This window comes from Choristoneura fumiferana, chromosome Z (genome assembly GCF_025370935.1).
Source record: "Choristoneura fumiferana chromosome Z, NRCan_CFum_1, whole genome shotgun sequence".
Taxonomy (NCBI): Eukaryota; Metazoa; Arthropoda; class Insecta; order Lepidoptera; family Tortricidae; genus Choristoneura; species Choristoneura fumiferana.
The window spans coordinates 41,445,531-41,579,063 of record NC_133472.1 but is presented as its reverse complement, the minus strand read 5'-3'; the positions used below and the strand labels follow the sequence as shown (position 1 = coordinate 41,579,063).

Below are 133,533 nucleotides of genomic sequence, written 5' to 3'. Positions count from 1 at the left end.
CACTAGGCACACGGCTTCTATGGGTTGCGAGTATGTGTTTGTCATGAATCAATAGAATCGCTTCACTTTCAAACACAGCTCTATGTAGTGTGTGTAGTATCCACTCAACACAGCTCTATGTAGTGTGGTAGTATCCTCACTCAACACAGCTCTATGTAGTGTGTGTAGTATCCTCACTCAACACAGCTCTATGTAGTGTGTGTAGTATCCTCACTCAACACAGCTCTATGTAGTGGAAGCAGTTGAACGGCGCGAGTTCTAGAAAATTGGTAGGTGGAGCTTGAAGATAGGTACGCTTTTTCCTAGAAAACTCTAACGACAAATTTCTTAAAAAAACTCTTAGAAAAAATCTCATTGCAAAGTATCGTAAAATTTATATATTATCCTTTAACATCATAGAGTTCATCAAATTATCACCAATTTATTATTGGTTACTAAATTAAATGACCAACAAATCTCAGCCCAAAAATTACTGTGCGTTGCGTGCGTGAGGTAGGATCCTATTTTATTGGGTTAGGTTGGATAACAGAGCGTCATGGTTGAATATCCGCGATCCCATGGCGCTCCCATGACGGTAGGATGGCCTGCCGATCATTGTTTAGTATGCCACCTAAATTGAGAGAGCCCACATAATTTTCCACGGCAAGTATGCGTAAAACATAAAAAAACATTTTGATATAGTAGTAATTTGACCCATGGCCCCTAAGCATCGTGGATTCGAGTACGAGCTCCCTGAACTCGAATTTCGTATCGTAACGTCGCTCTCACTCTCGTATTAAATATATAAGCCTCAGCGGGATGGAAGATATGAAGTTCGAATTTTAAACTTCGTAGTATAGGGCTATAACTAAATGAGCCAATGAGGGCTATCGTTTTTTGTCTCACTAGATGGCGCACTGTTGCGTGAGGTTTTAAGTATGGCTTTTAAACAAGTTTAGATTAAAATCATATTTAATAAACCTTAAAAACGTACCATAAAAATATCGAGCATGCCACAGTGTTGCATAGTCCCCGTTTTGTTCGGAAAAAAGAGGACAAAGGTTCCGAAAGACATAACTGTCTCAAATCACAGACATTCATTGCCCCGAAACGCATATTTGCCATAATTAATTTCAGATATTGCAAATATTCACAAAATTATTTTAATTATAAATACCCGCGTAGCTCACCCAAAAACTATGAGATTTGACATTTCGGAGACCTCACGCTACACTAGCGCCTCTAGCGGCGAATCCATACGCGATAGCCCTCATTGCAAGCAAGACCGTAACGTCAAAAAACCTCACGATACTAACGCCATCTAGCGATATTTCGCCTGTCTTATAGCCCTCATTTATGCATAAAACCCACGAACTAACTCCCACATGAAACTTAATTAAAATGAAGAAATAAACATACAAAAATTGCTGGTTCAAAAGTATTAGATAAACGTATAATTAATCCTTTATGAAAGCATCTCCTGCTAATCGAACTTTGTTAAACCAATAGTAATTAAACAATCACCGTGTCACCGTTAAACTGACTCGTAAATCATTTGTTATTGTCTCACAATGCTTTAAAACTGGCCGTGTTACACACCGTAACGTAACACATGAGACAGACAGACAGACGGTTTGTATTCGAAGAATCATTATTATAAAATTAACCGAAGAAAAAAATTGTTAAAACTAGACTTTGTTCATTTCCATGGCACCAAAGTACCTATTTGTTTACAATGTTTTAAACTTTCGCGATACTCACTCATAACTAGTATATTCCGACATAATCATGAATCATCGAAAATTTCGATTTTCGATGTGGTTTCACGGGATACCCGTAAAAGTTACAATTTGGAGTTGAAATAAAAAATACAAAGGGACTCCAAAAAACCAATCATAATTTGATTGCTTAGTAGCGACATCTCTTGTCTGGGTGAGCGGTTGGTTCCGAAAGAGTGTGACGTCTCTCGATTAGAGCGGAACATAGATGTCGCTAGTGCTGCTGCATAAGTAGCGTAGTAGAAATAAGCAACCTGAAGATATGTATGCATAGGAAAATTAGTGTTTAGGTTCCTGTCCAGCGGTGGTAGGGGTTATAGCACGCAGCACGGATTGCTGAGGACCTGGGTTCGATTCCCAGCGCTGTTCTCTTTTTCAGGTTTTTTCTGTGCATCCATGTCTCAATTTGTATTTTCGATAATCATGAATACTCTTATTTTTAAATAGGTAGGTATAATAAACTTTAAACCAAAGCTTTTTTTACTACCTACTACATTTATTGAAATGAAATGAACTTTATCTCTTTGCTTTAAATGTAGTACGATTACATGATGTTCAATGATTTAATAGTCTCACGCATACATTAAAACGTTACTATACTAAAACAAAAATACTCTAATAAAAGTAAAGTAATAATTCATAAATTTATTGTAAAACACATGAAACAACAGTAAAATGACATAAATAAAGTACAATAGGACATTACATTAGGATTAAAATTAAATTATTACAAAAAGTAAAATAAAAGTAACTAATAATTAAACTATAATTAGAATTTTGTTAATGGATCCCCCGCGGCATGGACCCAAAGATACTGGCAGCATTTCCTTGCTGTATAACATAACAATGCTGATTGTTAAAATAATCTCGACATTTCGTCCACATAAGCAGCGGCCGTGGTCACGAGCGACTCCAATCACTCGCTGACGTGTTAACTTCGTTTGCAATCAATAGATGGCGAACGTTGTCCTTTCAAATTGTTACCGTAACCTTTTTCAGGCCAAACTCTAAGACCTTTATTTATTGAATCGTGTAAGTAAACTGTTGTTGTTATAAATATCAAAGATTGCACGGGCATGGTAATATACAACAGTTCAGTTAAGACGGCATTACGCTAAATGTAATGCGGGCGACGCCGCGGGTTAAGGCTATTTTGTTGTTTACAAAAGAAGAATAAATGTTTTTGATTTTTTTGGATCACTAGCCCGTTCCTTGTGTTTACACACGCGGTGCACCAAAACGGTGTGACAACGGGCGAGAATTTCTAATTTTCTGCCCTGGCAGTTAAAAATGTTATTGCTGCACAGATTTAACTGTTCCATACACCATCGAAAAACCTGTGTTTAAATCGGGATCTGTTTTGTTTGCAAATAAATTGGACGATTAGCTGCTTAAATTGCTTCATATCATCAAATCTGTAGCCTCGTTGATGTATAGCCCAGTATGTTTGTTGATGTGTTGTGTTTGTTTTTACTTTAAGGCGCTTACAGCCGCCAACGTCTTAATAGGATATTATTTGAAAGAGAAATCCTGTGATTATCCGTTCGCTAAGCAATATTCGAGGAATATTCTTCATTTTTTTTCTGTTTTCGTTAATATTTTGGATGTTTGAAATAAAGATAGGGGTCAACCAAGGTTGTTTTCATGTAAAAAAATGTCTTAGTACAGTCAAGGGCAAAGATATCGACACGGCCAAAGTTGCAAAAATATGTATACACGGGCTTAGTGTTAAGTGCATAAAGTCGCGTATACATATTTTTGCAACTTTGGCCGTGTCGATATCTTTGCCCTTGACGTACATCTACGTCGCAATGCTGAACACACGCTTCCTCTCAGAAAAGGATCGGCTTGAAATTATGCGGATCCCACATAGATACAATTAAATTACCACCAAGTTGTAAGTTGAAGCATGTAGCGGTAGCCTTTGAAAAACGTTTTGACAGCTCGTTTTCTTACCATAAGCCATACAACTCACGAGCGTATCGTGTTTGCATAGCATCAATGCAAACGCGTCGGGTGTTTATGTCGGCGGCCGATCGTAAAATCCGCCAGATCACGAAATTCTAGGCATATCGTGAAATGGCGTCATTTCATGATATGCCTAAAAGTTGGCCAGGTATATCACAATGTACCTCAGAAACAATACGACAGATTGATTAAGAGCAACGCATTCGTCGATTTTCCTTTAACAAGTCATTAACCTAGTCTAAATCAATGATATTCACAGCAGCAATAAAAACAAAATTTAAAAATAACGAGTAAGCGAGTAGTATAGTATGAATTGTTAAACCGATGAGCCGAATTTCATGATATGCCTAGGAAATTTCATGATCTGCCTAACTGCCAAATAATGAAATGACGCGTTTTCATAATGATATGCCTAGGAATTTCATGATCTGGCGGATTTTACGATCGGCCGCCTACATTTATTAAGCGCAGTGTGTAATAAAGGCCTGAGACTCATAAAGCCAAATGACAATCTTACTAATATTATGAATGCGAAAGTTTGTGAGTATGTGTGGGTGTAACGTTTGTAGCTCCTTCACGCTAAAACGGCTGGACAGATTTGGGGGTACTTTCGTATGTAGATAGCTGGATATCTGGAATAATAAAATACGCTACTTTTTGTCTCGATGATCCCACGGGATCGAAATAAAACCTCGAAATTTCATCCGCTGTGTTGTGTATAAAGTCACGAAATTTGGCACTGTTATATATATCCCACGGGAGTTTTGTAAAATCTTACAATTTAAATAAACACAATATCAAAGCATTTAAAAAAAGAACACCCTTTCACGAAGAAATAGGAAAGAGGGAAGTGTAAACGATCAAAACTTTCTTTGGCCATTTTACGTTCATTTGTTTATAATGTCACTGATCTCACCTATTATCCGAGTATTTCTGAAAAAGTCAAGACATTATTACTTAACACTAAGGACGCCATCACAAAGCATAAACTGCATAAAACACCCAAAACTTCTTGACGTCAGGAAAACGTCACGAAATTTTGTGAGGAACAAATCGCTGTTTCGTAACTACATCAAAACTTTCTATTGGATCCAACAACAAAGATTATCTGACTTATTATCACCTTTACCTCTATGCTTTCTATATGTTTAACATAATACCACAATATGTATTACTTTTTTGGAAAAACGGAACCCTTATAGTTTCGCCGATGCCTGTCTGTCTGTCCGTCCGCGGCTTTGCTCAGGGACTCTCAATGCTAGAGAGCTGTAATTTTGCACGAATATATTTATATGTAAACTATGCTGACAAAATGGTACAATAAAAAATTATATTTTTTTTTTTTAGTTTTACCTCCCCAATAGACGTAAACTGAGGGTGGTTTTTTTTGTCATCCTATCTTGTAGTGTGGGGTATCGTTGGATAGGTCTTTTAAAACCACTACGGGGTTGCTAAAAAGATTTTTCGATATAATGGTTCATTTGCAAAATATTCAACATTAAAGTGCAAATTTTCATTAAAATCGAGCGTCCCCCCCCCCTCTAAAATCTAAACTGATGGGTGGAAAAATTAAAAAAAAATCAGGATGGTAGTAAGTATATCAAAATTACAAGGAAAACTATAACGGATAAGTTTTCTTGAAAATTATTAGTAGTTTAAGAGTAAATAGCAGCCTAAGGTATAAAATAAACCTAAACTTTGAGTATTCTATACAAAATACGAAATCCTTAGAAAAATATTACTTATTTTTTTCATAATGGCTACGGAACCTTATTTCGGGCGTGTCCGACACGCTCTTGGCAGGTTTTTTTTAAGAATTCCCCATACCGAAGCAATTAAGCTGAACAATCTTTAACTGCTAACCAAATTCCATTGGGCCACTACCGCCTATAAAATACTGGGTGTATGGCTGTAATTGTATACCAATAAAGTTATCTAAAAAACCATAATGTAGGGTCAAGTCGTGAGGGTATGGGTTTCCGTATATTTCAGTACAAAGTGTTAATCTCAAAACCAACTAAGTAATAGAGATGACGACTGGGTTAAAAATATACCATTCTATTTAGTCCGACAGTTAGATTATGGTAAAATATGGGACACGTAATTTTAGGTTATCAAATTATTAAAAATCGGCAAAGATCACCATCAAACTTCCAGAGTGGGGCTTATTGCTTGGGCATTTTTTGTTTGTCAAACAAAAGAAAAAATACGTGTAAGTACAATATTTTTAAATTATCTAACTGACCGACTGAACTGTTTTTTTTAGTCGTAGAAATACAAACATCAGCCTAAGCTCGCAAAGTACCTATACTACCTACTTATTATTAAAATAGCAACCTCAGATTAATAGCTCATATTGATACACATTAACATTTGGAACATATTTTTTTTAATGTAAACAGAGCGTGGCGCACGCGCAGCAGCTAAGAGCGAAAGCGTAATGTACTTAATATCCTAAAAGAAAGACACTCAGTCTGCAATTAAGTCATCTAATATATATAAAAAGGTACCTACATCACCTGTTATTTAGTTAATGTGTTAACTGCGTTTTAAAACTACACGTGCCTTTAAAATTAACTGTCATTAACTTTAAATTACTACTCTACAACAAGGGATTATTTCTATACAACTACATAGCAGTAGCGAAGCGTATATAGAACCCTATTCCTACGGGCTTACCCAATATTTACTAAATACACAGCACATGATTTATGAAAGACTAGCGTTTACCCGCGACTTCGCACGCGTAAATCATGAGATACAGCGGTTGAATTGAAATTCCGGCATTTTATTAAATTCCCGTGGGAATTCCCTAAAATTACATCGTGGTTTTCATTGACGTTAAATTAAAACACCCATGTTATTAGTTCGAGATTTTATACCTATCCCGTGGGAACATCGGGATGAAATAGCCTATGTGTTATTCCAGACGTCCAGCTACCTACACACCAAATTTCATGACTCTAAGCCCAGCGGTTGTTATTTGGTGATTTTATCCCTATCCCGTGGGAATATCGGGATAAAAAGTATCCTATGTTTTAATCCAGGTTATAAACTACCTTTTTGCCAAATTTCATCTAAATCCGTCTAGCCGTTTCAGCGTGAAAAAGTAACAAACATACTCACTCACTCGCTCACCCACTCACTCACCCACAAACTTTCACATTTATAATATTAGTAGGATATGCGATCTATGCTTCAACCTTACCACGAGAATATCTTATTTTACGCCACTACATAGTCAAAAATTGCAATTGAATAGATACTGTACCCTTAGTGTAAGTTTTCGGTTACAAAATACGTCCCGATCGCGTTCGCGTTAATATCTCAATTTATATTGAAACACGAACAGCGCCTCTAGCGGAACGTTTGCGATGTTCGTGTTTCCATACAAATTGAGATTTTAACGCGAACGCGATCGAGACGTATTTTATAACCGAAAACTTACACTAAGGGCACTGAATGCTGAATAGTGTTCATTTTTGGGTTCCGTAGTTCTACAAGGGCGCATAAATTCGCCTTCAGCTATACTGTTATACTAGAAAGCTGTAATTTTGCATAAAAGTGTATACTTATTAGTCTTGAAGACCAAGTAAAAATAAAAAAGAATAAAAAATAAATAGAATATAGAAAATTCTAGTCAGGATCCAGTGTTGGATATATGTAGTTGAAAAAATCTCTCAAAGTCATTATTTAGGTTTTCAATAATTATGCGTTAAAATATTATTTTTTGTTAAAGTCACGTGTCATCCACAAGCTTAATCTTTAAAAAAACTAGGATAGTACGTCTTTTAGGTTTCTGATTTATTGTATTTCTAGTTATTTATCAAAACCAACGTCGTGGTTTCATCTGAATAGTTATTTTTATTGCCTACATCGATTTAGTGCTAGGTATTGCCATACAAAAGGTCTAGATTTTATTACCGTGGAGTGGAACGTCTACAGAAAAAACGATTACTGGATAAATTCACGCATACTTTAGACCTACAAGAAAATTGGGAATGTCTAAAATAAATATCAACGCTTTTTTATTATTTTTTTGTAAAGAAAAGTTTAGTGACTTATTTAAAACGGTTCTCTTTCTTTTTGGCAAAATGTGTCATTCGCCAAACTGTTTCATTTCCAAACCCATAATTTTCTATGAAACCTTATTTTTTTTAAACAATCATAAAACAATTCTAACCAAACCCACTGTGTTCTATAAAAGGACCAAAAATTTGTTCTATAAAACGAAAAAATTGTGAGTTGGGAAATAAAAATTATGGCAACAATAAAGGCAGGAGGATTTTCTTTTTAAATTAAATTGAAACTTTTGATTTATGACGACACAGTTTCATCTAGTTCTGCCACGCCGATTTTTTTTTCATGAATTTGATCTGTGTGCGTATGTCGTGCACCAGCACTATTTCATTTTAATTTGTAGTGAAGTGGCAAATTGTCACCTAGCTAGCTAGTGTCCATCGTTTCAAACAAGAATGGTACTCAAGAGTGGCACTAACTGCCACTGTCAAAGGGTATCATGTCAGGTTGCGGGTCCAAATCGAATTCCGTAAAATAATTCACGCGTAAGTTCTAATATTTACAGGATAAAGTATAATTTGGACCGTCAGGACCGAGCGTCATATAATTTTCAAAGTCAAATGAATTGCTTTTAATTTTTATCAATAAATTAATTATTAATAAATACAGGAAACGATTTACCGCATGATTTGTTAGGATTGGTTCGTTTTTTAGCAAGATTTGTTAGGATTTTAATAAAATTTAATTTTACAACTTAATGTTGGTGATATATACACCATTCAGGTGGCAGGTGGTAGGACCTTGTGCAAGGTCCGCCCGGATTGCTACCACCATCTTGCTCGTTAATCCTGCCGTGAAGCAGCAGTGCTTGCACTGTTGTGTTTCGGCGTGGAGAGTAAGACAGCCGGTGCAATTACTGGCACTTGAGGTATTCCATCTTAGGCCTCTAGGTTGGCAACGCATCTGCAATACTCCTGGTGTTACAGTTGTTTATGGGCGGTGGTAATCTCTTACCATCAGGAGACCCACCTGCTCGTTTTCCATCCAGTCGAATAAAAAAAAAATCTTTTATTCATCTTTGTTAGAAGAAAATTTGTGCTCCATACATAATATGTCCTATTAAACCAATTCCTTTAAGCTAACAAATATGTTCTGCCTACCATACAAATCTGACGTTTACGACCACCCTAAATAACTAGCCCTAGGTTTTAGATCAACGCTATCTTGAATTCAAACGACCAAGACTTAAATGCCATAATTTATGTAAGTAATTCAATTCGAACGACTGGAACTGGCCATTTATACGGCCAGCTATACAAACTACTATTAAAAACCATAAAAAACGACGCAGTTGACCCGTGAGGCACCCATGCCGGTGTTTGATAGAAATAATAATCGTATCTAAAACATAAGAGGCAATGGATGTTGAGTAATAGAAAACGGTCTTGATTATTGATTTTACTGATATAGAGGATAAAAGTTATATTGTTTTGCGGTCTATAGAAATATGGCTTACAATTAGATTCACTGGTGACAGTAATTGAAATGCGTTATATTAAACTAGAGTTTACCCGCGGCTTTGCACGCGTAAACTATTCTATTTGGCACAATTGTAATTCCGGTATTTTATAAAACTCTTCTGGGAATTCCCAAAATTTATATCATTGGTCTTCATTGAGGTTGTGTTAAGAACAACTGTCCAAAATTTAAACTCTAAACCCAGTGGTTGAAATTTCAAGATATTATCCCTATCCTGTGAAAATATCTGGATAAAAAGTAGCCTATGTGTTATTGCAGATGTCCAGCTATCTACGTACCAAATTTCATCCAAATCCGTTCAGCCGTTTTAGCCTGAAGGAGTAACAGGAAGTAGGATAACGTTACGGCCAAAAGTAGTCTAGTGAAGTGTTAGTGGACCAAATTGTCCTCCTATGGATAGAGACATATTAAAAAAAAACCTAAGCTAAAAACTCTTAAAGTGAAAGAAATTCTGTGAAATTAAATCACTTTTACTTATTTTTCAAAACCGGGGGAACCGGAATTATAGCGTTTGGAACCGGTTCTACGGATACGTTTAAGGAACCGGGTATTCCCTGGTGCTTCAGAACCGGGTAGAACCGGGTGCATGACCTACTACTGTGCCGCCATAGCAAAACCGAAGACGGAAGAGCGGGAACCGTTTGTCAGAAGTGACAGACGCGATTTGGAATCGTTCAGAAATGAGAGAGGTTTTAGAAATTATCTACAGGTTTTGGTAATACAACAAAGAAATTGGTTAATTAAACCAGCACTAACAATCTAGCACTTATTAAAGTATGAAAGCATTTTAACGCGTTTGCATGAACATTATCCAAAGTTCAAAACATTTAAATTCACCTCAAAGCTGAGGGGATTCAAAATATGGCATGAAGTTATAATTAACAGTAAATTTTCATACTCAAATGTTAACTGAACAGCTTGGAATAATTATGAACTACCGGCCTGTTGTTAAAGCAGTAGTTAACTAAACTTTACGTTGTTCAGCATACCGTTTTGTTGATCTGTTTGTTTGTTTATTTCAAAATATTGAAGTAATTTTTAGACCACTTCTATCTGTTGGATAAATTTGGACAATTTTATACATTTCAGGAAACTAAATCACGTACCATGGTAGAGCCTTTTAATAATAAATTTCGCTATGATTTCTTTGGCAGATGTATGGGGTTCGGAAAAAAAATGTATAAATAATTTTGTAAAAGTATTTTTTATGCGAAAACAATGTAATGAAGAATTTAAACATTATTTGCGTTTGTTAACGGAGCGTTTGTTCAAAGGAATCTACTTAAGTTTTTTGGCTTGATAAGCTTGGCATTATTAAGCGATTCATGTTTTCGAATGGGTTGATTTAGAGCGAATTGGCACAGTTTGTAGTTCACTCAAACTGCTTATGACGAAACCGTCAAGGGCCAGAACTCTGTAGTTTAGCGTCAATATTCATGGAAGCTGCGACTATCTTATCAGACAGTATAATAAATAAGCAATAGATTTTTCTAATGTCGACTTCAAAATTGAATTGCCACTATCGCCGCTCTCATACGTAGCTAAAATGTCATCTAAGTAATCCTGCAAAATATTATACATGTGAAAGTTTGTCAGTGAGTGAGTGAGTATGTTTGTTACTTCTTCACGCTAAAACGGCTGGACGGATTTGGATGAAATAACCTGGATTAAAACATAAAATACTTTTTATCCCGATATTCCCACGGGATAGGGATAAAATCTCTAAACAACAATCGCTGGGCTTAGAGTCATGAAATTTGGTATGTAGGTAGCTGCATGGACGTCTGGAATAACACAAAGGTACTTTTTATCTCAATGTTCCCACGGGATAGGGATAAAATCTTGAAACAGCAAGCCCTGGGCTTAGAGTTATGAAATTTGGGATGTAGATATCTGGACATCTGGTATAAAACATAGCCTACTTTTTAATCCGATATTCCCACGGGATAGGGATAAAATCTTGAAACAACAACCGCTGGGCTTAGAGTCATATTTACGGGAATTCCCACGGGAATTTTAAAAAATCTCGGAAATTCAATTCAGCTGCTGGATAAAGCGAAGCCGAGGGTAAAGACTAGTTACTAAATAATTGTAACGCCATTGACGTAATTATGTATATTTTAGGGTTCCATCAAAGGCTCAAAAAACCCTAATTTATCGTATCACTTCGTTCTCCGTGGGCCTGTTCGGTTGTCAAGATCCTTGTTCTGGAACGTGTGGATTAAGTTGAAATTAATAAAATACCTACTCACATTTGAAATTTGCAATCTCTTACAGCTTTGGGAAAATATGTTTATTTTCAAGTGATCAATAGACATATTTTTGAAAGTATTTACATAAAAAAACCTTTGGAGGATCATCCTTTATGTACATGTACACGCTACAAATAATTTCCCATTGTGTTTTTTAAATGTAAAAACAATTTATTTATACAAACTCATTATTCTGAAGGTACAATTGAAGTAAACTATCCTTAAAGTAACTTAACTATTATCCAAATCGCCCAAGTCTTCAATTTCACATTTTTTTTTCAATGTTCGTTTTCGAATCATAATTGTATAAATTGTTTGACTTTTATGCGGAACCCCCAGTACGTAAGTCCGACTCGATTTTGTTATTTTTTTTATTAAGTCAATGACAGTTTAATATATATTAAGTAATTGTAATAAATAAAAACAGGGATAATTATGTACTTTTCCTTGTTTTCCGCTGTTGCTAGTATCCTGTAGAACAAAATACAATAATATTACGTTCCGTTACGAAATGTACCGAGGGACTTCAACATGACTGTATTCTTCCTTATTTTGTTAAGCAATGACGATGTACATACATAGGCTACCCACACAATATGGTACAGTCAAGGGCAAAGATATCGACACGGCCAAAGTTACAAAAATATGTATACACGACTTTATGCACTTAACATTAAGGCCGTGTTTACATATTTTTGCAACTTTGCCCGTGTCGATATCTTTGCCCTTGACTGTACTGTAGAGTTCGTAAACTTCTGAGCAAAAGTCAAAATATCTGAACACGCTTCTACGCTTTTAGGCCGTTAGGTACCAATAGAGTCGTGTTCACATATTTTTAACCCCCGACGCAAAAAGAGGGGTGTTATAAGTTTGACCGCTGTGTGTGTTTGTCTGTCTGTCTATGGCATCGTAGCTTTTAAACGGGTGGGCCGATTTGAATGCGGTTTCATTAACATGAAAGCAAGTTGGAGAACACTCGACTTTGTCACTTCAAAGTTCAATATCTCAAAAACGGCTAAACCGATTTTGATGAAACATGTCTAATAACCATCGGTAGAAACCCTGATTTCAAATAAAAAGTATTCAAATCGGTCCACCCTTTTAAGAGCTACGGTGCCACAGGCAGACACACAGACAGACAGATAGACACACATAGCGGTCGAACTTATAACACCCCTCTTTTTGTGACGGGGGTTAATAAAATTCATTGTATTTCATATTCTTTAATAATGTAAGTTCTAATTTTCAAAACGTCATTCGTCATTCGTTCAGTTTTTCTTGTTGTTAAAATCGATCGAATCGAAACTCGTATCATGCTTTTCTCTCTTAATAAATGATATCAGCGTGAGCGAGATGGCACATATCGGATCCGATCCGACGTGATTGAATAAAAGTGAAGTGATTGCTGAATCGCCGATCGCGAGTCTCTCGATCAAATAGATTGGTTGGAGTTAGTAACTCCTCGGAGTCGATAACATTTGAAAGGAGTCGTTTTTTGATTGTTTAGATCCAGATTTACCCATCTCTAGTTATGGCCAACAACAATGGGCGCCCTACGATGATGATGACACTATTGCCATCGCTTTCACCATCTCTTTCTGTCACCATCTTACCGTTAGACAGAAAGAAATAATAAATGAGATAGCAAGCGTCCACACGTTCCACAATACGGCCTTAGTTATCCCAAACAAAAGTCTCATATATAAAATCATCAACATACATCAAATAACGTAAGAACCCAATTCATTAAAACAACCAGACATGAACAGCCCATGCATATTTTACGACACGCCGTCCTTTTTTTACAGCCGTAGAAGGCGTACCTGCAATTGATATTAATTTCGTGATATGGCATTTACAAGAAAAACGCACCATCGCCTTATACGCGCTTGACAAGATAGCTCGTTTTTGCGACAATCCTGTTTCATATAATATATTATTCAGTACACATATGGCTTACGTGGTTAGGATAAGATAGTACGCAGGCAGATATTTAGGCCCATTTAGTTTATAAAAACTGCGGCGCTATAAAGCTGTAAAACAGCGTGGCGGCTTACCGCAACAAGATACTCAGTTATACTATTATAGTGGGTAAAATTTATACTATATGAAAATGAAAATGTTTATTCGGGACACACAATTATAAATAATAGGTACAACAAAAAAAAATAGAATACAAAATTCAAAAAATAAATAAAAATAATTACGGATACTTACTTATTTGTTTGTGCCCGAAATTCGTGCCAGCGCTGGTCTACCGGCGAGACCATTGATTTGTATTTGTTCTTTTCTTCTAATGTAATTTTCTTTTTTATCGAATATCCTACTTAATATAATAATAATAATTATAAATGTGAAAGTTTCTGAAGATATTTGGATGTTTGTAGCTCAATCACGCAATAACGGCTGAACGGATTTACATGAAACTAAGCGTGCAGATACATAAAGATCTGCATTGAGACATAAGCTACTTGATATTTCGTAATGGCATACCCGTGGGATATTTTTTTAAGTTTAAACAAGAACAGAGGGCACTATCCGAGAACGGTGACGACTCAGCTCTCAAGATGACCTGTTAAATTCGTTTGCAATCAATAGATGGCGTTGTACGAGCGAACTTCGATTTTCGAATTTCGGAGGAGGCCCTCTGAAACGGATTGATTAATTTACGTGAGAGTGAGTATCCTAGCGGTGGTTAGCAGCTGTGTTTGTAAATCGGTTTAGCCGTTTTTGAGATATTGAACTTTGAATTGAAAATGTCAGGGTTATTTAATTTTTCTATGTTGGATATAATAATATCAAGTAAGTTAAGGTAAGTACGGTCAGCATCAAAAGTAGCTGCATACTTTTGTACTTTTTCGTTTTAAAGCAAAGAGCAAAAAATTGATTTTGATATCCGGATTCTTCCCAGCAGAGGTTTTTCCGAACCGGTGGTAGATTTTTTTTGACATTCATAAGTGCTTGTTATAGCCTAAATTGAATAAAGATATTTTGACTTTGACTTTGACTTTGATACTGGCTGTACTAGGTAGGTAGTCTTTTAATGTTCGATATCCTTACAACCTAGTTGTACCCAAAACCAAATCAAAATTGTTTAGTTTCAGTTGTTACTAAAGGTCATAAGTGTTTATTAATCTCAAAATTCTCATAGGATTGGCATAAAATCTTAGATTTTTTTTTTTAAATAAAATCCCAGAATTTCCATTCAACTGCTGAATGTAATTGGTAGTACGATAGTAATTTGTAAACCGCTCGGTTATTTAGCAAGTGCATTGGTTAGCGCCCCCTGGTCGGAGGTAAATGAATGCGGAAAATAAAAGGATAGTCCTGGACTGGCTAAGGGCCTCTAAGGGGGAATGGAAGGGGGAGGTCCTAGAATATCTAATAATGGATTTCCGTACCCACGTAACTTTTGTGTTTTATATATGTCAGCGGCCGATCGTAAAATCCGCCAGATCACGAAATTCCTAGGCATATCGTGAAATGGCGCCATTTCATGCATTGTCTGGGACAACCGCCATATCGTACAAAACTCACCGTTTAACGATTTGCCTAGTGACGTTTAGGCAGATCATGAAACGCCGCCATATCGGTTCTGGTACTTCGCCGGACGCGGACGGGCACGCTCGCTTCGCTCGCTCGGCTCGTGCGCTGTGGTCACAATTCATACTAAAGACTTCTCGCTTCGCTCGTCTTACCTAAATATTTATTTTTTTCGGCATATCACGATGTGCCCGGCATAGAGCTAGTATATTCTACGAATGAGTTGCTCTGATCGATCTGCCGTATCGTTTCTCAGGCACATCGTGATATGCCTGGCCAACTTTTAGTCATATCATGAAATGGCGCCATTTCACGATATGCCTAGAATTTCGTGATCTGGCTGATTTTACGATCGGCCGCCGACATAAACACCCGACGGGTTTGCATTGATACAAACACGATACGCTCGTGAGTTGTATGGCTTATGGTAAGAAAACGAGCTGTCAAAACGTTTTTCAAAGGCTACCGCTACATGCTTCAACTTACTAAACTACCCGCACTTGATCACAAATAGTACAGTAGAGTAGTAGGGTAGTTCGAAGGACTCGCGCTGCTAGGCAGACTTGACACCCCACACTTCAGTCTACTCGTGACCACGGCCATGTTGCCGAAACGTCGAGGTAAATATTACTCGTGTGTGTTAGCGTGATAAGTCCTGTACGTATTTTGACTATGAATGAAAATCACGAAAGTTTAAGACATTATCCCATCAAAGCATATTTTAATTAGTTACCCAGGAGACGTTACCATGGCAACGAGATACACTAAAAATGGCAATTTACTCGCTTTTGAGTCCGTTTAATTAAATGCAAACGAATTTTGCTAAATAAACCTATTTATTAATTTATAAATTACTATTTATTTTATTTTTACCGCGTAACTAAATCTTACTTTGATGTTTGTTTTTAGATCGTTACGGTAATCTGGACCTTACGGCGTGGTGTTAAAGGATATAAGTGACGCTGTCAATCAACCGGAGTATAATTGTGGCGCTATAACGAGATGAAAGCTATGGACTATTTTGGGTGGCGATACACACGGTCAGATACGATGAACAACATATAACCCGAAAAAATATTCTTATCATTATTAAATGATTATACTAGAATTTATAAGCGGCTTTACACGTGGAATCAATTAGATCTGCCAGTTGGGCCAAATTCCCATGGGAATTTCCAAAAAATGATATCGCGGATTTCGCTACAGTTTGCATAAAGACATTTCTGCCAAATTGCATGTTTTTAATCCCAACGGTTAATATTACGAGATTTTATTCCGATCTCATGAGGATATCGGAATAAAAAGTAGCCTATGTGTTATTACAGATGTCCAGCTATCTATTTACCTACTAAATTTCACCTAAACAAACACAGATATTCATAAACTTGCATATTTACGTGTAATATTACAGATAAATAATAATAATAATTTGTCATATCTATTTTTCCTCTGAACCCAATTTTTTTTAAATTGTTATTTATGTTTTATAAAACAAACCTAACCTAAAGGTTTCTATAGGATGACCATTTAACGATTTGAGAAAAAAATACGGTTTCTGTAGGAAAAAAGTATGCGAACTTTGGCGCGCCCTCTCTTCAAACATAGATCCCAAGTGGGAGCTGTATTAGAGCGAGCGAGCAGGCCCTACAAAGTGCAAAATTCGAACTTGGTATCTTGCCGTCCCGCTGTCGCTTATATTATTTCATACGAGAGTGAGAGCGACGGTACGATACGAACTTTGATTTTCGAATTTCGTAACCCCCAGCCTCGTTTTTCGTTTGCTGTGCAGCTTGTCCGTGCGTGTGTGTGTGTCTAATTATTATAAATCCGTCGGCGCCACAACGTTTATTTGTGTGTGTAAATCCACACGCAACAAGTGTGTAGTTTGTCAAACATGGTCTGAAATCATCTTTACGAAACCTAATGTGTACTAAAAAACTGGTGTTAGGTGTTTTACGCGACTGAATGAAGGAGGATTATGTTTTTTGAGCTGTATGTGGCAAAAACCGCCCAAGTGCATGTCAGACTAGAAACTACTGGGCGGACTTTTGTAAAACATACAGAAAATAATTCTGATATAAAGATACACTTAACAAAAGTTCCTAAGGATATTTTTTATCCCTAAACAGTTTTATCATTGATTACACGAAAGATAAAGGAAGTCTGCGATATTTATAGCAACATAGGACAATCAATATCATAATAAATAGCATATCATGGGACACTTGACACCAAATGACCTAGTCCCAAACTAAGCAAAGCTTGTACTATGAATACTAGGCAACGGATAAACATACTTATATAGATAAATACATACTTAAGTACAATTAACCATCCAAGACCCGAGAATAAACATTCGTATTATTCATACAAATATCTGTCCCGGCCGGTAATCGAACCCGGGACCTCAAGCTTCGTAGTCAGGTTCTCTAACCACTTGGCCATCCAGTCGTCTAAATAAATAAATAATTATATCATGAAACACTTGACACCAATTGACCTAGTCCCAAACTAAGCAAAGCTTAAAATGTTTTAGAAAGAACTCTTAAGGAATGGAATTAGCTCCCATCGTCTGTATTTCCGGCTAAATACAATCTAGGGTTCTTCAAGGATGGAGTTCAAGAAGCCGTGGTGGCCTAGTGGTTTGACCTATCGCCTCTCAAGCAGAGGGTCGTGGGTTCAAACCCCGGCTCGCACCTCTGAGTTTTTCGAAATTCATGTGCGAAAATTTACCACGAGCTTTGCGGTGAAGGAAAACATCGTGAGGAAACCTGCACAAACCTGCGAAGCAATTCAATGGTGCGTGTGAAGTTCCCAATTCGCACTGGGCCCGCGTGGGAACTACGGCCCAAGCCCTCTTGTTCTGAGAGGAGGCCTGTGCCCAGCAGTGGGACGTATATAGGCTGGGATGGGTCTGTATTTCCGGCTAAATACAATCTAGGGTTCTTCAAGGATGGAGTGAAAACTGTCACCGAACTAGTGAGATACACCTTTTGGCCTCATCTGCACTCAACATCAGGTAAAATAGGGGTCAAACACGGTTCTACATTATGTAAAAAAAGAAACTTCTTAACGCGAGTTTAACTAGAGCTTGTCATTATTAGAATAGAATAAGAATAGAATAAAAATCATTTATTCGTGACAAAGTAGCGTAGCAAAATCGTCCCCAATCAGCAATCTGCCGGTCTTGCGAACGGCACTGTTCTTCCTTTGGGACCATCTGTATCATACTTTAAAATAAAACCAATTATACTAAAGTGAAGACCGACACAATATTCCGTTTAAAAAGAGAAGAAAAAGTCAAAAAAAGAAAACACGAAACATTTATAACAAATGAAGTTACCATGCAGGCATAGGCTATACTCCTTTACCTTTTTGTCTATAACCAGAAAAAAAACGAAACAAGGAATAAACAACAAACACACGCTTTTATTTGACTTGCAATGTAATATCATGGGACACTTGACACCAATTTACCGAGTAGGTATGTAGTGATTAATCCGCTAAACGAATTTCTGGTAATAGTTGTTCGGCCTACTGACTCATAAGTCTACTAAAGGTTGAGTTACGAAACGTCAGTCTGCGAAACAATACATCTGCGTACAAATTCATCGGCGTACCGTTACTCGGCGAAACGTTCTGCCAATCAATAATCTGCGTAAAAAGTGTCGGCGAATCATTTATTAGGTAACCGGCCGTATTAGGTAACATACCTATGTGGGTCAAATCTTGCAGGTTGAACTTCCAGTGGTCGGATTGACTTGAAACTTGGCAAACTTTTTTAAATGTAGTACCTAATGACATTCTGGTAGTCCAGCCAGGATCGTCTCCTCTAAACTGTACTCCTCTACGGTTAATGGTATCGACTTGAAAGCTACGATTTACTTATTTTTAATTAATGACATGACTTCGGAGTCGACAACCCTGCCCGCCCTCCGTAACAAATCCACGGCCGCAGTCGAGTGCGTTGATATTTCTAACTATTAGTATATTGTCAGGGGTGTCACTGAGGGGCCCGTAGCCGGCCCTAATGACTGTTCTCAAGTGACTGCCCGTAGAATATGGAATTCCGTGCAGAAGCGACATATTTTTAACAACAAATGAAAAATTTTGAAGTTCGTTTTTACATGGATCTCTCCAAATCAACGCTTCAATCAATCAATTACTATAGAGTCTCGATGTTGCCCTCCTAAGACAAAAGGCAGTATAAAAAAAACTTGAGTTATTTATACCATTGTGTAGCTTGAGACATTCTATATCAGATGGTATATTATAAATAACCCAAGTGTTTTTTTTAAGATAGCGTTTATTATTTTATCAGGGCAGAAAGCTGGTCAAAGAACTTTTTCTTGGACTTCCCTGCCCAGTACTCATGTTACTTAGAAATATGAAATACTTTTCAAAGTCAAAGTCAAAATATTTTTATTCATTTTAGGCTATAACAAGCACTTATGAATATGCCGAAAACAAAATACTACCAGTTCAGAAAAACCTTGAGAAGAACTCGGTTAGAACATCAATGAGGGTATATTTTTCTTTTAAACATATTTACAATGTTATTACAGATACAATACAAGTACACTTACCTACATTAAAAGTATTTATTTATCACGCAATATTATTACTCGTACAGCTACATTTTAAACACAGATTTGCTGTTTGGAGTGAGGTATGGCTTCGGTTGCAAAAATATCCGTCAGTCCCTGCCCCAATCTGTGTAGGGTTTGTACGACATTAACATAAATTACCCGCATATATAGTTTCACAAATCACGGGATGACTACGTCAATTACAGTAAAATTATGTTTTAAGACATTTGAATGATATGCTTGACGCAACTTGACTTGTACTAAACATGGCCGCTAAATTGTACCCATCTCACAATCAGTTCGCGACTACAATAAGAATTGACGACCATAGCCAAGTGGTTTGGGACCCTAACTATGAAGTTTGAGGTCCCGGGTTCGATCCTCGGTCGGGGCAATAGGTATATGTGTGAATAATATGAATGTTTTCTCTCGAGCCTTTTTTTTTTTTTTCGGACGGACTGTCGCTGTTAGCCTCAGACGGCTTTTACAGCTTACCGGAGAGAGGGCGAGCAACCAGATGGGCTGCTCAGCATCTCGAGCCTCGTATGTTTAATATGTATTTAAGTATGTTTATCTGTTGCTCAGTACCCATAGTACAGTCACCAGCACCAATATCTGACACAACAAACTGATACGGCTCTATTTCTAGGGCCGGAAGGACGTGTCAGATATTTTTGCACGCTCCGCTGTGGCAGATATTAATGCTGGTGACTGTACAAGCTTTGCTTACTTTAGCCTCTTGAGCCCTGGCGTACTTTATAAAGGACCAATTAAGACTAAGAATAACGGCCGAATGTACTTTATAAAGTACAAATTGAAAAAGATTGTTGAAATAAAAACCAAAATTACGAAGCTGGTGAACCACGTCTAGGTCTTAACTACTGTCTGTTAAAAAAAGCTGGGACTCAGGAGGTTAGGACTGGGTGAATTGATGTCAATTGTTCGCAAGATGTTTATTTATTTATTTGATTTATGTAAGTAGTGACAAATATTATAGTTATTGTAGTTGTTGCCCATGTCAAGTCTATGTTATTAATCTATGGCATAAAGGCGGGTCTCCACGCTCCGACGCCGCGCCCTCGTGTGACGCGTCGGCATCCGTTGACGTCGCGTCGACACCGCACGCATGAACTACACTTTATGTCGGCGTGAGGATGGAAACTAGCGCTTTGAACAAATTAAAGATGGCGGAAGTGCTTAAAAAGCGCCAGTGCTGTAATATACGACCATGTAAGTATTTGTTGAAACGGAATACCGTCATCTTCGTCACCTGCATATCTGATACATCGGAGCGTGCAAAAATATCTGACACGTCCTATCAGCTCTAGAAGTAGAGTCAGATCAGATATTTGGTTCGATCAACTTTTCCCTGTACCGCGTTGCCATGGTTACGTCCCCTGGACAACTCTTCAAAACCATGAGTTTCTCCATGTTTTCTGTGGTTATCATTCAATAGTGCTCGTGATTCTGAGTACGGAGAAACAGGTTACCCAATTCTGAAAAAAAAAAAATTAGGTTACTTCATTGAAAGTAAAAATGCCCGCCAGCTTTGTCTTCTGGTTCGTGGTCGCCACTCGAGGACCTGTCTTCTCCAAAGGTTATCTAAGCTTGTGGGCCCAATACCCAGTGGCGTAGCTAGGTAACCTAGGGCCCTGGGGCAAATAAAAAAATGGAGCCCACTGCTATCAAAACTGGTAAGGTTTTTTGAAGTAAAATCATTATATATACAAATACTTTAAAAATGCTAAGCAACTTTATCATCAGCTATAAAGCAGAATTTCGAGGGCCCCCTGATCTTGAGGGCCCCGGGGCACTGCCCCGCTTAGCCCCTTGGTAGCTATGCCACTGCCAATACCTCTGGTATACTCTTCCAGCTATGTCGGTTACTAAAGTTCTTCGGCGAATTTGCGTATATCAGAGCCTATCACGCGAAGACTCTCCAATATCCATATCTCGAAACGCGACTGCGCCGTCTGATGATGTCAAGGATATATAATAACTAGCTTATGCCCGCGGCTTCGCCCGCGTGGTATTCGGTAATCGCGCGCTGTTCCCTCGGAAACTGTGCATTTTTCCGAGATAAAAAGTAGTCTATGTCACTCTCTGGCCCATAAACTATCTCTTTGCCAAAAATCACGTCGATCCGTCGCTCCGTTACGGCGTGAAAGACGGACAAACACACAAACACACTTTCGCATTTATAATATTAGTATGGATAAGTATAAGTAAGTATGGATAGGCTTAGGCCCGTGTAATATTTTACCTCCTTATCTAGGAGAGATAACAAAAAGTTAACACCAAAATAATAATAATAATAAATTTATTTGGTTCGTCAAATAGGATGCTTGACATACAAAGATTGAGAGTTGAGACTGCCTAGTAGGTACAAAATAACTGAGTCAGCCAATCCCGCTCCTCCAAAGTTAGAACATTATAAATTAAGTTCCTTTATTAGGGTAGGTTTTTTTTTATTCAACTGGATGGCAAACGAGCATGTGGGTCTCCTGATGATAAGAGATCACCACCGCCCATAGACACCTGCAACACCAGGGGGATTGCAGATGCGTTGCCAACCTAGAGGCCTAAGATGGGATACCTCAAGTGCCAGTAATTTCACCGGCTGTCTTACTCTCCACGCCGGAACACAACAGTGCAAGCACTGCTGTTTCACGGCAGGATTAGCGAGCAAAATGGTGGTAGCAATCCGGGCGGACCTTGCACAAGGTCCTACCACCTGCAAGGTATTTGTGAACTTGTATTATGTCTGCCAAATTTCAAGTTTCTAGCATTAGCGGAACGCTGTGCGTTGAATCTTATTAAGTTATTAAAGTGTAATCATGTCAGCCGAAAGACGTCCACTGCTGGACATAGGCCTCCCCCAAGGCTCTCCACTCAGGCCGGTCTTGTGCTTTCCGCAACCAACGCGATCCCGCGATCTTAACCAGGTCGTCGCGAAAAATCTGTTTCATGCATATTCCTATTGTATACCTACTGTCTGTATCACGGAACCCCGGAACAAAGCTCGGACTTGGCCCGTTTAGAAAAATTATCTAGAGATCTATAAAAACAACTATATTTAACAATGCTTATTCACTCCAAGCGGAAGCTGATAAGCTTATCTTACTGTAATAGTTTATTTTATTTTTCCTTTAGTTATCAGGTTAAGCAAAAAATAATCTTTAGCTTATGTTTAGTATTATTGTTATTTTTATCCGACTTCCCGAAGGATTCGGGCGTATGTTTATACCAATGTCTAATTATAAAGCAAAGTGCAAGTTTACACATAGTATAAATGGCGACTATGTGTAAACTTGCACGCAAGTTTCACTGCATTGCGGTATTAAATTTGTTTGATCAACTGAATTCATTGCCCTTCAGTAGTCTGCGATGTAATGCAACTTGCATACCTATAAGCAGGGATGTAACGGGTTTTATTTTAACGGGAAAGTGGAACCAGATGTTTTCAGTTTAGTTTATCGGAACCAGAACGGAATTGGGACTGAAAATGGAACCGGAACCAGAATCGGAGCCTGGGTGATAGGTGGACGAGATGTTAAGGGTAGGTCTACTAAACCTGAGGGTCTATTACGTAACGTTTCTGACACTCGCAATCACAATCAAAGGCACTTGTCTCACCGCCAGCGAGGAAACGATTGGCTATCGACTATTTTCTCGCTCAAGAAACGAACAAAAGATATAAGATCCTGTGTGAGTAAAAGAGACACATATATTAATAGTTGATCGCTGGCTGTTCACACTGCCGGCGAGAACTCGCTCTTACATCTTTTGTCGCAGCGACAAAGCTATAAAACTCGCTGAGCTATAGATACTCGTTCAGCGATGTCGGCTTGGCGGCCGCCCCGCACGAGCGAGTCGAGTGGAGCGAGTAATCGCCCGTCGCACGCGAACACTCGCTTACAGCCGAGCGACAAAACTACACTCGCTTCTCGCTGCTCGCCCACTCGTTTCTAGTTACTCGCTCTACTCGCTTCTCGCTCATCGTCGGCGGTGGGACAAGTGCCAAATGATGGTTTTCGCATACAAAAACTGCCATTAGATTGTGATCGCGAATGTCAGAAACGTTACATAATTAGCCTTATGTTTGTTTTTGATGTACGCCGCTCATGTTCAGTCGCCGCGGCAAGCATTTACATCCTCCGATATAATTTCACGAAACACAATTTAGCCACTGCGATATCTGTGGTCCATTTCACGAAGCTACAAGTTACAATTTACAAGCGGTAGTCTTTGCTTAACAGTATGCATTGAATCGTAAATGGACCACAGATAGCGCAGTGGCTAGAGAGCCTTATGAAGCTTGAGGTCTCGGGTTCGATCCCCCGTCGGGGCAGATATTTGTATGAACACCTCTAATGCGAGTGCTTGTTTTCGAGTATAGGGTCTACTCGTACAAATTTGCGTTTTTGGCGCTATATGCAGTTGCGTCGTTGCGCGCTCGCGGCGAAAGCGTTAGGCACTTGTCCCACCGCCGACGATGAGCGAGAAGCGAGTAGAGCGAGTAACTAGAAACGAGTGGGTGAGCAGCGATAAACGAGTGTAGTTTTGTCACTGGCTGTAAGCGAGTGTTCGAGTGCGGCGGGCGATTACTCGCTCCACTCGACTCGCTCGTGCGGGGCGGCCGCCAAGCTGACATCGCTGAGCGAGTATCTATAGCTCAGCGAGTTTTATAGCTCTTGTCGCTGCGACAAAAGATGTAAGAGCGAGTTCTCGCCGACAGTGTGAACAGCCAGCGATCAACTATTAATATATGTGTCTCTTTTACTCACACAGCATCTTATATCTTTTGTTCGTTTCTTGAGCGAGAACATAGTCGATAGCCAATCGTTTCCTCGCTGGCGGTGAGACAACTGCCTTACGAACTCGGAGCGAACTCGCTTCGCCTTCAGCTCGCCCGCAACCAATAAAATCGTGAGCACTCGCATCGAACGTGTCGCGCTCGCTTCGCTTTCAACACTCTCGCACATCGCCATGTATTGCCAGGCATTGCCAGGTGTTCTCGGCAACTTTGATTGCGCGTGTAGCCGCAACTTAACGAATTTAATGTCAATTAACCGTCTCTGAGTGTGGCGGTGTTAAATTCCTGACTCCAATACGATCTAATGGCAGTGAATGGTGAATGTGAGTGTCATTAAAAATATTTATGGTTCTGTAAGACCGATATCGCGCCTCTGGGAAGCGCTTAGATTTACTGAGAGCTGTTACAACCAACATTTATAATATGTTTATTTATATCAGAAAACCCCCGACTTCAAAGTTGAATATCTAAAAACGGCTGAACCGATCTTGATAAAACATATCTAAAAACCATCACTAGAAAACCTGCTTTCAAAGAAAAAACCGCATTCAAATCGGTTCACCCGTTTAAGAGCTACGGTGCCACAGACACACATATAGTGGTCAAACTTATAACACCCCTCTTTTTGCGTCGGGGGTTGAAAATGGCGTTTTACGAGGGCTTAACGTGGGTGGCAGAACCGACCAAGTGTAAGTCTACTCGTGCAGTGATGGTTCTGTATTTTGTTCGTATTTATAAATATCCAGTGTTATATAGAACCCATGCCATACCCCTGCACCACCACTAGACAGGAGTACAAACACGAATTTCTCCTATGCACCACATATCTCAGCTTGTTTGTTTCATATTTAGTCACTTAAGCAGCGACACTAGCGACATCTATGTTGTAGCCCTCATCGAGAAACTTTTAACACCCCATTGGAACTAACCGCTCATCCGGACACGAGATGTCGCTATTAAGCAATCAAATTAAGATTGGTTTTTGGGGTCTTAAAAAAATACGAAAAGACTACAAGAAGATTACAATGAAAATCTTAAAGAATTATTTCGCACTGAGAGACATCAATCAACTATAATATATATATATATACTGCACTTGCATAGCAACAAATGTAAAACCATCACAAAGTTTTGTTGTAATCCACAGTTTCTATGTTTATAGATTTCACATAAAACATTTTTTTCACGCAAAAAGTACCCCGCACTTGACTCCGCAATTCCGCAACGTGATCTATCTTCTTGCATAATTTCATCCATATTAATGCACCGTTTACGTGCGACGGAACAAAACTAGGCAACAAACTGTCAAATTTCACATTAATAATATTACCAGTATACTAAATTAAATTGAATTAAAGAAACATTTATAATTCACGCAGCGGGGGGTTGCATCTGCTCCATACAAATATCTACAAGCCGTTAATTTAGACTCAAACAAAATGTTGTTTTTATATCAACTATACTCTAATTAGGCTTATCTTTCGGCCATCGAGTAATAACAGAAACTTAAGAAAATACGTGGGGAAAAAAGACAACATATTATAATACGGTTATTTGTAACATTATAGGAAGCAATGGGTGACAAGTTCATACTACGAGTATAAGGGGCTGTTTCACCATCCACTGATTAGTGTTAAGTGACGGTTAAATGTGATGTGATGTGATCACTAAGTCAGGTAAAACGTGCGAGTGCACGTCACTGCAAGGCTACTACGAAACTCGAAACTCGTATCGTACCGACCCTCTCGCTCTCATATTAAATGGTATAAGTGTCAGAGGGACCGCACGACACGATCGTGTTTCGAGTTTCGTAGTAGCCCTGCTGTCCCAATAGTTGACAGCTTGAATCTTATGTCATTAGCAATAGAGATTACAGCAGGGTGTCGTCTATTGGGCATTAGCGTGTCGAGCACTGGGACGTTTATCTGGATATCGTCGATGATATTGCAATGCCTCGTAACCTACAAAAGTCCAGATAGATTTTATCGGAAAGTTCGTATTTATCGTGCTCTCTTAATGAGGGCTATCGTTTTTCGTCTCACTAGATGGCGCACTGTTGCGTGAGGTTTTTAAGTATGGCTTTCAAAGTCTGTTATTACGGGCGTGAAAACATAGTTTAGATTAAAATCATATTTAATACACCTTAAAACCGTACCATAAAAATATCGAGCATGCCACAGTGTTGCATAGTTCCCGTTTTGTTCGGAAAAAGGGAGGACAAAGGTTTCCGAAAGACAAAACTGTCTCAACACAGACATTCATTGGCCCGGAACGCATATTTGCCATAATTAATTTCAGATATTGCAAAATATTCACAAAATTATTTTAATTTTTAATAAACCCGCGTAGCTCACCCAAAAACTATGAGATTTGACATTTCGGAGACCTCACGCTACACTAGCGCTCTAGTGGCGAATTCATACGCGATAGCCCCATTCTGCCGTGTCATGACAAAACACTGTAACTCAACTGTTAAATTAGCTTTTTTAGACCCCAATCTATATATATACCTATATACTGAGAGTATACTGATTTACTAACGTTGAAGAACTTCATTGAAATTAGCACTGTAACTCTTCATTCGACAAAACAAAACTCACCTTTTCTTCAGCCAGTAGGTATCTAAAGTTAGTGTTTTGACGTAATCACACGATAAATTTGGAGTGAGTTTTTTCAATTTAGAGTTTTGTGTGTTATACGTATCTATAAACTATATATATATTTAGATAGTGGATTAAAAAACCATTGTTATTTGATTATTTTTCGAGTTATCATTGAGTAGAATGGCCAGTTTGCGCAATTTTAACGTAAAAGGCTAACGTACGTTTGATACTTTTACGCGGTAAATCCCGGCGGTTTTTTTTTAATCTGTTGCCATAACTGTTATTTAGGTACTTGTAGGTCAAGTGGACGCCGCTACCCCGATCATCCCAACCTATATACGTCGACTGCTGGGCACAGGCCTCCTCTCAGAACAAGAGGGCTTGGGCCATAGTTCCACGCGGGCCCAGTGCGGATTGGAACTTCGCACGCACCATTGAATTGCTTCGTAGGTTTGTGCAGGTTTCCTCACGATGTTTTCCTTCACCGCAAAGCTCGTGGTAAATTTCAAATGTCACTCCGCACATGAATTTCGAAAAACTCAGAGGTGCGAGCCGGGGTTTGAACCCACGACCGTCTGCTTGAGAGGCGATAGGTCAACCACTGGCCACCACGGCTTCCAAGGCCACCACGCTTCACCGTAATTCGTAATGTGATTGTATTACTTTTTTTTTATTCCTCCAGGTACCTACTATCTTGGGTAACGTATTTTTTACCAGAGATTTTAAAGTTGAACGCGTATATGAGCCAAAGTACCACATAGATCTTTTTACTGTCTTTCTGAACACAAGTTTATTTCCCGTAAATTCACGTATATGGGCGTATGTACAATAACTTTTAATGAAAAAAAAGAAAAAAACAATTATTAAAATTTATTCTTTGTGATTTAAGAACAGAGTACTATTAGCTAGTGTGCCAAATTTTAGAAGACTCGGATACACCATCTCTGAGTTACGACAGTTCTTGACTATGAAAGCCCGTCCTGTAAAGTAAGGATTCTACAGTTAAGCCCTTGTACGTAGGGCCCATCGATTTCTTAATTATTAACGTGTTTTTGTTTCAATTAAGTGCATTATCATTACAATTTTGAATATCTGTTTGTAATGTAAACTGTGTGAAAAAATGTCTCTAAAGAGACCAAAAAAAAGGAACACTTTTTTCTTTATAAAAAAAGCATTTGTGATGCTATGTCAAAAAATTAGAATTTATAGAGTTATCGCTTTTACTTTAGGTGTCCATCAACGGATAGAGATTAAACTTTTCATAATTTGCCTACGACGTGCACAAGGAATAAACCACGAACAAAACCACGGGGAAAGCTAGACAACAAAACAACAGAATCAAGAGTACTAACAAAATAAACAATACCTTAACTGAGAACGCTACCAATTTGTTCTGAGAGCATCGATTTGATCATCGAAATCGCAATGTATTCAGTAAACTTAACATCGAGCATCTCCACTTAAAACCAAAATAATAACAAATCAAAAGCAACCTTATTCCGAAACATTTTAGTTTCACGTTATACGGTCGTAACTGGCACTTACGCTGTTATTCGACGAGTTAATCCATTTGAATTTGGAGTAAAAGTTGTATTTGCACGCGGCCTCGTCTCACTCTGCGCGACCAGTTTTTTTAGAACCGAAAGAGACGCATAGATTCGCTCCGTTCGAATTTAAATCTGAGCTCGAAACCGCGGCTCCGGATTGGTAGTGAGACTGCGTAGGCGGGTGCAACGTCGCAGTCCGTTTTCGCCCCTTCGAGTTCCAAATTCGAACAGTACCGCGCGAACAGTTCCGACGGTATTGTAGCTTGTAGCGCCGCGCGACGTTGCCAGCCTTACGTTTAGGAGGTAATTTTGATTTTTTGAATCTGTGTTGTCTGTGGCTTGTTGACAAATATGTATGATAGATGCTTAGATAGGTAAGTGATGATCGGACTTTAGCAGTGTCATTATGAACAGTATGCAACTGACATTAATTAGTACACAAACATTATACTCTCATAATGTAAAATTTGTGTTGTGACTAAAAATAAAAAGCTGTTTACATGTAACGGGAAAGCTATGTGTAAATGCAATTGCCTACTGTGGAATGTTTTCTGCAGTCACATTCGAAAGTACCATTCTTACTTAAGTGGTAAAAATCTGTGTGTAGTTGGTAATTGCCAAGGGAGGACCTGTATTTTTCTATAACTCTCTCTATTTAGTAGCCGTGGTAGCGTACTGGTTCGATCTACGTTATAAGCAGAGGATCGTGGGTTCGAGCCCGGCCTTGCTCTGATATTTCGGAATTTGGTTGCGAAAATACATTTGATATTTAGCATCAGCTTTCATACGCCTAGGAAGAAATTCAATGATGCGTGGAGAGCTCGTATGGGAACTACGTCCCAAGCATTCTTATTTCGAGGGGAGGCCTGTACCTGGCAGTGGTACGTATACAGACCGAGATAAGTTTACCTGTTACGACTATTTTAAATTCAGCACAATTTCTAACACTTTCGAATGGTAGGATGTGGTGGTATTGTCGAGTGACATTATTTCCAGAATTGCACCCCTTGGTCTATTCGAAATTAGCATATGAGAGATAAGACCAAGCCTAAGCGATACGATTGGTTATTTGGAGTCTTTTTGTATTTTTTATTTCAAACTCCAAATTTGTTACTTTTACGGTCATCCCGTAAAACCATATCGAAAATACAAACTGAGGTATGGATGCAGAGAAAAAACAGAAAAAGAGCCAGTTCAGTCCAGTGGTAGTGTAGGGGTATGGCACGCAGTACGGAATGCTGAGGACCTGGGTTCGATTCCCAGCGCTGGTCTCTTTTTCTGGTTTTTCTGTGCATCCATGCCTCAGTTGGTATTTTCGATCCTATGCGAGACGTTAGCAATGAGTTGGTGTTTTGTCCCGTGTGCGTGCCGGTTGACACAGTAGTACCGTAAACTGCTTCAACTTTGCCCTCTGGCCCCAACATTGCCTGATTCGATTTAGAGTCGATAACTTAGCACCCTTTTGGTTTTAAAACTTATATCACCCCGTAATAATAATTCCCGTGTAGATAAAAGTTTAAAATCTATAAGAGTGCTAAGTTATCGACTCTAAATCAACTCAGGCAATGTTGGGGCCAGAGGGCAAAGTTGAAGCAGTTTACGGTACAATGTCTAGTGTGCCTCAGTGTTAGTTTAAACGTGTTTGAGGTAAGTGTCCCAGTGCTCGACATACTATTGCCCAATGGATGACACCTGCCACCTCTATGGCTAAAGATAAGATGACAACTGGGACAATGTCCAGCACTCGAACGTTTACCTTACTATGCGAGGTTTCAATACGAAAATAGAATGCACAACTAAGTAGGTACTGAGGTACTGGAACACTGGGATAGGTATTGTCAAAACAATAGTGTCAAAGATACCTATACCTACCGTAAACTGCTACAACTTTGCCCTCTGGCCCCAACATTGCCTGATTCGATTTAGTGTCGATAACTCAGCACCCTTTAGGTTTTTAAACTTTTATCACCCCGTAATAATAATTCCCGTGTAGATAATAGTTTAAAACTTATATGAGTGCTAAATTATCGACTCTAAATCAAATCAGGCAATGTTGGGGCCAGAGGGCAAAGTTGTAGTTGCAGTTTACGGTACTTGTTTAAAGTGCGTTGCTTTAGCTATCATAATTTTGATTGTTAAGTGACTGTTTTACCGGATAAACAAAATACTTAGGGAATACAATTTTCCTCCTAAATAAGGTGATACAAAACAAAACATTAGCAATATCTGTTGAAAAATAATTAAGACACGAGCAAATGAAGTTTCCATCTTTTTCTAGAAAAAAAAAACATTTAGCATGGACTTTCTAAGGTCGTTGGCATATGACGTCATAGTCCACGTCAGATCTCTGCCTATGGTGACGACACATTTTCAAAAGTCGCTCATGAATCATGATTGTTCATGGGCGAGTTCGTATTCCGACTCGCACTTGGCCGATTTTCGGGTAACTGCGACCACAACCTTTTTTCAGTACCACTACCATGAGTTTACAGTGACCGTACTCGATAGCGACGGCGTAAATTACTTTTCATCACACTTGCTCGTAAACAGTGTCGTAACATGCAGGCTACCTTGGTTGCAACCCCCCAAATAAAACCCTCGACCTTAATGTGCTTGTCATGAAACCCGTGGTCGGTAAATGAGTCATTGCCCGTACTAATTTTCATGTCATGAAGCCCAAGGTCGGTAAATGAGTTTGTTACTGCATGGCGTGCTGCTGCTCCGTGCGCGCGCTGCACACGCACGCCATGCACATGCTGCACATGGCGCTGCCAAGAGCGCAGTCAGCGGTATCGGCAATTTTTGAAAAAATATTAGTTTTTCTTTTACAAATATACAATTTTACTCGCAAATGTGATGAAAAACATTGTATGTCGCACGGGCGGTACTAGAATTACTAACATCGACTCATTAAAGCCCTCAGTCTTCGACTTCGGGCTTCTAATAGACTCTCGTTCGTAATTCCTTATTTACCGCCCTTAAGACACAATGTACTATGTTTGGAGAATTGTACAGCGCCTGTACAAATAATTTACGCCGTCGCTATCGAATACGATCACTGTAAACTCATGGTAGTGTTACAGGGCTGGATCCGCGCCTAACACAGCTCGGTTTGTCAAACGATAAAGGTTTGATTGAACCATTTGAATAAATTTGCTTGCATATTCCCTATTTAGGGTCATTCAAGGACAGTGTGCCTAGGCTGCTACTGATGTATCTCTTGCTTATCCTCAAGCCATTAATTAGTATAATTTAGATCAAATGCTCGGGACTATCAATGATAGAAAGCTTTAATTTTGCACGAATATACACGTAAACTATGCCGACAAAATGGTATAATAAAAAAATCAAAAAAAAAATTTTTTTTTTCGAGTACCTCCCATAGACGTAAAGTGGGGGTGATTTTTTCTTCTCATCCAACCTTGTAGTGTAGGGTATTGTTGGATAGGTCTTTTAAAACCATTAGGGGTTTGCTAAAACAATTCAGTGATTTGTTTGCAAAATATTCAACATTAAAGTGCAAATTTTCATTAAAAAATTCAGGATGGTAGTAAGTATATCAGACTTACAAGGAAAACTATAACGGTTAAGTGTTCTTGAGAATTATTAGTAGTTTAAGAGTAAATAGCAGCCTAAGGTATAAAATATACCTAAACTTGGAATATTCCGTACAAACTACGAAATCCTTAGAAAAATATTAGGTACTTAATTTTCTCGTAATGGCTACGGAACCCTATTTCGGGCGTGTCCGACACGCTTTTGGCCGGTTTTTAAATATTGGTATGGTCATTGAAAAACAGGTTCTCCGATACAAATGCTTTGAGTAGTGGTGAGGACACGCGTTAATAACCTATCCTAGCCAACAATAAGTTGGGAAACTCCCGACATTGTCACTTCCTATTTTGATGAGAACCATCGCTAGAAAACCTGCTTTCAAATAAATAAAGGCTGAAGACAGTGTTGTGGCGCGGCACGGAAGAGGCCATGTCCAGCAGTGGACTGCTGTAAGCTGATAATGATGATGATGAAATAAAAAAGCCGCATTCAAATCGGTCCGCCAGTTTAAGAGCTGCGGTGCCACAGACAGACACTCATAGCGGTCAAACTTATAACACCCCTCTTTTTGTGTCGGGGGTTAAAAACGTCATGTGTAGCGTAACACATGAAGGCATCCGTACCTACCACTACCATGAGTTTACAGTGACCGTACTCGATAGCGACGGCGTAAATTATTTGTAGAGGCGCTGTACAATTCTCCATACAAATAATTTACGACTATCGACTATAATACTACCTACTATAGACTATAATTTACTACTAGGTTTTTTTGTTTTTTTTTTATATAATTGTTTTTTTTAGTATTACTTATTTTGAACATGAATCTACCGTGAGACTCACTCATATATTGACCCGGATAACTCACGTCTTATATCGAATTTAGCTCGACATGTTTCGGGCTAATCCGTAGCCCTTCGTCTTCGGAGCAACGCGACTCAGCGGCTGCTGCAACACGCGCACTGCGCGCCGCCGCTCTGCTCGCGCGACTACCAGCTAAACTCGATTTAAGACGTGAGTTATCCGGGTCAATATATTTAATTATCATCATCATCATCATCCCAGCCCATATACGTCCCACTGCTGGGCACAGGCCTCCTCTCAGAACAAGAGGGCTTGGGCCATAGTTCCCACGCGGGCCCAGTGCGGATTGGGAACTTCACACACACCATTGAATTGCTTCGCAGGTTTGTGCAAGTTTCCTAATATAATATATTTATTCTAATATATTTAATAGTATTACTTATTATTATTTATTTTTGTACTTCGTACTTTTTCACCTTATTTACTAGCTACTATAGACTATCGACTATAGACTATAATTTACGACGCTATCGAGTACGGTCACTGTAAACTCATGGTAGTGGTACTGATCAGGCGCGTGCGCGTCCTTGCGTTTACCCGTCAGCCTATTTAGAGCACCGCCGTCCTGCTTACTCTTACCATCTTGTATCTCTTTTTAATCGGAAGTTACCATTTTATTACCCAACATCTCCAATACAATTCATGCCGTTGCAAATTACTGCGCACGCGTGTGTGTCCCATTAAGTCTGCTAATTAGGTACCTTAGCAGTTTACACTGTTAATTGACAATTAAACACTTGTGAACAGTATCGTTTGTCGTGAAATGCCTTTTTAATTAATTTTGCAAAGGCTTTATGACGAGTTGCAATCTTTATATATATTAGTTTGCTCTTGGGACATACTGGTATATTAAAAGCTCTGGTTTTTTTATTTTTTTTTTATTTAACTAAAAAACAATTAATTATTACATTTAGTGTTACTCGCCAAACTGTAACGTTTATTGGCGAGAAGCGCTCAATTTATTTTAACTTAAGTACATAACTGCCCAACCACCTCATTCTACATTGTACAAACTTGCAAACAGAAGTAGCAAAAGAGAAAAAAAATGTATATGCATATAAAAAAAACTTTACACACATATTTACATATAATTATTCTGGAGCCTCGTGGACAAGGTTACCGAGAAGAGAATCCCTCAATTTAGTTTTTAATCCTGTTTTACTTAGTTTAGGGGTCTTTCTTAGTAAACTAATTTTATTAAAAACTGTTGGCACTACAAATTTTGACATTCCTTTACCATAGTAATTTTTAGCCTCAGGTTGAACTAATCTTTCCTCTCTTACACACTTAGTATTATATTTATTTTTAACACGTACTTTTATATTCATTACTGTAGTAATGCTGTAAGCCTATCATATATTTAACCTTTTTATCTACTGGTAAAATTTTACATACGGGAAATAATGTATCGTAATCTCTGTTACGTTGATGTTGAGACTGTTATCCACTACTTAGAAGACAAAATATACCCTGAATCTTCAGCATGGCATGACACCCATCCCATCCCATTAACTTAAGTACTAATTAAGTTTTGCTCCATTTACTTCTGTGGATTGCGAACGGAGTTTTTTTCAGCTCATTAGTATATTTTGGATGTGAGAAGGAATAAAATTACCATGGAAAATTTTGAAAAAATGCTTTTTATTTATAGCCATAGGTCAATGAGGGCTATCGCGAATGAATTCGCCGCTAGAGGCGCTAGTGTAGCGTGAGGTCTCCGAAATGTCAAATCTCATATTTTGGGTGAGCTACGCGGGTTTATTTATAATTAGAATTATTTTGTGAATATTTTGCAATATCTGAAATTAATTATGGCAAATATGCGTTCCGGGGCAACGAATGTCTGTGTTTTTCGGAAACCTTTGTGCTCTCTTTTTTCCGAACAAAACGGGGACTTTGCAACACTGTGGCATGCTCGATATTTTTATGGTACGGTTTTAAGGTGTATTAAATATGATTTTAATCTAAACTTTGTTTTCACGCCCGTAATAACAGACTTTGAAAGCCATACTTAAAAACCTCACGCAACAGTGCGCCATCTAGTGAGACAAAAAACGATAGCCCTCATTGGTGTGAAGTGTCCCATGATATTTTTTATTTATTTTAATTTATTTAGTACAGATAAGAAATCAATTAATTAATCTTTGGAGTCATGTCCATATTATTGCGAGTGACTTCCTGTTGTCGGATTTTAGCCACTGCTTTTCCACACATTCGTCGCTAGGTCGCTACGTAGGTACAGTGGGCAACGCACGAACGAAGTCTATTAACGAGTTTGAGGGGTCACGTCGCCTACTGTTCTTAGCAACGGAAACCAGAGGGCCAAAGAGGGAGTGGCTGCGAGCCGCCCCTCAGAGTCTGTGGAACGGTGCATGTCGCAAATAACGAGTTTTTCGGCTGCTCGTTCTTGAAAAACTACGCTAAAAACATTTTCCGTGGAAGAAAGTCGTAAGTTGAAAAGTGTTCGATTTCCGTGGAATAACGTCGTAAGTGATCTAGGCGCTGGGGTTGATTTTTGTGTGTTTGGGAGTAACTGTTAAAAAATATAACTTCTTCTTCTTCTTCTCTTTTAAAATATGGCTTTTCTGTCCTAATTAATAGGACAATTTCGCCAGTGTCAAGGTAAACTCTCTTTGAGAGGGACGTTGTACGGTGATTGTAGTTTTTGCAACCTGATAGTAAAGTTCCAGAAACCACGTGGAGACCACTTGCGCATTAAAAAATGTTAGACACGAGAGCAATATAGAATTTTGGGATCACTGTTCACTGTTAAGGTTAATCGCCGCATAAAACACTATTAAAATTATACTTCAACTAGCCAAAGAAACAGAAATAGCAAAATTAGATATTGTCTACATCCGCCATCTTCGAATGCTACAAATCGAATCAAAAAAAAAATATAACTTCAAGTGACAGCTGTTATGTCCACAAAATTTCATGATTTTTGGTTTGAATTTTTATGGAGATGGCAAATCAGCTGTCACTGTCAAGAATATTTTCAATAATTATAACTACCTCGGGACTTTGTAGACTGGAACTTTTTAACCGACTTCGAAAAAAGGACGTTCTTGGTTTCTTCTATGTCTAACTCAAAATCAAGGTCATCATTTTTTAATTGTTAATTTGAACCCTACTGAAAGAAGATGCATGCCGTATTTATTAAAATCAGCGCAATCAACAAAATATAATACAACAACAAAAATATACGAGATTCACCACTAATTTTAAGGGTAGTAAAGGTCTATGAACATACATTCATAATCTTTTATTAAAACAATACGATTTATTTCCTTGTAAATTAAAGTAATCACGCACTTGTGGTGTCACTACAATTTTGTTTTTATTCTTTGTTTTTAAGTATGTATTTATCTATGTAAGTATGTTTGTCCGTTGCATAGTATCTATAGTACAAGCTTTGCTTAGTTTGGGACTAGGTCAATTGGTGTCAAGTGTCCCATGATATTTTTATTTATTTATAATTATTTTTTATTCATTCGCAACATCATACTTTCTGACGTGCCAGTTCTCGTGTCAAGTTATTATCCACCATACATTACTGCTAGAAAAAACTTCAAAAAATAATTAAGATCTGGTAGTTAAGCCGTGGTGGCCTAGTGGTTTGACCTATCGCCTCTCAAACAGAGGGTCGTGGGTTCAAACCCCGGCTCGCACCTCTGAGTTTTTCGAAATACATGTGCGGAATTACATTTGAAATTTACCACGAGCTTTGCGGTGAAGGAAAACATCGTGAGGAAACCTGCACAAACCTGCGAAGCAATTCAATGGTGCGTGTAAAGTTCCCAATCCGCACTGGGCCCGCGTGGGAACTAGGGCCCAAGCCCACTTGCTCTGAGAGGAGGCCTGTGCCCAGCAGTGGGACGTATATAGGCTGGGATGATGGTGATGATGAGTTACGCTAAACTAGACAATCTAGACATTTATTGCAATATCGCTTCGTAACGCTAAAACCAACGTCCGTTTACTGTTTGTATTTGTATAAAAACACTGAGTATAAGTGCTTATGTAAAATAAAATCAACTTTGTTTGTTTGTATCTTAATCCGTGTAAAGCGATCCGATAAAAAATCTTTTAGTCATTATCATTGTTCATCAACAAAGGCTATTTTTATCTCAGGAAAATATAAAATTTCCTCAAAGAATGAAGTGCTGGCAACAACTACTATTGATTATAAACAACTTGAACTCCATTTTTTATCTCCAATTAAATTTATTGCGTGGTTTAGTTAACTAAGTAAACAAACATAAAAAAAGATTTAACTTTTAAAAGCTTATTCCACGTACCCTTATCAGCAAGTTAACATAAAAACCTTATCAGTGTGAGCTTAATTTTAATCACACATATTTCCGAGCAAACCGTGTATTATCGCACTCATAAACACAGTTTGTAAATAGAGTTCAATTAGCTAAAATAAGTTATCGTAAAAGTTTAATTTCTTACCTCCGAGTAGGGCTATGCGGTATGGGCTTGATGGCAATACCGGTATTATTCCGGTATTCAAATTTTGAAAACCGGTATCCCGGTATTTCGGTAATTTTTCGGTATTTTCCAAATTTTCCCTTTATTTTTCTTTCTTTCTGTATAAGTCTGTTGTTTTGTTGAAATATAACCAATATACATGAAAAGCAATTAATAAACTTCCCTTTTAATGAGCAAGTATTAAAATAAAAAACTTAAGTTGTTAATTGTTAACTAATACTTATATAATATGGAATTGGATTCTCTAATTCTTCGGTGAAAATTGTTTCACCGATTATTAGTTCCCAACCAAATTTTCGCATAATTTCTTTCGCTTGTACGAGCTTGTAAGGTCTCTACTGATGAAATCTTCGCTCCGCCCGGAACCAGCTCAGCTCCAAAACCCCGAGAGCTTTCAGCTCAAACTTCAAAACCATTTCGAATGCCTAGGTAGCGACGTGGACGATTACAACGACGGGTTTGTGGAAGCTGTCCATACGATCGGATCTAACTTCTTCAAAACCCGCCGTACTAGAACCAATAAGCTCTCGCGCTCTGGCCTTAGGCTCATGGAGGTGAGGCGTGAGATGCTGCTACAGTCTTCTGGTGACGCTTAATTGTGTGTGTTAATGTACGCCGATTTAATACTAATAAATAGCATTGAAAAGGCTATTGAGCGTATCAGAGGCTCTAAGGTGTTTACCAGGGATCTGTCTGTAAGTCAAAGCCGGTTAATGAAGTTGAAGACCGACGACGGCAGAATCATTTCATCCAAACCTGAGCTGTTGGGGGAAAACGAGAGGTTTAATGGATAGCGACACGACAACCCGAACACCCGTCGAAAATCTAGCTAAAGACCCGAGGGCTAGATTAACCCGACACTATCACGAATACATCCCAGACGTCAGCCTGTACGAGATTAGTATGGCCCTCAAATAGCTTAAGAATGACAAAGCCCCGGGTGACGATGAAATTACAGCCGAACTCTTGAAGGCGGGTGGTAAACCAGTCCTTAAGGACCTCAAGACGCCGTTTAGTTCCGTCCTCCAGCAAGGGGGAACACCGAAAGCATGGAACAGAAGACAGTGGTGGTGCTCATCTTCAAAAAAGGTGATAACACCTTGCTGAAGAATTATAGATCCATCTCACTTCTGAGCCATGTTTACAAGCTGTTTTTCAGGGTCATCACAAATCGTCTCGCAAGCAGGTTTGACGATTTCCAGCCTCCCGAACAAGCCGGCTTCCGAAAACCTATAGTACCGTAGACCACATGTACGTTGCGGCAGGTTATACAGAAGACCGAAGGGTATAACTTCCCCCTTTGCCTTGCATTTGTGGACTACGAGAAAGCCTTCGATTCGATCGAGACTTGGGCTGTGATGCAGGTTCTCCAGCGGTGCAGTTGACTACCGGTATATCGGAGTGTTGAAGTGTCTAGTGTCTGTACAAAAACGCCACTATGTCCGTCCGATTACATGACCAGAGCACGAAGCCTATTCCTCTGCAGCGGGGAGTCAGACAAGGAGATGTGATCGCTCCGAAACTGTTCACCGTTGCATTGGAGGATGCTTTTAAGGTTCTGGACTGGAAAAGACGAGGCATCAACATTAATGGCGGGTACTTCACTCGCCTTCGATTCGCCAACGATATTGTAGTCATGGCTGAAGACCATGGAAGACTTCAGTGCTATGCTCGCCGACCTCAGCAGTTTCCGACCGAGTTGGCCTAAAAATGAACATGGGCAAGACGAAAGTCATGTCTAACTAATTTCCATGTAGTCCCAACTCCCGCAATAGTCGGGGGCTCTGCGCTCGAAGTTGTTGACGACTATGTATACCTGGGACAAACGGTCCAGTTAGGTAGGTCCAACTTCGAGAAAGCTTCACTACAAATAAACAAAGCAAACTTGTGCGCGGTAAATTTGAAATTTGAAAGTAGATTAAGAGGTAAGTAACTTGAAAAGCCATAAGTCTGAAGACAAGTTATTTAAAAGTGCTTTCCTGTTTGAAATTAAAGTCGACTATTACTATTTTAAGCACAAGTCAAAATACCGAAAACCGGTTTTGTAGATATTTAATACCGGTATTAAAAGAGGGGAAAAAATGTCCGGTATCCGGTTTTTCGGTAATACCGAAACCGGTATCCATGCCCTACCTCCGAGGCATAAAGATTGGTGTTATTTTGACGGCTATAGGTAATGTGTGTTATATAAGTCGCTTAACTTCAAACTCGGGTTAATCCAATTCTGATTTTTTTAAGCTTTTCACTTTAAATAAAAGGGTAAAAAACTAGCTTTGTTACAATTTTATCGGTTAAGTAAAATTCCATGTGATTTTTGAGAAAAATACCGTTAAAATCATCCTAAACATATTATGACTTGCTATAGCAATAAAAATGCTATAGCAAGTCATAATATGTTTAGGAACAAGAACGAGGTCGACATAGGTCCGATTCGCAGACCTCCCATTCTGCCTTACCTAACCTAATTTATGTTTAATAAAATTATGGAACTGAAATTATGGTTTCTGAAAAATATGACAAATAATTATTAGCCTAAATAATAATGTGTATAATGTACATTAGTCAAATATAATATTAGTCCAACTAAAATTATTCTAAAACCATAATATGCCAAACAAAGTAGTGGCCAAAGTATTACTATGCGACTGTACAATCATGCTAATACAAATTATGCGAAATAAATTATGCCAAATTAAAATAGGTCATAAAAAATATGCGAACGAAAGGAATCTCGACGGGAATCGAATCCGAAATCTTAAGCTTTGTAGTCAGGTTCTCTAACTACTAGGCTATCTGGCATCGATTTGTGTGTATGTTTGCTACTATTTCACATTAAAACAACGGGTATTTGGGTTAGATTTAATACGTAGCCTTGAACTTGGGGATAACAGATAGGTTATTTTTATCTTGATATTACAACGAAATCGGACTAAAATTATAAAATCTTCGTTGCTAAGCTTATAAACTTCAAATTTGTGAAGTACAGTCAAAGTTAAAATATTTTTATTCAAATTAGGCTATGACAAGCACTGAATGTGAAAAAAATCTACCGCCGTACGTAGTAAATTTGACCACGATGTAAGATTTTCGAAATCATCGAAGTTCAATTTAAATGCTAATGGTTGACGCGAGCAAAGGCTAGTTGAAACAGTTTATAGTCTCGCGTACTTTATAAAGGACCAATTAACACTGAAGAATAACGGCCGAATGTACTTTATAAAGTACAAATTGTTCACTCAATCACAGAATAAGTAATACATAATGAAGAATTCTAGAAATTTTGAAATAATATCCAAAATGACAAATCAGGTTAACCACGTCTAGGTCTTAAGCACTAAGTTTGTTAAAAAAAGTTTCTCAGGAGAATAGTGATCTTGACAATTTACGAGTACGCCAGTCTTTTATATTAGAACTGTTATAAGGACACCCTGTAACTTTAAATATACGGAGTCACTGAACACGGGTCTTTAAATCCAGGGTTCGATTCTAGTCGCTAGCTTGTTCTGCTACGTTATAAAAATATGACCACTGGTTTTTTTTGTTTTTATTTTATTATACAAATTAAATGTAATTTTCAATGTATGCGATACAACACTAAATTGACGGCACTTTGAAAAATGATTATCTTAAAAAAAAACTCGTAACCTCAAAATAGATAATTTTCTGAGTGAACTTTACGAACATTGTGTCAAGGTTCAATTTTGTTGACATATTGATTTTAGATACGAGATTTTTTCAAAGTAGTGACGAGATAACAAATAAATGTCAAAAAATATTTCAAGGCCCCCGTGCCAAGAGACAGCGATAACACCGCCATGTCCGATACACTGATTTAACAATTAAACATTGAGGATCTATAAATTGATCTAAATTTAAGTTTTTGGAAAATGTTACAAAACAAAAGTAGCTTAGTGTAGAATCGAACCTTGAATTTAAATGGTCAGAGGTACCCTGTATAATTAGAGGACTGCAGTTAAAGCTATGTTGATAAACTGTACTTTTATTTGGTTTTATTTCCGATTGTACAGTCAGCTCGTTAAAATTGATTGTGCTAAAGCGCCGTAAAAACCTTATCGATTATTATTATTCAATTAAAGTTTGATAGCGGCTTTGTTGCTTTGTCATGGGTTTCTGCTATTGTTAAAATTTTTGTGCCGAAAACGCTGTTTTAGACTCGGTTTTTTAATTTATATCATATGTGCAACTAACAAGGTAAGGTAATCTGGTAGATGAAGGTTGTAAATAATTATTATTAAGTCCGTTTTATTATTTGGATGCAAAAATATTCAAGACTAACATTGCTCCCTCGCAAAGGTATTAGAAAAAATTGCAAAAAAATGGAAGTGAAAGGTTTCTTGAGATTATGAAAGCATTACTTAAAACCTCCTGAGACATTTAAAAAAAAATAAACGGTTAACTTACGATTATAAGTGAGGACGATACAAATACTTTCAATCTTCGAAAATAATGATTTATGTTTCGATATATTTTGGGTCCATATCGGCTCGCATACTTATTGGAAGTCCGAATGTAATGTTTGTCAGAATGATCGTTTGCCATAACTCTTTTTTCTCCGAATCCAATAATTGTTCACAAACCCAACCTAACCTATAGTTTTCTATAGGATGACAATTTAAAAAATTCAGAAATTGTAAGGTTTCAGTGGGAAAAAAAATTAAAATTTATGACAAACAATAATTCGGACAAAAATTACGGTATGACTAGCGAAGAGTATGCGAACTTTGGCGCTCCCGTTGGACGTGTAAGGTCGCTTGTAGACGACCGTTATTTTCATCGGAGAACGGACCGTTTTTTTCGCCGTACTACGGTGTTGTATGACTTACAATGAATGTGTACATGTACCGGACACTTGTCCGGCGACAAAGCTATACAACACTGCAAGAAACGGTCCGTTGCCTGGTGAAAACAACGGACGTCTACAAGCAGCCTAAGTATTCGTAGCGTGTTCGAAACCGAAATAAGCAAGAAGGCTTTATCTCTGCTTATAAAGACTGTCCACGATAAAATCCGGGCATGCCTGATCAATCTTTGTAAGGAATGCTAATTTTCAATCAGCACTTTTTTGTAATAGTCAGTGGTTATGAAACAACATAATAAAAATACAATCACAATAAAATGTTAGAGCGTCTGTGAGTTTTAGCTTTATGTATTTCACTGTGCCTAAATCACTTTGTACAGCGTTTTTTGATAATCTTCACTCGTTACAACTTCAATGCCACAATTGTATTTATATTTTCACAAGCTGTTTTACGCTCATTAGGATATTATCTTCCAAATAAAAATCACGATGTAACTGTTTTCTACTTGGGGGAGTCGGGAAAACTTTCTAATCCAAGCACCAAAAGTAAAATTATGGGAGGCATTTTTCGGTCAAACACTTCCAAACTACCTCAATCTGAAGTCAATTCGAAAAATATTAGCTGTCGTGAAAAGACAATGTTATCTATGTCGGCGGCTGATCGTAAAATCCGCCAGATCATGAAATTCCTAGGCATATCGTGAAACGCCGCCATTTCATGATATGCCTAAACGTTGGCCAGGCATATCACGATGTGCCTGAGAAATAATACGGCAGATCGATTAGAGCAACGCATTCGTCGATATTCCTAGCTCTATACCGGGCACATCGTAAAATAGTTTCTTATTTGGCCACTGGTGGCGCTGCGTATGCAATGGCGGCCGTGACCAGCTGACCGCCCGTGTTTGTTTAGCGCGTGAAAAATGTCGGCGTCGCAACAAAAAAATCTTTAAACCGAAAATAGTGATTGAATTCAAAATAGAAGTGCAAAAGAAGCTTCGTTCTTTTTATGTGAATCAAACGGATTCTGTGCACAATGTGAAAAAGCCATGGACGTCTGCCCGTATTTTAGAGGTTATAATTTTGTTGGTAAGTAAAGTATTCACTAGTTGTTATTTATTTATATAGAAAAATTTAGGTACGACGAGCGAAGCGAGGAGTGGTTAGTATTAATTGTGATCACGACGCACGAGCCGAGCGAGCGAAGCGAGCGTGCCGCGGCAGCGGCCGGCGAAGTGCCAGAACCGATATGACGGCGTTTCATGATATGCCTAAGAATTTCATGATCCACCTAAACTGGCCAAATCATGAAATGGCGGCGCTTCATGATATGCCTAGGAATTTCATGATCTGCCTAAACGTCACTAGGCAAATCGCTAAACGGTGAGTTATGAACGATATGGCGGATGTCCCTTAGCCAATTCATGAATTGGCGGCATTTCACGATATGCCTAGGAATTTCGTGATCTGGCGGATTTTACGATCGGCCGCCGACATGTACATAGCATGTTGTAAACCCTTAAAGGCCCCATTTATTGGAGCATATACTACCACAGAATGAAAGCAGCTATCGAATACATACCTGACCAAGAATATTTTTAAAGCTAGTCGTATTTTGAACAATTACAATGGAAATTGTGACGTATTGTGAAGTTCATAAGGTTCAGTTTCCAACTCAATGCAAGTCGCTGAAATTAAAAGGTAGAGGTACCTTAAAGGGTAAGTAACCAACATTTCAAATAATTTTTAGAAGTCAAACTCTTTAACCGACTACACAGTCAGAGCCATCCACTAAAAGCCCCAGATGCAGTTGTCACTATTGTAATTTTTCATGTTGTCTACAGTAACGAAAATTTGTATCGTATTATCTATGGGAGCATTTTCTTAAGATGCGACCTTAGATAGTTTAAGACTCTAAGCATGCGACCAATGTTTGTCAAAAAAATACTTTTAAAGATATAATGATAAGATTAAGTTAAGTAAAAATCGACCACCAGGTCAGCCGGCGCATTAATTATGGCGTCGGCAACAATAGTAAATTATTACCTTCGCCGGCTACAATAGTAAATTAGATTCCGTGTTAGTTGTCCAATTATGGAGCGAGTTACGTCCGAAAAATTTCATTTTGTGTTGAATTTATTTGCCCGATTCAAGAACCGTGACAAACGTATGGAGTATCATATAATTAATTATTTTTCTATGAGCATTCGCTTGGGGTAGCCTTGCTGGATAAGTTAAATGATTATTTCTAATTAGGACCGGTCTCGGGAATTAGTTGTCAGAGGGAAAAAAGTCATAGTGTAGATACCGCCTTTTAGATAGTGCGATCGGTGTACATTTTGACTTTTGTTGGGGATCATTACGTAGGGAGCCTTTGATACGACGCTTGGGGAGTCATGGAAAAAAAAAGCAGTCTAAGCCGTGTACATAAATGCTTTTAATATTAGAGAATAATGGTGAATTCCATTACTCTATTTTTTAACCCTGTTCTGTGTTTCTCTCTACTACGGTGCCACGTAGCTCTTACGGGGGAACCGATCTGAATGCGGTTTTTTTATTTTAAATCAGGTTTTATAGCGATGGTGCTTTCTTAGACATGTTTTATCAAAATCGGCTCAGCCGTTTTTGAGATATTGAGCTTTTTTTTTTTTAATTTATTCTCAAAAAAAGGTACATAATTTTATTTACATAACTAATTTCGCCAAACTATGACGTTTATTGGCGAATATTGCGCTCACTTAGAACAATTGTACCCTACTTAATTAAAACTTATCTACTTAATGTTATGTTTGAAGTGGCAATGTCGAAACGTATACCAAATAAAATTGTAACACAAATTTTAACTCATGAAGTATAAAGTTGAAGTAACATAACATAACTAACAATTAAATGAAATATATAGCCTGGTCGTTCCACAGTTTTTTTTTGAAAATAATTCGATATAAGGCTAATTTTTTTATATACGGCTTTTACGTGTAATTTTAAGAACCTATATTTTGGAATCCACCAAAATTTGGTTCCGGAAGATGGTAAAAAAAAATGTACCCTAAAATATGTAGTTTTTTTTTTCATAAAAAATGCTAGGTAAATTTACTGTCAAAATATGTTTAAATAATTCAGTTTTTAGAGCCGCAAGCTGAATCCACCAATATATCTAACGGGAATATAAAAAAAACCCTAAAGTGATTATTTCGTAATACGTCTAATTTCTATTAGGAAAAAAATAAAATAAGATTTTTTAAGTCACATATTATAAAGAAGTTGGATTTTAAATAATTATCATTTAAAATCCAACAATAGACATGATTGGAAATAACGTATTTTGTTAAACCGATATAAGATGAGCAGCAAAAATAAGTACAAGAAGTCTCAAGACACGTTAAAAAGACATATCGAAACCTTAACTATACTTACCTTTTATGCCACTATCGTAATTAATTTTTAATTTTTACTTTAGAAATAATAGTGGATTTTACATGTGTTACAAAGAACATAAATACAACGAGTGAATTATGAAGTAAATAGGCTTATAGCAATTTCGCCTGATTTTTCCAGAATTATTAGTTTTTTTTTATAAAATTTTACTGTCGAGATGATAAATTTTGGTGGATTATTAAAGCATTCAGCGGTGGTGTAGGGGTTATAGCACGCAGCACGGAATGCTGAGGACCTGGGTTAGATTCCTAATGCTGGTCGCTTTTTCTGGTTTTTCTGTGCATCCGTGTCTCAGTTTGTAAGTATTTTCGATATGGTTTCACGGGATACCCTGTAAAAGTAACAAATTTGGAGTTGAAATAAAAAATACAAAAAGACTCCAAAAAACCAATCATGATTATTAAAGAATATATTTGCAAATTACCTGACCTAATTTTTAATGCAAAAAAATTGCTTATTTGAATTAATGTTGATTTTACTTACAGTGCTTTCATTCTAGCACGGTGCGGGTAACACTTAATGCACGTTTCGTTTTACTCAAAAAAAGTTGCTGCGGTCTAAATAAATGGAAGTATATTTCAGTTGCAGCCTGAATATGACTGACGTAAAATATTTGAACATAAAGAACAATGTTATACAAAATAAATTTAAGCTATCAGATTTTTATAATCAATTAATTAAATTCAAAGCGCAATTAAATGAAAAAACGTAATATGCAGTTAGTGATGGGACCTAATGGATCTTGAGTTATATCGGTACTTATTAATTGGTAAGTAACGAATATTCTTGCAAACTCCGTTTAGCCTTACTTAAGTGGCAAATAATATTCCAACCTAGAATTTCACTAATATTCTCATAAAAATTAGCGCAATAATCGGATTAATGATGACATTAATTATGATTAAGATTTTAAATTATTAGTTTTATCGACTCAAGTTTCGACACTTTGACTCTCTAGTCTTGTGATATTGACAGCTGTCACCCGCACCATGCTACAATGAAAGTACTGTAGAGCGAAGGTGTTAGGTGTCTGGGGTAATATGTCATCTTTTAAGTCAGTTGAGTGAAACCGCGGGCGTACCGATTGACGACCGACAATTAACGAACATCTAATTGCTGTCTCGGCTAGAAGTTCGAAAGATTCATGGCCGAAACCGAAAAAAATGCGAACCTGGTTTTTGTTTGTCAGAAAATGGCTGATATTCCGTTACTACTTGTATGTTATCATTCTCGCTCTCACTTTAAAAAAAAGACGGAAGTTCACTTACCTACTTAATATTATTGTTAAAATATTAGGTACTTATAATAAGAATAAAAAACCGGCCAAGAGCGTGTCGGACACGCCCAAGGGTTCCGTAGCCATTAAGAAAAAAATCAAGTCACATTATGTGCGTTATAACACAATTAAAACACTTACTACAGTTTTAAAATCTATTACCAGAAAAAAGAGCGCATCTTCACGGCCGGCACTTACGTCCTTTTGTTGAGAAGCGCAGTTTTTCGGCAATAACTCAAAAACGGTATATCCGATCATGTTGAAACCAATTTTCGTTGAAAGTATTTATTAAGCGTTACCTTCCCATATTTTTTGCATATCTTTTGGACAAACGGTTTAATAATAATAATAACAAAATCATTTATTGCCACAGAAAAAAACACGGGTTACACAATCAAATAAAAAAAAATAAGCAGGTGGCAATGGGCTCAGGCTCAGCATAAGCTGCGAGCAAACGAAACTTGCAGCTCTGATTTTCCTGCGTCCGTTTACAAGATAGAGGGGGAGGGGACACACAATTTTTTCTACTTTGAGAGCGATTATTTCCAGAAATCTTCACTTAATCAAAAAAGTTTTTAAGAAACCTTACTATCTTTTCAAAAGAGCTGTCGAACTATGTGCCACACGTTGATGAGAGTTAAAAAAATCTGTTACGTGTAGTGCCCCCATATCAATATTTATTTTTGTAATTTAACTACAAAACTAAATAGCGGCTTTGACATACGGACGGGCGGACAGACAGACAGACAGACTTGACGAAACTATAAGGGTTCCGTTTTTGCCATTTTGGCTCCGGAACCCTAAAAAATAGGATAAACTTTTTAAAATGGCCACGTCGTATAAGTACCTACATTTCCTATTATATCAGGGCATTTTAGCATATCATTTATTATTCAGCAGTTCTAACAATGGAAGAAATATATAACTGAGTACATTATACATGTATACGTAACCTCTTGGATCGGAGACAATGGACAGTTTTTTGTATTGCTTTCGTTTGAAAACCAGTCTTCGATGCCCATGCATTTTATATAAGTACAGATACTCCTTTTTATGTTTGCAGCTTCTCAATTATTAATTAAGTAAGTAGGTAAGTTGGGGGGTTTTTAAATGATCTTTACGTGGTCTCATTTCCGGGTGCGTGTATATTTTTTCACTGTTGTTATGTAAAACTTAAAACTAACAAAGGGTTCCGTACCTGAAAAAAAAACGGAACCCTTGTAGAATCACGGGCTTATAGACGTAAAGTGGAGGTGTTTTTTTTTCTCATCCAACCCTATAGTGTGGGATATATCGTTGTATCGTTGGATAGGTCTTTTAAAACCATTAGGGGTTTGCTTTGACGATTTTTCGATTCAGTGATTTTTTTTGCTAAATTCAACTTTAAAGTGCAAATTTTCATGAAAATCGAGCGTCCCCCCCCCTCTAAAATCTAAACCGGTGGGTGAAAAAATTTGAAAAAAATCATAATGGTAGTAAGTATATCAAACTTTCAAGGAAAACTATAACGGCTAATTTTGCTTGAGAATTATTAGTAGTTTAAGAGTAAATAGCAGCCTAATGTATAAAATATACCTAAACTTGGAAGATTCTGTATAAAGTACGAAATCCTCAGAAGAGTATTACTTATTTTTTTCGTAATGGCTACGGAACCCTATTTTGGGCGTGTCCGACACGCTCTTGGCCGGTTTTTTTTAATCCTCAGCTAGAGTAGACCCTTATTCTATTTCATTGATTCAGGACCAAGGAATCCAGTTCGACCAAGATGGCCGACTCCAGCGAGCCCTCTCAAGGCCTAAACCTTGTTATTTGAGACATAGAGTCTCAAGCTAAGGTGCTGGAGCAGCAGGAAGAGATGCTAAAGGAGCGGGAGAGCTCCGAGGGGTCACCCGGGGTGCCGGACGAATGCGCGGGGTGCGGGGGGCGGATACAGGACAGGTAAGCTGAGGTCTTAGGCCGTATTGCCTAACGTATCAAATGACAGATTTCCCGTACGAAAACTGGCATTTGATTGCGAACGCGAGCATCAGAAACGTTAGGCAATACTATTTTTTTTATATGAAATAGGACTGCGGCCCATGGACACCAACAGCATTATTAGGACTGCAGGTGCGTTGCCGGACTGAACGGGGGAGCGAGGGGGAAAGGGTTTAGGGGAGTTGGGCCTCCCGATCTCCCACTCACCGGACTACCAAAACTACCATTTCACGCCGGTGTATGGTAACTAACCCGGTCGAGCCGGCCCATTCGTACTGCAGCCAGCAAGTGGTTACAGTGAGGCTCTACCACATAAAAAAAACGACCTATTATTGTCAAAGACGCTTGGAATCACTATTGTTTTCACCACTGTTTATGTCACACAAGACGAGGGTAGAAAAAGACGACAAATGCGGTCACGAACGTCAGTCGAGCGCATTAGACAATACGCTGGTTGAGTTTGGCCAATGTCAGTCAACTTGAGTTACTCGATTATACGTCAAAAATAAAAAAGCCGTGGTGGCCTAGTGCTTTGACCTATCGCCTCTCAAACAGAGGGTCGTGGGTTCAAACCCCGGCTCGCACCTCTGAGTTTTTCGAAATTCATGTGCGGAATTACATTTTTAATTTACCACGAGCTATGCGGTGAAGGAAAATCGTGAGGAAACCTGCACAAACCTGCGAAGCAATTCAATGGTGCTTGTGTAGCTCTTGTTCTGAGAGGAGGCCTGTGCCCAGCAGTGGGACGTATATAGGCTGGAATGATGATGATGATGACGTCAAAAATAAGCATATTGTGGAGGATGACGGGTAAAATTGCTAGGCGGTCCGTCTGACTGTTAGTGAGAGATGCGTCAGTTAGACGTGATGATGCTGAAAATCCTTAGTTAGTTATACGTAAGCTTCACCATACTTGTCGTTAATGATTAATGTAAAAAATTAGGAAACTAATAATTTCACTGCAATACGTTTTTGACTATCATGTAGTCGTAGGTACTTGTACTTGTGCTGATTATTTTACTGTCTTTTTATATAACCTTGGAAGGAAAATAATTCACAATTTATAAAAGTATTTTTCATGTAAAAAGTCCGAGGGATTAGAAAATATTCCTTTAAATAACATCACAGACACCGTTGTCAATATGACTGGTAGGTATCGTAAATTACCTAGTAAATAATGTTGCAATATAAAACGTAGAAGTGCTGCCCTCGCCTCAGGTATTTTATATTCCTGGTCAGCCTGTACCATGGTGCAGGTACTTACTTAACGTGCCAGCTTCCTTGCGTCTGCTGAGCGTTCGACTTGTTTGTATCGATACAAACGAGCGTCAAAAAACGGCGTATGGCAGTGCTTAAACCTATATTACCATGGTGCAGGTACTACCTATTAGCCGTGGATCGGCAGTGGCACGGGGCTTGTCTGCGCTGCTGCGAGTGCCGGCTGCCGCTGGACTCCGAGCTGACCTGCTTCTCGAGAGACGGAAACATCTATTGCAAGGAGGATTACTACAGGTATTCACTATTTTCAATCGACTTCAGTATTATTATAACGTTTTAAACCATCCGTGATTCTCACTCGTAGTCTACTCGTGACCACGGCAACTGTAACGTTGCCGAAACGTCGAGGTAAATATAACTTGTGTAATAATAGCGTGATCAGTCTCGTTTATGGTATTTTGAATTTCAGTATTATTATTTGAACATTTCAACCGCTCATTTTCTCGTCACTTTTTTTACGGATTGGCTGTTGATTTTAATGTTATTTTCGATTATTCGTAAGAGTTCCTGTATTTCTGCTAGATAACTAAAAAAACTGATGTATAGTAGAAAAATGAGATGGTTGCGAGTTTCAAAATAAATTTCTGTTTGACCGTTCCTTTTATTTGATTTACGTGGACACATTTTTGTTGATATGGTAGAAGATTTTGTTGAAGTTTCCAGGTTATCTAGAGATCTAGAAGTACAGGACGTCTAAATAATAATCGAAAATGTCATCAAATTCTACAGCCCATTCGTAAAAAATGTGAATACGAAAATTGAAGCGATAAAAACGCTCGAATAATGTAATGAATTATCCTATAATGTTTTTGTAATGGAAGCATTTTTTAACTGAATGTAGCCATTATAATTTCAATTAGTTAGACTGAAAAGCGAGAAATGAAAATTAAATGAGTAAAATAAATTTAACTGGGTCCATAAAACCACGACAATAACCTTCTACTGATCAGTTCTCAACCGCAGGATGATTTAATTTGGCACGGTTGTTTTTAGTAACGTCAATGAAGAGATAATTTTTGGAAATTTCCACGGGGATTTAGTCTGTTTCTCAAGTCGGTTTCTCAGTACAAGCAAAAATTTAGTCGCGTTAAATCTAGTCATAAGTACCTATACTATAATATAACTTACATGAGTTCCTAGGGCTGAGCTGTGAGGTACTGACAGTGCTGAGGCACTCACTTCAAATATCAGTAGAAAGCTATTTGGAGTTGGTTATTTTTTTTTATACCTACACATGTTTAACCTATTGGTTTTTAAAAAGCGTGATTTTTAGATTTTTGTTACGTATAGTATGCAAAGCGATTTGTACTTATTAGCACTGCGAATTATGACATGAGCTGCGCTAGAAGGCTGTTAATGTATATTTTCAGCACACTTGCACGTAAACTGTGTCGTAACATTCAGGCGCGGTCGTAGCCTGAAATTTTGGAGGGGGGTCACTAATTATAATGGCTTTTTTATGTTGTAATTTTTAGACGATTTTTCAATTTGACGTGTACGGTTGGGGGGCCCCTCGGACGGCACCTGGTAGGTAACATTGTATTCTAACTGGGTCGCAACTCCCTACATACAACGCAAAAGGACCTTTTTCCTTATTACGTTACACCTAAAGACGTATTTTATTTTTTAAATTGTAGTTGGTTAGGTACTCGCGTATATACTAATTAGTTCCCTTATATTTATATTAATCAGATTTAATTTTAAACAATGACGTTATCATGCCTTATTTCGAAATAAAAAAATTCGTTTGTAATATATTTTTAAATGGAAATGATAAGTACCTACTTACCTATTGTAATTTAACTATACGGTATTTAAGTATACGGAAATATAATATTATTATTCATAGATTTTAATAGTGTTTACATAAAACGTATTGCATATTTTTTACAATTAATTTGGCTGTAGGTATGCACCTTTTGGATGCATTTTTTGGATGCAACATTATCAGATTTTTTAAATTCCATGGAAAAAGTCCGCTTTCCATTTAGAAAATCTGTATTGTCAATCTTTGAAAAAAATAATATTGCATATTAATTATTTACTCACAAATGTGATAAAAAACAATAACAAGGGGAGGCCTTTGCCTAGCACTGGGTCACTACGAGCTAAAAAATGTACCTAAAAGCTTTCGCTCTGTCAATGTAAAAATCAAAACTGCGCTGTCTAAAAAACCTGTTCACTTTACCGTGAAGTCTCTGAAATATAACTCAATTTCAACCCCAGTCTGTGGTTAGTTTGAAAAGTATCCAAATTGATGCTGTAAGTCGTTCAGTTAGGGTGGTAATTTCAATGCCGTTCCAGCAATTAAGGGCTGCCAAGTTGGTACACTTGAGCGTTCCCACACCGGCTGTTTAATTGTTTGCCTGGTGTCATCCTAATTGTTTTTATCTGTGGTCATATTTAAAAAAAAAAATTTGAATTAAAAAGAGAATCGAAATGGCCATCATCATAATAATAACAGTCATAGGATGTCCACTGTTCCGCGTGGATCAATATTATCCGCTCACATAATTTTTGTAAGTCTTATTGTAATGTTTTTCATAACTCTTTTTAGGGTTCCGTAGCCAAAACGGCAAAAACAGAACCCTTATAGGTTCGCCATGTCTGTCTGTCTGTCAAAATTTTTTAGAGTACCTCCCGTAGACGATTATTCTCATCCACCCAGTAGTGTGGGATATCGTTGGATAGGTCTTTTAAAATATCCGACACGTTCGATTAACGCCCACGTGATTGGGCCGCCGGTACCAGCGCGCTATGACCATCATTTTCTTTTTTGTCATTCCGTAATTAGAGCCCTGAAGAACCGCCATACTGGTACAAATCATCTAATATTTTGTGTCCCCATATCCCGGTCTATTAGTGCTTCGACCTCTCAGGCACAGCAGGGCTACAACGAAATTCGAAAATCGTAGTTCGTATCATACCATTCCGCACCCGCTTGTATTATTTAATACGAGAATGAGAGGGACGGTACGACACGAACTTCGATTTTCGAATTTCGTAGTAGCCCTGCGTCTGCAGGATCGTCAGTTCAAGCTTACGCTTACTCCTCTGAATTTTTCAGAATTTGAACTTGTCACGAGCTTTATTTAAGTACCTAATTCAATGGTAAGTGTGAAATTCCCAATCTGTGCTGGGCCCTTGTGGGAACTACGGCCTCATTTTGAGAGGAGCCAAGAATAAAGACCGAGATAATACGTTGTTTTTACAATGTATGTTAGTTTAGTTACAAGTAGTACAGTCGAGTTCGTAAACTTGTGAGCAAAAATTTGATCAAAAATATCTGAACACAACTCTATTGTTGTTGTTGTGTTATGACGGCGTAGAAGCGTGTTCAGATATTTTTGCTCACAACTTTATGAACTCAACTACCTCGTTGAGTTTCTTGTCGGATTCTAGTTACTCAACAGAGATTTGACCGAACCGGTGCTAGATTTTTTTGACATTCATATGTTATTCCTTATTATAGCCTAAATTGAAAAAAAGATATTTTGTCTTTGCCTTTGACAAGGAGATACCGTAAAACAAATATCTGGCTCAGAGAGTGATCGTATGCCTATCCAATTTATTAAAAGTGTAAATAAACCGATTACATCAAAATTCTTGTATAAACACCCACTGGATCGAATCAATAACACATTTATCTATAATTCGTGTCTATGTCTAACCACTTATGTCTAACCACTTTTTATCAATATTAATTTTTCATTTAAAAAATCTTCGTCAAAATCTGACGTTATTTCTTGATTGAAACATATGTTTAATCTGTGGTAGCATAGAATAGCGCAGAGATGGTGGAAAATTTGACATTTGAAAATCGATTAATGCGCGGATGAATAAACGTTTTTTATTTACTATCCTTAAAATAAAACAAATAGTTACTACTTTTATAATAGAATAAACCGTCTTTGGAATTAAATCAAGTATTATAAATAATAAAATAGACAAAAACACGTTGTTCTATTCAATTAATAAATAATCGATTTACTGAACAGATTAATTATTTTGCAATAGGTTCTAGGTTTTCTCATCACTAAATGTCTATGGTCGGGTTGATGGCGTCTATAGTAATGTCACCTGCATTAATATCGGCCACAGCGGAGTGTGCAAATATCTAAATAGAAATTTGGGGTATCTGATATTTATGCAAGTTTTGCTGTGTCAGGTGTTGGTGGTGGTGATTGTACAGTCATAAATGCTGCTAATCGAGTTACAAATACGAAGTAGCTGAATAAAGAAATATCATTTACAATGACATAAACTATTGTTATACGCATTTCTAAGTTCAACGAAACAGTTGCCACCATTCCGTGTGATACGACACCTGTAGTATGTTGTGCTTGTCAGTTGCCGGACATCTTGACGTTTGATAACGACGCCTCAATTATGCCATATGGCGGAGGGGCACCCCCTAGCGGATCGGAGCTACAAATTACGCTTTACTAGCTTTTACCCATGTCTTTGCACTTTCGTATGCTTTATCCCGAATCAGTTCCAAATTTAATTCTTTTTGTATTTTTATCTTAATCAGCGCTATGAATTTTATTTGAAACAACTACTAGAACACAGTTTTTTTTATACATTCAGCATACGAAAGGTTATTTATAACATAAGTGAGATTAATACTTTGAGTACCGTCGTATCCGACTTTTCTCGACGGAAATAAATAAAAAAAAGATACACTATACAGTACCCGGCCATGAATATTGCACATCGGTCTTTGGAAAGAGACTCGGCTAATTTCGGCTTCGTAGAGAGTTGTCACACACTACTTATGTGACGTTTGTCAGTCGTTGTACAGGTGCAATAGAGTACTGACGCATTTAGATGGAAATATATAATAAAGAGTTGTTGCAACCCCCCAAACCTTTAAATTGTACGATGGCAATTTTAGGAAAAAGAGGGAACTATCCTTTTTCTAGTACTTGCAACAGCTCCCTATAGATATCCGAAGTTTACATGGCATTATAATTTGACGTAAACTAATTAAGTCCATAAAGGTGCGGTATTTTTTTGATAAAAAACGTCACTTAATAAATCCGATGATTAATGAACAGTCGCCAGTGTTCGGAAATCGTCGTGAACAGCCAATTTTCTTTTCCAAAGACCGATGTGCAATCTTTATCGTCGGGTACTATACTTGTTCTAGACTGTTCTGCGTGAAGCGCTGCGCCCGATGCGGGAACGGGATCACCGCCAACGAGCTGGTGATGCGGGCTCGAGAGCTGGTCTACCATCTGAGCTGTTTCACCTGCGCCGCTTGCGGCAGCTTGCTATCCCGTGGGGATGTCTTCGGGATGCGGGATGGTCTTGTTTATTGCAGACCGCACTACGACAGCGCGTGTCTCGAAGACTATGCAGATGATGTCAGTGTCTACAGGTAAGGCTATGTCTGACATGGTGTTAAAAAAACCTATACTGTAATGAGGGTTTTCATGGAGGCAAAATGTCGCTAGATGGCGTTAGTACCTCACGATACTAACGCCATCTAGCGATATTTCGCCTATGTGAATACCTTCATTTAACGCACATTATGGCTAATGATAATACGATACAAGTGGAAAAACATTGAAATTCGAATGTTTTGTATGAATATAGTCTTCTTATGACTCAACTTCTATACAAAAGGCTTTTTTTCGAATTAAAATAATTTTTAATAATGTACCGTATAAGAAATCACGCTTATGATGGGTTAAATATTCTTACAGGATATCTAGTTGTATGTCAATTAAAACTAAATAAATATGTGATTTATTATCTTATCTAAATTGAATAAAGATATTTTAATAATTGTTGTCATTGTTGTGTGTAATTGTTGTGTTGTTTATGTCATTACCAATACAGGCAAAAGCAGGGTGTCATCTACTGGGTATTAGCATGTCGAACACTGGGACATTTACCTCACTTGTACCCCTACCTAGCTCTTGATGGAACTTTTTTTTATAAAGCTTCTATTGTTAAAGGTGCCAAGAAATGCATAGTGAAGGAGACTCCCCCCAGTACTATGGCGGGCCCAGCCACAAAGGGCGGCCTAGGAAGAGGAAAATGGTCCAATCTCCGGATGACATGCAAGTTCAGACCATGAGGATGGCCAGCACAGCCCTAGGTAAGTGTTACGAAAATTATAGTGAGTTAACGTTATAGGTAGAGTCATTCACGATGACGCGTGCGTGGTTCTTATTACAATGTCATTAATGTCTAATTTTGACAAAATCACGCGTCGTCGTGGATAGCACTAGGTGTATATATTACACTGCTGGCTTGCGCGGCGATGTATTTTTAAATGACCAGTCGTAGACAGCAATGCATCGAGACGCGGGATATTTTTCGCATCTAAATGAGGCGTTTCGATTTAATTTTTGGGAATTACGACGGAATTTTTGAACTTCGGAACTTCAAAGCTAAATACTTTGTAATATAAGTAGGATAACAAAGAGCAAAATTACAATTAAAATATAAAAAACAGGGTTGCATTATAAACACATAATGCTGGGGAATGATTTTATTTCCAACTCAAATGGAAAATATTTCACAAAACGATAATATTTCAGTTTACTCGTATTCTAGTGTATAGTTTAGAAAATCTATTTGTTACGTGAAATTAATTTCGGTCAAAACAATTATTATGCATTAGGGCAATGGATATGTCTAACATAGAATTATTAAATAGTGTTAATAGCGTAAAAAGCGATGCTTGGCGAATTTGAATTCATACTTCTTAATTTAAAAATTCGTAATTCTGAAAATGTAACTAAAAAGGTGGGTAAGAGGCTTATATCGCGCCCACGCCGTCTCGAAGGAACATGAGTAATTAAATGTTAAAAATATGAATTCAACTCAAACAAATAGGTAAGTTGCGTGGCGATTTCAGTAGCTGTTTAAGGTAAATGTCCTAGTGTTTGACATGCCATGCCCAATGGATGTCACCCAGCTGTGATATCTATAGCTGATAGGTAACAATTAGGTACATATGACAACTACTGGGGCAGTCACCAACACTGAGACATCTACGTTACAATTAGTTTTTTTATGCGACTTGAAATAAGGATGATAGCGACGTCGGGGACGGTGACTCAACGGGGTCACGCCGTTTTGTCACCAAATTAGTTTTAAATATTATTGATTATAAATATGTATGATAGTCTGTAAGGTATTTATTGGATGGGCCCAGTTGCCCGAAATAAATGAATTTATTATTAATTTAATATAAGCGCTTGGCTTTATTGCGTATGTATACTTGGAGAATATAAAAGAAGGCCCTGATGTCGAAGCAAAATACTCGCAGCAGGTATTGTATGGCTATTAACGACTCTCAGAGCTGACCTTTTGTATCCCGACTGTATATTCGTAAATACGAAATTGATGATGATGATATAGAACAGGGTTACTCAAAGTGGGGTACGCGAACCCCTAGGAGTTCGCTATTCGACGGTAGGGGGTTCGCGACAAGGTTTATTTGACTCCAAAAACCACCAGGCTGCAAGACATGCAAGATGATTAAGATTGGTTTTGAGTCTTTTTGTATTTTTTATTTTTAGTTTCTCCAACAGTCAATTTTATTACTTGGGGGGGGGGGGGTTCGCTATGGTCTAGAAACTTCAACAGGGGTACGTGGAGCCATAAGTTTGAGAAACCCTGATATAGAATGATGATATAGAGCAATAAACAAGAACAAGGCTGTAGAAAAAAAATACAAACTCAACTTCCTTAAAAAACAAAAAAAGCCTAATTATTGAAACCTCTGTTCAGTTATAAGTAGGTAATTAAGATTTTAACAATCGGGACTTATTGAAAAACGTGACCAGCTCAAAAATTCTCTATGATGGGCGCCGACTATTGAACTTTATGTTGCTTAAAACCTTTATTTGGCAATGTAGGGGAGACCGAGGAGAGTTGTGACATCGTCGATTTTTGGGACCTTATTCACTGCTAGTAAGCTCGCAACAGCGCGTTTTTAATAGCTCGAGACTTTAACTAAAACAAAAGCGCGCTATTGCTAGCAGTTAGTTCTAAAAAATCGACGTTGTCACTACTCTCTCTCTCTGTTATTGATAATTTATATTGCTATTTTATGTTAGTAGTTTATGTATTGTATAAGTATTGCATGTATGTATTTATACAGTTGTATCATTTGTATTTATTTTAATATTATTGATTTTTCGTTTGTTTTTATTTTCTGTTTCTGTTTCCGCCACCTATTTTTGTAACACATAATTTCTTGTACCCAAATGGTTGTCTGGAAGAGATCGCTTTTAAGCGATAAGACCGCCTATTGTCTACCCTGAATCTAAGTGTTTATATCATAAGTTTTTTGTACTGCTTTATGGTGTGCAATAAAGAATATTTGTTTTGTATTGTATTGTACTCTCCTCTGTCACAACTCTCCTCGATCTCCCCTATGAACATGATTTAAGACTATATTTTTGTATTTTTTTTTAAATGTAGAACTTTTTGGACTGCAAGCTAACGACGATGTTTGAATCATGAACTTTTTCCATTTTGCCAAATAAAGGTCCAGATTTATAGACTATTAAGTAGGCTAGTTTTTTTCTTTTAAAAGATTTTTAAGGTAGGTGGGTTTTTAGATCATCTATTTTTTTTGTTATTTTATTTATCTGTGGATGAGTAGTAGCATAAATGTGGTACTTATAGCGTAATATATATTTGCAAGGAGCTAAATTATTCTTTCGTTTGACACAGTTAAATTCTCTACGAGTATTGTTACTAATTTAAAATTAATATATTTTTTTAACGTGATTTGAAACCGCTTATCTATCTCACGCATATATCGTGTATCTGCGTTACGTGTAGCTTTACAGGGAAACAATAAAGTAGGTACCAATACTTTCTAACTGCATAGATCCGTGACATGCAATCGAGAACCTTAGGACCCCCTAGCCAAAACCTCCTAAGTTGCATGTTCGAGATTTATCAGTTACGCGGTGTTGGTTCTTCATGTTCGAGGGGTTTTAACTTCATTTTTGTTTTATTTCAAAGAATTTTGAGTGAACATAGGATAAAAGCTTACTTTGTCACATAGGTATGCGGAATTTATTACTACTTAGTTACATTGATTTATACTGTCCCGCCAATTTTTAGTTCAGTTAATGCTGGACAACCATGTATAATCAACTAACTGTATTTAACAAGAGTCTGTTCAAGATTTGTATTTAAATTACCTACCTCCAAAATAATTAAATGTTGCTAACTTAAATCTTTCTTTATTTCTCTCACAAAAAAAATAAAAACAAATATAACTTGACAATGTATACTTACGCTAGCTATTTAAAATTAGCCGTTATTGTGACTCTGTCTGCCAGAAAGAATTGGTTTCTCGCTTACCCACGGGAATGATAATTTTTTCCGGATTAAAAACTAGCTTTATTTCCAGTATCTCGAAATTCATACCAAGTTTCCTTGAAATCCGTTCAATACTTTAAGCCTGCAAGTAACACACACACACAAACATCACGCCTGTATTCCCAAATGGGGTAGGCAGAGCACACAAAACGTTACCGCTTCGGAGCCACTTTGAGCAAGTAACAGAATAATATTAATACATGGTCGTAACAAAGGTACACACGCATATAGGTATAGCATGCGCCTGGTGAGAACTATATGGTGCCTTACAAGAGTGCTCTATAATATTATAATCCTTATTAATGTAAGAATGGATTTGAACAAATCTTGTATTCGCTGAGAAATATTCCATATTTTATAATACAAGCGGTCACCGCTAAATACGTAGCCTTGTCGAAACATTTATATACCTACAGATACCATAGCAATTCAAAGCCATTTCTAGACGTCAGTTAAAATTTCGCCTGAAATCTCAAAAAGAAAAATCACGCTCCCTACGTCCCAGATGTCAATACATCCCATTCTATAATCTCTACTAATGAATAGGCTGCGGATTCCGAGAACTGTGCCCGTCTCGCTCCAGCCTTTTAAACGGTCGTTGGATGGAGGGAGAGGCTTGGGAGTTTGAATGTTGGGTCGGCCTGTAAGGTCGGTTTTCTGGATTATGCTTTATAGAGGTAGGGAACTCGATGAGGTAGCTATTCAGGTTGTAGGCTCTCGACCTGTATAATCACGAAGACACTTATATTTTTAACGTCTGCGTGACTCTTGTTTATAACACACTAGTTTATACCTGCAGCATTACTTGCGCAAACTATTAGGTAAGTCTACATAATAGTCGAATAGAAATACCAAAGTTTTACTAAATTCCCAGGATAAGGGAATAAATACGGGAATTCACAAGAATTAGGTACGTCGTGGTCTTCATTTACGTGGGACATTTTCATGAAGGTAGTTTACATTTCGTGATTTAACATTCGTATGTCGTAATGCCGTGGAGATATCTGGATAAAATTAGCCTATTTATTATTTGGGTGAAGACCAGAAAGTTGCACACTAACGAAGGTGATTAATTAAAATTGCTATTATTTTTTTTCCATTGTGCCACGAAAATTACCCATACAAATGTAAGATTAACCCTTAATTTGACAAAAATAAAAAAAGTTCGTGATTCAAGCCTACTCGTTATTTTGGAGTCCTAAAAATTCTATATATTATTATATACAAGTACACTTATTCTGTCATAAGTATCCCTTAGGTACTTAGAGATTTGTTCAAATCTCTGTTTTGTCCATTTCCCTGTAACGATAACGTTCAAGAGTGGAGAAAAAAAATGAAACGGTTGGAGCAACCTTCGGCAGAGGAGACGCTGCCTACTTCAGGAGCTACTACGAAATTCAAAAATGGAAGTTCGTATCGTACCGTCCCTCTCACTCTAGTATTAAATAATATAAGCCTCAGCGGGACGGCAAGACACGAAGTCCGAATTTCGCACTTTGTAGGGTCTGATATTAAGTGCTTCGTGCTGTCGTGTTATAATTAAAACAACTGCATTAGCTTTCATACAAAAGCATGCGCTAGCGTCGATAAGGCACGGACTGGAGAGCCCTTACTTCCCTTCGGCGTCGAGTACTGTTGCGCCAACAAATTGGGGTATCTGTCAACCCTTTGTTAGGGTTCCGTGGCCTACGAGTAGACTGGACCCTTTTCCTGAGACTGTCCGTCCGTCAGTCATAGAGCTGTACTTGTTTAAAAGGAAACACTTGGAAAAATATATCAGATGTAGGTATATATCGCGAGTGACAAGCAAAAGTCAGTAAGTATCAAATACCTACTTACAACAAATAGTATCTCAGTATGAAATTACTAACTAGATACGACTTTTGAAGAGCAGTGACAGAAATTGTTGTGAGTTTTGCATGTCAGCCGGCCATATTATTTAGTAAGGTTTCTTAGGTTAGTTCACTTTGTCTTCTTTTTAACTGTTAATGAATATTATTTATCAGATGTGGCAACTCTATTTTCCCGTAAGGATGTGGCATGTCAGTAAAGAAAACTATGATTTTTGGCTGAGGACGTGGACTTTCGACTTTTTTTTTAATTATTGCAATGTGGTATTAGATTTAGGACAATTTTGTATGAAAATACTTCCAGCTTGATCTCGTACAACGTGAATGAAGACCACTATGCTATACAATACAATACATTGACACTCCTTACTGAACACCAACACATGGTGAGTAAATAGTACAGAAAACACAGGTATATAGATAAGCAATAGGCGGCATTATCGCTTCAGATCGATCTCTTCCAGGCCTACAAGACTTCTACCTTTACAAGAGATGGAAGTAACGATGTAATTTTTGGGTATTCGCGAGAGAGCAAAGCCGGGGGTGAAGGCTAGTTTTTAAATAATTTAAGAGTATACTTTCTTAGTAATGACAATAAAATGCGAAGTAATGCAATGGTATGTCACGTTTCCAAACCGCACTAGGTCGCGTGGGAAATACGGCCCAAGCTCTCTCATGCTGAAAGGAGGCCTGTGCCCAGCAATGGGACGTTATATAGACTGAGATGGTGAATGACAATAAAATACGCTGCTACGGAACCCTTCGCTCTAGTACAACGCGCACTTAGCCAACGTTTCTTTTGTTTAGCGGTAAAAAAAGTGATTCGGCTATTTTCAAGTCTGCGAGGTTTTTGTATGGGAACTGCAGTAGTCCTTGCTAGGGTATGATGAGCAAGGTGTTGATGATCTAAGATTTAACACAACGGTAAAACTAGAGAACATGAGATTAGAAAGATTATACTACTACTCTAATTTTTGAAAATTCCCATCCTGACCTAATCAAATCTAACTGCTTTACTTACATACAAAATAGCTTTACAAACCAAACTGCAGGTGGCGACACTTACATGGCTGTCATAACAAATACCGCCATGATGTATAAGCTGATAATTGTACATACCAGATCCACAGATAATACAAGCGCGCACATTCTGTTGCTTTTTTAATTTATTAATTTCTCACTAGGCAACACTTGGGTGGGTTTTTTTTAATGGCCACCGATGTGAATCGACCTAAGTAATTATTAAATTTATAATTAAATATATTAGACAGCTAGAGTGATTTAGGTGTGGGGTGAGGTCAATTATTTTTTATTGTTTCTTTCGGACGTTGTGCTCGTTGTTCTGTTAAATAATTAGATCTGTTAGGCTAGTTTTTTTTCTATAAACTAGTGACACTATGTCTCAGCTGGACAAAGGTTTGACTTCCAACTGGCCCTGTCTGCACTTATGTCTGGCGTTTTAAAAAAATGAACCTTTTTTTAAAATTTCGGAAAAAATATGATTTTTCCTACTCAGAATCAAGAGCACAATCGATTCCGATAGTTTAAAAAATGTGTGTGTTTTAAACAACGTAAATTAAACCCCTTTTAGGTACCCTATAGGTTACTACTTCTGGTTGTGTTCATCATCATCATCATCCCAGCCTATATACGTCCCACTGCAGGGCACAGGCCTCCCCTCAGAATGAGAGGGCTTGGGCCATAGTTCCCACGCGGGCCCAGTGCGGATTGGGAACTGGTTGTGTTACACCTTGAAATTTGGCATGAAGGCACATTTATAGCACAACAAATAAGAAAAGCCTGAAAATCTTTATTTTTTGTCTAAATCGAATCTAAACTAAAAATAGCCGAAAGTTACAAATAAGTTTCTGTTTTACAACCCGATTTTAGTACAAACTTTTTTACTGACTATACTTTTTGCTGACTATAGGATAGACATCCAACTTGCATTATAACATTTATTACTATTTTTAGAAAGATTCAAGTCGATTCGGTCAGTGGAAGTGGGTCAAAATGAACTTGCAAGATTTGAGCCAATAAAAACAGTGCAAATTAAATGAAAGCTCGTAGAAAATAAAAAATTGCCACATATAACCATTTAACCGAGGATCCAGCAAAACCAATTCCTAGTACCATTATTTAAAATGTTTATAAACTACTGCGGCATAAAAATCGAATGGTTATCAGCACCAAAAATTGCTATAATTGAAAAACAAACTCTCCTAATCGAACTAAAAGCCGTTTGTTAAAAAAAAACTAAACAATCGTTTAACCCCTGGTTAAACACAAACATTAACTAAAACTTTAATAATCACTTAAATGACGATAGCATCGCGCTATTCACCTGTCTTTTTTTAAGCTAATTAGTGGACAAACGCCTCAGTTGAGAACTTGAATAATACGGAAATTGTATAGATTAATAGATATTTAATTGATTTCGATGTTTGAGGGTGGTTTAATTTACAGCGGGTGTCACTCCAACTGAATTATGGCATGCGGTTGGTAAAAAACATTGTTAATTTGGTTGCTTAACGAATGTCAAAACTTGCCGTGTTTGATAGTTTTAGAAACGAGTGGCGTTATGAAGCGGAATCAGAAAGCATTTTTAATATTCCGTATTCATAAATGAACCTTTAACGTCCGTCTATGTGTCTATCAAAACCAACTTTGACCAGATAGCACAGTAGTTGAAGAATTTAACTACCAAGTTAAGAAGTAAATTTTTAAGAAAGCTACGTAACGTAAATACGTACTATTGGGAGGGTGCGAAGTACTAGGAGGAGGTGATGAAATCTATCGCAGCGCTCATGGTGGCCAAAAGTAGAAATAGTTCTGGCTCTGTCATCTGTCATACTCATATGAATCTGTCATTAACAAAGCAATTTGTATAGATTTTAACTACCTAATTTTAGTAATAGATGTTTGTGCTATGATGCGAGCTTGAATTATTGAACACTGTCCCTGTTTTGTTCTTAATTCCTCTACATCTCGAACATGTCCAGCAACAATTTTCCTTATGAAACGGTTTGTGGTTGAAATTTTATATTGAGTGATACTCACAAAACCGGTCTTCAAAATGATACTCATTTTGATCTGAAAACGATATTTAATTTATTACTAGCGATATAAGAACAATGGAATAATTTTACTATTATTCAAAGAAACCAATAAGATAGCTTTATCTTTTCGTTTTACAGTAAAAGTAGGTACAACTAAACATGAAGTAAACAAACCCTGGCATAACGAAAATAAAACACACTTTTTGAATAAATTTTACTTACCTCATTTAATTTTAATGACCAAAAATAAATTCACAACCTTTTGTCCACCCAAATCACGATATCACAGTAATTTTGTATTATAAATTGTTTTTTTTTTAGAAAAATATGGCGCTGTCCATTGGAGGACAATTTTGCCAGTGTCTAGTAAGTTTTGCCGTTGTACGATAAAAAAAAAAAAACTAGAAAACGAAATATGAGACGTAATATTGGATGAACGATGACAGCGCGAAATCCGTATTATAAATTAATACGTTATAGGTTTGACTTTTGTCACAATGGTCGCGATGAAATTTCAAAACGTCAGAGCATCAGAGCCAAAAAAGGTTAGGTGGCGCTGATGTTGTGCACAGAGCCAATACTCACACAAGATATTTTTACACAGATGGTAAGCGAAGAGGACTGAGAGGGAGCACGCATTGCCTTATAAATATCCATTCACCCTAGATTTGAAGACGGCTAGATTGTAGCGATCAGGGAACACGGGACACGAAGACGGCGGAGCAATCCGTCCTTAGCTGTCCGGATAATAAAGGACAAGCAGAAATGCTTTAATATATAAATAACTAGTGTTTAACCGCGGCATCGCACACGTACATCATTAGGTTCAGCTGAATTGAAATTCCGGGATTTTTAAAAGTTCCCGAATTCCCGAAAATTAAATCGTTATTTTCATTGACGTAACATTAAAAACAATCATGGTCTCATGACTGCCCAGCCCAGCGGTTGTTGTTGTTGTTTCGAGATTTTATCCCTATCCCGTGGGAATATCGGAATAAAAAGTAGGCTATGTGTTATTCCAGACGTCCAGCTACCTACATACCAAATTCCATGACTCTAAGCCCAGCGGTTGTTATTTTTTGATTTTATCCCTATCCCGTGGGAATATCGGGATTAAAAGTATTCTATGTTTTAATCCAGGTCATAAACTAACTTTTTGCCAAATTTCAGCCAAATGGACGTATGGTATAGATAGATGTAGTGAAAAAAGTTTTACACATGCCAAGTCAAAATAAATCTTATGCCAATGTCATAAAGACTTTGACACGGAAAAGCTTCTCTCACTTAGACTATAGATTTTTTTTGACATTCATGAGTGCTTAATAGTCTAATAGAAGAAAGATTATTTGTACTTTGACACTTCCTGATTGTACTGCCTTAGACTTATGTACTTACTTCATAATTACAGGAACGTTTATCTTTTAAGATTGTTTTTTTGGAATCTTTCTGTATTTTTTATTTAAATTCCAAATTTTTCCATTTACGGTCATCCCGTAAAACCTAAATTGAAAATACAAACTGAATGCCGAAAGTTTCTCGATGAGGGCTACGGTATAGATGTCGCTAGCGTCACTGCTTAAGTGGCTAAATAAGAAACAAACAAGCTGAGATATGTGGTGCATAGGGAAAATTCGTGTCTGTACCGTTGTCCAGCAGTGGTGTAGCGGTATAGCACGCGGCACGGAATGGCGAGGACCTGGGTTCGATTCCCAGTGCTGGTCTTATTTTTCTAGTTTTTCTGTGCATCTATATTTCGGTTTGTATTTTCGTTTATTTATCTTGTCTATTCCGCTGCTGCTTTTTGTAGGACCCATCCAACTTTCTATACCAGTGGCTCCCACCGCTATATTTCCGCCGGAACTGAACCCATTACTCTGGCAAAAACAGTCGGGGACTGACCGCAGGCGTTTCGCGATCACTGTCTCCCGTGACGTATAAAAAGTAGGATGCGGTTGCATGCCGGGAAAGCGAGGTAATAACTATAACAGTGATAATGCATAGTAAAACTCACACTATAGTAGGCTTTGTGTCCTAAAAAATTCTAATTAATCCATCGGTTAGATTTTGTGACCGGTGATTAGCTATAGTCATTGTGCATTAAGGGGCGTAAGAAGGGGATTACTGACAAAAGTCTATTAGAAGCCTGACGCCGAAGGCGGAGGGCATTTAATGATTCGAGTTCGTAGTCCCCTTACGGCCCGTGATACATACAATGATTTTCATCACATTGCGAGAGAAATACAAATAAATAAATATCATGGGACACTTGACACCAATTGACCTAGTCAACCTAGATAAACGTAATTATATAGATAAATTTATACATATTAAACATACAAGACCCGAGAACAAACATTCGTATTATTCATACAAATATCTGCCCTGGCCGGGAATCGAACCTGGGACTTCAAGCTTCGTAGTCAGGTTCTTTAACCACTTGGCCATCCGGTCGTCAAAAAATAAATACAAAAAATAAAATATTCGAAACACTTCATAGCTCGGCAAAAGAAAGACGCTGAGAAAACAAATGAGAATAAAACAATGGCTACCCGTCAATACAACCCAACACGAGTTCAACCCAATAAAATCACATTTTGTTCCAGAAATCCTTCACCGCGGCGACCTCTCCTCCTCAATGGAGTCCCTGGCTTACGACTCCTCAGTAGCGTCTCCTGGCTCCGTCTCCAGCCACACGCAACGTACAAAGCGTATGCGGACCAGCTTTAAGCACCACCAGCTCAGGACCATGAAGTCATACTTCGCAATCAACCAGAACCCGGACGCTAAGGATTTGAAGCAGCTCGCGCAGAAGACTGGTCTTTCGAAGAGAGTTTTGCAGGTAAGCCGGCCGCTTCGTAAATCGGCAAGCATCTCTGAGATGGGTAATTGCATGTCTGGATAGAAGCACGAAGAAACAAATATTCACTGCCTATTTACTCTTTCGTCGGAGAGGAGTTGTGATTGTATGATTGTAAATTGTGTACCTCGTAAGTTCTCGTGTACTTCACAAAGTACAAAATCAATGAGGGCTATCGTTTTTTGTCTCACTAGATGGCGCACTGTTGCGTGAGGTTTTGAAGTGTGGCTTTCAGAGTCTGTTATTACGGGCGTTAAAACAAAGTTTAGATTAAAATCATATTTAATACACCTTAAAACCATACCATAAAAATATCCAGCAACCACAGTGTTGCTTAGTCCCGTTTTGTTCGGAAAAAAAGGGAGGACAAAAGTTTCCGAAAGACAAAACTGTCTCAGAACACAGACATTCATTGCCCCGTAACGCATAATTGCCATAATTAATTTCAGGTAATGCAAAATATTCACAAAATTATTCTAATTATAAATAAACCCGCGTAGCTCACCCAAAAACTATGAGATTTGACATTTCGGAGACCTCACGCTACACTAGCGCCTCTAGCGGCGAATTCATTCGCGATAGCCCTCATTGCAAGAATAACTGGTAGAGTACAATTTTTTCAATAAAATAAGAACTATAAGTTTATGCAAGTAATTTCCAAAACCACAAAACTTAGAATTCTCGGGTCTGTAGAACTATGCATGATAAAAAGTCGGGGCTTACCCTTTTTTTTAATGCTACGAGTATGGTACCCCCCAAGACGAGTTGCCCTAAGCATTTGCTTAATTTGCTTATGGGCTAATCCGTTACTGTCAACTATTGATTTATTTCATAGCAACAAAATATCCTGCACAAACCTTGCGAAGCGATTCAATGGTGCGTGCGAATTTCCCAATCCGCACTGGGCCCGCGTGGGAACTATGGCCCAAGCCCTCTTGTTCTGAGAGGAGGCCTGTGCCCAGCAGTGGCACGTATATAGGCTGGGATGATGATGATGATGATGATGAACAAAATGTTGTATTCGAACATTAATTTGGTTTCCCGTGTTAACCTTTGTTTTTTTTCAACTGTATCTGAAATTATTGGTAAGAGCTGTCAAATACATTTGTCCTCTAAACTTAACTGTTCTCACAGGTATGGTTCCAGAACGCCAGAGCAAAATGGCGTCGGAACATAATGCGGCAGGAGACGAACGGGAACCCTGGCCACTCCAGCATCCAGGGGCCAGCTCCTAGCCTCATGATGGTCGACTCCTTGCAGAATCTGGACGAGTTAAGAGTACATACACCACATCATCCCATGTCGTTCAATGACATGTATTAGTCAATAGGTTTCCACAGTCAGTGCGAATGAAATGATTCATTGAATTACCACTTATAAGTACCTAAGTTTTACAGACTTTGATATGGATTTTTATAACCGACTTAAAAAAGAGAAGATTCTCTATTCAGTTGTCCCTATGTTTTTTGTAAAATGCATTCCTTCTATATGAAGGTAATTCCGGCGATATACGACCGCGACCGAGTTGCGCGACCCACTGTTTAGTATGAACATAGTCACGCTACGCGGTCATTTTAAGTAGCTTGCTTGTAGTTAAGCAGTAGGTCGCGTGAACCGGTCATCGTTGTCGCTGTCGCCGGTCGCGGTTGCCAAAATTAGAATGCTACTTTTTAGGTAGCTTGTATTACGACCGCAACCTGCGACCGTGACTCGCGACCGTCAGATCACACGATGCTAAGTATAAATTAATATAAGAAGCAGACGGATGCAACCAACCACAACGCACGGGTAAGTTCACGTCCAAATCACCATCGCTTTCACCACTTCTGTCACACGGTATAGGAGGGTAGAAAGAGATGATAGATGCGCTCGCAATCGTCCAGAGTAGACAACACGGCTGCCGGTCGCGGTCGCCAACTTTGGAAATGTAATATACTTTTACATGGACGGTGATTTTGTATTGTATACTTGTTTAAAACTGTTTATATATGAACTCCTGTATAAACAGTTCTCAAAAATCTGTACTTGTATAAGTATAACAAAAGTGTAGCGGTTAAGTAAATAAGTAAGCCTATGTTAATATATTGACATTATTATTTTGTATAATACCTATATTATATTATAATTTATAAGTGATACTAGTCAACCCAGTCCTAACAGCCTGATATCTCTCGCTGACACATTGTCGCGGAATTGCCCGAATCGGTCTCTGGGTACGACATTTGGTTGTCAATCAGCGTGCACGTACGGTACAGGCAACCGACCACGAGCAACTGTGTGTGGTACCTCGTCGTCGCTCTACTGACTGACATTTTGTTTACCTAAGCATAATTTACTGGCCATATAGAAATCAACAATGTAATTCTCTAACACGTATCATCAGCCAAATAAGTGGTCTATCAATTTTTAAACAAGTTCCTATCATATTAAATGATATTGTAACGGATAACTCACGTCTTAAACCGAGTTTAGCTAGACATGTGTGTGCGTGTTGCGGCAGCCGCCGAGCCGCGTGCTCCTGACAAGAAGGGCTACGAAATAGCCCGAAACATGTCGAGCTAAACTCGGTTTAGGACGTGAGTTATCCGTTACAATATCATTTAATATGAGGTACCCCTGTCATGTTTTAATGTATAAAATTTATTTTCAGGCTACAGTATCATTAACGCGTTAAAAATAGCTCGGCCAATTTTTTAATTTAAATTAAGTACCTAATGTTTGTCCAAATATAACCTAACCAACTAAAAGTTGGAAAACCCCGACATTGTTACTTCAAAGTTCAATATCTCAAAAACGGCGGAACCGATTTTGATAAAACATGTTTAAGAACCAACGCTAAAAACCTGCTTTCAAATAAAAAAACCGCATTCAAATCGGTTCACCCGTTTAAGAGCCACGGTGCCACAGACAGGCACGCATACAGACAAGACTTTTGCGTCGGGGGTCAATGACCGCGGTCAAAAAACAAATTCACGCACAATGGGACTCTTGTCAGTCAGGAGGAGGGCCACAGAAACCGTAGTTGGCACCATGATCCCATCTTAGGCCTCTAGGTTGGCAACGCGTCTGCAATACCCCTGGTGTTGCAGATTTTTATGGGCGGTGGTGATCTCTTACCATCAGGAGACCCACTTGCTCGTTTGCCATCCAGTCGGATAAAAAAAAATGAAAGTTCCAAGACGCAACTTTAAAGTTATCTACCTATTACAATCGTACCATACCATGACCATATGACCATAATAGCAAGGTGTCAGGCGAAAATACATTCTTTACTAGTGTTAATCCGCGGCTTTGCGCACGTAAATCATTAGATCCAGCAGACGAATTGAACTTTTGGTATTTTTAAAAATTCCCGTGGGAATTCCCGAAATTTAAATCGTGGTTTTCATTGACGTTATTTAACAACAATCATGTCGAATTTCTTGACTCTAAGCCCAGCGGTTGTTGTTTCGAGATTTTGTCCCTATCCCGTGAGAATATTGGAATAAATTTAGCCTATGTGTTATTCCAGATGTCCAGCTATCTACACAAATTTCATGACTCTAAGCCCAGCGGTTGTTATTTAGAAATTTTATCCCTATCCCGAGGGAATATCAGGATAAAAAGTATCCTATGTTTTAATCCAGGTTATAAACTCAGTTTTGGCTAAATTTAATCCAAATCCGTCGAGCCGTTTCAGCGTGAAGGAGTAACAAACATACTCACTCACTCACAAACTTTCGCATTTTTTACTCGTATAATAAGTAAGAGTAAGAAGATATCGAAAAGTATTACAGCCTTATTCATAAAACTTAACAAGCCTATGTTAACTAACAAATGCTTTGTCCCTTTCTAACAAATACAAATGTCGAAGTGACAGATAAGGACAAACGAATTTTAGCGGCATTTTAACTAAAATAGGTTTGATTGTCGTTTATGAATAAGGCTGTTAGACTATGGCCACTAGCACGTTTTGTAACCAACCATCGCCGTCGCGTGTCATGTGTGCGTTTGACATTCCGTTCCTGACACGCTCCTTTTACGGTCATGAGCTCATGACATGATACGATGTTAGTGGGTAGAGACCTTAATAAAATCTAGCAATATCTGCTGATGCCTAAAAATAGTCATGCCAGATATTTATGAACGCTTTTTTTTCTGTCAGATATTAGGGCTTTTGCAACTCTATGAGTGAAACCCCACCTATAGTTCCGAGCAAGGACCAATCCACCACTTTCCAGAAATAACATAACCAACATGGAAAAATTCAAAAACTGTCAACATTGTCATTTCAAAGTTTAATATCTCAAAAACGAACCGATTTTGATGAATGAATGAATGAATGAATGAATGAATGAATGATATATTTTTGTTGATGAAACATGTCTAAGAATAATAGCTAGAAAACTTGATTTAAAATAAAAAAACCGCATTCAAATCAGTACACCAGTTTTAGAGCCGCAGACAGACACATAGCGGTCAAACTGAGCACCCCTCTTTTTGCGTCGGGATTAATAAAAAGATCCCGGCGGTCGTGTTTTGGCAACTCAGAAAATCCATCAATTGATTGGTGTCAACTACCTATTTCTGGAGTGACGACCACGTATCAGCTACTGATGTGCAAGTTGCGGAAATTTTCGAAAAAGTTGGGAAAGTTCTCGGAAAATTATGGAATTTTTCTCAAGAATATATTAAAATTTATGAAACAGAAAGTTTCAATCCCCATACAAAATTGTGACAAGTTTCCGAAATTTTCCTATACGAAAAATTCCGCAATTTTGGCATGTTTCCTTTGGCACATCAGTAGTATCAGCAAGCCTCCTGTAAGGTGGATGAGCTGGTACACAACCAGCGTGTAAAACCTTGGAGGGAGGGCTTTCACCAACAGTGGCCTTCCTTCTGAGATACTTATGGTGTTCCCACATTGGCTGTTATAAATGTTGTATAACGTTATAAAACATTTGCTTTATAACATTGTATAATAAATTGTAACAATTGTCAGAGGTACATTGCTATCATGTTATATAACTATTAAAAGGTTATACAAAAAATTGCATATGGAATTTTTATATGGTGTAATATAATATAACATTTTTATACCAATGTGGGTTTAAAACATCTAACAACTTGTAGAAAAGTTATACAGTTTTAGACAATGTTATCGTGTTTTATGATTTTATATAACAATTATAACAACCAATTTGGGAGCACCATTAGATTAATTCGTAAATATTAGATATACTCGTACAGTGTATTCAGGTACAATTGTAGAAATATAGCTATAGAGCCTGAATTCTCCTAATTACAAAGTTGTATATATATAGTTGTTATAGTATAAGCGTAACTGTACAGTCACCAGCACCAATATCTGACACAGCAAGCGTGCATAAATATCTGATACGACTCTATTTCTAGGGCCGGAAGGACGTGTCAGATATTTATGCACGCTCCGCTGTGGCAGATATTAATGCTGGTGACTGTACCAGTTTGTAGCAACTTGTATGTGGTTGACTATACCTTTAGATAATGTGACCATTGATATTGAAAAATATATTAAAAAAAAAACTAAGAATGGTGTCTGAAATTTAAAAAAAAAATGTCTCTGTCAGCCAGCTCTGATGCACGACTGGAGTTAGTTTTTTTTTATTGTGAGGGGGAAAATGAGCAAATTATAAACAAAGAAAATGTTAGGGTTTTACTTAATAACGGTTATCAATTATTTGTATACGTACATTTACTTAGTTTTGTGAGTATAATATTGATTAACCAATAGAAGCGCTTCGTTTAGCACGCCTCGCTCCGCTCAGCTGTTTCCACCAGAGATGTGTTGTTCGAGGCGATGTAAATAAAGCGTTTGTATTGGTTAGTGAAAAACACATTCTTCGCACATCCGCCCGCATTATTGGTGCAGTGCAGACGCAGCCTAATTCGTCGGAATAAGTGTCTGTGGTATACACATTTTTGGGGTTTCAGAGCCAAAATGGCAAAAACGGAACCCTTATAGTTTCGCCATGTCTGACTGTCTGTCTGTCCGTCCGTCCGCGGCTTTGCTCAGGGACTATCAATGCTAGAAAGCTGTAATTTTGCACGGATATTTATGCAAACTGTGCCGATAAAATAGTACAATAAAAAAAAATTAAAAAAAATTTTTTAGGGTACCTCCCATAGACGTAAAATGGGGGTGATTTTTTTTTCTTATCCAACCCTATAGTGTGGGGTATCGTTGGATTGGTATTTTTAAACCATTAGGGGTTTGCTAAGACGATTTTTCGATTCAGTGATGTGTTTGCGAAATATTCAACTTTAAAGTGCAAATTTTCATTAAAATCGAGCGTCCCACCTCTAAAATCTAAACCGGTGGGTGGAAAAATTTGAAAAAATTCAGGATGGTAGTAAGCAGGGGTCAAACAAAAAGTGCGGATGACGTAAAAATGACGTAATCTTGCACACAAGATGATGTTTTTATTTAAACTTCCGTGTGACATGTAGTAACAAAGTAGCATTAATAAATCCTATAAGTGGTTTGGCGTCATCGGCACTTTTAGTCCGACCCCTGGTAGTAAGTATATCAAATTTTCAAGAAAAACTATAACGGCTAAGTTTTCTTGAGAATTATTAGTTGTTTATGAGTAAATAGCAGCCTGAGGTATAAAATATACCTATACTTGGAAGATTCCGTATAAAATACGAAATCCTTTGAAAAATATCACTTAATTTTTTCGTAATGGCTACGGAACCCAATTTTGGGCGTGTCCGGCACGCTCTTGGCCGGTTTTTGAAGCATTGGATAGGTTGATATGTTTCAACTGTACCTACTACATCTAACTGTCAAAAATATCGGTGTTTCCGTAACCCTGCACTACCTTGCTCCGATATACAATATATAGGGACATTACAAGCACAATAAACAAACGTAGAGATATAAGTATCTCTACGTTTGTTACGTTTGTAGTTCGAAATTCGAACTTATCCCTATGGGGTTTTTACCAGTAAATTATATATCAATGGCCAGACCTTATAGACCTTAGTTATAGTATTATTAAAACTTATTTATACATGGAAATTTAATATATTGATTCTACAATATTTACTGTGTTTTTATTCTCTAATTGCTGGAAAATATTTAATCTCAATTTAGTGTTAAGCCTAGTTTAGTAGTGACAAAATGTATCATCATCATCATCCCAGCCTATATACGTCCCACTGCTGGGCACAGGCCTCCTCTCAGAACAAGAGGGCTCAGAGAAGCAAGCGCAAGGCTCAGCTTTGGGCGTGGGATAGTTCCCTCCCACGCGGGCCCAGTGCGGATTGGGAACTTCGCACGAACCCTTGAATCGCTTGGCAGGTTTGTGCAGGTTTCCTCGCGATGTTTTCCTTCACCGCAAAGCTCGTGGCAAATTTCAAATGTAATTACGCACATGAATTTCGAAAAACTCACGATAAAATGCTTGAGAGGCGATAGGTCAAACCACTAGGCCACCACGGCTTCCCACTAGGCCACCACGGCTTCCCACTATGCCACCACGACTTTCCACTAGGCCACCACGGCTTCACTAGGCCACCACGGCTTCACTAGGCCACCACGGCTTCGCACTAGGCCACCACGGCTTCCCACTAGGCCACCACGGCTTCCACAAAATGTATGATCAAATCTTATTAAACTCAGATTCTACTTTTTCGAAATTCGTGTCTTGCCGTTCCGCTGATGCTTGTATTATTTAATGCGTGACTGAGAGGGACGGTACGTAACGAGAAGAACTTCAATATTCGAATTTTGAATTTCGATTCGAATCGACTAAGAAGAACTCAGAAGTAATTCTGAAAAAATAATTACAGCGTCGTTTAAATTGAAAATGCCCTTTCACGTAAAACAACCGCACCGAAATCGGTATTAGGGGATTCTAATAAACTCCCCTGGGGATCAGGCTAAGGGATTCTGGTGGGCTGAATTCAAACTGCGAGCTGCGTGCGACGAATCTAATGAACGCTTCTCTTTGTCCGGTTTGCGTAAAAAAGATTAAAGGAACGGCCGCACCGCTGTTCAAAATACGGAGACGGTACGGAATCGTAATGACGTCAGGACTTTACCGTATGCCTCCGCGCAAAGTTGTGACGTTTACGGCATGATTCCGCACCGTAGGTACCGCATCTGCGTAGATACCATCAACCAAATAAATAAGTGGTGTATCAATTTTTAAACAAGTTCCTATCAAATAAATATGTCGCTAAAGTCGAACTATCAAGTTGACAGACACGTCTATTGGCATTATTGTTTTATAGCATGCAAACGATTATCATCTTTAGGGTGGTAGATATTTGGCTGATGGTACTTTGAGCATCGGTGTGGAGGGCAGGCGATAAAATCATGACGCTACGACCCGTCACTGTGATTCCGTACCGTCTCCGTATTTTTAGCAGTGGTGTAGCCGCTTCTTAATTCCAAGCTACTAACTGTTATCAATGATTATGTCCGACTAGAGTTTACCCGCGGCTTCGCACGCGTAAACTATTCGATCTGGTAGTTATAATTGAAATTCCCGGATTTTACAAAATTCCCCTGGGAAATCCCAAAATTTATATTGTGATCTTCATTGAAGTTGTGTTAAGAACAACTGTCCAAAATTTCAAGACAAAGGCCAACGGTTGAAATTTCAAGATTTTATCCCTATCCCGTGAGAATATCGAGATAAAAAGTAGCCTATATGTTAATCCAGGGTATATATTATCTGTATGCTAAATTACATGCAAATCCGTTCTGTAGTTTTTGCGTGAAAGAGTAACAAACATCCAAACAAACATCCATCCATACAAACTTTCGCATTTAGGTAAATAATATTAGTAAGATGCTACTCACACGCGTGTGAGGGCTCAATTTTAAGTGATTCATCAACAGATAAAATCAATGGCGACCGAAAATCGAATTTCACAGTAGCAAATGCCAGTGTCTTGTTAAAATAACTTGGACGTCGTATTTTCATTGGTATGTTAACAAGCTAGTGACCATAGTGAGTCATTGATGATTCTATACTGGCTTTAAACTATAGCCGAAAACGGTGGCTTTACCCGAGACTACAGTATGTAACATAGCTGTGTAAGTAAAATAGCAAATTTACAAGCTTTTTTATTTAACTTGCCCTGTTTGATGTTTTTAGGCCAATTTTTGCATGTTCATTTTGATCACAATGCAAGTAGGTACAGTCAACGAAAAAGCTCGCGTTAAAAGTGATTTTTTTAACGGAAACTAATTGGTAAATCAACTTTCAAACTCAGACAAGGTGTGAGTTGAACTTGCGTGGAGTGGGGTTTTGAACTTTCCTAGATATACTGTGGAGATTTCCTATAGGTACCTTCGATGACGCAATGCCGTAACTAACAATTGCACCTACAAAAAATGTTATAATCTAAAATTGAACCGACTACAAAAATCATGAAAATAATTTTCTACCAGTCTGAAGTCGGTCGGTGCCTCAGTACGAGCCAGCAGGAGTGGACCTATAGAACCTACCTCACCTACGTACTTTATATTGGGCTTCAATCACTCCTGCTGGCTCGTGCTGAGGCACCGACTTCAGACTGGTAGAAAATTATTTTCATGGTTTTTTGTAGTCGGTTAAATTTTTGTTATAATTTTTTTTTCACGCTTTTTAGTGTAAATAATCTAAGATACAATAGTTTAATATCAACTGCTCGTCACCTACGAAATATAGCTTTTTCCGATGCAGAGACGTTCATTATTTAGGAGTCTGGTGCTTCACCACCCGTTTTACCATATGCATTATGAGGAGCATAAATTGCTTAGCAACTGTGTCAAACTAATTAAACTTCAACCCGTGAAATACTTGTTATTGAGTACTAATTCCGACGGTCTTCATCATCAGTTCCATTTCACCAAATGATGATTTTCAAGAGCAAATGCACGAGCTACTACTAAATATATCCAATTTGCTATAGGTGTCCCTACAACATTTGAAGAGTTCCCTCAATTTCTTTAAGATCCAATCATCAGATCCTGATTTGGTGCTTATGGGACCTAATTGAACACATTCCCAGACGAACACAAAAAAAAATCAAATCGGTTCATAAATGACGGAGTTCTGAGGTAACCAACATAAAAAAAATACAACCGAATTGATAACCTTCTCCTTTTTTGAAGTCGGTTAAAAAGTAGCAAATTTGGTATATAACATATATTTAGACTTTTTATAGGGTTCCCAGAATAATTACTAATATAAGCAGTAAGTAATTAATTTAAAACTTTTTCTAACGCCAACATTTTAACACTTGTATTATGTACCTACATATATATTTTTTATTGTCGAGCAAACGTAGGTAAAAACCTATGGTATAAACACAGTTTTTTTATAGCTTTTTAAGACGTCTGGCGGCTTTAAGCGGCTTAATAAGTCAAGGTTTTTGTCAAAAAATATATCTAGATCATTTTAGATTAAACACAAAGGGCTATAGAGTTATCAAGAAACCCTATTAGTAAGGTATTGGAGCCCATAAAGTTACTCTCAACAGTTATTTGAGGCAAAGAATTTTAATTAATCGTGACCTGTTAATGGTCAAAATTATAGTTTCGCCATGTCTGTCCGAGGCATAACTTAGATACTCTTAGTACCAGTCATCTCATCATCATCATCATCATCATATCAGCCGTAAGACGTCTACTGTTCGACAAGCTAGGCTTCCCCCAATAGATCTTCAGTTGCTTCGGTTGGAAGTGGTCTGCATTCGCCGTGAACCCACTCCCGCTTTCCATCCGTCCATCTCGTTGGTAGACGTCCTACGCTGCAATTTCTTGTAATTGCCTACTGTATAGTACTAAGGCTGGAAACAGTGCTCGACCGACGGTACGTCCTGACCCTGACCGTACGTCCTGACCGTCAGCGCTGACCGTCGCTTGCGAATAGATTGGGCGAACACTGTTTCCAGCCTAAGGCCAGCTGGCGCGGCGTCGCACAATCCTACGCACGCGACGCGCGCTGTTAGCTAGCGCTGCTCATACTGTTCAATAGACGTCCACCCGCTTTGTGCAAACTGCGTCGGCTAGCGGTAGGCCTTTGTCTAATCGTAGAGAGTTGATGAGTATAGGTAGTCATTCACGATGACGCGTGCCGTGGTTCTTATTACAATGCCATTAATGTCTAATTTTGAGAAAATCACGCGTCTTCGTGGATGGCACTAGGTATAATTTATGAGTATGAGTGTCGGAATGGCGGCTGTCGCGAAATTATCCCAAACTATTGTGAGTTTCGTGGTATCAGGCATTTTGTCCTTGTGCAAAGTGCGGCCAGGCGAGCTAACGGACGTGGTGGCTATGAATCACATACTTACAAACTCATTAGTAGTACTCTAGTTACTCTTGTACACTCTCAGAATAAATTCGTGGTAGTTTTATTATAGCGCCATCTAACTTTTTATACTGGAACTAATGGCCGATACAGTTTGAAGTGTCATTCCAACTAGTTTAACACCCTTCCAGTTTTGTTAGTTTGTCGCATTTGGAATAGATGGCAGCTCAATCAGGTAGAATGAGTTCATTCTTCATTTAAATATAAAAGTAACAAAATCAGTATTTTGTATACAAAAACCTTTCTAAAGGCAAAGTTTACTAATCTATATCGAAACTTTTTGCGTACGTACAAGTAACTTTATAACATGCAGTCATGTTTTTTGTTTCACACTTGTTTTAGTTGTCGGGCTTGCTCATAGATGGTGCGAAAATAAATACTCACAGAAGCGACGTAGTTTTGAATCGTTTTATTACACAAAAGTAAAAATATAAGGTACATTATTTACAAATATTTACATAACATTGTTGGTACACGGCTGTTGTATATAATTCAGACAGAACCCTCTGTTGCCGATGTCTAAAGGTGCCTCCACGTTGTCCGTATGGAACCATAGTCTGAAAGGTTTCACTGTGCCTGAAAGATACAATGTCATGAATTATTACTTTAATTATTATATTATTATTACATTCGCGTTTTTTCCTAAATGTTTCTTTTCTCAATATTATTATGCTTTTTCCCGAAGCAATATGTTTTTTTTTTTCAATATGTTCGATTCCCGGATTGAGTACATTTTTTTAAATCAATGTAGCAGTTTTTCTTTTCACTAACATCGATAAAATGATTTCTAAGAAGAGATCTTTGTATGTTTTATACTTTAAGACTTGCCCATACTGACCGTTCTAAAAGTGCCACCCTGTATAGTTTCCGTTTTTTTCTTTTTGAGATACAGAACTCCAAAAATCCACGTGCCCTATATTTTTTTATCCGGATACTGCCTTTTCGCAACGTAACGTTTGGCGTTTGGCAACTTCTCATTTCGCAAACTCTAAAACTGTAAATATTTCAGGATTTACTTCCGAACCATCGTGTAGATCTTTAGGTTAGGTTAGGTTAGTTTTATAAAAATCCTGAAATATTTACAGTTTCAGAAATATTAAACAGTTGGGAAATTAAACTGTTTGCCAAACGTTATTCGCCGAAGCATTAGTAAACCTTTTTTATCATCTAAACCCTTGATTCACCATCCATTGATTGAATTTATCTGACGGATTAATGTGATGCCGTCTCTGTTTGTTTTGTTCGAATAGACGGAGACGGGTTCACATTTATCCGTCAAATAAAATTAATCAATCGATGTTGAAACAACCCCTTAAACTGATGGAGTAATTGTACTTTTTTACCCTAGTAGAGCCCTAGGCTAGGGCTAAGCAAGGGCATTGAACTCACTCATAACAACAGAAGACGCCTGCATGCTAAGTTCAGCAGAGAAGGACTAAGCTAGGGCATTGAACTCACTCATAACAGAAGACGCCTGCATGCTAAGTTCAGCAGAGAAGGACTAAGCTAGGGCATTGAACTCACTCATAACAGAAGACGCCTGCATGCTAAGTTCAGCAGAGAAGAACTAAGCTAGGGCATTGAACTCACTCATAACAGAAGACGCCTGCATGCTAAGTTCAGCAGAGAATGTCCCTCCGCATATGCGGTCCGTGCACAACGCTTGCGCAGGTTGGACGCGGCCAACGTTGGACGCGCATGGCACCAACAGCCAATCGTTGGCGCAACTGTTGGGGCCAACACCGGAGCCAACCATCGCGTTAACAGGACCGTTGCTGTTGCCCGATATGGTGAAGGCGCGGGAGCGGTTGTTCACTTAAAAAAACAAACAAAACCAACTAAGAATATTTCGTCCAGTGCTCTAAATAAGATATTCAATGTTTACCAGTCATAACATAAGTTGACATGTAATTAACGTATACTTAGATTATAAGCCGTGGCGGCCTAGTGGTTCGATCAATTGCCTCCCAAGCAGAGAATCATGGGTTCGAGTCCTGGCTTGCGCTTCTGAGTATTTAGGAAATTAGTTTGTGAAATTACATTTGAAATTTACGACAAGCTTTAAGGGAACCTGCACAAACCAGTGAAGCAAATCATTAGTGTGTGTGAAGTTCCAAATCCGTACTGGGCCCGCGTGGGAACTACGGCCCAAGCCCTCTCATTCTGGGAAGAGGTCGGTGCCCAGCAAAGAGACGTATATTATACAGGCTGGGTGGCGATGATGATGATGATAAATATCATCAGATACCTCAAAATTTACTTGATATTGCTAACAGACCTGTATCAGGGCACGCAGAGTACTGAATGCCGCAGAAGTTCCTTTCCATCCTGATACAAATGCCATAGTCTTGGTTGCTGAGCTGCAGGCCTGACGCTGGATCGTAGTTGAAGGAACGCAGCTGTCCTGAGACGCCTGTGTAGTACTGGAGACAACCTTCGTCCGCTGGAAGGTTACAAGCACGGAATGAAAGATAGAGGAAAGAGGCAAACCTGTTTTATTTAGTCGTAGAGCTGTAATATCTGCCACGGCGTAGCGCGCAAAAATATCTGACACGTTCTACCAGCGCTAGAAATGGAGTCGTAGTATATCAGATATTTATGCAAGTTCTCTTGTGTCAGATATTGGTTTTAGTGGCGTACAGTCGAACAGAGATACATCGCACACTGTCACTTCGTAGAATTGTATTGTCGTTCAATAAAAGTATCACATAACCGTGCATCACACATTTGGGGTTATTGTCCCATCTTGCAGTCAAATTTGGTAGCTGACTACGAAATGGGAATTGTATTTTCCCATCTTGTAGTTAGCTACCAAACGGGAACGATTTTCCCATCTCGTAGCTAAATTGGGTAGCTAGCTACGAAATGTGAATTGTGATTTCGAATCGGGAGTATTATCTGGCAACACCTATACGTATTTAATTGAGACTTCCTTTTTGTAGCTAGCTTCATGTCGGGCTTTTGTTATAATGAATGCCCTTTATTAAGGGACTTAATAATGTAAAAAATATTAAGCTTTGCACGTGTGATTACGTCACAAATCGACAACGAACCTTTATAGATAGTGCTGCAGGGTATCTGAGTGACCTTGACCTTCCACATCCTCTCGAAGGGGGTGCCACTGGTGACGAATGTCAATTTGACGGGATTCGTCGTTCCAATGCCAGCGTCTATGTACACTGAAGAAAAAATACTTTAGTTTATGTGATTTGTACCTACCTGTTTTCTGTATCGCTTACTATTTCTGGTGTACAATAAATAGTCTGTATTGTATTGTATTTCTCTAAACGTCGCACCTACTATTCCTTAAAGGCGTCGACTTTTAATGGAGTAACTGAATCTGAACGGTATTGGGAACATGAGGGGTATCTGACGCGTTGCTGGCTTTAAGGAGCTGATCCGGTCGTTTTAAAAAGATGCTTATGTCATACTGCTCCAGGAATACTATCCCCGGTAGCTGCAATGGCTCCACATGTTAGTTGTGAGTGGGAAAAAGTTCCCCTTAAAGCGGACGGTGCTAGATCGCCAACCATCAAGGTGGTGAGGATGAAATGATTGACAGTTATACGAAGTCCGGTAGTGACCTGACTGCAGGCCATCCGAAAAATTCATCTGAACACTTCTCATGAGTATTAAATGATATTATAACGGCTCAACGTCACGTCTTAAACCGAGTTTAGCTCGACATGTTCTCATGAGGCCTATGCGGTCATAACTATGAGGTCTCAATGGTTGTATACTCAACTGTGGCTTCCCTGGTTAACTCCGCATATGGCTGGGATGGGGTTGCCTCCTGACACGATGAACTGGTCTTGGTTGCAGACGTGGTTTATCTGTTCGGGGCCAGCTATGGTAAAACGAGTGAAGTCTAGCCTGGAACAGAGAGCGTTGGTTGTACAATAGACAACTTTTTTCTGGTCGAGTTGGTATGACACCTCTGAAGTGTACCTGAAGGCATAGGAGGAGCGTAGTCAAATCCTGTGTAATAATCCCTAAACCTTTTGTTTTAAAATAAAATCTAATTTAAATGCGAAAGTTTGTGAGTATGTGTGTGTGGACGCTTCACGCTGGACCGATTTGAATGAAATTTGGCATATAGATATAGAGACTTGGAATAACGCCTAATGTCACCCAAGGATCGGACAACAAAGTGATCCTATAAGGGTTCTGTTTTTTCCTCCTGAATATGAACAAGATTATGTTTAGTCGGATAAAAAAGGTGTTCAGGAGCTGACAGCCACACACTGTCTCTAGCCAAAGCCATACCTGATCTGACAAACGTCAGGGTGTGCCTTCGCCACCGTGAGTTCACAAGATCCAGTCCCGTCAAAGGACGAAGGGTAACCACTGTTGACGAAGTATGTCCCGTTTTCTGACGTAGTACTGCCACATGACGTCATAACTGCAAAAATGAACATTTAGGTATTTGAGTGTCTCGGACCATAGGGGCTTTAAATGCGAGGATCGATTTGACTAATACTCAATTGACACCACATCTCCTCACCCCGGAAGGCTAGCGGGCATCGCGGTGTCACTTCATGCTCCCGTGATGTCCCACGATGGAAACGAGAGAACTCGTGTGGCTTTTAGTGGGTCTATGCTCTTATGAGCGAGCCCAACATCTTTTTCTCCGGAGAAAGCTAAATGCATAAAGCGCGTTTTCCACATCATAAGAGAAAATGGAGAACAGATGGGCGTTGGGACAGAAAAGTTCTCGAATGGAGATCGCGGATCGACAAGCGCAGCATAGGACGTCTACGAATGAAACGGATAGATGTCTTGGTTAAAGCCGGGGGTTCACGATGAATACGGACGGCTTCCAATCAAAGCAACTGGATGTCTATGGGGAGGCATATGTCCAACAGTGGACGTCCTACGGCTGAGATGATGATAATGATAATGGAATGACCAGGGGCTAAGAACCGTTAATAAACATTTGTTCGTTTTTAAAGAATGTAAAAGTCTATCACGAATAGTTATTGGAGTAGACACATTAACTTATATATGAAGATCAGTTTTATCAGACCACATTTTTAATTTTCATTCAATTTTTATGGAATAATCGAGAAAAACTAACAAAAATGCAACGTTGCCAGCTCAGCAGGCATAAACACATGAAATACTTTGTCGTTACTTATTGGGGCGGCAAAGCCTACGGCATAACTGTCCCAAATATGATGATGAAAAGAAGAAAAAAAACCGGCCAAGAGCGTCTCGGACACGCCTGAAATAGGGTTCCGTAGCCATTACGAAAAAAATAATTAGTACTTTTCTAAGGATTTCGTATTTTATACGGAATCTTCCAAGTTTATGTATATTTTATACCTTAGCCTGCTCTCAAGCAAACTTAGCCGTTAAAGCTTTCCTTGAAAGTTTGATATACTTACTACCATCCTGAATTTTTTCAAATTTTTCCACCCGGTCTAGATTTTAGAGGGGGGGGGACGCTCGATTTTAATTAAAATTTAAAGTTGAATATTTAGCAAACCCCTAATGATTTTAAAAGACCTATCCAACGATACCCCAAACTATAGGGATGGATGAGAGAAAAAAAACACCACACTTTACGGCTATGGGGAGATACACGAAAAAAATTTTTTTTTAAATTATAATCGTACCATTTTGTCGGCATAGTTTTCATATATATCCGTGCAAAATTACAGCTTTCTAGCATATCGCGGACGGACGGACAGACAGACAGACAGACATGGCGAAACTATAAGGGTTCCGTTTTTGCCATTTTGGCTCCGGAATCCTAAAAAAGGATCCAAGTGGTCATGTCTATAGTAACGTAGCATCAGACTAGCATAAATTGTACTCACAGACGCAGCATAGCCCGTAGCCGCCGGCGCACTGTCCGTTGGCCTGGCCGCCGCGCGCGGAGCACTCTCGCGCCGCCATGCACGTGCCGTTGTCGCCGGATGCGCCCGCGCAGCCGCCGTTAGGGAACGTTACCACCGTGAAGATGGACAGGACTAGAAACAGTTACAAAATTTACTGAGTGGCAAAAAATCTAGCCCTCTAATGTATGCAGTAATAGTCATTATGATGGGGGGTTGCCTCAACGTGTGAAGACCAATAAATAGAACAACTTATCTCATGGGTTAATTTAATGGAGATCCAAACAGGAGGGATCGTAGGTACAGTCAACGTCATAAATAAGTGATCACTTTTGTACCTTGTTATTTTAACGTCTTGGTTGAAAAGCCATACGAAGTTGTGTACCGACTGAAAGCGACAAAGTACAAAAGTGATCACTTCTTTATGACGTTGACTGTACGTATGTCAATATTCCGAATAAAACACCATCACATAAGTACATTTATATTCTTTTCTTTTTATATTTGATCAGGCATAATACAATCTATACCAATATTTTTTGTATGTAGTGTGGACCTAATTTTGTGCGGCTGAGTATACTATGTACAGTCGAACAAACTGATTCATGTATATGATGGAACCTTTTAATAATCAATTCCACTATGACTTCCTTGACGAAAGTGTGGGACGTCAACATGGCATTTAGTAGCACAAAGTTCATCCTAGTACCTACATGATTCAATTTCTGCGACTGTACAGTCACATGCATTAAAATATCTGCCACAGCGGAGCGTGCAAAAATATCTAACACGTCCTACCGACCCTAGAAATAGAGTCGTATCAGATATTTATGCACGCTTGTTGTGTCAGATATTGATGCAGATTGTATCTGTCAAGTTAAACCCAAAATGATATAGCTATTAAGTACTTATAAGAGGATTATTCGCAATTAAAAATATTTTGGTACAAAATTATGATACTCGTACAATCGCTTGCAATTTTCGTCAACAGTACATGCAGTAGGTAACTTTAATTATTCTGAGAAACAATTCGAAACTAAAAAAAGTAAATACTTTTTAAACAAAATGATTCGCTTTTCATGTATCTGCGAAATGTATTTTAATTACTTAACTTACATCTATTCTCTTTCTGAGGCCAGAACTTCGCGTGATCCCCCCTTTTAATACCAGCCATCCGCCATTTCGGGAATCCACCCAACTGACCCTGGCCAAAATGGCGACTGTCAGTTGTTTCACTAAAACCAAAAACAAAACCGAAAAACAAAAAACACACGAACATTTTCGCGACAATTTAAATTTGGAACGTGTGAAGGTGCGATGCGTTTATATAAACGTTGTTAAGTAGAAGGGGTACAATGAGAAATTTCTCCTATTGTCCCCCACAAAGGGTAATTTAGTGATAATTTTGTCACGCTGTGTTAACGTGCGTTTAGCGGGTAAGTGGCTCAGTACAGTCGCAGGAAGTGAATGTTGAACTTACGTAGAACCTTTTTATAATGAAACTGCACCGTGATTTCCTAAGACGGTAGGTATTGAATAGGTATCGGATATGATTTTTGTTGTAAACATCTCTTTTTCTTGTTAACTATAATTTTCATATAATATGTTTATGACAATAAAGAGTTACAATGTGATACAATACCTACAATACAATACATCTTCCACTATGGCAAAGATAAGTACAATCAGCAGTAGACGTAGATGAGCAGGTTATGGTGCTTAATTATCTAAACACTCTCTTATTACCTTAGCAGTAGAGCTGTGTGTAGTTAGACCATTTTGAGGTCATCCACGCTCATCCACTTCTGCTCCTGACTGTACCAGGGTTTGTCAACCGCATGGCCAAGTGGTTAGACGACCTGACTATGCAACTTGAGGTCCCGGGTTCAATCCACAGTGGGGGCAGATACTTGTATGAATAATACGAAATTTAATTATGTATTTATCTACGTATACATATATAAGTAGGTTTGCCCATGATACAGTCAGGTTCATAAACTTGTGAGTAAAAATTTGATCGAAAATATCTGAACACGCCTATACGCCGCTAACAATAGAGTCTCGACTCGACTGTACAAGCTTCGCTTAGTTTCGAACTACCTACGACAATCATTGGTATCAATCGTGCACTGATAATCATGATGATATCATAATGACTTGCCTAAATGTGGATTAAATCGATGCGAATTTAATTCTCTATACGTGACATGATGTAGAAAAAATACATACCCAGTTTTTTAAATCTCTTACTTTGATCACCGACTGTACAAAAAACATCATATATATTAGTATCCCTGTTGTTGTTGTCTCAACTATCCAATATAGTGAAATACCGCACTATAATGACACTATTATAGTGAAAAAACAGTTATTAACTGAATGAGAACAACTCTCACTGCATCCGCTGTTTTACAACAGCAAAATGCTATTATAAATTTAATATAATAGTACTTTACTACTCGCATTAGCACTTATATGGAAGTACTAGCTTTTGCCCGCGACTTCGTCCGCGTGTACTTTGGTTATCAGGGCATATGTTTTAATTAACCCCCGTTATAATTGTGATATTTGTATCTGTACGTGTGCATAGCGAAGTACTACCGTTAATGATAGGTAACAGTTTACTAAAGTACTTCGCTATAAACAACATTTTTTCAAAGCACGAGAGTAAATTAATTATCTCGTGTGCTTCCAGCGAGAACCGAATCTTGCTCTAGAACCCGAGGTAGGTATATATTCAATATTGCACTGTACCTACATAATATTTTGTAAATTAGGTAAATGATAAAAAAGTAAGAACGGATAATCACACAAAAATTACGCTTATATTAAATATTATTGATTTTAATATGCACAACTCGATGAGTAATTTTAAAGTTAGGTGTACCTGCTGCATAATAATTTGCAAATTTATTTTACACATCATTTTAAATATCAATTTAATTTCCACATTTTGGTTGTACATTTTGTATGAAAAACCCCCTCCCCTATTGAAGTCGCCAACACCATACGGATCATTTTAAATTGTGACCAGCCATATTTTTAATCTAGAAGTAAGGAAGTCTCATAGAAACTCCCCTCTAATAAATCGAAAGCTACTTCTTCTTTCTTTATCTTTGCCTACGCAGATCATTTTTATTTTTAATCAGGACCCCCCCTTTAGGGGTAATTTTATCCATTTCACCTACACAGCTAATTTTTAATTCTAATCGAGAATTTGTATATCTATTTTCATACTTCTAAGTGCCGAAATGAGAAAATTACCATACAATCTTTACCCCCCATTTTACCCCTTCAGGGGTAATTTTATCCTTTTCACCTACTCAGATAATTTTTAATTCTAATCGAGAACTTGTATACCTATTTTCATACTTCTATGTCCAGAAATGAGAAAATTTCCAGGGAAATTATATCCATTACACTTACACAGATAATTTTTCATTGTAATCGAGAACTTATATAGGTACTTACCTATTTTCATACCTCTAAGGCCAGAAATGAAAAAATTTCCATACAAACTTTACCCCCCATTTTACCCCTTTAGGGGGGAATTTTATCCATTTCACTTACACAGATAATTTTTATTTGTAATCGAGAACTTATACACCTATTTTCATACTTCTAAGTCTAGAAATGAGAAAAATCCATATAAACGTCACCCCCCTATTTCACCCCCTTAGGGGATGAATTTCTAAAAATCCTTTCTTAGTGCTCACTTACATCATAGAAAGAACCCCTGTACCAAATTTCAAGTTTCTAGGCCCAGCGGTTTGGGCTGTGCGTTGATCTATAAGTCAGTCAGTCAGTCAGTTTCTTCTTTTATATATATAGATTGCGACAGCAAAAACAGTTCACACACAAAATGTAAGACAGGGTGGCTTTTCCTTCTTCAAAAAATTTACAGCCACTGCAATGAGGGATATCGTTTTTGTCTCACTAGATGGCGCACTGTTGCGTGAGGTTTTTAATGTGGCTTTCAAAGTCTGTTATTACGGGCGTGAAAACAAAGTTTAAAATCATATTTAATACACCTTAAAACCGTACCATAAAAATATCGAGCATGCCACAGTGTTGCATAGTCCCCGTTTTGTCGGGAAAAAAGGGAGGACAAAGGTTTCCGAAAGACAAAACTGTCTCAAAACACAGACATTCATTGCCCCGGAACGCATATTTGCCATAATCAATTTCAGTTATTGCAAATTATTCACAAAATTATTCTAATTATAAATAAACCCGGGTAGCTCACCCAAAAACTATGCGATTTGACATTTCGGAGACCTCACGCTACACTAGCGCCTCTAGCGGCGAATTCATACGCGATAGCCCTCATTTTGGACCCGCCAGAGACTAGGGGAGACCGAGGAGAGTTGTGACATCGTCGATTTTTGGGAACTTATTTATGAGTACCTACTGCTAGCAAGCTAGCAAAATCTTGTATTTGTTAGCTCGAGACCGAAACTAAAAAACGCTTGCTAAGTATTGCGAGCTCGCTAGCAGTTAATAAGTTCTAAAAAACCGGGCAAGTGCGAGTCGGACTCGCGCACCGAGGGTTCAGAAATTTTTCCTTTATTTGAGCTATAAGACTTTGCTTCGTTCGTACCAAATTTCATGATTCTGAGTTCACCCTGTAGGTTTTGATTTTCTTGCGAGTGTCGAAAATTTGCAATTTGATATGAATTTCAGCTTGATACCTCCACGCGTTCCTGAGAAAAAGGGTCTTAACAGGCAGACAGACGAACAACAAACTAATCCGTTTCCGTTCCGGTTCCGTTTTTTCCTTTTGAGGTACGGAACCCTAAAAATCGACGTTGTCACTAACTGAAATAATAATTTTTAAATATAAATTCAAGAAATATCTTCTAGATTTGCAGAAAAGTCGCACTCAGTCAGTTCGTGCAGTGCTACATCCTTCTCCTAATAATATGTAATAATATATGCTATATGCTGTGTTGTTTGTGTATATATTGTGTATATGCATACTGAAATGTTATTATATTTAACACCACACCTCTTGCTTTGTGCCCTTCACTTTAGGTTAAAACTTGGGCTTGGTCCTCGTTTGTGTGTGGGAAATATTTCTATGTTTATTTAATTGTAATTATTTTTGTGTCTGTAATTTAATTATTATTGTGTAACGAGTGGAGCTGTCGTGTAGCTCATATTTTGGGCTCTACAGAAAATCAGCGTTGCTTCACCCACTGTGTAGCAACAGATGCTGAGTGGAGGCCCTTTTTCGGTGACTAATGGTATCACCACCATTATGATGTATTTTGTTCTATTGTTTAATTTAAGTTAAATTAAGTGTTTGGTGGTGGTACTGTTGGTGCCATAAATAAATCATTTTTCTTTCATTCTTTCAACTGTCCTCAGTCTCCCCTACAAACCTTTTTATTGTAAGCGTCGATAGTTTGTCGATAGAAAAGAATCGCACACTTCTTCTTAATTCCAACTACGGCCATCGGCATCGTTCAAATGTGTTAACTAAGAAAATACATCAATATAGGTAAAGTTAATGTTCATTTTGCGGTCATGTACGTGTGTGTTATATTAGATTGCCATTATAAATACCTCAGTAATAAGACAATCATGTATGCATCACCGGTGTGAGATTGCTAAAGTACGGGGATAGTTTAGGTACCTACTTACTTGTACAGTCAAGGGCAAAGTTACAAAAATATGTATACACGACTTTATGCACTTAGGCCGTGTATGTATACATATTTTTGCAACTTTGCCCTTGACTGTACTATTATCTATTCTGTGAGGTGAAGTATGGTGATCAACGAACGTGAAATGGTGAACTAGTAAAATAAAATGCCAATTCGTTTTACTATTTTATTGTGAAGTACAGATAAAAAAAAACTTGTGTAAGTAATACATATTGTCCTTTAAAATAAAAATATCGATATCATTAATAGCCTGTAGACAATATGGCACCTTTAAATGACTAGCGTAGTTTATTGTATATTTATGCTATTTTGTAAATTGACACTAAAATGGTACCTATTAAAATTGAAGAAAAAAAAGTCGTAAAAAATTAAATTGATAAATGTTAAATTGACAATGTTTTGTTTGAAAAGAGAAAAAAGGGATTGACGACCTGATAGCCAAGCGGTTAGAGAATCAGAACAAAACTTGAGATCTCAGGGTCGATCCTCGGTCGGGCCTGATATTTGTGTGAATAATATGAATGTTTTTTCTAGTGTTGGACGTTCAATATTAAATTTATTTATGTGTGTATCTATCTAATAAGTATGTTTATTCGTTGCCTAGTACCCAATAGCATAAGCTTTGCTCAGTTTGGGACTAGATCAGGTTGGTGTCTATTATTCCATGATTGACCCCACATTGCGTACCAACATTTTGCAAGTTTAAGCAGGGGGCTCGGCTCTGCTCAAACTGGATATTTATAGAGAGGATGCGGTGTTATGGGATCAATCTGGCTGTGAATGATGAGGGTGAACCTCAACCGTCAGTTGTTCCTATTTAGCTATTTATTTATTCATTTAACGATTTACCGAAAAATTGACTAGAATTATTTTACACGTAACCTTGACTAACATTTAATCTGAAATTTCATTTCTAAAACCAGCTTTTCCTCTGACTGCACTTGCATTGTCAACATATCTACATAAATAAATGAAAGTAGGTGAAATAATTCGACTTTCAAAATTTAAACATAAGAACATTCTTACATAAAACTTATCATAGTTTCCTTTCTCAACAGGTAATCATTTTATGAAATGACTATCAAACCAATAGAAGTTGCAACAAAATGAAACAATAACTTCAGATTTTATTTTAGCGCCCTCTACATTCAGTTCACAGAAAATTATCTCGTAAAGCTTAGTCGCAGTAGTGTGCAGTCCTCTAGGTGGCGCTGTTTTTAAATGGAGTTACCAGCACTTAAATTCACCTTGTGTATTGAAATAAGAGAAAATTAAGAGAAAAATGATTAAGTACGTGATCTAAAATAAATTAACGATTTGCTCGTTACGTGAATACTTGTTAAATATCCTAAAAGAATTAAAATAACAAAAATAACAGGCGTCAAAAATTATTTCTGAAAAAAATTCACCGACGCAGAATGTTTTTATTTTTGTCTACCTACCTACTGAAAACAAGTTATTATACTATGTATACAAAATTTAAGTTAAATACCTAACTAAGTTTGTGTTGTAGTCGTTAATTCGGGAATAATTAAAGTTAATAACAAAAGTAAAATATAAAAACTGCATGGTCAGCCTACGTTTGGTTTTGTAATTTTAACAAGTTGTCTAAGGTGGTTTATGACCGTACAAGTTTACATCTTGTCTTTTACAAAGAAATACTATTGATAAACCAATTTATGTGATTTAACAAGTCTTAGTGTAGTAACAATATTTTTGGTTACTACTTTTCAAAATGAAAATAAGAGATCATTGAAACCTTGTTTGTTTAAAGTGATTTTCATCATAAACAAAGTAAGAAAAAGTAGTTACATAATATCAATTAAATCTATGTCAACTTGTTATTACAATGGCAAGTCATAAAAATCATGTCTTTGTTAAGCAGCATTCAATATTTATTATAATTTTACACATTATCAACTATGACGATTTTTTTTTGTATAGAAAAATACTAACGGTTAAGCTCTTATTTATTTTAAGTTGTACTTATAATAATTAGACAGGTATCATGCATTATAATTAAGTAAATTGTACATATCAAAACTCCTTTCCAAAAATACAAATTTCTTATCAGGCGCTACCATCCTAGTAGACGAATTGGTGTAACAATAAAAAGATATAGTATTTAAGTAACATAAACCTGGGTCCCTAGGGTGGTATTACCTCGCAAGTCGCAACTATCTTCCCTATTTATTTATTTTAACAATAATAACTTACTATATAACTACAAACAATCAGGAGTAACTCGAAATATATTGAAAAAAAAAACCGATCGAAAAAATCCATGGCAAAAATTTGCACCTTACTGCTAGCACCCTAGTGCTAGAAAGCTATAAATTAATGTATGTTAACTATGACAGTCACAAAATAAATAAATAAAAACTGTTTTAGTGTAAAAAAAAATATTGATCTTTTTTTTTGTATAATTGTGATTTATTTTTTGTAGTTTTTAATGTATTTATGATAAAGACTGTTTGAGTTATTAGAGTGCGAGTCTATATATATCTGGAAAACATAGCTTGCTGCCTATATTTGCTGCAACTCCTGGATCTCCAGGTGATATGCTTGCGACAGAGAGGTGGCAACTAGTCTTTCCATTCATTTAAATTGAATGCAATTATTTCAAAAAAGTAGTAAAAGTAGTTACGAAAAACGTATTCACTGCTAGATTTTACTAGGCAACTCCGTCGTGTTGTATGACCTAATGTGTAAGCTTCTACTTAAGCCAGAATTTAATAAACAAAAGCAAAATTTTACAGTACGATCTTTAATTATAATGACACTAAAGTATCAATAGAGGGAGTTAATGTCAAAAATGAACAAAGTTTATTGTAGTTATTTCACTGGATTTTGTAGAAACTTTTTGACATTCTGCGCATAACAAGTAAGTTACTCATTAAATGATTGGACATTATTAATATTTATCCTAAATAACAGTAACATAAATACAATTCAACACAATTCTTACTGTATTTTTTCGTCGCAGCGACGGTGTCACTCATCTTTAACAGATCTTTTAATAGATATTTTGTTTGTTACCTACATTATTATTTTTTTGATTTTTAACTAATGTTTCGTTTACGTAAAGCTCAATTACTTCATTGTGGTTTTGACTCTATTCATCAGGCGATTCAATGACCATAAAGATTTGTTTACAACTTCACTGGCTGCCAACAAATGTGATTTTAGTACTTTTTTTTTGTTTTTATTCGACTGGATGGCAAACGAGCAAGTGGGTCTCCTGTGGTAAGAGATCACCACCGCCCATAAACATCTGCAACACTAGAGGCCTAAGATGGGATACCTCAAGTGCCAGTCATTTCACGGGCTGTCTTACTCTCCACGCCAAAACACAACAGTGCAAGCACTGCTGCTTCACGGCAGGATAAGCGAGCAAGATGTTGGTAGCAATCCGGGCGGACCTTGCACAAGGTGCTACCACCTGCAAACATACATACATACCGTAAACTGCTTCAACTTTGCCCTCTGGCCTTGCATTGTATCTAAACTTTTATCCCCGTAATAATAATTCCCGTATAGATAAAAGTTTAAAAACCTATACGGGTGCTAAGTTATCGACTCTAAATCAAATCAGGCAATTTTGGGGCCAAGGGCAAAGATGAAGCAGTTTACGGTATACGTTTAGATTGTTTACTTGTAACCAAATGTGTCAGTGTCATTCTTAAAAAAAAATGCAGACACGAAGACTAATCAAGAACCTAAATTTCTGGAGATGATTGAGAAATAAAATCCCTTCTTCCATAATCCATCCTTATGTTATGTTCATTGAATCGTAGTAAGTATAGGTACAGTCGAAGAAACTGAGTCGCGTACCTGGGTGTAAACTTTGTACTGATGTCATATTAGCATTCCATACATTTAGACGACCAGATGGCCTAGTGGTTAGAGAACCTGACTACGAAGCTTGAGGTCCCGGGTTCGATTCCCGTGTCGGGGCAGATATTTGTATGAAAAATACGAATGTTTGTCCTCGAGTCTTGGGTGTTTAATATGTATTTAAGTATGTATCTATCTATATAATTATATTTATCCGTTGCTTAGTACCCATAACACAAGCTTTGCTAAGCTTACTTTGGGACTAGGTCAATTGGTGTGAATTGTCCCGTGATATTTATTTATTTATCGGCCAAAAATAGTAACAAAGTTGTCTGATAAGGTACAACCTGTACGAGATTCAGTTTTCTCAACTATACGAACGGCAACGTCGAGTGCATGCGACTTATTTTATCACAGAGTGCTCTTGTATTAGTTAATTTCAAAAGAGAAAACTACTAGTCAACAAAGCAAGTCGCAGCAATTTGTACTAGCCGCTGTTTTTAATTTACGCTTAAGTACTCGTACCTAATGTATAATGGGATAGGTATATAGGTATATATATATATAAAGGGATATTAGCCAGATGTAACAAAACTAACATTAAAGTTTATGTCAAAAAAATGACATGGGATGGCACTGCAATGTTTAATAGGGTATACAATTTAACGAAAATTACGTATTGCATAGTTGAATTCCCAAATGCTAGCACAAATTAAGTGGGTGTTAGTATCTAGAGAACAAATATTAAACGGATATTAAGGTGTAGATAAAACAATAGTGGGCACTTTTTGAGAACAAAATGTTTTACATAATTACTTGCTATTACCTACGTTAATTAATTTTTCTTGTCAACCTTGTCATTGTCTATTACCAGCGCTCAGAAAGAGAGCGATTTATATAAATTAAAATAAACGGTTTCTACTTGTGAGATCCTATTATTGGCTTTTTTAAAATAAGGCTTACTTTTAATTAAGTTTGTTCTGTAAGTTATAGCTGTAGGTTCTCCGAAAATATATAAATAAACATAGTCCACTAAATAGTGAGCTTCTAATCGCGACAAAAATGCACGCTCGATGAATTACGACCACAGAAAACATTATAGAAACTCATGGTTTTAAAGAGTTGTCCAAAGGACGTAACCCAGTAAAGAGGTACAAGATAAAGTTGATCGACCCATTTCCGTTTGCTGCAGCTTTTGTGAATCTTTCTATACTTCATTAAAAAAACTTCTTTCTAGTTAACACCTATGGTCAGTATACATAACTAAACTCTTTATTGCACATAAGCCCTAGGTAATACAACAGTTGACAAAAGGAACAAATGCAAACTTATCTCTTTGGATATTTTCCAGTTAACTTAAACGATAAATGAATAAATAAATTCTACATGATAATCTCTACGTATATATCTCAGATCAAATAAAGAGTAAAAACGGAGTTCGGCAAAAATGACAAAATAAGGTAAAACTACGCCTCGTTGGTTGCTTACGCTGCACACACAAGATAAACTTTGCTACTTACTTGCTTACGTGTCTGAAGCAAGGCGAAGTTTGGCCTACTCACTAATGTTTGCAAAACTCTCTTGTCTTAAATTATTTGGTCTGAGGTACATATAACTCAACGCAGGGTAATTCAGCAGGTACATATTAAAATCCAATAATACAGGGTAATTCTGAAGATATGATCGGGAAGAACCCTCAACAGCTCAGTAAACGTTAACAAGTCGTTTACTACGGTATTTACGTAAAATATTCACATGTTTGTCTTTTAATTAACATTTTTTTTGCATTTTTACTAATCCCACACTAGGAAAAAACTAAAAACAATGAAAAACACACTTCTTATAATTGCTGTTTTCAAAAAGCTGTGGAGGCCTACTGGTTTGAACTAAGGCATCAGTAGATCCTGGGTTCAAATCCGGGGCTCGCACCACTGAGTTATTCGAAATTCATGAGTCAAATCACATTAAAAATTTACTACAAGCTTTATGATAAAGGAAAATATCGTGAAGAACTGCACAAACCAAAGAAGCAATACAATGGTGTGTGTGAAGTTCCTAATCTGCACAGGGCGCGCGTGGGAACTACGGGGCAAGCCCTCTCATTCTGAGAGGAGGCCTGCTCCCAGCAGTGGGACGTATATAGGATGGGATGGACTGCTTTAAAACTGACTTGGGTAAAGTTGATCCTGATCACATCTCCTAATTTATCCTGAGTACGGTAGGTTATTTTCGAGGAATTAAGTTATCTAGTTAAGCACTCTTGTTGAATGATTGCGCTGTTCGCAATTTCTTCCTGATTCGGGGTGAACTCCACCTCGGGACCACTCGGGTATCTCCGGGTGACACGCCTTCGTCCACGTCGTCTGCCTCAGTTTTGATCTCCATTTTCTGGAAACATACGCACAACGCTCAGTTTGGAGTACACGAAATATAGATGGCGCTCTCGCAGAGGCTGTGTAAAGAGGAAAAAAAGGATGTATTTTTTACCACACTGTCCAAAGCAGGGTGATGTTTTTCGAGTGGACGGTTTTCAACATACATTATGAGGTATCATTAGATTTATCAAAACTGCAAAAAAATATGGAGGTGGGAATAAAAATAATGTATTTTAATGTAATGTATGAATAAAATATAATTTATAGGTACCTGTCAAATGAACGATAATAATTTTAGCTCATTCCAAATGTAAATATTTTATAAGACTTTTAATATAGGTGACATTTTCACAGAAATAACAACACAGTCATGAATTTAAAAAGAAATTGAAAAAAAACCTGATTGCATTAAAAATAAACTTTTAATAAAAAAAAAAACCATTAGTCTAATGCAAGCCAACGAGACAAGATAAATTATGTCATGAATGAGACAGAAAGAGAGCGAAATAGTATCAGACGTATCAGACAAAGATGAAATGAAGTACCTATTACATCGTCTCATTGGCATTCAAAATCTTAACCTCGTAAGTCCCCGTGTACTTCACAAAGTAGAAATCAATTGTAAGAATAACTGCCGAATGTATTTGGTGGAGTACAAATTTTTCAATGAAATATGAATTTATGCAACTAATGTCCAAAATCACAAAACTTATTATTCTCGGCTCGGTCTGTACTATGTATGACAAAAAAGTCAGGACTTACGAGGTTAGCCTGCTCAAAAATTTTCAGTAATAGGTTATGACTGCTGAAGTAAAAATTACCTACTTACAAGAGTTTTAGCTGTAATTCAAACCCATATCTAGTTCACGGGACTACAGTCGCAGCTAAGAACTTCTCATGTTTTACCTGCACAACAAGCCTAATGAGGGTGTGTTGCTGCTCCAGAAGCTGTGACATCTCTCGGAGCCGCCGCTTCTGCTTGTCCAACTCAGCACTGATGTAGTCTTCACTGCTTTCCAAGACCAGGTCCAGACCAGCTGGAAATTTAAGAAACAAATGTGATTGAGAATCTTTAAGGCTGCGTTGCCACTAGCACACATACAAAAATTATCGTCCGACAGCCCACGGGCGTCCGATGGTGCAGCCAACATATCGGTGTCGGCTCCGATATCCGATATCGGGCCGGACAATGTGAAAGACAGATACATATTTCATACATTTTGCTTGCCCCGATATCGTATCGTCGTCCGATACCGATATCGGATCGGATAATGTGAAAACGCTCTAAGTCGTACGGCGCCTACGCAGTCATTTCGAAGCATTCTGACGTCGCGTTTTTGCTATCGAAGATGTCTTTTTCTTCTCTTCTGTTTCAATAATTTTTGTATAACAACATCATCATCTTCTTCCTCTTCAAAAAGAACTCTTAAAATTGTCTGTTCATCCATATTTTAATCACTCCAAGACCATTCACATTGAGCGCGTGCGTGAAGTGAAACTAACATTTCTGAGTGACCATCGTAGTTGGCGCTAGAAGCCGCGTCCAGACGACTTACTAATGGAAACCCAACTTTTTTTTATTGTCCATCTTCTTCCCTCCATATCTCATGAAATACTGATCTCAGAGATAAAATGTACAGAATCGTTTTTGTAGAAAATGTTTTGTAGATTACTTATGTGTCAGAACATTTTTTGCTATGGGCTACCATTTTACGAAAAACTAAAAAAAGTGACCTTTATACCCGCCTCCGCCCGTTAGCTTCACCCCACCCATCAGTAATTTTAGTATGTAGTTTAAAACACCATTCTCTACAACTATGCCAAAATTCGCTTATACAATTAGTTTTTTCCCCTGAGAGGCAGTTTTTGGTCTTCGTTGTGTGGGCTACTACGGCGGTTGTTTCAAATCGGACTCTTTTTAAATAAGCAAGGGGGATGAGGCAGACTGGGAACGGAACGTAGGTATTACTGGGATATTACGTCTCCAATCAGAGGCCGTATTGCTTAACTTCTGACGCTTGCGATCTGAAGATGCTGACGATGCGATCGTCTTAAACGTTAGGCAATAGGGCGACAGACCTTTGTATATCATCGCCATGTTTTATCTAAGCCGTGACTAAGTAACAAATGAACATACGCACTTTCACATTTTAAATATTAGTTAGTAAGTAGGTACAAAAGGACAAATTAGGATAGGACAGGATAGAATAAGATAAAGTGTTGTCACTGTACCCACCGTCATCAGTGAAGGGATTGCAGAACCATTTGCGTAATATAAAATCAAGAAAACCGAGTTTGCATTTCTTGTTGTTGGGATACTCGATCAGTTCATTTTTATCGACCTTTTCCAATAGGATTGCTGGTAGCTTGCGCTCCAATTCAGTGTGTAGCACCACCTGATTAAAAAAATAATAATTTGGCAACAGAGTTCAGAAGAAATATAAGTGCTCTTTGCATAACGAATCACATAAAATCTTTCGAAAAACTAAAAGAAGTACACCATACAATGAAGTCTTCTTGGGCATGGTTCTAAAAATAGTAGCGTTCCCTATCTGAACAGATATACACTTATTTTGCTGTTAGAAAAGCTACTAGCTCTTCGATCACCAGTGCTGTTGACTAGCGCTTTAATTTCTTAAAATGAACTCAAAAGACTAACTGGAGTCTCGACACAGAATAGGACTAAATAAGATATATTCGAAGCATAGGGCTTGTACTACTACTTCATCAGTGTCAATTCGTTTGAACTTTTGTATAAAAAATTCTGACACTAAAGCTCACTAAAGACACTAATTCTGACCCTAGGTCTGGTACTAAAGTGTGAAGGTATCTTTGAACTGGATCATATGTGGATTATTACATTATTACAATTATGGGCAACTCAATCTATCCTTAGCCTCATATTAAATGATATTGTCACGGATAACTCACGTCTTAAATTGAGTTTAGCTTGACATGTTTCGGGCTCATCCGTAGCCCTTTTTCTTAGGCGAAACCCCTCCCTAACCCCTATTCCTAGCCTTACTAACTCCTGTGTTCTTTAAAGACAGTTTGGACTGCCCCACACTTGCGAAAGCTTCACCCCTGCAACTCCAGGGAGTTCGGGACGTGCAGCCAGGTTTTTAAGCCAGTGAGAGTTCATCACTGTCTAGGTTCTCCCCTTCCAGTAGTCCACAATAAAGCAACTCATAGAAAAATTCAAAACTAAAACAACTAATCAAAACCTAGCACGTAGTGTATTGGCTCTTAAGGCAACTCAACCCAAACCCTACCACTTACCTGCATAGCTAGCCGTTTTAGTTGTGCGTTCCTCCTTACACTCTCGATGTCACCAACAGCCAAACCGATAAGCAAGTTCATCAATAAAATCGGCATCAGCACCATAAAGGTACTTAGTATTATAAAAGTAGGCATTGGGAATGGTAAAGCCCGTTCCGTCTCTGACTCGTAGAAAGGCTGCACGTAAGTTCCAACGAAGTCTATTTCTCCAAGCATCATGGCAAAAGTTCTCATTAGGGACATAGGTATGCTGTTAAAAGACAAGTGGTGACCCTGAAAAATATGAGTGTCATAGCATCGGATATACTCTTCGCAATGCTATGGATATTCGCATGGCAGTATAGTTGCAGTATTCGGAAGGTTAACCAGGCTAGCAGACGTAAATTTCAACTTTATTTTCATTGCAATTTAAACGTCTGAAGGCCTCATTGAGATTAAGTTGGTTATGGCAAGACAGGATAGAAAAGTAAACAAATTAACGTTTCAAATATAATCTCCTGTATAGATATAGTAGTCAGGATGATAACGACACAAATTAAAGAGCACATAGCCACAAAATTGTAGTTAACATTGTTTTTTTAATAATGGAGATGAATTTGAAACGCTTAATTTCACAAGCATGACATTACATCATTTTTATTAAGGGCTCTTTCTATTAGGTATGCAAGAAACTTGTTTATAGAAAGGTAGCCCACAATCAATTTAGAATTTAGAATTTGAATCAAAATGGCCGAATCAAGACCGAATTTCATGACGTCATGACGCTCGCTTCTAAGTTTAGAGTAGAAAGTAAAAAGGCTGTCTCCATTTCTTCGGGGATTAGCCAGCATTTTGACATTAAAATCAATTTTGAGTGTAAAAATGCTACCACAAGTTTATATTTCTCGTACATATTTCCTTTCAAATAAGCAGAGGTAAATCTTCATGGCCAATTTCTTTTCTTTTCAACATACATACATCCATTGCATTGTAGCCGTTTCACAGTCAAAATTCTAATAGTACCATTACACACTCAACTATGTTATTCCTTGGGAAATGGAAAAATCCTTGACATGTTCCTAACAATTTCAACGTCAACCATGGATATACCGTCAAGGACTTTTAGAAAAGCTCGTACCCCAAAATTGGTAATTTTACCAGAATTAATATTTCATGGGTCGAATTTGTTGATGTGTTGACTTAAGATACGAGATTTTTAAAAAGTGGTGATGATATACAACAAATGCTTTTAACACAAAGAACACATTTTGGCTTTGTAATTTATCTAGCTTGGCGTTGAAAAGGCAGGGAAAGGGTCTGAAAATAGCAGGGATAATGAGTTAAATTAATTATACACAATGCTTTTGCTTCAGTGCTGCAGAAGTCCTAATAGATAAGGTGCGAAACATAATTAAAAATGTATGGAACTGTCAAAATTAAACCAAATTCAACGATTAAGCCGAGATTTATTGCTTCAAGTGGCCGTAAGACGTTAAATCTGTTTTTTTGATAGCACCATTCATTTTGACTGCTAAAACGAGCTTTAATACTAAAACATGATTTAATTTTTGGATGCAGGATATAAGACATAATATTATAGCTAACTTTAGACAGCAGAATGAAGAAGGCAAGTCCAAAGGCGATAATCAGGATGGAGAAGACCATCAACACTTTGATGAGGGTCTGGAGAATCTCGAGGAACATCACCACATAGATGCCGACTTGGTCGAAACGCTGGAGAAGAAGGAGCAGCTCGAACCAGGACAGAAACACTGTGATCGATGCTGCGGAGAACTGTAAGACAAATTTTTAACACGGTAATAACAAGCAAGCGACTTATAATGATGAATCTAACTAAGTTATACTTGGTCGATTTCAAATGTGATACTCGTATGTTAAAACATCTAATCTAACACAAACTGAATGTTATGGTACGTAGTTACGGTTACTTTTTAACCAATATAATAAAAAAGTTCCTAGTACCTAATAAAATTTGAGTATGATTATATACATATAAGATAGATTTATTTGAATATTCCGTGGCCAGATCTTAAAATTGACAACGTTCTTGATGTGGTATTTGTAAAAAAAACAAAACATTTATTTTGCAAGTAGACTGCAATGCAAATGGTTCTTCTGCATGTTACTTTTAGAAACTGTGCTTTCTAAAAGCCCATCATTACCAAGAAGAATGCGCCGCAAGAAATAATGGCAGAAAGTCATTAGGTATATTAAAACAAAATATAGGTATGATTAAATGATTGTAAAAAAATACAAGAATGTATGGACGTTCCATGGTTTAGAATGTTAAGAATCTAAGTCAAAATAAGAAGAATTAAGTTTCAGAAATTTAGAGAGTTATTAGGCATTAGAGATGATAAATGTGTACTTAATTATTAGTTTGAATGTATTTAATGGGTTGTAAAGGTCACAAATCAAGGAGGTGTGTTAAAGCAATGATTTGTAACCTCTGTAGTAATAGTTTTAATATCTATGGTTAAAGGATGACTTGACGCTGTTACATTTAAACTTGTCACTTGAATGATTTGTGTTGTGTATGAGAGTAATAAATATAAATCCACGGTAATCCATTGCATATTATTTAACAAAAACATCTTAATTGTATCCACGTTCAGTGGAAGTGTAAGCAAGTGCTTCCACTAACTTAAGACGCACACAAAAACCGACCATAACATCATTCAAAAAGTTGACTACATACATTTAATTTTGATATGTTAATCCACGCGTGAAGCCGTGGTGGCAGAGTGGTTTGACCTATGGCCTCTCAAGCAGAGGATCGCGGGTTCAAACCCCGGCTCGCACCTCTGTGTTTTTCGAAATTCATGTGCAGAATTTAATTTGAAATTTACCACGAGCTCTACGGTGAAGGAAAACATCGTGAGGAAACCTGCACATACCTGCGAAGCAATTCAACGGTGTGTGTGAAGTTCCCAATCCGCACTGGGCCCGCGTGGGAACTACTGCCCAAGCCCTCTCATTCTGCCCAGCAGTGGGACGTATATAGGCTGTGATGATGATGATGATGTTAATCCACGTTTAGCGATAAATCTCATATCTTGGACCAGCCAAGATTGAGATTAAACGACCTTTTTGTCCAGACATTTTTGCCTTAGCAACTTGATATTGCGGCGGGACCTAGATATCCTTGGACATGCGTACATCTTGCCGGGATTAATACTAAGTCCCTGTGGGATTACGGCAACGTATTTAGGGTAGAATGGATAAATCTAACTATATTCAATGTATCATCGGGTTACACTGGCGAACAAGGGCCGTGTTGTGCTAAAATTATATTATAAATTGGAATGTAGCAAAAAATTGCAAAAATTTTGTCTGTTTCACCATTTTTTACCCGACTGCGAAGAATGAGGGTTATGTTTTTAAAAAGTTTCTTATAGTTTAATTTGTAAGCGTGAAATGTTTGTGACGTCATTTCTGTATAATATTAAGTACGTTAAGTACAGTCTAGTTCATAAACTTGTGCTTTTTTCATTAACAATTTTGATCACAAGTTTATGAACTCGACTGTACATGTAGGAGTCAGACCCGCGCACTGAAAGTTTCGACATGTTTAAAATAATAGAAAAAATATTGTTCGTAATTCATGGTTGCTATCGGACAAATTCTAAGTTTAAATGTTTAGAGACCGACTCAAGCTTGACCGGTTTTAATTGCTTGTTGATTTGCTGTATAATTATAATGTACCTATTATCATTCCGAATTTGAAATTCTACTAAAAATAAATTAAACATAATACATAATTCTTTGGGATTGTTTAAAAAAAAATCTAATACCTTTTATTTATTTTTTGTACCTATAGAAAGTCAATTATAAGAAACCAATTTCAATATTTTTTTCAAATAAGTCAATAGGTACTTTTCTCTTTATAGCCGTGGTGGCCTAGTGGTTTGACCTATCGCCTCTCAATCAGAGGGTCGTGGGTTTAAACCCCGGCTCGCACCTCTGAGTTTTTCGAAATTCATGTGCGGAATTACATTTGAAATTTACCACGAGCTTTGCGGTGAAGGAAAACATCGTGAGGAAACCTGCACAAACCTGCGAAGCAATTCAATGGTACGTGTGAAGTTCCCAATCCGCACTGGGCCCGCGTGGGAACTATGGCCCAAGCCCTCTTGTTCTGAGAGGAGGCCTGTGCCCAGCAGTGGGACATATATAGGCTGGGATGATGACTTTTCTCTATTTTAATTATCGAAACTATTTTAGATGGTGTGATGACGTCATAGTTGAGTCTAGTTCTGCCACACCGATACTGATTTTATAACCACTCACATGCTTTTGGCAACTCTAGTTGCCTGTCAACGCTCTTTTGTGTTAATGAATAGAGTTCAACTCGAAATTTAAATCATGTGAGTGGTTGTTTCATCTGTAGTGTGAGCACCAGCATTACCTAAATTCTAATTCTGTGGTGAAGCGGTAGAGTGTGATTATTATAGCTGTCATTCGATTTGTAGCACTTGTAAGTTTCGTGGTACGGTTAAGGAGTTTAATTCATTGGCCACCATGGAACCATTTCGCAGTAAACGTCATAGTGACATCGCAATAATTAACAAGGAAAATCGTAATGAGTTTTCTTTGGAAAAGATTCCACGGTGACCCATGAATTAAAGTCCTTGAGTGTACAGGGGGCTTAAGTTTCAATACAAACCTGTATGTCGTAGTACGTTCCAAATATCGTAGGGAAGACCATGATAGTGGAGCTGAAGTATAGAACCCAGGACATGAGGTTTGAGGGGTCGACTATGTAGTGCCATTTCTGGTCCTTCATATTCACAGCTTCGCGAATGAGCGATAGTGCATTGTAGATCAATATGGCAACTGTACTTGTGTACATTGCTACCAGTGACTCGAAATCTGGAAACAAAATTAACATCACTTTCTTGGGCGCAGGGGGGCTACTACGAAATTCGAAAATCGAAGTTCGTATCGTACCGTCCCACTCACTCTCATATTACTCTCATAAGCGTCAGCGGGATGGCAAGATACGATGTTTAGATTTTGCACTTTGTAGAATAGTATAGTATAGGGCCAGGCTTCAGAGGTCTTATTTTCTAACACAGGAGGTGACATCATCGATTTCACCACTTCTTTCTATTACATGGTGTAAGACTGGGTTAGAAAGAGATGGTGAATGGAATTGGGAACGTCAGCGCTTCAGACAATCCGGCGTCAGGTAGCATACTGCCTGGTTCTCGAATAGATTACAGCGGTAATAAACTACATCTTCACTCTTTATCCATACCTTTAGTATTATAAATGCGAAAGTGTGTTTGTATGTTTATGTGTTTGTCCGTCTTTCACGCCGTAACGGAGAGACGGATCGACGTGATTTTTGGCATAGAGATAGTTTATGGGCCCGAGAGGCTACTTTTTATCCCGGAAAAATGCACAGTTCCCGAGGGAACAGCGCGTGATAACCGAATACCACGCGGGCGGATTGCGGGCAAAAGCTAGTCCTTTAATAAACATTACTACAAAGTAATCTCATACGCTGAAACAAATAAAACCAAAAGATTTTGAGGTTTATTAATCCTGAACCCGTGGAAACATCAGGATAAAAAGTAGCCTGTCTTACACTAAAGAACCAGCTATTTACATACCCAATTCCTTTCAAATCCGTTCAGCGGTTTTAAGTAACTTTCTATCAAGTACATAGATAACGTAAGTATAACATTTTCAGACTTACTTGCATGAAAATCAGCTTTTTTACTTGCAGGCTCGGTGTGATTCAGTGCGGTCTCATTATTGTCAGAAATATTAGACGTTATGCAATTATTCGATGGTTTCTCCAGAGCAGCGTAACTTGGATCAGTATGTGTCATCAGTAGATACGAGTACACCGTCACAAAAGTTAGGAAAATGCTGTAGAAAAGTAAGTTCGCCAAATGGAAATACTTCCCGTAGGAGTGCCATTTCATTTGAAGATATTTTTGGCTCAGAGGATGAGCCAGTAGCTCTACTCTCCCGTGGGCTACCATTGCCTGGAAAATTATAAGCATATAGCATTTTGATAAAGGTAGTTTTAGGTAAGTACAGAAGAAACGTTGATTGTGATCCAGTGTGGACCATTATACATCCACCATCACCTTTTGCAATCAAATCAAAAGGTACAGTAACGTTAATGGATTTAAGCCATTCATAGCTGTGATACAAGTACTTGTGTCGTTCGAAACTCGAAAGAAAAGATCGGTTTTCTTTTTCTTTCTCATATGAATACGAAAAACGAAGAATACCGACGAGTCCCGAGCGTCATTAACATTCTATTTAGTTTTGCTGTACAGATCTATTCACACTAGTTTAGTGTTACCAAATGTATATTTCTTTAAGATTTAAATTTTTTTGGCTTTTAAGAGGACAATGCTCTGATTAAAAAAATATCAGGACAAATCGAGTCTTTAATGAAATAGTGTATTTTTTTAATTGCAATTAATAGTAAAAACAAAGCTAATTGTATTTTCTATGATAATTTTGCTCTATTTGATAACTTTTAATTCTTCATTTGGTAACCAAGTACCACTTTATGGTCTTAAAAACTTTGGACATATGTTGGTAGACATTGGCATAATCAAACTGGCTAGAAAAAGATTATATACTTAGACTATTATAAAGATTACATACTTGGAGTGAAGAGACAGGACTTATCAGGATCCACTAAGGCTTAATATTACTTTGTTTGAATAGTAAATTATACAATACTAGATGCATATGCGTAAGGATGAATGCGTGTGAACAGTGAGTAGTATACAATGGATCAAATTTGTTTAAACGTCAAATTTACTGTCAATTATTATTGGCAAATTATTACATGCGTGCATTTTTTACTGTGTTTATGATAGTTAAATTGTAACTTCGTCTCTCTCACGTGCTTGTCAAGGTCGACCCACTGTTCCCTGGATTGTGATCCACTGATCACAATCCAATGTCGCCTTGACCTTGAGAACATAGTTATTGGCATATTGACGGCTAAATATAAGTAAGATAAGGTAAAATGTGTAAGTCATAATATGTGTAATTATGTAAATGATTCTGATGATTGAATGACTTAAATTCTAAAACCATTATTAGCTGATGGCCTATCCATGAACAATTATGTACAATTAATATTCGGTTGAATCTAAACAAATGCCATTTACATTTAGTGTTTTATATACACGTGTTTTATGCACACAGATAGTCAGACATACGTGAAAACCCATCCCGTGCTTTGTAAAGCGTACACAATGGATCACTACACTCGAACCAAGAAATATCATAGTGAGTGTGGTGGACCTGTATCGTTTTGCCATGGAACTGAGGCCTCGAGATTAGTTAGTCGTTTCTATGTGGGACAAAACAAACTAACATGTTAAACAAGTAACGAGTCGTTAGTTCATGTTAATTTTATTGCTTGCAAGTGTATGTCATAATGCGGTTTAATACTTCGGAACTTTTGGTAACAGGGGTACTTAACCCTTTTATGGTGTAATATTATGATTAGACCTTAGCCTAGCTATTTATTAATTTATCCACGGTTTTGCTCGCATTAATGGATCGGGTGTTTGAACTGATTTTCCGGTACTTCCCGAAAATTTCCAAGAGAAGTCTAAACAATACTTCCAGGTTTTTATTAACGTTGCACAAAAACGATCGCGTCACATTTCACGCCTCTGAAGTGAGCGGTTGCGATTTCGTTTTATCTCGATTCCATTTTCAATATAAATTCTTCGAATTTGAAATATAGTGTACTAAGCTAAGGTATGTTTTACGTAAGTAGTTATCATTCAATTATTTTATACTTATACATTGTACTTTATTACCTAATTCCTAAAAATTGCCTTGCGGACATTCAGAATTCTCGAGAATCGAACACACAATAAGTAAATTAAACAAAACGATTAAAGTGTGTAACAATTCTAACATTAGAATAGAATAGAATTTATTTGCAAAGAATAAGAAGTTAAGTACATAAACTTATCATTCACTAAACCAAGAAACACAAATTTTGTATAATATACTACTAGTAGTATCACATAAAAATGTCTCTATATCTTTTGTATTTGACCCAACCCGTTCCCGTATTACACAACCTATTATGAGTTAAGGGCAAATTAATTGGTTGAGGCATCCTATTAATAGGTAAGGACTCAGAGTACTCTTATGGTTATTGTCGTGAGAACCCTCTTCATTATCAATCAGTCCTAAAGCATCATCTCTGTATTATTCGTAAACAAAATCTTCTAATTCTAGGTACTTGATTCTATTATAGCTGATGTTCACCGCCATAGAATCCATCCTGACCTAGTTTTTGCTCGAAAAGAAAAAAATTGTTGAGACCATTAAAAGAAATAAAAAACCCGACTGCCTTAAAAGAAAACTAAAAAAGGAAAAACACGTCTAGTAGACCAGAACTCGGATTAGATGTTTTTCCTTCTCAATCTATTTTACTCCGTGTAGGTATAGAATAAGTATGTATACATCTCTCTCTTTCTCTCTATCTCTCAAGATAAGTAACTTAAAGTCCAAAAGTCGGGACATGATTTTTATTCATAAATTTCTGTTTCATAATTTTTTGTACCTAGATACCTATTATTTATATATTTGGAATGGGCTGAATATTAGCTTTCATTTGATATTAATTTTATTTATTTATTTCATCATTGCACTTTGTACCATCCACCAAATAAGTGGTCTATCAATTTTTAAAGAAATTCCTCTCAAATGAATATGTCGCTAAAGTCGAACTTTCAAGTTGAAAGACACGTCTATTGGCTTTGTATTGTTTTATGTTATGACATGCAAACGATTATGAACCTTAAGGTGGTAGATCACATATTTGGCTGATGGTACATGACACCTTAGGTCTGAGTACAACCGATTAACAAAAGAGCTTAGCTAGTTCGTAGCCCTTGCTCCCGGAGCTCACGCCACTGCAGCTGCTGTAAAACTTATGTTGAAATCTGTCCAGCCACTTAGACTACAGATAAAGAAACGGGTACCACGCTTTACAGTAAATCTTGAAATATATCTCTCTATTTGGAAATTTAGCACGGTTGTTTCAAAGAAGATTAGGAACTACCACAATTACTAAATATTATAAATTATTTAATTACTAAATAACCACATCGACTCAACCCTTCTTGCAAAGGTTAAATTGCATACCCCTCGTCGTATCCCCTCTCGCCATTATTCCACTTTCCACGTCAGTTTTTGTCGTTCGAAATATGCGCGTAACACTTTTTTCAGACGGGCTTGCCGTAATTATAACAGAAGTTTCATGAACTTAGATATATTTTCATCATCGCTGCAAAGATACAAGGGATTCACTACGGAATTTGCTCTTTGATTCCTCATCCATAGTTTAAAGTTAAAGTAACAGATTGTTATCTTTCCTCTACATTAGATGGCTTGTTTTTCTTAGACACTCAAGATTGCTACTGTGTCTTGCTGGTTGAAGGTAATAAATATGTACCTAATTTAATTTTGTAGGTTAAACTGTTTTGTTTTGCGCTTGCATTAGTTATAGTTTATTTTATAATTAATGGAACTGTGTATATATCATGTAAGTTGCTGCATTGAAATGTAACCGTTTGTTTCCTAAATAAATAAATAAAAAATTACATTTCTCGAAATCCATGAAACTTTAGTAAAATCACGAAATTTCTGCGATAATTTAATAGGTGATAGCGCAGTAAAAGCCGGGTAGAGAAAAAAATGTTTAGTTACCTTTTTTACCCGACCACGGCAAAGCCAAAAGGAAAATGATTTTAGCAGTCTATGTACGTTTGTTTTGACGTATGTTCCACCTTAGTTTCCTATAAAAATGGGATCGACCTGAGTCCATGGCAAGAACGAAATACACAGAAGCGGGTGCATCGAACTCACGTTGATAACTGACAACGGTTCGGGTCTATACTTCGGATCGTTGAGCGCGACTCTCAGCGCTTGTATCACTTCCTTGGAGTGTTGGTAGGAGTCAAAGCAATACTTAATCTGTGATTAGAAAAACATACGTCAGTGCACTTACATTCAGGGCTGGCAGTGGTACCGTCTGCGTTTTAACGGTCTCCTGCTTCTTTGTCTCGTCGTCGACAAGGACGGGGCATAGTGCCTCGAAGTTGTACTTGATCTAGACACAATTTTCATTAATAATAAAGGACACAGTGAGTAGTTGGAACCAAGAGAAATAATTCACGCAGGCGCATTTTTTTGATGATATTCGTGAACAACCAACAAAACAAGAAACCGTATTGTCTAACACGCTGACGTTCATGGTCGCATTCGCCATCTCTTTCTACCCTCGTCTTACACCGTGTGACAGAAAGAAATGACAATAAGGCCTCTGATCACACTAAAGCAATCGGAATCACGGTCGTTATCATCCCTTATTTCTATCACACGATATAAGATGCGGGCCCTCCCGCGTTAGAGAAGACCGCTTCTGATCACTAGTCTTGAAGCCTTATTGTCTATCGCACTTGGAATTGCAATCGTTTTCACCACTTCTTTCTGTCACACGGCATGAGGTTAGATAGAGATAGTGAATACCATCGACATCTATGTATAGACTGCATGTTTCTTACATCAAAACGGCGTACAAAATTTGTGCACAGCGCGGATTTGTGAACCATTCACTATAGTAGTTTGTTGACGACGCGCCGCGTGTTTTGTTCCAATTCCAAACAGCCAGTCTAGTGCCATAAAGTACTTAGATGTCAATGGTGAATACAATCGGGAGCGCCTAGACAATACGGCCTCTGTAGAGAGCCTTCAACAAGTAACTTTATCATTATTTATTTACCTACTTACTCTCTGTTATTTAAGTACTTTTAATTGTTCCAAATTTATAAAATCATCCATGACGTTGATTCAGGAATCCATGGACACTATTCCCTCCCAATAATGGAAGATGAAAGATTTAGGGGCTGTTTCACCACCCAATGATTAGTTTTATTTGACGGATAAATGTGGTCTCCGTCTATTCGGGCAAAACAAAAAGAGACGGCATCACATTTAACCGTCAAATAAATTTAATCAATGGATGGTGAAAAAGTTCGTTGTTTAAGACTTACGTAGAAACTTTTAGAGTCCTTCTTGCAATTGGCCTTGGTGATGCACTTATCCTGGACCGCTTCGAAGACGCGAGGCATGTAGGCTATCAGAGCAAGAGTCACGCAGGGATGCCGGTCTGACCTCAAGGCCATCACCTCGTGAGCTCTGAGGAAAAATCGAAAGTCAGCGAGATGATATATTACACCGAGTAATGAGCGTAAGATCGTCCACACGTAACTTATTATAGCCCCGCAATGTATTCCTACCGCTACTTTCTTTTCGTTGAATGTAAATGTAAAAAAATACTTGGTAGGGGATTGGAACGGTTGGTTTCTGTTGGGTGTTTTGCTTTTATATGAAGAAGAACTACGAACTATAAACAAAAGAGAGAGAAATGGCTCTGATGATGAACTCTGGCGGAGTCGTAACGCATCAGCGTAGTGGCGGTGGTGGTGAAAATTGGGTTTGTGTGATGTGTGTCTGTTCTTAAAAAGTAGGTAGAGGAGAGTGTAGGTAACGCCGTGGGTGGGAAAAGTAATTGTTCATAGTTCATTAAGTCGCATGAATTGGTAATTAACAATACGTTAATAATGCTACTGTTCACTTGTATGTTGCTTGATAGAGTAATTTTAATATGAATAATATTATACGTAATAAACACCGCACTTGATCGTTTTATTATCCTAACGAATAGTCATCGCCTAATGAAAATCAAATATCTATAAACAGGAAACAGCCTGCATTGTATCGGTGCACACCTTTCACAGCTCGAGAACATGGTAAAGCCGAACGTATAGTGCGAACTATAAAGGACATATTCACTTATAATAAAGGAAACTTTACGATGAACCATGAACCCTCGTTAGGGCATTACAAAGATGTTATAGAATGAAATAGCTGTTGAAATCCGAACCCACTACTGTATCACAAGTAATATGAGAGAACTAATAATAGAAGGGGATGAGATGGCGGGCTGTTATTATTCTGTCAGTATTGTATCCAACATAATAGCAAGTATATATTGCACGCAAGGCATAATCTAAGATTTTACAATGAGTGATGGCCAATGATAAAACACGGACATATAATGGCTCAGTTAAAAGTCACTTCATTCACATATGTACAGGGCATACAGTCACACAAAAATCCTTTTTTTATGTTAGAGAGGCCAGACAAACGAACTAGTGGGTCACCTGATGTTAAGTGATCACCACTGTCCATAGACACTCGCAGCGCTTTACGCAATGCCAGTGCGTTGTCGGCCCTGCAGAAAATTAAAAATCTGACACATCCCTCGCGATAGAAATAGAATCGTATCAGATATTTATGCACACTTTGGTTTGTCAGATATTGGTGGTAGTGACTGTATTCCCAAGTAACACTAAATTCAATGTTTCTCAATTTGCATGATAACTAAATTTTTCTCAAAAATGCCCGTTAAAGTTGTAATTATTCCTTACACATCAAAAGGCGAAGTGCATAGTTTATGGTAAGCGAAAAATTAAAAAGTTAAAAAGATTGCCGGTGCGCTAGTCTCAAACTTTTTAAAAAGTATAAAACGGCCATAGAAATATTGGCACAAAGTAAACAGCCTACTCAAATGGCCGATGCCAGTTATTTTGTTGGAACTCCAGACTTTTTTATTGGATCTGAAACAGCTTGTGATGTTTTTGGTGGAAATATACATCTGCAGTTTTTTTAATGAAAGGAAGGCGAAAAGCATAAAATATGTATATATTTATTTATTTATTGCAATAATAATATATTTAGAGAAAAGGATTATTCTTGTTTTTTTTCCTTCACCATTTTTAAGCTTTATAGTTATTAGTCTCGGCTGGAAATAGCAATTGCTGGCTTCGTATTAGTTAAACGGACTCGCAAGCTCGTCCGTTTTATTCTCATACTCAGCCAGCAATTGCTTACTTCTGGAAGTACAACAATACTTAATCTACTATTACTTTTTACTATTAGACTTCTATTAATCATCGATGCAAAAAAAGAACAGTAAAGTGTCAGAAAGATATTTCTTTCAGAACTCACCCGTATTGCCGCATTATTATGACTTAGGTACGAGTATGAGACATTTCAAGTAAAAGTTTGAAAAAAACTTACCTCTGTTCATGAGTAACCATGGCCAAAGCAGCTTCCGGAAACTTGTAATAGATGGCGTAGTCAATTGCACTCATGTCTAAGTTATTGTAGATCAGTCGGCAGCCCATAGACAGGAGCAGCGCTATAGAGTTAGGCTTGTTTTCCATTGTAGCTAGATGAAGAGGAGTGTTCTAAAAAATACAAACATTGGAACATAGAACCTCCTCATTTTTTGAAGTGACACACAAACTTTCGCATTTATAATATAAGTAGGAAGTAGGATTGACCACTAAGACAGTTTGTATAATTGTTTTCTTACCCCGTCTTTATCAACTTGGTCCAGCAAATGAGAGTGCACTGAATGTAGTAGCTCGATGGTTTGTGTGTAGCCACTCATGGCAGCCAAGTGTAGTGGGTTCCTGCCATTGTGATCCCTGTGCAACGACAATTTATTGAGCAAATATTTTCACCGCAGATAAGATGTTTTGAAAACTAGTTGGATGTAGATGTTTTCTACAACTAATGATTTTTACGTACTAATAAAATACAACATCAAAACTCCTGTATTTGAAGAGTATAATCCAAGATTTTTTATTATGAGAATAGATCTGTGATGTTCATTAGGACGAATTTAGACCCGAGGTGAATATGATGATGAATAAATTATAATTTTAGAAAGACGATCGAGTAACAATAGAACACTTACATGCCCTACGATCGTTCTACACTACTTTGCAAAGACATGCTGCCGTGCAAAGAAAGAAGAATGATTTTGAACACGAAACTACCGTGAGACTCACTCATATTTGATGAAATAAACCCGGATAATCGGATGCTCGTACTGCGTCAACGGGTACCCACGAGTTGGAAAACAGTGTTGAATACTCGTACTGCGTCAACAGGTTGTGTGAACGTACCTTTACAGAAGGTACCCTACATTTGACAGTAATAGCAAAAATCATAATGAAAACGTGGGTAGTTATGCGCGGGTGTTAGTTTCGTCGGGTATTCGCGCTAGTAGAGATGTGGCGCGCAGTGCACGTTTTGCAGCGGCCGCCGTGTCGCGTTGCTGCTAGAGGAAGGGCTATGAAAACATATCGAGCTGTACTCGACGTGAGCTATCCGGGTTTATTTCATGAAATATAAAGAATGAATATAAAAATACATTACCTGACAAACTTAGTAAGGCAAAAGTACCCTCGTAACGGTGCGACGGTGCCTCCCTGACGGATGATAACTTGGGGTATATAGAAGATGCTCTGGCACCTATAGACGGGAGATACCTATATCTAGCAGCGTATTAATGTCACAGGGATATGATTTTGAACAGTTTACCTGTGCAACAGTGCACCCCTGTTCAGCAGAAGCTGAACGACCCTAGTGTGACCTTCGCGCGAGGAGATATGGAGGGGGGTGAGACCTTCCCCATCGCTCTCGTTGATGATAAAAGTACCCTTATCTGAGTCCAAGAGTTGGCAAGCGGTGTGGTAGCGGCCGTATCTAAAACAAAAAAAGATAAAAACCAATTTGGCTATACTGATTCTGTTTCGTAGAATTTAAGACAGTATTGTCGACAAATTATTAATGACAACTCTTAAATTTAGAGTAGCATAAAAATATAAGTAAGTAAATATATATGTACTTTTAAGGAAAATAATAACAGCTAACTGGGTAAATAGAGACAATTCAGCAACTAAAAGTCAAGCATGATCACTGAAGATCACGAATTAATACATAAGCGAGTACATTTAGTTATTACATGCGTCCTAAGGCTATAATTATTTAACACACTTGGGTCCACAATCATTTTTACCACTTCTTTCTCACACGGCAGAAGACGAGGGTAGAAAGAGATGCTGAATGCAGTCCCGAGCGTCAGCGCGTTAGATAATACGTACGGCCTTGGTTCATTATATAAATACAATAGACTTGAATATTTAGTATGTTAGTAATTAAATAAATTCACCTAGCAGCAAAATGCAAAGGACTTTCATTGTTGTTGTTCTTCAGGTTGATGCAGGCACCTAATCTGATCAGGTTCTCCAGAGACCTGATGTGGCCTTCCCGACTAGCGTAGTGGAGCGGGGAGCATCCAGTCATGTCTTTCTCATTAAGAAGTTCAGCCAAACTCTTCTCGCAGCGGTCCTATTAGAAGAAAACGTTTTTGAAGATGAGCAGGCCGGCAAAAACTTTGAAACTTGAATCTACGATAATTTATAAAGGTGATATAAAACTTAGATAAGTTAATTTTCAAAATGGATAGTATCAAGCTGTTAAACATTAAGAAAGGAGACGAAAAGAAACTTGAAAACTTCGCGGTGTAAGAACCAGATGAACGTATCTGTATTTTGTCAACTTTAAATCCTTCTAAGTTCTTTTACCGCGAATCAAAAGCCAATCGTGAATGTATAACGCACTTTACAATTAGCTGCAAAGTCTTCTAGTCTTCCTCCATTCATCACCACTAGATGCAGAACATTTCGCGAATTGATGTCTTTCAGGCGAATGTCAGCTCCAAGACGGATCTGCAAAAGAGAAATTATGCGATGCCTCATCGTGACTAACAGTTTTTCCAATTTTCACGAACATACAGAAAAAAATTGTTGGAATAATCAGAGTACCAAGCAACGTAAATATTGCTAAATGCCATACCAGATTAAAAGCATCAAGGATTTCAATTGCTTGTAGTAAAATATGATTTAACTTCTATAACATCTAGTCAAATAGAGACTATTTACAGATGTACTTATATCAGCAAATTTCCGCCAGTCGTAAAAATCTTTTTCTCAACCAAACTTACCAAGGTATGAACAGTCCTCCATCCTGCTCTAGAAGCAGCAAGCAGCAAAGGAGATCTTCTCTCCTTATCCAAAGGGTTTATATCTGATCCTTCAGACACCAGGTAGTCAACTATTTCTGGGTGATCAAACATGGCTGCACAGTGGAGAGGTGTCATTTTCTGAACGTCACAGGACGTCAAACAAGCAAGTTTCTCTTTCGGCTGCATCGTGAACATCAGTTTAACAATTTCCAAGGCACCCTAAAAAGTAAACTTCAACTTTAAAGGTTTTTTCATTTTTATAAATATTACATTTATTGGTACCATTATAAGTGGTGGTGATCTTAAGGAATTCAGATCCTACGTCATGCTATATTATTATGCTTTCGAATTTGTCTAAATGAACATAATGATACAGCATGTTTACAATTCAGTATAGTCACTTTGATAAGTACATGTAAATAAAGATAAAAGATCACACTCTTATCAAAGACACGAATGACCCATTACGCTTTTCAGAAACCAGTTGACGTCATTTATAAAATAGTGATTCACCAGCAATCAGAGCTACTACGCACTGTCAAGTGATCGTCAACAACGGCAAATTCTATTGGTTGGATGGAACATGCCACTAATTGCTGAAGACTTACAACGCACTAGCGACTGGTCACCGGTTTAGTGGAAGTCCAATACTCCATACGCCGTAAATAGATAGTCTAATAGGTCTAAAATCACACAAAATGGCAAACCGATTTTTGCATCCACCGTCACCTGCTGGCCATCGACCGAAGCCCGATGACCACTTACCAGTTTGTAATATGACTTAACCTAACCACCTTGCTCCCCGTACGTAACCATTTTACATAAATAGCACTGGTAGGTTAAATTATTTTCTAAAAAAAAATAGTCCTGGCGCTTTGTCGGCCGTTGCCACGGCACGCTCAGTTAGCTCGCTCGGCTCGCGCGTAGCAGTCGCAGTTATACCTAACACTCCACGTAACTAACCACATTCCAAACACAGTGTTCATTACCTGCGCACATGCCAGATGCACAGGTGTTGACAAATCATGCTGCTGCGTAGATATCTTCGCTCCAGAACTGAGACACAACTTGACAGCTTTGATGTCCCCACCATGTACCGCTGAATGTAATGGTACGTTTCCTTCGTTGTCATATAAGGATATCATCTGCTCCCTGGTACATCCTAGGGACTCTCCCCATTGGAGGAACACTTCCATGGTGCGGGACGAGGCGTTTTTGGCAGCCTCGTGGATGGGGTAGTAACCGTTGTTGCAGGGACGCTTGCAAATTGCTCCGAGGTCTGTGATCTAATTGAAAATTACATTTATTTACTAAAATATGTATTTGTTTGTAACACAAGAAATTACTAAAATCACGCACGTTCTGACAGACCTATCTTGAGCCACAACGCGCTTCCTCCTATCCCCTTCCACGACTGCATATTGGGGAAGCTCGGTACTACACGAGTAGAATACGACTGGCTGCCTACATGATGTGTCATCATAGTTTGATATTCGAAGGAATGTGTAGATTCAAACGTATAACATTAAACAGAATTTGAGCAGTCGCTCTTGGACCATCGACATATTGAAATGTATTTGTTGAAGTAAGAATAAAAGAATATATAGTTTAGTGTGTTGATTATTCAAATAGGGCTTTTAAGTGTTGTGGATCGTCTGTCTGCAACAGTACCCCTTTAAATGTAGTCACAGTAAGTATAATTACCAGCACTCTCGCGCATTGGTCGTGATCATGGATGGCTGCGAAGTGCAGCGCGGTCCTTCCGTGCTCTCCACCCAAATCGACGTTGAATTGGCTTTTGTACTTCGCAAAAGTTTGCAAAACTTCAACCTGGGCAAAGTTTTAAAATGATAAATGAACTAAAAGAATTTCCTTGCTCACCCGCGACCTTGCGATATCTAAGCTTATGCAAAATATGCGTGTTCTTGCAGTTCCTCCACCTCCACACTGTAATAACACACACAAATCACACAAACCCATCTATCACCATCACCACACTACACTGACCCGTTTCGAACTCAACCAGAGCTCATCTTCAGAGTGACACAACCGTACACCATGCTACCAGTTGTTGTTACCAGGTGTTCATTGATATGGACCTCCGCAAAGTAACGCCTGATTCAATATATTATTTAGGGGCTGTTTCACCATCCATTGATTAGAGTTAACTGGCGGTTAGGTGTGATGCCGTCTCTATTTGTTTTGTTCGAATGGACGGAGATGGCATCACATTTAACCGTCGGTTAACGCTAATCAATGGATGGTGAAACAGCCCCTTAAAATGATAGTTTTGAGGCTAGATAGGAAACGCAAAATTTAATTATTTGGTATAAGTAATGGTAATAATGATGATGGTGCTGATGATGTTGATGATCATTATCACCATCACTTATAGGAAATTATTAAAATATAAGTAAGTATTAGGTTTTGCAGTTGAATAGAAATATCGTCATTTTGCAAAAAAAGTTACAAATCATAGCGACTTTTAGTGGGGAGAAGCGTTGTACAATTTTAGTTAAGTTGTGATTTCAATATAAATAGGAATTAATGATATATTTATGTACTCGTCCAGTTAGATCTCCTTATTCTAAATTTCAACTTGTTTCCCGTACGTAACCATCTTGCATAACCAGGACTGGAAAGGACCTAGTATAAATTATTTTTTTAAACCAAAATGCAGTCTTTTCAGTACCATTTTCTATCTACTATATTAAAAATACTTTTCCGCCATATGACATAGCCGAAGGACACCCTATATTTGAAGATGATCAGATTGTAACGCTCAGCAATACGGTCGCAAGCCGGGAATTCCACTACTCAGTGAGATATTAAAGGACAAGCGAAACACTTTGAGTGAATTTGCTGCCAATACAAGGGTACAACGCCTTATTCTGATTGACTAGTTATTAAGAAAGTTGCAAATCACAGCGAGCTTTCTTTGGCAAAAGCGAGTTACTTTAGTAAAGTTATGATTTCATTATTTATTTAGTAACTACTCCACAGTAAACAACTACCATAAGTTGAGAAACGTAATATCTCAAGTTAGATTTGTAGTTCGTACTCTTGCTTCCGACGTGCCGCCTAAAATCGGCTAACTTGGGGCGAAATTCTCCCAAAAGTAAAACAACTACAGTTTTATGGGTTTTAGGTAAAAACCGTATGCTAAAAGTGTGTAGGTTTAAGTAATTTAGTTAGTCAACTTAACCCTTTGCCGCGCCGTGAGAATTTAACAAACAAACTGTTCTGGTCGGTTCGTTCGAGGCCCGCAGTTGCTAGCATTTAACGTTTAATTACTGTATAGTTGAAGTGACACTTCTTTCGCTACATCTATGTGTTAGTTAAGGTACCGTAAGGTCGAATAATTTTGGGCCTGAAGGATAAAATCGAATAAAAAAAGATCAACTTTGCTCACCCGCAACCTTATGATAACTACGTTTATGCAAGAAATGTGTGTTCATGCAGTTCCTCCACCTCCACAGTGTAAGAACACATGTAAGTCCCACAAACCCTAACGTCTAACGTCTGGTAGCGTGGTTAACGGTTGTGTTGCTCTGATGATGAGCTTTGGTTCAAACGCGTCAGTGTAGTGTGGTGGTGGTGATCGATGGGTTTGTGTGATTTGTGTGTGTTCTTACAGTGTGGAGGAGGAGGAACAACACACACATTATTAGCAACACACACATCATTCAGCATTAACAGACATTTCTTACATAAATTGTTTCATTCATTGATATGAACCTCGGCAAAGTAACGCCTGATTCAATAAATTGCTTATTCTGAGAAGTAGGCCGCTAAGAACTTCTTTAAATGCAACTTTTTTTATTTAACCAGCGTTTTTGTAAATATTATCATTGCCAAAAAGAAAACGCCGCAAAAAACATGGCAGATAGTCTCGAGAGAAAATTACCCTTCATTGGGTCAAAGTACTTACCCCGTACTTAATCAAATCATCGTCCACAAAATTAAATAACCATCATCCCAGCCTATATACGTCCCACTGATGGGCACAGGCCTCCTCTCAGAACAAGAGGGCTTGGGCCATAGTTCCCACGCGGGCCCAGCGCGGATTGGGAACTTCACACGCACCATTGAATTGCTTCGCAGGTTTGTGCAGGTTTCCTCACGATGTTTTCCTTCACCGCAAAGCTCGTGGTGAATTTCAAATGTAACTCCGCACATGAATTTAGAAAAACTCAGAGGTGCGAGCCGGGGTTTGAACCCACAACCCTCTGCTTGAGAGGCGATAGGTCAAACCACTAGGCCACCACGGCCTTTAAATAATACTATGTTATTAATGGGATTTAGGTGTATTTAGAGCGTTTTCACACTATCCGATCAGTATCGGACGACGATACGTTATCGGGGCAAGTAAAATGTATTGGAACCGACACCGATATGTTCACGGCACCATCGGACGCCCGTGGGCTGTCGGACGATAATGTTTGTATGTGTGCTATGCGTGTATCTAAATTGTCTTCGTGTGCGCAGAGCCCGATGCGTGGCAGCCATTTTGAGCCGGCCTTATCGGAACGATTTTGTCGGAAATATGTGAAAGCAGCACATGGTGTCGGCTATCGGATGTCGCCTATCGTCGTCCAATACCAATATCGTATCGGATAATGTGAAAACGCTCTTACAGCGATATCCTTTTAAGCCCTGCCTTTATGTATAAGCTTAATGAATGACAACTCACCTTGTTCAATTCCGTTGCCAGATGGATTGGTGCTTGGGTCTTTACGTTTCTGATACTAGTGTTCACTTTGCTAAAAGAAAATGAAAAAGAAAACATGAGAAAATTATGGATATACTCACTCTCTTTCCAAAACCCTATTTTGTATGGAAATCGAAAGAAAGAAAGATTTAGTTGGTTCCATAACAGTACCACCACCGATGCTAATCAATCAATCAAAAAGCTAATCAATCGTGAGCTTTTTCATTTTCAGTGCGTCCTTTACCTTTTTCTTTATCATGGTAATCTTGATTCTTATTTTTACTATTGATTTGGACAAGGACAAAAAGTGTCTCTACTTTTTTGTTCGTTATGTGATGTTTTCCATTCAGTTCTATGGGTCGTTACAAAATATACTAAAACCGGCCAAGAGCTCGGTGAATATTTCGCAAGCATATCGTTGAATCGAAGAAGTCGTCTTAGTAAACCCCTAATGGTTTTAAAAGACCTATCCAACGATACCCCACACTATAGGGTTGGATGAGAAAAAAAATCACCCCCACTTTCCGTCTATTTTTGTTTCAGTTTTCTATTGTACCATTTTGTCGGCATAGTTTACATATATATCCGTGCAAAATTGCAGCTTTCTATCATTGATAGTCCCTGAGCAAAGCCGCGGACGGACAGACAGACAGACAGACATGGCGAAACTATAAGGGTTCCGTTTTTGCCATTTTGGCTTCGGAACCCTAAACATGTACCAAATGGTATCGTATGGAAAATTGGGGACATTTTTTTCATGATTACAATGATGCTCGTGATTCTGAGTAAGAACAAGCCAGAATTACCTAGTTCAGAATAAAAAGTAAAGAGTACACTTAAAATGAAAATCGTCAGCCTTATGGTGTTACTTGGAACTTGGCCATAATGATATGGGTAGTAAGACATCCAGATATAAATTCCGTTTCAAAAGTAACTGAACCGGAACCGAAACGGATGTTCAATATCAAACGGAAGTTCCGACTTAACGGAAACGGAATCGGAGCTCCGTAACATCCCTGTTCTTCATAATATAGTACGTTCTAGTCTAGTAACCTTTAATGGAAATTAACTCACTGCTGCAGTAAAAAATCAATGGCGTCTAAAGCTTCATTCTCCACAGCTACGTGAAGAGGCGTGTTACCATTATTGTCCTGTGCGTTTAATTCTGAAACAATGAAACCGATTTCATTATTTCCATTGCCATCATCATTATCTTCAGCAGTACGTTATGCTGATCGGTACAAGCCTTCTCTCACTGACGTGGAGTCATCTTGTTGAAGAATAGAGAGATCCGACTGTCATTGTTATGTACAGTGTATCCCGACACGCACACATACTCTGAACACTATACCAGTATGTAGTGTTACATGTAGTGTTAGCATTAGCTCTAAATATAATAAAGCAAAATACCAAACCTAAAAGTTTTACAGTGCTTCTAGTTTCTTAATGGCTTTGACAGTGGCCGTGTTCTGGCTAAACATGAATGAAAAAGAATGTTGATCCATAACAAGTGCATTTGCATCGAGGACCACTCTGTTCAAATTACTTTCTTACATTGTTAATTTTATGTTAAGTATTCTAAATCTTGATTATTATTATTTTTATTTTTCTTCAATTTCAATGATTCAGTGACATATAATGAGCGTATTAGCGTATCTGCCGAATATTGTGCGCCATACACTGGCTGATTGTGACGAACTTCAATGCAATTGTTACATTTATGTAATCACTCACTTTCTGACAATAAATGATTGATTGATTGATTGATTTCTCCATGAATCCTGCCAGGATCTGTAATTTTCTAATCCACCCGTGTGCGCCAAAGATATTTGTTAATTCTATCGGTACCCACTGCTACTATGGCTCTGAGCCATGCTCCTTGACTGTTTGCCTCAGAGTTACGCAACGAGCTACGGAGAGAGCTATGCTTAGTTTCTTTGCGCTATAGAATCCGGAATACGGAAATCCGTCGAAGAACTAAAGTCACCGACTTAGCTGTAATAATAGACAATGGGCCACATCGCTCGAAGGACAGATAACCGTTGGGGAAGAAATATTCTCGAGTGGCGACCACGAACCGGAAAAAGAAGCGTTGGCAGACATCGTGAGAGCTGCGGGCAACCGGTGGATGCAAGTAGCGAGTTGTTCATTATGGCGTTCTATTTAAGGGGCCCTTTGTTCAGCAGTGGACGTCTTATCATGATGATGATGACTGGAACTATACTCACCCCCGCCGTAGTTGTTGATGATGTGTAGTATGTTGATAGTGTTGCGCGCCGCCGCTTGGTGCGCCACTGTGCGCCCGCGCACGTCCCGAACAGCCAATCGCGAGGGCTCACTCAAATACAAACGGACGAAATCCTCGGCATTACCGCTTTCCGCCGCCTGTGGGACAAAAAAGACTTAAAAGTAAATTATAGTTTAAAAAACTAAACAAGCGGAAAAGAGTTTGTCGGAAACGCCCACGAAATCACTGGACTGACATGCTGATGGACGTACAGACAGAAATGACAATATAAGGTTGCTTTATTGATATTTTGGCTTCGGAACACGTCTTAGTGGTAATGTAGGATAAGCAAATACTGGCTGTCTACAATTTGGATGTTTATATTTTGTTATTGGAATCAAGAATCAAAATAAACAAAACAGAGTTTGTGCATTCAATCTTGGGCTACCAGAACATTATAGTTATTTATGTGGCTGGTGCATAACGCCTAATTATGTATAGCCGCATACATAACTTAATCTACATGCATATCATAAGTTTTCTATAATATGTTCAGATATGGCCTGTATTTTGACTTTGACTCTGACTTTGACTTTGACTTTGACTTTGACTTAGACTTTGACTTTGACTGACTTTGACTTTGACTTTGAATAATAATTATTATCTACATGCATGTCATAAGTTTTCTACAATATGTACAGATATGCATTGTTAATAAAAGTATTACCGATACTTTAATGTAAACATTAAGATGCACCCGCAGATACCAGCTTTCTTAATAAAGGCCATTTGATAGTCGTTTCTGAACATATAATAGGGAAGTTATGATATGCATGTAGATAAAGTATATTAAGCGCATGATGCGGCGACTGCAAAAGTGTAAAAAATACGGTGGTATAAAGGCCACAGCTTAATACAGCTACCTGGCACCCGACCAGCACCGCCTCGCCTCGAGCGTTTAGTACCTATTCCTCATATGGATTTGTATGGGTATGCCTGCGCTCACTACATCAACTCCGTAGCGTCACCGGATCGCCTCACTCGGCGAGCGGAACACTCGGTGATAGCCCGCTGCTCGCCGCCATAGTGACTACTAGGAAATTCGTGGACCACACGAGGTACACTCGTTGTCAACCCGTCGACAATGACTGGACGCCGAAAGTCGAGGCGGTGCTGGTCGGGTGCCGGGTGGCTCTAATGAGCTGAGACCTTAAGACGACGTTCGTTGGCCTAAGTAGTTTAAAACAAGTTCGGCGACCGTGTTAGGTGAACGACTCAGTGTAATCGCCGCTTTATGATCGATTTATATCTCTCAAATCATAAAATAAAAAAAGATCGAATAAAAGTATGTTTCTTTATTTACCTAGTAATATTTTAATACTAAAATTCTTACAGTAAACTGAAAGGTAAGCTTCGTCCCTGTCCCTGACTGCTCCATCATAAGACCCTGGATGCCATTCTCGGTCAAAATACGCGCTACGACAATTTTAACAAGCTCGAACACAGCTACTTTTGTGAGTACCTAGTGTGGTGGTGGTGATCACGTGGTGATAGTTGGGTTTGTGTGTTTTGCAGTTTTTGCATATTGCAGCTATTGTAAATTTCCAAGCAGGCGCCACCCAATAAATTGAGTAAAACGGTGATTGTCCTTTGGTTGTTTGCTTTGCGCTCAATGCTTGCGGCTTCGAGATAAATTTCGAATTGTTGTTGGAATCGTTTCCATTCCAGATCGAGGTTCATCGATCGAAGATTGATTGGATCCGGTAATCTAATTAACGCTGTATCTGCCATATTGCCTTTTCTTGTGACTCTTGTCATGTTGAGCGCGTTTTTTGCTTGTTTTATACCTGACACATTGTGTTGTTTATTTAATCACATTTATATCACAAAATAAATCGTTTATCTTATGGCGTGGTTAAGCAAAGACAAATAGAGCGTAACTGGTGTTACCCACTTTACAATGTCAGCTAAACATTCAAATATCTTCGTTAACTATTTGTAGGATAGGACAGGATACGGTCCTCCTTCGTTCAGTACCAGTACGCTACAGGTATAAAACCAATCAACGTTATCTTGCTTTGCCGGAAATCTTTCAAGTACCGCGAAACTGCACCTCGTTTTTCCAATAACCGTTTTCGATGGATTTGTTTAACCTTGGATTGGAAAATAATTCGAACCCTATCATATTCTTGCTCAATAACGATAACAGTTGACATTTCAGAGGTAGTAGCCGTTAAGGTCATCCAACAAGTAAATGGAAGGGCCGTGGACTCTAATTGGCGGCACAAGGCCGTCAAATTGCGCAATTCAACTAACTCACTGATGTAGATGTATATCAAAATTGAACTTCCATCGGTTTTGGCAATTTTTTCGGGAACGTTCTGGCCCTGTCGAAGAGGTAATTGCATTGTTAGCTTATCTGTTAAGTACGGTTTACCCTTGAAATGTCGACAAACTTTTATTCGAATATCTGTTAAAAGTCAACGTTTCGCGATTTATTTTTGTTGGAGTCGCAGTTCTAACCTAATCTACTTTTCTGTCTTAAAATTTAATATTGTTTGAACTAATTTACTCTTGACGTGCTACTTGGAATTATTATCCTTTATAAACGTTTTTTACTGATTGAAACTAACTAGATCAGAAAAGGTCGGCCGCATAGCTCAGTAGTTAGAAAACCTGACTACGAAACTTGAGGTCTCGGTTTCGATCTTTGGTCGGGACACATGTTTGTATTAAAATACGAATGTTCTCGAGTCTTGGGTGTTTAATTTCTATTTAAAGTGCAGTCGAGTTCATAAACTTGTGAGCAAATATTTGATCAAATTTTTGCTCACATGTTTATGAACTCAACTGTACCTATGTTTGTATTATCCATTATCTATTTAGTATCCATAATGCAAGGTTTGCTTTTACTTGAAACGTTTGAGTAATTAACTAAATGGAACCAAACTTCAGGTACCAGATTTGGTAAATTCAAGGATTTTAAACAATTTACTTATCTGTCATTGTAATACAAACTAAACTAGTGTATTTCAATACAGTAATGTAAATTTTTACACAGTTTAATGGGGGAATTTCCATGTTTAAGACACCAATTGACGTTGTTTTGTTTACATTTAGTTAAATACCTATCCAAACCAAGTATAGTTAGAAGTGGCACACGTCCCTTGATATTTATTTATTTAAATTCCGGTGGTAAAACGGTAGGTATGTCCCGGGATTTTTGTAATCAGCCTCAGAGTTCGCCTTCGAAGTTCGAAAATCGAAGTTCGTATCGTACCATCCCTCTTGCTCTCGTATTAAATAGTAAGTTTCAGAAGAACTGAACGACACCAACTTCGATTTTCGAATTTGAACAAGCAACGCGCGACGTCGCCTTATTCTTGAAAATTAAACATTATGCGACCGACGTCACCAATAAAACAAACTCAGGAACTTTCCCGAACATAGCTACGAGTGTGGGCAGAAACATTTGGCTATGTTAGTTCACCCGGATTACCCCCTTTAAACTACCGACAGAGAGGTACCTAATCTGTTCAAACCGAAAGTTCCAGAAGTTTCAAATTCAATATTCTGTCGCTGCAAAACTGCTTTTATTAAATTTTCTATTCCAATCTCTACCCTTATCTAAACTAACCAGCTACCCGTGACTTTGCTTACGAGAACTAAGTACTAGATTCAGCAGTTTAATTTGAATTCCAGAATTTACCGGATTGTATGAATTTTCATTATTCTGATGATGGTCTGAAGACTTTAGCTTTTTATTTGTCTTTAGTTTACGTGGGTCTTTTTCTATCTTTTTCATTTCATTCAAGACTTTATTAAAATTGCAATCGGTGGCATAGGCCCTGGGGCAAAAAATAGACTAGATCTCCAACTAATTAAAATGGTTTGTTCAGTATTCGTCGTGTTCCGAATACGACGTAGGTACTCCAGATTTTTCATTTAAGTATTTGTAAGAGTCTGAGGGGCCCTGATTTCTACTATATTCTTTAAATTCCTAAAACACCCATTTTCTTTCACGCCAACGTGGACTTCTGTCTGGTCTCCCTTGGACCTCTGAGGGTCCACCTGGACCACTTTGGGAACCTCTGACATCATCATCATCTAACGTTTTAAACTTTTTTATTGTAAATCTGTTTAAAAAAAGTTATATACCTCGTTGAGTTTCTTGCCGGATTCTTCTCAACAGAGGTTTTTCCGAACCGGTGGTAGATGTTTTTTGACAGTCATAAGTGCTTGTTATAGCCTAAATTGAATAAAGATATTTTGACTTTGACTTTCGTGAAAGTCAAAATACCACAAACAAGACTTATCACACTAAAACACACGAGTAATATTTATTATGTATTTACCTCGACATTTCAACCACATTACAGTGTAGGTAATGTTTTAGCGTGATAAGTCCTGTTTGTGGTATTTTGACTATCATCTTCATCATCGTCCCAGCCTATATACGTTCCACTGCTGGGCACAGGCCTCCTCTCAGAATGAGAGAGCTTTGGGCTTAGTTCCCATACGCGATTCTTCACATTCTCTATGACATAAAGATTACAATTTTAGAAGATACAACCCTGTTACAGACAGACAGATTGAAACCGAAGCCTTAGTAATAAACTCCCCAGAGTACGGGACCTTGTGAAATTTTAAATTATGTATTTCAATTTAAATCCAGCAGTAATAAAGACATCTTAGAAGAAACAGAAGAGATTGCGCTAAAATCATATTAAACAAATTCTAACAAGGTTGTATGAGCATCAACTGAAAAAAAACGGTCAAGTGCGAGTTGGGCTCGTACACTTAAGATTTCAAATTTAAAAGGCAGCAATAAGGGTATATTTTTACTACAAGTAACACTGCCGCACACGTGTGTTAACAATAAATTGACAAAAAACAGCGAAGTTCGAGTCGGGCTCGTGCACCAAGCGTTGCGTACAATGTAGGTATTCGTATCAATGAATATCCAGTGTTACCACAGTGCCTCTCCTAAACTTAGACTTGCGCGAATAGCTAATAAAATTTAAGTACCTGGGCGACCAGCGTTTTCCCAGAGATAAGACCAAGCTAGATCAATTTGTCATCCCCGAAAAGCCCCCGCATACCAAATTTCATCGAAATCGTTGGAGCTGTTTCCGAGATTATGATTATATCCATACTTACTAATATTGTGTTTGTATGTTTGTCCGTCTTTCACGTGGAAACGGAGCGACGGATTGACGTTATTTTTGGCATAAAGATAGTTTATGGGCCAGAGTGTGACAAAGACTACTCTTTATCCCGGAAAAAATGCACAGTTTGCGAGGTAACAGCGCGCGATAACCTAAGGCCCGCCCGGATTGCTACCACCATCTTGCTCGCTAATCCTGCGGTAAAGCAGCAGTGCTTGCACTGTTGTGTTTCGGCGTGCAGAGTAAGACAGCCGGTGAAATTACTGGCACTTGAGGTATCCCATCTTAGGCCTCTAGGTTGGCAACGCATCTGCAGTACCCCTGGTGTTGCAGGTGTTGCAAATGTTTATGGGCGGTGGTGATCTCTTACCATCAGGAGTCCCACTTGCTCGTTTTCCATCCAGTCGAATAAAAAAAATCAACCCGAACAACTCCTCGGAGCACTCCCCGTTGTATATATACGACTATTATACATAGCTCTTTTTTATTCAAGCCGTAGCTATCTTAGAGCTATACGTCCTTGTACCTTAATGAGGGTCTCCACCGCTACCATCAGCTGACGTTCGCAAACGTGCTTGATTGCAAATTAGTAGCTGCACGCGAATTCTTCCAGTGGGTTCAGCCCTTTAGCCAGTTGCCTTGGCAAGTCAATTCCATACAACTTGATGAAATTAAGGGGTACCAACTAAATTGGATAGCGAGTTGTTATCAGCTGTTCATACAAAACGGTGCCCTTAATTTGTTAGTCGCACGAAACACGACGAATTGTATGGTGCTATAGTCCGAGCGACAACTGAAAATTGTTCATATCATAATTGAAAAAATTCTCGGTGTTTCGATCTTTTCCATTTAATACAATTCGATTATGAAGAACTAATGCAATTCCTACAGCTACCTACCCGAAAGTAGCTATAAGTAATGGCGATGTTTCTTTTAAAATTTAACTTTGAAACATTTTTTCTTTTACTGACTACTTATGTTAACCATATTTGCATTGTCATAAAACTTACATATGTAAAGTAAATTTCAAACCAACCTGACTTCTAGAGTAGGTCAAAATTAACCTGCAAGATTCAACCCAACAAAAATAATAACAACAAACTGGTCAGGTCAAATAAAAGCTTGTAATAAAAAGGAAAAAACAAGTTATAGTTAAGCTAAAAGCATGGCTAAAATGCTATTTTCTCCGGCTCAGTCTCTAATGTAGCTAGGTTTTAATCGCTTAAAAATGTGTAATTAAAGGGACGATGCCTCAAGAAAAACATTATTTTAAATATGTCCCATAATTAAGTAATAATTTAGTAAAAGGTACGTAAACAAAAACAATGTGCACTTTAATAAATAGAAGGATAAAGGGAAAAGCTGTGATCGGTTTTTCGAGGAAATATAAATGGAGTTTTTTTTTATTCGACTGGATGGCAAACGAGCAAGTGGGTCTCCTGATGGTAAAAGATCACCACCGCCCATAAACATCTGCAACACCTGCAACACCAGGGGTATTGCAGATGCGTTGGCAACCTAGAGGCCTAAGATGGGATACCTCACGTGCCAGTAATTTCACCGGCTGTCTTACTCTCCACGCCGAAACACAACAATGCAAGCACTGTTGCTTCACGGCAGGATTAGCGAGCAAGATGGTGGATGGTGGCAAGATACTATATAAACAAGGACACTTTATTTAACACCAAAACATATGAACAAGTAGATACATATAAATTTTCCAAGGTTAACAATAAGCGGCCTTTAGAATAGAAAGTAGTAAAAATACGATTCAATTCCTTTTATTATTAGTTCAGTGGGAAGTACTAAAGTGTTTGATCACTTGTCCTTTTTAACAACTATCACTCGGACTATCCAATAGTGCATAATCTCTTCGCGCGATCAGTCACACGGTTCATAAAGTGCATTTTATAATTGGTTTGGTAATTAATAAATTACTTTAACCCCCTGTGGAAAAAGGGGTGACTAGAGAAATATGACAAAATAAAACGTAACACTTAACGAGAACAATAGAACAATAACATTAACGTGTATTGGAGGTACCCAAAAAAAATTGTTTTTTTGTTTTTTATTGTAACATTTTGTCGGCATAGTTTACGTATATATCCCTGCAAAATAACAGCTTTCTAGCACTGATAGTCCGTGAGCAAAGCCGCGGACGGACGGACAGACAGACAGACAGACATGGCGAAACTATAAGGGTTCCGTTTTTGCCATTTTGGCTCCGGAACCCTAAAAAAAAGGTGACTATGTGTTTTTTGCTTGGACCCTTCAAATAGATCTAATTAGCACATTATCGAAATCCATTCATCCAAATATTAAAGGTAAAAATGAACATAATATGTTGATATGCAAATTTATTTGTGTGATTCATGGCAATGAAAAATGTCACGCCATTAAAGTTATATTTCATATTTGATTACCATCATATTATCTCAGGCGAAATTAAAGTTATATCGGATACCTTAAAAATTAAAATTTTCCCTACATGCTGTATGTTAACAACATTTTTTGTCGAAATTTACAAGTAATTTTCGTAGTTTCGACGACCGGATGCTCAAGTGGTTAGAGAACCTGACTACGAAGCTTGAGGTCCCGGGTTCGTTTCAGGGATCAGGCGATCCTTTTGATCGTTTGCCCCTATATTTTATAAAAAAAAACATACATTTCAAGTTAAATAAAAGCCTTTAAAACCGGCCCTTTCTTTGCAAATATTACGTAAACTTCAATTAAAAAGTTTACAACTGTTTTTACAGAATTTTGTTTATATTTTAAAGAGACCGTCCCTGGCGGAGACTGGGTATAATTAAAAACTTTGTATTTCTTAACGCTTATAATTATTACAAATAAGGAAATCTTACCTAATAACGTTTACCACGATTGTCCTTTTAAATAGCAATTGTTGTGTTTTTGTTATTGTATGTAGGTATCTATGTAAACTTTATACTGTACAAGTCAAGTGAAAAAACATTGTATATTCTGTGACAAAAATACGTATATCTCAAAACACTCAAAAATATGTTACCACGGTAACCACGGTCTTATTACATCGGAATAATAAGAGTCTGTGGTACACATTTCTGAAGGGTTATATAAGTCCATATTATTGCACTCGATTGTACATAGAAGAAATAAACACAATCGACAAACGTTGAGATACATGTACAAAGGCGAACTTATCCGTTTAAGGAATCTCTTCTGAGGAGCAATAAGTTAGGCACCGACAAAAAGTGAGTTTACAGCCAAAAATAAGGAGTAAAGATAGAATACTTTTGGTACGTGTACGCAGATACCTATACAGATCTGTTCACTCACGAAAGCGCGCCTCTCCACATTTTATAATTGTAGTATCCGTTTGTCTTTGTGTACGTAGCTCAAAGTCGTAATGACTTTTCCTTTGAAAAGGATCCATTGTGGCCCATGAATTAAATTCCTTGACTGTACATGCACCGGACACTTGTCCGGCGACTTAATTTCGCCGGATGGATCGCCGCCTCCCCTCGGCGCGACGGACACCGGTCCGGCGTAAGAAAGGCGGTCATCTATGCCAGTGTATGTAGACGCTACCGGACTAATTAGCCATCTACTTGCTGACATTCATTCGGTAAAAATATTACATGTATACAAGGCCGTTTATAGACGATCCGTTGTCTGGTGAAAACGGACGTCTACAAGCGGCCTAACAAACTTTAACACGCTCAAAAACAACGGACGTCTACAAGCGGCCTAACAAACCTTAACACACTCTAAAACAACGGACGTCTACAAGCGGCCTAACAAACTTTAACACACTCTAAAACAACGGACGTCTACAAGTGGCCTAACAAACTTTAACACACTCTAAAACAACGGAAGTCTACAAGCGGCCTAACAAACTTAACACACTCTAAAACAACGGACGTCTACAAGCGGCCTAACAAACTTTAACACACTCTAAAACAACGGACGTCTACAAGCGGCCTAACAAACCTTAACACACTCTAAAACAACGGACGTCTACAAGCGGCCTAACAAACTTTAACACACTCTAAAACAACGGACGTCTACAAGCGGCTAACAAACTTTAACACACTCTAAAACAACGGACGTCTACAAGCGGCCTAACAAACTTTAACACACTCTAAAACAACGGACGTCTACAAGCGGCCTAACAAACTTTAACACACTAAAACAACGGACGTCTACAAGCGGCCTAACAAACTTTAACACACTCAAAAACAACGGACGTCTACAAGCGGCCTAACAAACTTTAACACACTCAAAAACAACGGACGTCTACAAGCGCCTAACAAACTTAACACACTCTAAAACAACGGACGTCTACAAGCGGCCTAACAAACTTTAACACACTCTAAAACAACGGACGTCTACAAGCGGCCTAACAAACTTTAACACACTCAAAAACAACGGACGTCTACAAGCGGCCTAACAAACTTTAACACACTCAAAAACAACGGACGTCTACAAGCGGCCTAACAAACTTTAACACACTCAAAAACAACGGACGTCTACAAGCGGCCTAACAAACTTAACACACTCTAAAACAACGGACGTCTACAAGCGGCCTAACAAACTTTAACACACTCTAAAACAACGGACGTCTACAAGCGGCCTAACAAACCTTAACACACTCAAAAACAACGGACGTCTACAAGCGGCCTAACAAACCTTAACACACTCAAAAACAACGGACGTCTACAAGCAGCCTAACAAACCTTAACACACTCTAAAACAACGGACGTCTACAAGCGCCTAACAAACCTTAACGCACTCTAAAACAACGGACGTCTACAAGCGGCCTAACAAACTTTAACACACTCTAAAACAACGGACGTCTACAAGCAGCCTAACAAACCTTAACACACTCTAAAACAACGGACGTCTACAAGCAGCCTAACAAACCTTAACACACTCTAAAACAACGGACGTCTACAAGCAGCCTAACAAACCTTAACACACTCTAAAACAACGGACGTCTACAAGCGGCCTAACAAACCTTAACACACTCTAAAACAACGGACGTCTACAAGCGGCCTAACAAACTTTAACACACTCAAAAACAACGGACGTCTACAAGCGGCCTAACAAACCTTAACGCACTCTAAAACAACGGACGTCTACAAGCGGCCTAACAAACTTTAACACACTCTAAAACAACGGACGTCTACAAGCAGCCTAACAAACCTTAACACACTCTAAAACAACGGACGTCTACAAGCAGCCTAACAAACCTTAACACACTCTAAAACAACGGACGTCTACAAGCAGCCTAACAAACCTTAACACACTCTAAAACAACGGACGTCTACAAGCGGCCTAACAAACCTTAACACACTCTAAAACAACGGACGTCTACAAGCGGCCTAACAAACTTTAACACACTCAAAAACAACGGACGTCTACAAGCGGCCTAACAAACCTTAACACACTCTAAAACAACGGACGTCTACAAGCGGCCTAACAAACTTTAACACACTCAAAATTCTCTAAGCTGATACTGTAGGGATAACACTACAATTGCGAGGTTGTGACTTTACCATGTAATAGACGAAGACAGTCGAACAGATTCCTACCTTTTATTATGACATAAAATTTGAATACATGTGTATTCTTACCACGTGTTCGTACCGTCTCTATCGCTAGTAAATTTGTACTGTTTTCGTGATAAAGTA

At 38.0% G+C, this 133,533-nt stretch overlaps 3 protein-coding genes across 6 annotated transcripts; 1 reads left to right on the top strand and 2 right to left on the bottom strand.

Annotated features, from left to right (window-relative positions):
- The first annotated feature begins 28,856 nt into the window (after nucleotides 1-28,856).
- LOC141437142 (LIM/homeobox protein Lhx9-like) lies at nucleotides 28,857-74,529 on the top strand. Of its 3 annotated transcripts, none has more exons than XM_074100406.1 (7): nucleotides 28,857-28,937; nucleotides 48,821-49,018; nucleotides 50,435-50,569; nucleotides 55,488-55,718; nucleotides 56,302-56,444; nucleotides 67,211-67,446; nucleotides 68,599-74,529. In XM_074100406.1, exons 2-7 carry the CDS (start codon nucleotides 48,936-48,938, stop codon nucleotides 68,785-68,787), a joined length of 1,017 nt encoding a protein of 338 aa, XP_073956507.1. In that variant the 5' UTR covers nucleotides 28,857-28,937; nucleotides 48,821-48,935; the 3' UTR covers nucleotides 68,788-74,529. The 3 variants fall into 3 exon arrangements, with proteins under 3 accessions (XP_073956507.1, XP_073956519.1, XP_073956514.1); XM_074100418.1 differs by lacking the exon at nucleotides 28,857-28,937 and adding an exon at nucleotides 29,438-29,515; XM_074100413.1 differs by lacking the exon at nucleotides 28,857-28,937 and adding an exon at nucleotides 41,705-41,762.
- Nucleotides 74,530-79,251: 4,722 nt separating this feature from the next.
- Nucleotides 79,252-85,913, bottom strand: LOC141440392 (uncharacterized). The gene is made up of 8 exons (XM_074104901.1): nucleotides 85,754-85,913; nucleotides 84,620-84,772; nucleotides 83,064-83,199; nucleotides 82,543-82,670; nucleotides 81,851-81,976; nucleotides 81,076-81,240; nucleotides 80,388-80,612; nucleotides 79,252-79,373 (listed from the first exon to the last, which is right to left on the bottom strand). The coding sequence occupies exons 1-8, from the start codon at nucleotides 85,809-85,811 to the stop codon at nucleotides 79,252-79,254; spliced, it is 1,113 nt and encodes a 370-aa protein (XP_073961002.1). The 5' UTR covers nucleotides 85,812-85,913.
- Nucleotides 85,914-96,044: 10,131 nt separating this feature from the next.
- On the bottom strand, nucleotides 96,045-121,631 carry TrpA1 (Transient receptor potential cation channel A1). 2 transcript variants are annotated; one of them, XM_074100391.1, is made up of 19 exons: nucleotides 121,541-121,631; nucleotides 120,449-120,518; nucleotides 117,460-117,585; nucleotides 116,745-117,041; nucleotides 115,735-115,974; nucleotides 115,352-115,459; nucleotides 114,901-115,079; nucleotides 114,270-114,434; nucleotides 113,254-113,368; nucleotides 112,956-113,125; nucleotides 110,864-111,008; nucleotides 109,819-109,920; nucleotides 105,502-105,796; nucleotides 104,464-104,669; nucleotides 101,382-101,570; nucleotides 99,798-100,070; nucleotides 98,755-98,914; nucleotides 97,425-97,555; nucleotides 96,045-96,531 (listed from the first exon to the last, which is right to left on the bottom strand). In XM_074100391.1, exons 4-19 carry the CDS (start codon nucleotides 116,949-116,951, stop codon nucleotides 96,394-96,396), a joined length of 2,823 nt encoding a protein of 940 aa, XP_073956492.1. In that variant the 5' UTR covers nucleotides 116,952-117,041; nucleotides 117,460-117,585; nucleotides 120,449-120,518; nucleotides 121,541-121,631; the 3' UTR covers nucleotides 96,045-96,393. The 2 variants fall into 2 exon arrangements, with proteins under 2 accessions (XP_073956492.1, XP_073956499.1); XM_074100398.1 differs by lacking the exon at nucleotides 109,819-109,920 and adding an exon at nucleotides 109,677-109,784.
- Nucleotides 121,632-133,533: the final 11,902 nt, after the last annotated feature.

Bases quoted from the DNA above. Each gene is read 5' to 3' on its own strand.
- LOC141437142 (XM_074100406.1), top strand. From the start codon at position 48,936: ATGCTAAAGGAGCGGGAGAGCTCCGAGGGGTCACCCGGGGTGCCGGAC. The intron at 49,019-50,434 runs GTAAGCTGAGGT...ACCATGGTGCAG, and splicing joins GGGGGGCGGATACAGGACAG to GTACTACCTATTAGCCGTGG. The intron at 50,570-55,487 runs GTATTCACTATT...TACTTGTTCTAG, and splicing joins TGCAAGGAGGATTACTACAG to ACTGTTCTGCGTGAAGCGCT.
- LOC141440392 (XM_074104901.1), bottom strand. From the start codon at position 85,811: ATGGCTGGTATTAAAAGGGGGGATCACGCGAAGTTCTGGCCTCAGAAA. The intron at 81,241-81,850 runs GTTCGTTGTCGA...GTAACCTTCCAG, and splicing joins CTGCAGCACTATCTATAAAG to CGGACGAAGGTTGTCTCCAG. The intron at 79,374-80,387 runs GTGAGTTCAATG...TGTATCTTTCAG, and splicing joins GCAGGCGTCTTCTGTTATGA to GCACAGTGAAACCTTTCAGA.
- TrpA1 (XM_074100398.1), bottom strand. From the start codon at position 116,951: ATGGAAGTGTTCCTCCAATGGGGAGAGTCCCTAGGATGTACCAGGGAG. The intron at 113,369-114,269 runs GTAAACTGTTCA...GTCGTTGCACAG, and splicing joins AGGGGTGCACTGTTGCACAG to GGATCACAATGGCAGGAACC. The intron at 100,071-101,381 runs GTTAGCTATAAT...CATATTTTTCAG, and splicing joins TCTTCATTCTGCTGTCTAAA to GGTCACCACTTGTCTTTTAA.